The 144,179-nt window shown below is 34.0% G+C and overlaps 7 protein-coding genes across 8 annotated transcripts; all 7 read right to left on the bottom strand.

The window, feature by feature from the left end:
• Positions 1-1,879: 1,879 nt before the first annotated feature.
• Positions 1,880-3,462, bottom strand: LOC142634250 (putative germin-like protein 2-1). Its single transcript, XM_075808547.1, has 2 exons — positions 3,107-3,462; positions 1,880-2,607 (listed from the first exon to the last, which is right to left on the bottom strand). Exons 1-2 carry the CDS (start codon positions 3,216-3,218, stop codon positions 2,072-2,074), a joined length of 648 nt encoding a protein of 215 aa, XP_075664662.1. The 5' UTR covers positions 3,219-3,462; the 3' UTR covers positions 1,880-2,071.
• Positions 3,463-7,818: 4,356 nt separating this feature from the next.
• Positions 7,819-9,314, bottom strand: LOC142637053 (putative germin-like protein 2-1). Its single transcript, XM_075811341.1, has 2 exons — positions 9,114-9,314; positions 7,819-8,442 (listed from the first exon to the last, which is right to left on the bottom strand). Exons 1-2 carry the CDS (start codon positions 9,226-9,228, stop codon positions 7,907-7,909), a joined length of 651 nt encoding a protein of 216 aa, XP_075667456.1. The 5' UTR covers positions 9,229-9,314; the 3' UTR covers positions 7,819-7,906.
• A 47,758-nt stretch (positions 9,315-57,072) lies between these two features.
• Positions 57,073-60,674, bottom strand: LOC142636151 (tubulin beta-1 chain). Its single transcript, XM_075810258.1, has 3 exons — positions 60,142-60,674; positions 58,697-58,966; positions 57,073-58,033 (listed from the first exon to the last, which is right to left on the bottom strand). Exons 1-3 carry the CDS (start codon positions 60,533-60,535, stop codon positions 57,360-57,362), a joined length of 1,338 nt encoding a protein of 445 aa, XP_075666373.1. The 5' UTR covers positions 60,536-60,674; the 3' UTR covers positions 57,073-57,359.
• A 3,667-nt stretch (positions 60,675-64,341) lies between these two features.
• LOC142637396 (L-ascorbate peroxidase S, chloroplastic/mitochondrial-like) lies at positions 64,342-64,857 on the bottom strand. The gene has a single exon (XM_075811672.1). It carries the CDS (start codon positions 64,855-64,857, stop codon positions 64,342-64,344), a length of 516 nt encoding a protein of 171 aa, XP_075667787.1.
• A 62-nt stretch (positions 64,858-64,919) lies between these two features.
• On the bottom strand, positions 64,920-71,004 carry LOC142635543 (uncharacterized). The gene is made up of 3 exons (XM_075809681.1): positions 70,437-71,004; positions 65,051-65,195; positions 64,920-64,935 (listed from the first exon to the last, which is right to left on the bottom strand). The coding sequence occupies exons 1-3, from the start codon at positions 71,002-71,004 to the stop codon at positions 64,920-64,922; spliced, it is 729 nt and encodes a 242-aa protein (XP_075665796.1).
• Positions 71,005-85,668: 14,664 nt separating this feature from the next.
• LOC142636657 (uncharacterized) lies at positions 85,669-86,243 on the bottom strand. The gene has a single exon (XM_075810932.1). The coding sequence runs from the start codon at positions 86,100-86,102 to the stop codon at positions 85,869-85,871; it is 234 nt and encodes a 77-aa protein (XP_075667047.1). The 5' UTR covers positions 86,103-86,243; the 3' UTR covers positions 85,669-85,868.
• Positions 86,244-96,052: 9,809 nt separating this feature from the next.
• Positions 96,053-125,202, bottom strand: LOC142636731 (putative LRR receptor-like serine/threonine-protein kinase At1g56130). Of its 2 annotated transcripts, none has more exons than XM_075811018.1 (24): positions 125,040-125,202; positions 122,278-122,461; positions 121,021-121,092; positions 120,780-120,851; positions 119,998-120,069; positions 119,083-119,154; positions 118,918-118,989; positions 118,760-118,831; positions 118,536-118,607; positions 118,373-118,444; positions 118,208-118,279; positions 118,040-118,111; positions 117,717-117,782; positions 109,988-110,056; positions 109,207-109,251; positions 108,991-109,052; positions 100,377-100,759; positions 100,016-100,211; positions 99,764-99,925; positions 99,269-99,387; positions 98,665-98,875; positions 97,249-97,480; positions 96,785-96,935; positions 96,053-96,688 (listed from the first exon to the last, which is right to left on the bottom strand). In XM_075811018.1, the coding sequence occupies exons 1-24, from the start codon at positions 125,164-125,166 to the stop codon at positions 96,317-96,319; spliced, it is 3,099 nt and encodes a 1,032-aa protein (XP_075667133.1). In that variant the 5' UTR covers positions 125,167-125,202; the 3' UTR covers positions 96,053-96,316. The 2 variants fall into 2 exon arrangements, with proteins under 2 accessions (XP_075667133.1, XP_075667134.1); XM_075811019.1 differs by having other exon boundaries at positions 99,764-99,853; positions 125,040-125,195.
• Positions 125,203-144,179: the final 18,977 nt, after the last annotated feature.

Raw genomic sequence — 144,179 nt, 5'->3', positions numbered from 1 at the left:
TAGAATTTAATCTCATTTTGTTAACAAAAATCAAAAGGGAAAAAAAATCATTGTAATGAAATTAATTTGCATATGTGAATTTCTATAGGACAAGTTTGGCTTTAAAATGGTTTGGTGCTATCTTTTCCAACTCATTATGTGAAAAATAATATGAATAGTTGTAAATAATTGAAAAAGTTTAGTTTTAAATTAGTTTGGAACTATCTTCTTCCAATCCATTATGTTATGATTGAAAAGATGATTCATGTGTAACTTAGTCACATGAATATTTATGAGTCATATGACTTTTTTAAATAAAATATATTTATAGCTTATAAATTGTCACATAATAGGTTGAAAGAAAACTTTAAACTAGTTTGGAGCTAAATTTTTTCTGTAAATAATTATGACTGGATGTGTCTCCATACGTATCTACATGGGTCACATGGGGTTTACTATGCATATAATGAAAGAAATAATAATATTATTCTTCATTGTAAACTCTCATTGCCTTCAAGGATATTTTCTTTTTAGAAAGTTTTTCCCAAAAAAAATAAAAAAATTCAGAATGAATTTTTTTAACAGGGGAGAAAAAGCAGAGGATCAATACTGAGGGGGAGTCGTAAATTTGTTTGCTTGAGAGCTTAAAGGCTTCATATATTTTGTCATTTTGTTTTTAAAAGGGGAGTAGTATTGCGTCTAGATCCGAATTTGCTTAATTTGATGTATTTTGAATACAATACTACGAATTTAAAATTTATTGTAGGTTAGTCCTTTTTTTTCCATGCATATTCTCTATGCGTTTAATTTGTTTGTTCATATTTAGGAAGGGCTGTTTCTTACCTCATATAATAGAAAGTACAAGTTTTTGTCTATGATTCATAGGGCTACTCGGTTTTCCATTGACTCGTTGTTTTGTGATATTTGGTCATAGAATAGAATTACCAAAAGGGGGAGATTCTTAGATTACTGACTGAATTCTTGTGTCAGAACAGTGTTAGAAGGGCTGCAATTTATGCAATTTTGGTTTGTTTTAAGTTGAGTCAAGAAGCATATTGAAGAATTCAAGATATAGAAGACTTAGTCGAGCGAATTCATTTTTGCTGAAGTGAATTTCAGACATAAATTTCACAAGACCTTACTTGACTTGTGAAACTTAAATAGTGTTTGAGAGACCTTAATTTGCTTGACAATTGCTTGAGCTAAAATTGCATAAGCGGTAAACAATCTTGTTGTGCCTCTTGTTTAACCTTTATTTATTTTTTATATGTATATAAACCAACCCTTTTGAGAGAGAGAGAGAGCCATATAAGAGCAGAGTCAAATCCTCATGAACTTAACTGCGAGATGAAACTTAATTTGTAAGTATTGTTCATCCGAACCATAAAGAAAACCTCAAACCTCTACTTGTAAGTTCATTAATTGAAAAATTTTAAGGAGCTCAGACTTGTTGTAGATGAGGATCAATCGTGTAGAAGACATCCAAAGTTATGGGGTCGCTCTGATAGGAAGTCAAGTGGGGAATTTGTTGAGGATATATGAATTGTTTAGTTTCCAAGGTTTTATAAGCAGACTATTGTAAATGTTTCTTTCTATAGCCGTTTTTCTAATGGTTGGATTCTTCGGAGTGATTTTCCTTTAAGTGGTTCCCCATTGATTACCCACTTCACTACCAGATTGTGCTTTTGCAAAAAAAAAAAAGAAAAGAAAAGAAAAGATTTTTATACTATTTTTATTATTAACATTGCTTTTCGATTTGGTGATTGATTCCTGTGGTGTGAAATTAAAGTAAATTCTTAAAAAATATATTAAAATGAGAAAAAAAATAGATGGCTGTTGAATGTGGTTCTTAATTTAAAGTATAAGATTGTAAATGGAATTAAAGAGGGACAAAGGAAAGTATATAAAAAACTGCATTTTATTAAAGAAACAAAACGAATCATAATAATAAAATTACAAATGTAAAAGAACAGCACAACAATGCACACAAAATTCCAATGAGGCCGGCTATGACACAAATTGACACACTTATACAGAAAACGGTAAGAGCAGTAGGCTCTTTGTCATAATTAATGGAATAACCATAGCTTGTCTAGAACTTAGACTTGATATAGTTGATAACATTGTTATCCACTTGGAAGGCCTTCACTAAAATGTCACTAGGAATGTGAGGCTTGGACCCAAACACTGTATTGGCAACTGTGATAACACCAGGGTTTTGACTGCTAAGAGCAGCAATGGCAATGGCCCTTCCATTACCAAAATTTCTTTGATAGTGAATGAGACCAATTGGGAATACAAACACATCACCCTTTTGTAGCACCTTTGTGATAAGGCGGTTCAGAGGAGTAGATGTGACAAACCCAACTTCAAGGCTACCTTCCAAGACAGTTAAGATTTCGGTGGCACGAGGGTGAGTGTGGGGAGGGTTAATACCCCCTGGTGCATAGTCAATTCGAACAAGAGAAATGCCAAGAGAGTTGAGTCCTGGTATTTGTGCAGCGGTCATTGGGGTCACATTTGACCCTACGGAGTTTGATGTATTGCCTGCTATATGAAGTCCACTACTTGAAAAGTCGTTGGCATCAACCATTTTAGGATCCTTGCAAGCCAAACCATTCATGAGCACTGCCACCAAGCATAATATTGCAAATAAGAAACATGTAAGCCATTTGAGTAAGCCACAATGTATAACATATAATGGGTACTAAAAAAAGGTTAATGATTTTCTCATACAACTTATTTCACACATGGTCTGTACACATCCCATTTCCACATTTAATTGTTTATGGGTACTGTGTTTACAAGTATGTGAAAAAAAAAAGTGTGAACAATCATAAACCAAACCATTCAGGAGCACTGCCACCAAGTATAATATTGCAAATAAAAAAAGAGTAAGTTCTCACACAACATATTTCACAACATCATATGTACACATCAACTTTACTGCGATTTAAAATGTATACATTACACGTGCAATTGTGGATATTGTGTGTAAGAGTATGTGACAAAGGCATGTGAAAATATTTACCGACTGGCAAAGCAGCTACTAGTTATGGTTTTAACATTAAACCTATATAGGGTGAAATTTTCAGTAAAATTATACATGTTTAATCTCATTTTTCACCTTGACTGTTTGTATCTGCGACACAGAAATCTTGGAGAGGGCTTGGATCTGATGCCAATGCAGCAGTGAAAAACAAAGCTAGAAGTCCGGACAAGAGAATGTGTGAGGCCATCTGCAAATTCTATGTATAGGAAGCTTTAAATCGGTGGAAGAAGGCGTCCTATACTCTATATGGAGATGAAAAAAATTGAGATTTTAGTTGTGAAAGACTTATGTTTGTAGCTTCCTATATATAAGGTGGAGGCTGTGAGAGTATAATGTAAAGACAATAAAAAAGAAAATCAAAGAAAGAAAGAGTCTTCAATCGGTAGTACAGCAGTGTGCCTGCAAGGAAGGCAACTAAATCAAGTTATCCAATGTTCCAAAAAATCATTTGAGGGCCGGCTGTGATATATGCCACCAAGTCCAAGTTACAAGGACGGTACATTAATGCTTCTCTTCACTAAAAAGTTTTTTATTTTTATTTTCAGTTTGAAGAATGTATCAAATAATTGATTTGAAATAATCAACAAAAAAGAGAACATGTTCAACAAAGCAAAAATGTACATTTACATGAGTTTCAGTTACTTTAATTGGTAAAATTTCTTATTATCGAATAAATGATTTGAAATTTGATCTTCACTTATACAAAAAACTAATTTATGTCTTGGTTAAATGATATAAAACAATTATTAGAAGTGGACTCAATAGATTAAAATTATCTCTTATATATATAAAAAAAAAAGGATGAATTTATCATTGATGATGTTTAATATGTTAGATGGCCGGTGAAATGATCGTACTTTCTTGTTACAGTATACAATGAATTCCATTAATCACCGCTATCGAAGCTGCTTGGATGGATCATTTACGAGCTGAGTGTGTTTTACCTAACTTCTCTGAGGTTTTAAGTCCCAGCCCAAATGATGAACTAGACGAAGTTATTGGCCATTGGCAGGGAAATTACACAGTATAAAAGTGACAACTGACAAGGCACAAGAGTTCTGCTGAATTACATAACACAAGCTCTGTTAGAAATCAACACCAACTCTCTTGCCTCTAGAAATTTTTAAAGTTTCTCTTAACCTCTTCCTCTCCGAAATTCTCTAGAGCTTACCGCATGCATAATTTAATCGCAGCTACATACTCTTGACTTGTCGGTGAAAGGAAGTTATTTTTAACTGTTCGTGAAAGACAATAAAAGAATGTGCAGGAAAATTCAAAGTCGGTGAGTTAACCGACTTTAACCACCTCTATATATATATATATATACACACATATATGTGTGTGTGGGGGTGGTTATCACTTCTCAGTTTGTGTGTCATAAGCACCAAAGTGTGTAGAGTGAAAAGTTAAGCAAAGTAAGGGTCCTAGTGTCAGTAGTCGGTACCTAGGTGTAAAGAGTACCTAGCTGTCAAGAGAGTTGGTGTGTCTCCTGTAAAAGTTAGTGTGTTGGGATTGTAAGAAGTTTTGCCGTGTGGTGTCATTTGAGTCTAGAATTTGTGTCATACGGTGGGAGCCACACTAGGCTTTTCATTGGTCAAAGTATTGTACTTCTTAGCGTACAGATAAAAGATTTTTTTTTTTTTGATGGGAAGATAAAAGATTTTTTTGTGCTACGTATTTTGTTCAATAATTAAGTGACTAACTCAACAATCTAGTATTAGAGTGAAGCCGTTAAGGATTTTTGGCGTCTAAGACAATATTTTGGAGGTGCTCATTTTGCTCGTGTATAGTTTGGGACTGTGAAGCTTGTGATATGGGACCAAGCTTACTTTTTTCTTTTCCTTTGATAAGCTGCAATTCATTAGTAGAAAAATGAGGAACAAAGAGGATAATCTTCCTTACACAGAGCCGACAAGGCGGGGGGGAAGATTGTCCTTATAAAAGAAAAAAGAAGACAAATAACTTAGAGCTAATTTGGCAACACCATGGGCAACACTGTTACAATCACGTTTAATCCAAACAAAAGAGCAAGACTGAAGGCTAGACCGAAGTGTAAGAACATTATCAATAGAGGTTGGATGGTCCAAGGAGGTGGGAGATCAGGGGAGTTCACGGCATCGAAGCAAGTCTTTGCATCACCTTCAGGCTTCAACAATAACATGGTTCCATCTTTCTATAATTGCAAGCTGCACAGACCAGAGTAAAGCTTCGGCTTCTGCCAACAGAGGTGAGGAAATCTTCGTGATTTTGGCCCACATTTTGACGGGGACGCCAAGATAATCCCTTGCAACTGCGGCAAGAGCAGCAACTCACCAAAGTTGCCACAAAGACATGGCCCACAAAGTGTCTACTTAACGAATAAAATCATTGAACATCATTAACTTAACAATTTTTTTCTTGAATGACTAACTTTATAACAATAAGTTGTTACAACACGATAACAATACATACGTATGTAACAAACCTTATACATTTCCTAATCATTCAATTATATTATACTTTTATATGTATATATATATATATATTCAAGCCAGAGTTATCGTTTGAACCCCTAAAGCATAAGTGGGGCCACCTCTATGTTGTATTCGTATTAATTTAAGGGCAGTGATTGTTGTACACAATGTGTATGCAAACAACTAAAATCTCAATTTTAAGTCATATTTTCAACTTTAAAATAATGACTTCAAGCCGCGGGAATTACCCTTAAATTAATAATGGATAGACTAAACAAACAGTTTTTGAGTGCTGATATTTTTTGGCCCAACTTCTCTGGGTATAGCCCAAACGGATGACACACGGTTCTTTTATGGGCTGAAAATGGACGAACGAAACAAGCAGTTCCTTAGCCCACTAGTTCACTACCACCTAAAATAACACATGCCCATTGGCTAGGCAACTAAACACCGGCGGCTCCAAGGGTGGCTTGCCACTATATATATATATATATATACACACTAAATAATCTATTTTGACCACCCTAATGAAAATATTGAACACCCTAACTTAAGAATTACAAGAATTTAGGTTCAATAAAAATAAAAGTAATGTTATATTTACAATATTTTTACAATAATACCATAAATTGGTTACTAATTCTAATTTGAGCTCAATATTAACATCATTTTTTAACCCACTACTAACAAATTATTGTGTAAGATTTGTTTTTAAAATATTGTAGACGTAGTATTACTCCAAAAATATTTCAAACCCTTTAAACATAATCCTTAACTCCTTTAAAAAAAAACCCTCTTAAATAACAACAACAAATAGCCCAAATAACAACAAAAATAACCTGAACAAAACAAATGACAACGAGTGAACAAATTATTTAACAAAAACCTATTCAAAAAGAAAAATAATCATTCAAATTTGTAACTTTTTCAGCCTATTACATAAAAATAATCTTTAATTTTATTTTTCCTTGAAAAGAGGACTCAAGAAAAATATTGTAGTATGAGTTTTCCTTGGCAGTAGTGACAGTTATGTTCTTTTTAGCTTTGCAGTTGCAATATTTCTGCTTTTCTTAGCTACTCAGCTCGCATTTGTAGCAAATGTCATCTGTTTTTCTTTCGGTTCTTCACTATCTTTCAATCCTCTTACTTTATTACTCTCATCTTAGCATTTTTAATTCTCACTTTATCTCTTATCATTCCATTTTTTTTTCTTTTTCTCTTTGTTTGTAAGAAAAAATTGTAATACTTCAGGTATTTTTGTGTTTTTATTTAATTTTTTGTGATGTTGATATATTCAAGGATTAAGAGTTCTATTGAACTTAAAATTAAACCAAACCCAAGAGAATATCAAACTCACCCCAAAGGATGTAAGGTCTGGATGGTTATGGGATCTTCGTTTTCTTTCTTAACGTGCCGTTTCCATTTTGGAAAAAAGTTTGTTTTCAAACCAATTTGAAGTTGTCTTTCTCTAACCTATTATATGGAGATTGTAGAAACCATTCATGTGTAGTTTTAGTTGCATGACTTTTTTAATAAATTGTGTACCTTGTTTAAAAAATATACATGGATAATCCTATAAATCGTCATGTATATTGGTTGAAAAAAGTAGCTCCAAACTGGTTTGAAGCCAAACTTTGTCCTTATATTTTTTGATCAAGAATCGGTTTGGGGACACTCAGGCCAAGAGCAATAAAAGGCAGGCTAGCTGTCATGTTGATAATCACATGTGAGCACATTGCAACACGATATAAGCATTGATAAGAACGTTAAGGATTAAAGTGCAGTATAGTGACAAAGCCATGTTGGGACCAATTTTTTATCTATTTAAATTGAAATATATAAACTTGAGACATTTCAGAATTGTTATTCTTTTTAAAGCATATACAATTTTACATTTGCTTAAACGAGTTACAAATTCATTAGTGATAGACCAATAGATTGTACTAAATCAGGGTAGGTCCTCTAATTCCCTTAAGACATTCTCCTTCCACTGAATCCTTCAATTCCCTCCCATTTTTAATTAGATATAAGACATAGTTTTGAAAATAGGAGGGAATTGGAGGATCCAATTAGAGGAGATCCTTTCTCATGTTTCCCTACCTCTTCTTTTTCATCCTCAAAGATTACACTACTAGTATCACCGGTAGATTTGCATCTGCATATGTGATTCTTTTCCTCCTCTCTCAATCTCTGTTTCTTCATTCCATATTCACTCAATTTTTCTCATTCCTTTCTCTCTCTCTAGCCAATTTTTCACTCGGTGCAACATTTTTAATTCAAGCTACTTATCAACAGAAACGAATGCATGTCAGAATCATTTGTGACTAAAGAACATAATAATAAATACCAAATCAAATTGACTAAATTTTGTAAAAGTAAATATACAAGCAGATGTGCACATTACTACAAACAATCGGCTTGTTTAGAAATTGGACTGCAGACGAGTGACAAAATTCTTGTCCACTTGTAAAGCCCTCACAAGAATGTCACTAGGAATATCTGGCGCACACCCAAACACAGAATTTGCAATTGTAATGACTCCAGGATTTTGGCTACTTAGAGCTGCAATGGCTGTTGCATTTTTAGAATTCACATTTCTTTGGTAGTGTATGAGACCAATGGGGAATACAAACACATCACCCTTCTTTAGCACCTTTGTGATGTGGCGGTTTTCCGGGTTAGACGTGACAAATCCAACTTCAAGGTGTCCTTCCAAGACTGTTAAGATTTCAGAGGCACGAGGATGTGTGTGGGGAGGGTTGATGCCCCATGGTGCATAGTCTATACGGACCATTGAGATGCCTAGAGTGTTAAGTCCTGGCATTTGTGATACAGTAACTGGGGTCACCATAGACCCTACAGCATTTGATGTGTTACCCTCCAAGTGAAGTCCACTAAAGAAGAAATCATTGGCTTCAGCCAGCTTGGGATCCTTGCAGGCCAGACCATTGATTAACACTGCCATGGAATGTAATCATGAATGACAAACTCATAATAGCAATAATGGTATGGAATTTCGTAACTGGGAATGATCACCATGGAAGTGATGATGATCAACTAGACCAAGTAGATAAGGCTATCAAAATAGCATGTTATATGAATGATTAAGATTGGTAAACTAGTGATCCTCTGAGAAACACAAGTAATATTGTGGGTATTGCAAATTTTATTGCATAAACCTTACAAAACATATGTATTATCAATCAAATAAAAGTAAATTAGATATTTATTTATTCTTTGTTAGCAATCGCATTTATTATCATGTTAGTTTGTAGACCTTTTATAGTAAATAAAGCATTTTCCTAAATAAAAAAAAAAAGAACCATAACATGGTGAAACTATATTTCGAAACTAACAATTTAAATTCATCATACAATGGCTAACAGAAAAAAAATTCACTTGCTATCAAAAAAAAAAAAAATTTAATTGGAAAGCTTTCCTACAGGAATGGATCTAGAAATTTTTTAATGGGAGGAATCTAAGTAAATGAAAAGTAAATTAGTTTTCTTTCTAGGGGACATAAATAATATGTCAAAATCATAGGGAGCATATAAATATGTTATTAATTTTAATTTCTGGCCATGGTGATGAATAAGGAAACTCAACCATAGCACAAAGGATTGTCATACCTTGGCTTTTTGCATCAGCTACACAGAAATCCTGAAGAGGACTATGATCAGTTGCTAAAGCAAACGATATAGACAATGCTAGTAGGAGCTCAAATAAGATAATGGGAGTGGCCATTTTGCTAACTACAAAGTATATATGCACTTGATACAGAGGAAGAGAACAGAAAGAATTACAACTACTTGTGTTTGCTGTACTGACAAAAAAAGGTAGCCTGCTTTATATAGAAAGAGACTGTGTACTACAAAACCTCAAGTGCGCCACCTTAAGTACAGAACTAGTCCTCTTTTGTGGCAACGTTTTACACCGCGTGAGGTTTTAGTAGTAATGAAGGTTGATCATGCAACCTTGTATTGTTTATTAATGTTTGGGAGATCAATGTAAGGAACATAGTTATAGCGTTATGCCATGCGCGATATGGCAACCATAATTTGGTCCCATTGGGTTTGATTGATTAGAGGTGCAACAATACCTAGACAACAAATTTCATAACTAGTTGAGATAGTATACTGTGATGATTAATGCAACATTAATTTTTTATGAGAATCATTACTGACATTACTTTTACTACACACTAATCATGGATTAAACTGTCACATTAACAGCTGTGAAATTCATTGTTGTTAGAGGTGACTCGATATTGTAACTATAATGATTTCACAATATTATTTTTCTTTTCTATATATTTAGCAGGAAATGAATTTTTTGTTATGGCATTGCTTAATTTGCTTCATAGACATGATTACTCACGCACTAAGATGCACGGATACTTCATTTGGAGTGACATACCTGTGTTATATATGTATTGTACTTGTGTCTCGTAATAGTGTCCAATCAGCCGTATCGTTATGATATATTTTTTCAAAAATTGCTCATGTCGTTGTATCGTACCTGTACTCGTACCCGTACTTGTACTTGTGTTCATGTTTGTGCATCCTAGCTCATGCATGTACCCTTTATTTGTGACTCTATATATAGGGAAATGTTAACACAACCCTTATATATATATATATATACTTACTTATTTTTTCTCAAAAGTCACTACGGAAGAAATTTTTTACTGTCCATTAAAAAGGAAAATCTTACCCGCATGTAGTAGTGCCGGACCATGCTTTCTGTGCTTGTCTGTTTCTTCATTCCTTAGTCAACAGTAGACCCAAAACATATGAGCCCATTTGCATGGATTGTTTTGTGGGACCCAAACCATGATCATATTGAAAGAAGTCAATTCAATTACTCTGGATGTGTCTAAGCAGTAAATACTACAAATCTCATTATATCATCCTCTGGAAAAGAAAACAGAGGAAGAGATCTAGGGACAAATGATATTTGTCCCTAATTTGAAAATTATATAGTAAAATATATATGTTTTAAAATTATTTAGTAAAATGCCTCTCATTTGTCCCTAATTTGAAAATTATATAGCAAAATATATATGTTTTAAAATTATTTAGTAAAATGCCTCTGTTTTTTAAACTCGATTTTAAAAAAATTGAGTTCTGCGGAAAACTTGATATCTTCAAAATCGAGTTCCATTTAAATTTTTTTGAAAATTTAAGTGGCAAAATATTTATAAAACTCGACATTGCTAATGTTGAGTTATATCTGTAACTCGATTTTATTAAAATCGAGTTTAAAAAATAGAGGCATTTTGCTAAATAATTTCTAAATATGAGCATTTTGTTGCATAGTTTGTAAATTAGGGACAAATACCCATTTTTCCTGAGATGTAAAAGCCCCGAAGTTTTGAACCCTCTCCAATCAATTTTATTAACTTGTGTGACACAGCTGTATACTATAAGTTTATTTTGAAATATTTGATAAAAAATTATTTTTATGAATACTTTATGTAACTTATTAAGTATTATAATAGTTGAGGAATAAGTTTCAATTATTTATGTGTCATTAGAAAAAGGAAACATGTAAGTTTATAAGATTAATATAATTTATAATATTCTTCTAAAAAAATTAGAGTATGAACCTGTTATAATATTATTTGCAAAATTTGACAAATATTTAATTACTTTTTTAACTTAAGAATATAATTATTCTTTTTTATATTCTTGATTGTACGTTAATTTTTTTTTGGTTGGATTTTGTTTATAATTGTTTTATTCTCTAAGAATTGGTCAAATGGTATTACATTAACCTACCTAAGATTAACAGACTAAAATAATAAACTTCAAGCTTAGTAGACTAAAATGACAATTCACCAAGCTCAAAGGGTATAAATTGTAATTTTGCATATATATATATATATATATATATAGAGAGAGAGAGAGAGAGAGAGAGAGAGAGAGAGAGAGATTCTTTGAACTGTATTAACACATTGTGTTAATTTAAAATTTGTTGTCTAGGTATTGTGTTAATTTAAAATTTAAAATTTAACACATTGTTATACATTCATTTAAAATTGTGTTTTAAAATTATATTTTCAAAGCATGATTTTGAAGAAGTCTGATAGAGTGTGTGCAACAGTAAGTGTGTAACAAAATTTAACCTTCTTAAAACACAACAAAAGAAAAGTTTTACTTTGTCCATGAAGGAAAATCTTCTAAGACGTACAAGTGTCGAATCATGCTTTTCGTGCTTGTGTCTCCATTCCTTAGTCAACAGTAAATACGGTAAATCTCATTATTTTATCTTGTTAATGAATGAGTTTCAAACCTCATCAGTTAATTTTATTAATTATCCGTTGTATCGATCAATGCATGTGCATGCTATAAGTTTATAATGTAATTCTTACATGTTCTTGAAACTAATGGTTTAAGATTAGTGGAAAATTGGTGCATGTAGACACTTCATTTTGTATCGAGTGATGCACGTGCATGCTATAAGTTTATAATGTAATTCTTACATGTTCTTCAAACTAATGGTTTAAGATTAGTGGAAAATCGGTGCATGTAGACACTTCATTTTGTAATCGGTTAATAAACTTTAGTCCCCAGTCCCAATAATGAGCTTGGCATGTCTACAAAAGGTAATTGAATTTATTTTGATAGCTTGGAACTAATCACAACTCAAAAGTGCTCAAATCGCTTTGAAAACGATACTGAAAAATGATTTTTGCTCACTATTTTGATCACAACTTTTAATCCCAAAAGACGCTTTGAGTGAGGTTTATTTCATTGGAAACTAGACATCATGAGCTTTAATTTGAACATAAATTTATTTAGTGAGTTATAGCCATTTGAAATCGAGCCATTAGAGTTATCAAGAATTAGGGTTTCGGAAGTATGCATATGCATGAATCAAGTGTGTGTATGTACACTCAAAAGATGTTAAGTTCTTGGTCAATCAAGAACTATTGAGAGGGAAAAGTAGTTACTTCGAGGGTAACTAACCTCCTGAGTTGAGAGAATTGGGGAAAGGGATGAGTTAGAGAGTTGAGAGAGAGCGAGAGTGGAAGAGAGAGCAATTAGTTAAGTTTTCTGCCTGTTCTTTATTGAATTGTTCCTCCAGAATTATATACAAGAATCACTCTATGTTCCGTCCAAAACTGCCAAGCTAACTAACTTCCTAACTAACATGACAGCTCATCAACTAACAAACCTAACATACAATGCAATACACCATATCAATGACTAATTACCCTCAGAATTATCAATACAACAATGGTTATGGTACCTAGACTCCAAACAAAAGATGTGTACACACACTCATTATCTGGGTTTTAGAACTTTAGTTTTATAGGCTCAAAACATCATTCTTTGATATGGGTCGGCTCCAAGACCCTAGGGAACGTCCAAAGATGTCTAAAAGGCCCTGAAATCCCTAGTTTAAGTGTATAATTACAACCTTCTGCCTCCAAACTAAAACCCTATCTAGAGAGAGACTCTTTTTCACTAAAACTCATCCAAGAACATTCTCATCACTGAATCATGGGCACACACAACAGCTAGCACGTTTTTGGTCCTTCAAAACCTCTTTCTAGTGTTCTTAAGGCAGAAACTATCTATCTCAATCTAAGAAATGTTTTTCAAATATTCTTTTTAAAGCTTTTCAAGAACATCTTTTTATTTTGAGTTGTGATTATCTATGAACTATTGAATCCTTTGATTTCTTTGATATCTCATTGAATCTTGTTGTGTAGGCACTGAGGGGCCAATAAAATATCAACCAAGTTGTGCTCTATAAGTAAGGTGAGTCTCTCTTCATGGCTCTTCCTTAATTTGAGTAACTAACTTGTGTTATTGTTGTTCTTAATTGATTTATATTTTATGCATGCTTGATTTTGATTTGTTGTGTCTTGTCTTGTTTTGAATGAAGAGTTGAATTAATTTACTAGGAGCATGTTAGGTTTTGTTTGATTGGCGTTTTGTTGCTTGCTTTAGAACTGTGTTTCTAGGCTTGTATGCGTGCACATGCTTTATGTATGTGCATGAATACTCAAGGCATGTGTACGCATACTCGTGCCCAGAAACACAGATTTAGGGTTCTTCTTGATTTTTGTTTGTTTTAATCCTTTGTTTAGGTCTTGTTAAGTCTAGTTTTCACATGTTTAGCATTAAGGTTAGTAGAATAACATGATTCACATGCTTGGATTGATAAATTAATAATTAGGGTATATGTCTTAGTTGATTCACATGAACATTCATGAGAACTTGAACATGCATTGATGTATAGGGCTGAGGTGTTATGGTGCAATGGGGTAAATGAGGTAAGTCATGCATAATTACATAAACAAGAATTTGATTTTGATGGTGAGCATGATACCATTATGAGGGTGATTCAGAAACTATAATTAAGGCTCTCAAAACAGGGGATATGTTCTCTTCTTCCCTCGGTCATTTAGTTAGGGACACTTTAGTTTTTGTTAACTCTTTTAGGAGTTTTTCTTTCTCTCACATTGTTAGGTAGGGCAATGCTGTGGCACATGCCTTAATTCAGAGAGCTCGTTTTTCTTTTCCATTGCTAGTCTGGATGGAGGATGTTTTGTCTAATATAGACTCTCTTGTTCTTGTAGACTATTTAGGTTCTTAATAAAGAATTTTTGTAGGCTTGGTCCTGATTCTCAAAATATATAAACATATATATATATATAGTAGTTTGTAACTCCATGCATATAAATGAATACACTTAAAGATATATACAATAAGATGCATAATATAATTCCTATATATTTAATTTAGATACTATTGATAGTCATTTTTATATTTTGTTAACTCCTTAAAAAAATTTGTAAAGATATTATTAGATATAAAATGTAAATTGTCCATGTTTTTTTTAAAAAAAATTATTGTGAAACATTTTTTTTAATGATACTTTGATTTTTGTACTTAATAACTCACTTAAATGAATATTTATGATGTAATCCCACATTTGATTCTAAACGCTGGTGGCCAAAACACATGAGCCACACACATGGTAGGAGTTGGAGTAATCCGGCAAATTGTAACGTGTAAAAAGAAACCTTTGATTAGAGATTTATAAGTAAAAAACTGTAAAAGGGACAAAGAAGTAAGGGTGAGCCTAAATAGTGAGTCTAGATGCCAAATACTAAGGAGTCAAAGAGAGAGAGAGAGAGAGCAAGAAATAGGTCTCCTTTCATGGTCAACTTCAACTCTCCAATGTAAGTTTGTTTTTCATTTTTTAAATGACAAAGAGGCAAAATTGAAGCCCCCCTTTTTTTTTAGATAATTGTTCAAAAAAAATTTGTATACATCCTATTTTTTTTAATGCCCATTTAATTTAATTTTTTTTGTGGGATATACAAAGTTTATCACTATTTAGAATGAAAATTTTATCATAAAAAAAAATTATAGGGAGAGTTTGGGGGGCCAAATTTGTTTATGTTCTTTTGAAAAGTTTTGCAAAACACTATCAGTAGAGACTGCAAAGTAGAAACGGGTAGTGAGAGAAAAAATCCAAAGGAAAAGAAAAAAAAAATTGTCTCTTAATTGTATCCATTGTCATTGGTTTGAATTTTGTATGGGTATAATTTGACATTTTATTTTGCTCAGAAATTTAGACGCCAAATGATAGAATTAATAAGTTGTAAACTCAAGTTGTTAATTAGATTTATTATGAATAAATCTTGTTAAAACAAATAAACATCAATATCATGTCAACATCATGCACAGTGGAATAGTAAATAAAACAAGATATGATGACTCAAGAAAACCAATGAAACAAACTAGTTTCACAGTAAAAAACCTGGGGGGAAACCTTCCTAAAAAGCAATTTACTATAATAAAGAGAAGTTTCAGATCTAGTACAAAATCCTTGTTCCTAAACTTTACAATCCCTGTAGATGAACTTACCCTTCTACCGCTTTAAAACCTTTGAACTTTCTAGTATATTAACGTCACCAATGATGCACGGATCCCAATACGTGACTAACTCCCAACAACTTGAAGTGTTGGCTGCAAAATTCTTCACTTCATCAACAATAAAGATCAATAAGTACTTGGTTACAAAACTCTTTGGCTTAAAGACGCAGTAGCTTCTTTCAGAGAGAATAAAACACTAGGTCACAATCTGCATGTGTTCTCTATGTATAACGGCCTTCAAAATAAGCCTTATATATATATATATATATATATATATATATATAGGGTTGTGAGAAAAGAAACCCCACATATACATGTTATCTAGGGCCAAAAATCAAATTTGAAAATTTTGATTTCGTAGATCTCGACAAATTCAGCTTTTGTCGAGCTTCGTTCTTAAATCTCGATAGATACTGTTTTTGTCGAGGTATCTATCGAGTTTTAACGAACAACATTTCTTTCCTTGTTTCTTGGTTCAATCTTCATGCCTTTAATACTTGACTTGAACACTTATTTCTTGAAGTACTAAACTCATACTAAATCTATCCAATTACAAGTAAAGTGCATTTTATCAAAGGATTAGCCAATTACATAAAATATGTACTTTACATATTTTATGAGAGAATTTATTCTAGAATGATCAGAAGGGTAAAAAGGCATTGTAAAAATGAGAAGTGAAGACCTTTGAACTTGATTTGGCACTTGGCAAGAAGTCCTAGTTTTAATTGGATAGCAGCAGATAGAGTAACACTTATTTGGGAAAACTTATTCAAAAAAAGTGTCCACAGGAAATAAATGTTAGAGTGAAAGATAGAGAGAAGAGTATAGATAATGAAAGAGATAAGAAAGAACCGTTTGTTTGATAGTTTGTAACTACTAAGATAGAACATTGTATCTTTAAATAAGGCAACTGAAAAATCAATTGTATTAAGAATAGCCTGAAACAGTTTGAATAAACCATTAAACCAAAAAGGCACTTTTTTTTTGGTCTTTTGAAATGTAAGTGTGGCATTAACTTATGTAGCCATGTGGCGCAATAAGGAGTGTTCGACATAAAGTCAAACTTTTCGACTATTAGATATTACTAGTCGCTAACTCGTGCGATGTATGGAAAAGTTCTTAGAAATACTAAAATTTTCCAATTAAGAAGTGGTCAATTCAGTGAGAAAATCAATGTCACTATTAATTTTTTTGGAGGGTTGAGAGAAATTTAATTAAGATAAATGGACCATTTCGCTATGGATTTAAGGAATAAGTCACACAAATGGTTAACTATGACACTATTATTCAAAGGAATACACATAATTCATTAGAATGTAAAGGATTTGAGTTGGTCAACCAAGGTGGGTGTGTGTGTGTGTGCGCGCGCGCGCGCATGCGCGTGTGTATATATATATATATAGATCTCGTCTCATATTTCTTAGTCTATCGACAAAATTCTAAAGTTAAGAAACCAGACAAAAGAAACCAAACCAGACTCTTTATTGTTGTGATTTTCAATTTGAGCAGATGAAAAATAATATGATGTTTTAACATTGGTTATTGCCTGCACAACAAAAAGGGTAAAATTTTAAATCATAATATTACATATCACATCTAAAAGAAACACTAACAAAAAGTAAAAATATATGACATGCACTAATAACAAAAATTTATAATATTTGAAGAGTTTTGCAAATCAACTCAACAAAATCTTATTAAATTGGTTAGGGCAGCTTCACTAACTATATTTTGTCAATAGAAATAACCTTCTTCATAAGACTTTTGCTTAAGTTATCATACTAAATATGAGAAAATCGGTGCAAGCATATTGTTGTTGACTCTACACTATATCCCAAAGAGTTTCTCTTGGATTGCTTCATTCTTCTCTCTGGCTTTACAGCTAAAGCTCCCCTATCATAACGTTCTTGCCTTGCAAAACTTTGCAGACAAAAGCAAAATCATTCCACCTTTGTTTATCTCTCAATAATTAAGATAGATAGCTAACTCACACATTTCCAGAATTTTCATTTTCTACTTTTGCAGACCCAAAAAATGTTGTCCTAATTTTATCAAAAGCTTGCCTGCCATTAGCATTAAAATTCTTAGTATATACACCATTAGCATAGATTCAAATTAATTCAAAAGAAGCCTTGTTTTAAAAAGGCCATAAAGCTCAAATATCACCAACAACCAAATAAATGAAATCATTGCTCAGTACTAACAGTAAAATTCTCATTATTCTAGTGCAATATAGAACAAATGTAGATTTTATAAAATTATCCTATAATACATATACAATATATCTTAATCCCATATTCATGTGCTAAATGGTTTTACTTTAATATATAACATAATAAGGATTTATGTCAATATTAATATGCTACAAACCTAATGTAGATTTTGCTCTCATATATTTTGTGCCTTTAGTGACAAAATTCACAAAAGTCCCATCCGGTAGTGTAGACTATTATTTCCATTTAAAAAAAAAAAAATAGAACTTGATATTTATTGAGTAAGGAATGAAATAAGAAAATAATTAAAAATCACAAAATGAAGAACATAGAGGGAGATTGTTGGAAGCAGAATTAATGAACCTAGCATGAACTGTTAAGAGTCAATTGTTAATGAAAGTTCACTTGGTGTGTAAAACACTAGTGAATGTTTAGACCCCTAATTTCAAAATAACTAACACAAGCTTATATTCAAACAATGTATGTGCGGAACAACAAATATAGGCTATACCCAAAGAAGTAAACTACTCTAAGCCATAATTTAATCACAACACAGTAGCAATTAAAAGCAAAGAGTAAGGAATAGAGAGATGCAAACACAAAAATAACACCAACACGTGTTATCGAAGAGGAAACTGAAGAACTCAAGAAAAAACTTCTCCACCGCCCTCCAAGCAGTAAAATGATTTACTAGAAAATCAGTTGGGATACGTGAATAGCAATAGACCCTCCAAGCCTAATCTACCCAATGCACCTAAACCCTCCAAGCTTCTTTCTCCAACAAGGTTATGCCTAACCATGTCTTCTCTAGCTTTCCGAATCCTACAATAAGCTCATTGCATCAACCAAATGAATTAGTCCTCTCTGAATTGCTTCCTAAGCACCAAATAACCTTCTCACTGATAAGGGTATGGTGAGATAAGAATTTGGCTATAAATCCTCTCAAGTATATGTTAATGGAGAGGTTGACAGTAGAGAAATTTGGAGAATCAAAATTATAAGATTGTGGATGAATCAATCTTATTGTTCTCTAAAGTGGAAACTGAAGAACTCATGAAAAAACTTCTCCATAGCCCTCCAAGCAGTAAAATAATCCACTAGAAAATTAGTTGGATATGTGAATAGCAACAAACCCTCTAAGCCTAATCTACCCGATGCACTTAAATCTTCCAAGTTTCTTACTCCAACAAGGTTAAGCCTAACCATGTCTTCTCTAACTTTTGGAATCCTACAATAAGCCCATGGCATCAACCAAATGAATTAGTCATCTCTGAATTGCTTCCCAAGCACCAAATAACATTCTCACTGATATGGGTATGGTGAGATAAGGATTTGGCTGAAGATCCTATCAAGTGTATGTTAATGGAGAGATTGAGAGTAGAGGAATTTGGAGAATCAAAATTATAAGATTGTGGATGAATCAATCTTGTTGTTCTCTAGGGCTTATCTCTCAAAATTCTCTTTGGAAACTCTCTACATTTCGTGGGTATAAGAATATTTATAAAAAGGTATGTAAGAGAATGTGAAAAGTCATTTTTCTACAAAACAAGGGGTTCTGGCAACTCACTCACAACTAGGACAAGTCGAGAGTTCCAGTCGCCAAATAACTGACTAGCCAGACTATACTTTTTGTCCTATAATGCTCCAACTGTCATGATTCTTCAACTTCCTGCATGCTTCATAAGTGTGGCACTTTTGGGGAGTCATCAGTCACGAGTCACTCGCGAGTTCCAGTCGCAAGAATGCTTGAATGCACACACGCTTGAATGCACACACACTTGAATTCTTCACACTTTCTCGCATACAACCCTTATATGATTCCCACATAAATACAAGGTATCTAATTGCTAAGCAAATTTGACACGGAATAAAGCTAACACATGGTTGAATAAATTCAACCTTATAGTTAAGATTGTAGACTCGATTAGAAATGAAGCAACTCTAAAAGTTGAAGCTCGCCAAGCTCTCTTGCATTGTTTTTGTACCTCCTAAGGCAAGGATACGAAGGGTTTTACTGGATGAGCAGCTAATAGACTAAACAAATCGACCCGTATATCAACCATCAATAACACACCCAAAATGACAAAAATCTAAATAAATTAAAATGAAAGATGGCAAAAGAACTTAACAATTTATTTATAACTACCGAAAATGTTATTGGATTTCCAAAACTGCTAAAGTTTGTTAGAGTTAACAAATTTTATATACCTAATGGAAACCTTATTTGGTTCTTCATATCAAACACTTATAAAATTAATCCATTCATTTTAGGCAAAGAAATGTAAATGAACAGCCTATATTGAATTATATATTTGTATGATTCTAATTCACAAAGTCTATAACTTATCTAAAAAACTTCAATCCAATCAAAGAATTAAACAAAGATGTAAAAAATTAGGGAGAGATTATAGGCACTGGTTGGGCACATCCTCAGAAGCATAGACAGTTGAGAGAGAAATCATCACTTCTGAATCAAGCACAATCCTTAACAATGAAAATATCATGAGACCTAAGATGGAAAACCTTTTTTTCCTTTAGTTCCAATGTCAACAAATCTATATTAAATATATTTAAAAAAAAAAAAAAAACAAAATAAAAAGAAAAGAAAGATATAATACCCGTTTCCAAACTTTTCAAGGGCTTTAGGTAATTGCTCATACTCATACTCCTTCATCTCCACCTTTACCCCTACTTTCTTCACCACTCCTACACCTTCTAAAATACCAAAATAACCTAACTCAGATTCTTACTCACCAGGGGCAACGATAGTAGCAGCAAGAGATTGCCATCACTAAGCACTATCTTTGTGAAAAATTCAAATCATGAATCTAAGTTCGAGGATAATCCGATAATAGCCTAAACGAATAGTTTTGCATACCTAAAAACAATAACCAAAAATATTCAACCATTATTAGAACAATTAAAAACCAAAAAAAGACAAATTTCTTTCAAACTAAATAATCATCCTTTTGGAATTGCAGTAGATGAAGAAGTAACAGAAAAAGCCTTTTACAAACTAATTATAAATCAAAACCTTAATTAAAACCAAATCTATCCCATAAGAAAACAATAATTAATTGCCATTGACACCATGAAATCTATAAAATATTTAGAATCTTATTCTTAAGCTTTGATTAAATGAACACAATTTGAAAACCAATGTGCCAAATTGGATCCAAAAACTACAAATTCAAATTGTTACTTATTTGACCTCAAATTGTAGAGACATCTTATGCAATTTAGGCATGTAATTGTTCATTAACAATAGTTGCATCTTATGCAGTCTAGGTATCATAAAAGTACACAACTCACATCTTGTGTTGTTTGCGAAGACATGAGAAATACAAAAGAAGTTGATCAAGAACGCTTAACACCCAAATATCAAAAGAATGAAAATTAGACAATCTTAAGCTAAACTATGGTCTTTCAATCAAATGAATGCAATAGTAATAATTATAAAGAAAGAGAGGTAAACATTGGGTTTTTGTTATAACAAAACCTTGTCTTGTAGGTAAACCTATCAAATGTATGTGATAGCTATGTACACACGAATTATTCACCTAGTATTCCTAATAAATGAAAAATAAATTCTAAACTTAAACTGCCCCTGTGACAATTCTTAAATCATGCAATCAAAAAATTTTGCTTGGCATCTTAAGTAATCAACAAATTTATTTTATTCTATTAACATATACGAATTTTGACCTCCTTTAAAGCTACATGTTTTCTTTTGAATGAAGATCCAAATCAAAAAGTTTTTATTCCCCTAGAACATGAAATTTATTCCTCCATTGAGTCATTTAATATTCCTCAAAAATGGAAAGTCACATTTCTCGTATATATTCATAGAAGGAGTTGATAAAAACTCTCTAAACCCAACATATTATATAGTCTATTGTCAATTGGACAGAGATATATTCTCCTTGAGATCAAGGATGTGATGAAAAGGGCAAACTATTATCAAAATTAAGGGAAAAGAAAATGAATTTCATAACAACCTTATGCAAAACTAAAATGCACATTTTTTTTTCTTAATGAAAACATAGTGGCATGAGCCTAAGAAGGGACAGTCATGCATAATTTACATGATAAGCTATAACATGAAAATGCAGAAATTAACCCTCTTACTAATTAGCCAAAAAGGTCATATCAACAAGTTATAACTTTTAACTTAATTTTTTCTCGGAGAAAAATCAGTTAACATGCATCCTTAAATAATCATTCCTAAGTCCTAACAAATCCAATAAGTGGGAATGCTTCAACATTAAATTATTCAAATCTAAAAGGGATATCAAATTAGACACACATACAGAGGATGATGAAACATGCGAGTCCAGCTCGAATTCAGGCCAATGAGCTTCTATATACTCAATAATAAAACATGCATTTTGTTTACCCAAATTTTTAGGCCTTTGTTCATGATGAAGCATTCTAGATTCTAAATATATGTTGTAGCTTCTCCTTAAGTCAGAGCTTGAGTTTAATATTGATCTTCAATAGCTTACTATTGGGTCCCTTTCTCTAATAATTGTTTATGATTTTTAAAAAATCTAAATTCCATTAAATAGAGTAGTAATAGGAATAATCCACAGTCTTGTAGAGACTGTGTAAAAGAAAAAGGTACATTATATCTTTGTATGCAACGCATAATTGAAAAAGAAAGAACTTTTTGCTAATTTATTGACCCTGATCAGACTGTGTATATACTGTAGGAAGGAGAATACGTGTTCTAAAATTAGAAAAAAAACTTTCAAATACATAATATCAAAGACCATTGTGATTCAATTCATCTCCTTTCTACTACATCAACCCCCCTCATTCACAAAGCCTGAAATTGTCTTCTAAAATCATATACCAAATGGCTAGGACCAAGTCCAAGTTCAATATCAATCCCACAACCAATAGTCAAGCAATCATTAAAAATCTCCACACATTCACATACCACAGTTTATTTCCAAATTTCTGTCCAAGAACACCAAGCCACCTCTAAATCAGAACCCAATTCATTCTCAACAAAAACTTTTCAAATTTGCAAAGAAATTCCCAAACTCTAATGTCAATGCACAAACCCACCTATTTTTTGGTTTTCCTTAGACTTTCAAATACACAATCTCAAAGACTATTGTAATTCAATTATATATGTTTATATATTAAGCGGTTATAACTTGAATCAAGTTTAAACTTGAAATCCCTAGTGGAACCCAATAAAAACTATAATCTAAAACTTCCTTTCGAATTTTTAATTTGTCTCTAAATCAAAGGCTCACAGATCAGTGCCTACACAGAAAATCTAATATAAAAGCATGGTTCAATATCAATGGTTTGAGATTAAATTTAACCTCCTTGGTGGGCTAACAAACAAAAATTTAAATAGAGGAAACTACAACTGCAACTCCTTTTTAATATATATATATATATTCCAATACCACTTCTTCATTGAGGAATTTTATCAGTCATGTTATACCCAAACCCTTCCCCCAAAAAAATTCATGAACATAGCTAAAATCAATGCAATAAACTCTAACATGAAAGAGTTAGGAAAAACCAAAAAAAAAAAAAAAAAAACAGTCCACACTTCTTTCACACCCAACAGAAGGTGGAAACCTTTTATTACCTTGAGCGAGAAATTGAGAGAGACAAAAAGGTAATATGGAATACTGCTGCTCCAATCACCTCACAAGTCACAACTGTCCTCACTAACCGTACATTGCTACCAACAATGGCCAAGTTACTCTCTAAGAAGTTTTCGTGTGCACCAAACCAACCATCAAATCGCAACGAAAGTTTTCAATACCACCTACAAATAAAAAAATTTCAAATTATACTACTGAAAATATTTGAGCTTTTCTCTGCAGCCAAACACAACAATAAAAAAGAAAAGAGATAACATGCCAAAAGAAAGAAAGAAATGGAACCTTATTGGAGGCAATTTGAAAATTGAAAAATGAACAAACAATTTAACAAATTCTTTGGTGCAGATTAGAGTCTTATAATCCATATTGACTTTTGAAACGAATAATACTCGAACTAAAAGCAATTTGAAACTAAATGAATTAGTAAATCTAAATAAAAGTTAAAATGATTCACAAATATATGATCCGATTATGTTCGAAAGAGAGGAAAAGAGTGGCCTTCTTAAAGGAGTCAGTGTTTTGGGCTAAAAGTGTGAGAGTAAAAAAGGCCAACAAAACATCACTTAAGAATTTTATCAAACAGTTTGTGTAAATGTAGAAGAAACAACACATAATGAATCATTGCAAAATTCAAATGTAACAACAAAACTCCCTTAACATGTATGTATTATGTGGTTTTACAATCACAAATTAGTAATTCCAAATTTGTAATCTTAGCCCATATCTGATCGAAATTGCTTGGACAATATTCAAGTGCATATGAATATTATAACAGTGTGTTAAGAGAGCAATAAATTGGATTAGTTGAGCAAATAAAATCCAGAAAGAAAATTTTAAAAAGAAAAGAGAGGTACATATTAGAATCTGTGCTAGGAGGACAACTTGCTGCAAGCTTTCGTGAAAAGTGACCACTGTTTCCTGAAAATTGTATTTGGTTTCGGATGGTTCTAAGGCTTTTTATGCTTTGAAGTTGTGTCTTCAAAACCAAACACAACAATAAAAACAGAAAAAACAGATCACTACAACTGAAAGGGAAAGCGAAAGAAGTCACTTTTAACAGTAATGGGTTTCGCTGGCTGACGGTAGTGGCAGGCCCTGTTCTCTCTTCAAGTTTCACTGAGTATCTTATCGTAGGGGGAAAAGGGGCATTACTGAGAAGGGAAAAATTGAAGAGAAGTTGAAAAGAATGAATATATATATATATATATATATATATATATATATATATATATATATATATGAAAACAATAAACCAGGCATATTATTATTTATTACCACGTTGATCTCTAACATTAGATATTTCACAAACAAAATGCAAGTAATAAACAGTTTTCCTATGACTAATTGATTGGAAATATACTCTTTCATTTCTTTTTCTTTTTTTTTTTAAATTACATACTCTTACATTTTTTATCCTATTAAGACAAGCAAAATTTTAGGAAAATCAAACTCTTCATGTTTCATGCTATTTTGACTATTAAGCCACAAACACATGTTCCTTCTAAAATATTTTAAGGATTAACATAATCAATGCTCCTTAGTTTGATATCCTATCTATACTTAGCTTAAATTAGAAAAATCCTTCTTTCTTAGTAGATTTTACATTAAATAAATATCAAGAAACACCCATGACATATATAGATTAAGAAATTCAGCCACAATCCTAATGCTTATCTAACTATTTCAAAAAGAAAGAGAAAAGTTTGTTATATTTCAAAATATATATATATATAGCATCATAAAATTATTGTTTCAACTTTCAACACATGCAGAAACCCTATGACATATCCCGCGTCAGATAAGGAAAATACACAACAATGTGCCCAAAATTTTCCATGATCAATGTGATTTGATCCGTGAGAATGTGCACACTTTTAGACTTTTGGTGGGTAAGCACTGATTTTTATTTTTTTGAGAAGGATAAGCACTGATATTAAGAGTGGAGTATTTACTACTTCTAAGAAGCATTAGAAAAGTCAATTAATCATCATATTGATAATGGCAATAGCACTCAAAAAATTGACATAATATAATATCTTAAAATAAGATGAGTAAAGAAACACTTATTAGAAATAATAGAAATCCTATAAACAAATAGGAAAAAGAATAGAATGTCTCATTTAAGAAAAGTAGAGGTATCCGCAAAGATGATTTAGCTGATATACCATTGGATCTACCAAGTCCTCCGGCCAACCATGCCAAATTCTCTCATGGCCTCTCTACTCTTTAGTCTCTATACAGGTTATAAAATTAATAATGTAAAGTTGTGATTTACAACTATGTTTTATGTTGGCTTTATCCATGATAAAAAGTGTTGTAATTGCTTTAATTTTGTTCCTTGTATTTTGTGGAATTTTATTATATTAGGTTTAGTATTAAGTTGGTGAAGAATCGAGCATGAATTGAAAAAGTAGATTTCACGAGAAGCTCGTGAGAATCTAACTCGCAAAAGAGCCACGTGAGAAGCACATGCTGGAAGCTGAAAAGTCATGCCAACTTGGAGGATTTCACGAGTTTCTCGCAGGTAAGGCATTCTCGCAAGATACTTGTAAAACTCTCTTCATGGAGGATTTTAAGTGTGACTTTTTTACCTTTCACTAATACTATATGTACCTTCATTATCCACAAAATTATGAGAGGTCATTTAAAGAAAGAAAAAAAAAACCCTAGATAGGTTTTCTACAACACATACACCCATCTTTTAGAGAGAGAGCTACCCATCTTTTAGCACATATAACATGTTTTTGTGTCTTTGTCATACCTTGGTCTATATCTTGTTTCCACATTCTAAGCATATCATGTTTACTTTATGCTTTGTAGTATTTTTTTATTTTTGTCTTTTGTTTGAGCTTCATTTTCTCATTCATCTTGCACCCCTCATGCATCTTATCCTTATTCATATTTTCTTTTCTTTCCCTCATTCCTCTTGATTCATTTGTCTATTCATGACAAAATGGGAGAGAGTATACTAGAAAGTATACTAGAGTGTATCGTCATTTCTATTTGACTCATGTACACATTTTTAGGGGGAGAAATTCTACCTCGTCCACATTTGTAGGGGGAGAAAGCCATTAGGGAGATGCATATACCAAGTGGGAGTAGACATTTTTTTACAAAACCTTGTTTTGCTTTGTTTTTCTTTATGCTTGTTTTCTCATTTCTCTATGCTTGTTTTCTCATTGCTTTATGGTGCTTTGAATTATGTTAAGTACCTATGCTTTGTTGCTCTCATTGCATCGTGTTTATGTGTTGGACATGCATACATCCTTATGCCATTGTGCTTTATTGGTTGCATGTTCAGATGATCATTTTCTTTGCTATATGTTCATTGTAGTCATTGTCAAATGACTGCTTTGTGTTTGATTAAGTTACTCATATATTTCACATCATGTTTACTTGATCGCTTTTTACTTGTTACATTATACTTGTCCTTTTATCACTTGATTTACCTTGAGAGTTTAATGTGTTTTGTGCAAGTGTTTCAGGTTACAGGTATATATGTTCCAAGTTCATCACAGCTTTTAGATTTAGGTGTGAGTGAGTTTTGTCATTGTTCCCAAATTCACATTTAAGTCTAGAGTCTGTTATAGGGTGCTTTGTCACGGAATAGCCAAATAGGGAGATTGTAAAGTTATGATTTACAACTATGTTTTATGTTAGCTTTATTCCATGACAGAAGGTGTTGTAAGTACTTTAATTTTGTTCCTTGTATTTTGTGAGATTTTATTGCATTGGGTTTAGTATAAAGTTTATGAAGAATCGAGCGTGAATTGAAGAACAAGTGGATTTTGCGAGAAGCCTGCTAAAAGCTAACCCACGAAAGAGACACGTGAAAAGCACATGCTAGAAGCTGAAGAGACATGCCAGCTTGAAGGATTTCGCGCGTGTCTCGCAAGTAAGGCCTTCTCGCAAGATACCCACGAAACTCTTTGCCTGGAGGATTTTAAGTGTGACTTTCTTACCCATCACCCATACTATATATACCTTCGTTACCCACAAAAGTATAGGAGGCCATTCAGAGAGAAAAACCCTAAATAGGTTTTCTACAACCCACATACCTATATTTTAGAGAGAGAACTACTCAATCGAGCCGTAATTTTTAATTTGGGGGGTCTAAACAGCTCTTGTGTTTTAACATAAATCTGAGCTTTCAAATAACAATAAACAAGAAAATACTTAAAACAAAGCATCATTTATAGGAGATTAGGAAAAAAAAAAAAAAAAAAAAAGACAAATCAAGCATAAAATAAAAAATAAATTTAAGAAAAAAAAACTTGGGGAACATTATGAGGAGCAAATCAGTAGGACAAAAGCCTCCTTCGCAAATGTCTTTGCTAATTCACCAAAACCCAATTTTGATTCTTCAAAGCTAGATTTTAACTCTAAAATGTTAGGATTAGTGCCCTTAAATCCTATTGTATAATGCTATGTATGATATTATGTATGATATTATGTATGACATTATGTATAACTTAATATTATGATTAATAAAATTGTTTTATTATAATCTAAAATAATGGTAACATAAATATAGGATATTATCTTATAGTTCATGAGATGCATAATATGTGATATAAGTAAAAAGTCACAGAAGATATAAATCACAAGTTCTTTGTAAACTCAAAATTGAAGTTCATAGTCGGCGATGAAATTGGGCATTTCATCTGCGAAGACTATAACGTATCAACTAAGATGATTTGTCTTGATCATGGAAATGAAGATTTCTAGTTGATATGTTTTAAGAGTTAAGACATATTGAACTGGACCATTGTGAGATTGATTATTCTCCTAGCGACTGTTAAATGAATAATAAATCTCATGACTTCTATTTACATGAACTTTTAATCCTAAGAGAATAATGGAGCTGATCATGAAATGTAGGTTGCTTTGATATATCAGGAGTGAGATCTAAAGTATTGGTCAAAACCTCAGTATGTTGGGCAACCACATTTAGTGTTGATAGAACATATATTCTCAAGATAGAATTTATGGTCTCTTAATGGAGATATAAAATATTTCCTTGAGATAAGTTTAATGGGTTCAGTTATTCAGAGAGTTAGGCCTAACCACTTTGGTAAGAAGTTACTAAAGTATATATTTATGAAATTGGATTTCATAAATATATAATGAATAATTTTAAAGGATTAAACCGAGTACTCAAGGATAAGATGTAGTAATTTACAAAGTGACAGTCTACATTTATGACTTTGTATTACTACGAATATTTTATGAAAGAGTTGCATGTATAATAAAAGTCTTGGGATATAATTTATAAATAAGGCCTAGAGTGCAACTATATTTATATAGTGGTATTAAATATTGTTAATAGTAACTTTGGACTTATCAAGAGTTGACAGAAAAGCCCAAGGTCCATTGAAACTAGTGTCTTATTGGTCTTTTTTGGTCCCACTCCAAGCCACACACTAAAGCCCAATTAGAAAGGCCCAAAATGTTAGCCCAATTAAATAATCAGTTGTAAGGAGAGAAATATACAGAATTTTTATGTATGAAAAAGAGAGACATCATTGTGAAGTGGTGTGTATGTAAGAGTGAAACACTCCATCATTCTCCTTTGGAAAACTGATTGGGAGACCACACTTTTTGGGCGTAAAGTGGAATTGGAGTGAAGATTAAAAGTATTCTCAAGTACTTCTGATTCTTTTTTTGAATTTCATCTCACCGAGGCACACTCTCTTGTTCTTGAATTCTGAAATTTACATAGTACATGTTATCAACTGTGAATGAAGTAGATCCGCTATTTTTTCGCTGCGTATATTTTGTATGTGATACAAACATGTATTTTTCCTTCATAAAAAGCCTTACATGGTACATTTTTAAAACACACAGAAATCTCACGGGGAAAACCTAAGATTCACTAGAAAATAGTGAATCAAAATGGAGTTTTTCGCAAAACACCCTCATGTCATTTTTTGTTTGATTGGGACCTTGTTAGCCCCAATGCTTTGAGTTTAAATTGCTAATCACCACTTCATTGAATTGTGAATAGATTGATTGAGAGGAACAATCAAAAATCAAGCGTAGAAGATTTTGCTTTAAGGTATTTCTTTGAATTTTTCTTTTTCCCTTTCTACCTTTAATCTTTTTTTCTTTTTTTTACTTTGTTTCTTTGTTTAGTTATGTTTATATATGTTTTTTTAGGTTAGTTTTAGGTTTTCTTTATGTCTTTAAATTTGTTAGGCTGCTAGATTTACGTTTTCTATCTTGTTTGGCTTCTACTCTATTTTTGTGTTAATTAGGTCTTTTGGGTAAGGATTTGCATATGCATGATCTAGCCTGTGCACGCAAGCTGAATTCATGCGTATGCAGACCTGTTCTAGTTTGCGTGATGTCATTACCTAGAAATCCTAATTTTTGTTTGTTTTGTTTCCGCACTCACATGTTTTTTTTGTGTAGCCTCTTTTTCACATGTTTTTAAGCCCCATATTTTCTTGTTCACCCTTTAACATGCTTGTTTGCTATCACATGTTTAGATTAGGGTTTAGATTAGAGTTTCTTAGTTTTAATGTCATTTATTCATATTTTCCCGCATTGATGTCATACGTGTTGTGCTGTTGAGAGGTATGTAAAGGGTAAGTCATGTATGCATTTGTGTTAGGGTTTTACTTTATGATGGAACATGTTTAGGTGTATGATTAGGGTTTTGTAATATGTTTTCCTTGCTATGATGATATGTTTTGCTGCCATGTGCAAGTTGTTGCCTTGTTTTAGACGTATGATAGGGTTTTCATATATTAGATGAATGATAGGGTTTCTTTTATGTTTGGCTTTCTTTAGTTTAAAGGTAGATAGATATGTGTTTTGGGATGAATGATGTCATGATTGTATGCTTAGATGTATGCTAGTGTGTGTGTGAGTATAGATACAAGGGTTGAGTATGCTTTTAATAAGGTTAAGATATAAGACACAATGATATGAGGCCAACCTTAGGGTTGGGCGATCTTAGGTGCCTAACACCTTCCCAAGAGCGTACCTAAACTTTGAACCCAAACTTTGGTAGTAAGATCAAAGGTCCTTCCTTGAAAGGACACTATATTCATGGTTCCTAAACCATATAACTAGGTGGCAACTTCATATTTCCGTTGTCCCCACACAAGCTAATGGTATGAAATGTAATGACTTGGACATAACCTCGTTTGAAGACTTTTTAAAAGAGAGGGAAGGCAAGTTCTAGGGCTCAAGCATTAATTTAGGATTTTTCATAGGAGGGAAAGAACTTGAGAACTTTCTTAGTAAGTCTAAGTTAAATTAAGTCTTATTTATATTTTAATTGTTGTTGGATTGGTTTTAGTGATGTAAGAGCAATTTGTTAAGTTTCAGACTTCTGGAACGAATTGCTCTGGAATAAATTGTTCTTGGCTATATAAGCGATGAACTATCCTTCTATAAACATATATTTATACTTAAACATGCTAAAAATAAACATGTCAAAAATGAAATGAATAAAATAATATATATTTTATTCATTCTATATGCATAATTGTTTTTTTTGAAGTTGATTTTTACCCTAACACACTATGGTTACAAAGACTTTTAACATTTCGGTTAACAATGTTGGTTATTATTATTTTTTTATAACAAGACATATACTTGTTCAAATTCTTTATACATAGATAAACTTTTCCTTCAAATAATTTTATTACATTGGTTGCTTTACACTATTGTTTTAGATCGAGATGACAAATTTATAAGATATATTTGGAAGATGTTGGCTACAAACATTAAATTTTTTTCATCATGAAAATTGAGTGTTGAGTTCATAAAAGCATACTACATCATTTGGTAAATGTGATTAAAGAAGACTAAAAACAACAATAGATTTTGAAAATTTAGCCATATTTGCGTGTATAAAACTCACTTACCTTTAAGAGTGATTCTCTAAACACTTTTGAATTTAGCACAGGTCAGAAGATAGAGTTGGTTACTGAACTTCGTTTATTCCAACATCTAACGCCATCACAGTGCCTAAAATCAGTAACTGTTTAAATGTATGTGATGTGGATAGCACTTGATTTTGTTAAACATGTAACAAAGTGGCATTTTTGAAAATCTAAGAACCATCACATATATGGTGACCTCTGAAGGTATTTCCATGTCCCAAAAAAAGTTTATAAAAAGATCGTCACGAGGGGTATACAGTATTGGTAAGAAATATAATGACTTGGAGATAGACTAGTTTGAAGACTTATAAGAGGAGTGAAAAGGCTGGTTCTAGAGATCAAGAAATTAATTTAGGACATTTCAAAATGTGGGAGAGTTCTTGGGAACTTTCTTAGCTAGTTAAAGCTAAATTAAGTCATATTTATATTTTAATTATTGTTGTATCTGTTTTAGTGATATACGAGCAATTTGTTAAGTTTTAGACTTCTTGAAAGGATTGTTCTAGGTTGTACAAGTGATGAACTATCCTTGTATAAACATATGTTTATACATAAACATGCTAAACATGAACATGTAACACTATGCAAAAAGAAAAAAAAAAATTGTTGTTGATTTTTACCTTAACACACAATGGCTACAAAGACTTTTAACATTTTTGTTAAAAATGTTGGTTATTATTAAATTTTTTTGGAACAAGCCATATACTTGTTCAAATGCTACATACATAGATAAAATTTTCATTCAAGTTGTTTGTTTACATTCGTTGCCTAATACTATTGTTTTGGATCGAGATGCCAAATTTGTGAGATATTTTTGGAAGAATTAATGGAAGATGTTGGCTACAAACCTTAAATTTATTTTTTTTTCAATCAAGACAACTAATTGAGTGTTGAGTTCATAAAAACAAACTACATCATTTGTTACATGTGACTAAAGAAGACTAAAAGGAACAATAAATTTTGAAAATTTAGCCATATTTGCACATATAAAACTAACTTACCTTTAAGAGTGATTCTCTGCACACTCTTGAGTTTTCCATAAGTTAGAAAAGAGCATAGGATACTGATTTCTGCCCACCCCATTATACTACGCCAACCTGGTGCCTGAAAATATCAAATGTATATGGACAGAACTTGATTTTGTTAAACATAGTGACATTTTGAAAATCTAAGAACCATCATATATATGGTGACCTCTGAAGGTACGTCGATGTCGAAGAAAAAATTTATGAAAAGGTCTTCACAAGAGTATATAGTATTGTTAAGAAATATAATGACTTGGAGATAGACTGGTTTGAAGACTTATAAGAAGAGAGAGAGGCCAGTTAGGATCAAGCGTTAATTTAGGACGTTTTAAATGCGGGAGAGCTCTTGGAAACTTTATTAGTTAGTTAAAGTTAAATTAAGTCATAAATATTTTAATTATTGTTGGATTTGTTTTAGTAATATAAGAGCAATTTGTTAAGTTTTAGACATCTTGAATGGATTGTTCTTAGTTGTAAAAGTGATAAACTATCCTTTTATAAACTTATAGTTATACATAAACTTGTAACAAATGAAATAAATTTTAAAATATATATACTATATTCATTCCATATTTATTATTTTTTTGTACTAAGGTATACACATAAAATACAAAATGTAGTGATCTCAAAACTTCCTTGCATGTCTTTTTCTTGGTTCCATGATCCATAAGAGTGTCCGTTATAATTGGATTTTTTATCATAATTTTCACTTTAAATTTTCAATCATTTGCATAGATCCTCTTCAGAAAGAGAAAGAATCTTTCTTGTTAGGTACTATTGTGGTGAATTTAGAATTGGTCCATATGCAATTTCTTGTTTTGCATGAGAAATATGATGTTGGCAGTATATCTTGCTATGTAATATGAATGTGACAGTTTGGAGATTAAAAAAAAAAAGTATTATCTTAAACCTACTTAACTGTTTGACCTTTTATTTTTTAATCGATTGATTTTGATTATGACACCTCAAGGAGGCTAATAAATTAGAGGGTTACTCTTGAGTATGACTCATGAGGAGTTATTCTTTCTTGAAGATGATTATTGCTTGTAAAAGATTGGAATTAATTTTATTTAAGTTGTTATATTAATAATAGTAGGGGGGGAGTGAGTAAAGAAGTGTTTACCTGAATTAAGAAAAATAAAATTATTCTTGGAATTGGGAGAATCTTAATGTAATGTCCTTAAGTCCTTTAGAGCATGGTTTTTAAACATGGACTAGACCGTATGGTCTAACCTGATTAACTGGAATCCTCTTATTAATATGATTCTTTTAATCCTAGAAACTGTTTTATGTAAGAAAAGCAGGGAATCGTTCAAACTATAGTTGAATAGCCCGGGTTTGAAAACCATGGATGATTTTCATGGTCCAAGTTAGAGCTATTTTTATTTTTAAAAAGTAAAAGCATTTAAAGACTCACAGCACCAAATCACCATTGTTGAAGCTTTACATAGTTCCCAACCTCTTCCTCGAGTTCACACCCACTGATTCCACCCATATTAAGCAGCGTCTTCCACCTTCGAAGCCTCTTCTCAGTTCTCCCTCTTCTCTACTTGCTAATCCTTGTATTTGTTTTTTATGCATTAATTTAATATTGAATCTTGAAATTTTAAAGTTTTTAGATACAAATGATAATTTAAGCAAAATATATATATAAGTGATAATGGCCTTGATAAAAAAAAAAACAGTGATTGAGAAGACAGTGAGTGACATAGTAACAGAATTTTTTAAAACTCTAACATCAAAATAAATATATATTTAATACAGAAGTCCACATCCGAATATGGACTCACTTGGATTGCCTCCCTTGGCAGCTCAAGGTTCACAAGTGTCCCTCGTGGGGTTAGGAAGTTATGGCTCATCTTGGTCCCCCTGCACCCAAGCAAGGCCCCAGACCCAGCGAGTGAGGTACTACTATGGTCACACTCAAGTAAAATTGCCACGTTGGTCGCTCCCCTACCCTTTTTTTCTAAAAAAAAAACAGAGATAATATTTTTTTTTAAGTAAACAGTAATACTTATTAGAACACACACGAAAATAATAATACTGTTTTAAATTGGGTTTATAATACATAACATAACCAGAGTATAACTAGAAAAGGGTCTAACCTTTGTATAGCTAGAACACACACAAAAATAATAATATCATTTTAAATTGGGTTTATAATACATTACATAACCAGAGTATAACCAGAAAAAGGTCTAACCTTTGTAGTTGTAGACTAGAGTTATAAACAGCAGACACTAGACACACACAATCAATGTGGGATAAACATCCTTATTCTATTGTTTTTAATTAATTGTGTCATGACAAGCTTTAATCATGATTTGCGAGAAGCAAAACAAACTATTAATATACAATGCTAGAAGCTCAAATAAAATAATGCGAGTGGCTATTTGCTAACTACAAGTTTATATGCACTTGATGGGGAGGAAGACTAGAACGAATTACAATTGCTTGTGTTTGTTGTACTAGCATAAAGCTAGCTTGCTTTATAGAGAAATAGATTGTTGTGTACTACAAAACCTGAAGGGCGACACTTTAAGCACTGAACTAGTCATCTTTTGTTGTAATGTTCAACAGGTTCACCATGCAACCTTGTATTGAAATTACTTTTATTGTACATCAATCACAATATATCACCTCAATAGTTGTGAAATTTATTGTGTTATAAGTAGGGGTGTCCACGAGTCGGGTCGGGTCGGGTTTGTGCCCAACCCGGACTTGACCCAACCTTCTCGGGTGGGGAAAATTTTGACCCACAATCGACTCGTGGGAAGTTTCAAATCAATCAGATTGAGTCGTATCGGGTTTCAGGTTGAAATCGGTCAGTTTCGGGTTTTGTGATTTCGCCGGATTTTGGCCGAAATCTTACCGGATCTCATCAGATCTGGCCAGATCTAACAAGATTTGGCCGATATTCCTTCGTATCTAGGGAAATCTGGCCGAGATTTGGCCAAGTTAGAGTTGAGCTTATCGGAGTTTGAGGAGATCTGGGCTAGATTCTTCGAATTTAAGCATATTTGAGTGAGGATTTGAGCGAATTTGAGTAAAGGAAGGCCAAACATGGCCGAATCGAAGCTGAGAAGCCCAAATGTCACCACCTTATGACCGGATCGGAGCGGATTTCAACTTATTTTTGAGGTTTTGTCGTGCGGGTTGGGTAGATCGGGTTTGTGAGGACGAAACCACCACTTGACTTGCCAAGGTCGGGTTCTGAAGATTGGGACTCGTCACCAACCCGTCGGAGGTGTCCGTCCGGCCGTGACGGGTCGGTTTCGGTCAGGCTGATCGGGTCTGGCGGGTCTCTGGGTACTCTGGACAGCCCTAGTTATAAGACTTATTATCACAGGTGACTCAATAATGGAACTATAATGATTTCACCATTTTATTTTCCTTTTCTATATATTTTGTTAGAAAACCAATTCTCCCAAAATCCAATAGGTAATTTGACATATTATTAGAGCAAAATTTCTTGAGTTTGATTCATTTTCTCCTCTATTATACCTTCTATTTAAAATCCCACGCGTTGAGCTTTACCTATTAAGAGGAGTTTGGATCCAAACATGAGAGAGATTTTTAAAATTGTGTGGTTAAATAATTTAAATTTTCTTATCCCATTAAATTAAACGTTTAGAACAACCAATAATTTAACATAGTATCAGAGCTTCTTAAAATACTACAGAAGAGGTCTCAAAAAAAAAAAAAAAAAACTACAGAAGAAAATTTTTACTCTGTCCATTGAAAACGAAAATCTTCCAACTTGTACAAGTGTTGGACCATTCTTTCTATGCGCGTCTATCAATTCCTCAGTCAACAGTAGAGCCAGAACATAACGAGCCCATTTGCAAAAATTGGCGTGTAAAGACCCAAAACATAATCTTATTGAATGAGGTCAGTTAATTAATCTGGATATGTGTCTAAAGTCTCTAAACAGTAAATACGTTAATTCACATAATTTCATCTTCCGGTAAAGAAAACAATGAAGGAGAAGTATAAGCCCCGAAGTTTGGAACCCTCCCCAGTCAATTTTATAAATTTGATAAAAGTTTATTTTTATGACCAATTTATATTACTCATTAAGTATTATAATATTGGACGAATAGGTTTCAATTATTTATGTGTCATTAGAAAAAAAAATGGAAAATGTAAATTTTTAAGATTAATATAATTTAGAGTATCAACCTGTTATAATATTGTTTGCATAAATTGAAAAATATTTAATTACTTTTTAATAAGAACATAATTATTCTTTTTATATTCTTGATTGTACATTAAATTTTGGTTAAAATGCAAACTTACCTTCTAAGTTTCTTCATAATTCATTTCAGTTCTCTATCTTTGCTTTTGTTCATTTCAATTATCTAACTTTCAGATTTATTCAATTAAAGTCTTTCCATCAAATTTAGCTAAAATATCTATAAAACAAATCTGAAAAATATATTTGAATCATTAATTGAATTTTTTTAATTTAAAAATTTTGAAAAAAAATTTATAAAATTATAAAATTAACCACAATATATAATAAAAGTTTATGGAAAAGCCTTAATTAAATAAACTTCAAAGTTGGAGAACTGAATGAATTTTGGTGAAACATAGAAGGTGGGTTTTGCATTTTAGCCACAAATATTTTTGGTTAGATTTTGTTTAAATTTTTTTTATTCTCTAAGAATGGCTATCATGGAGTAACATTGACCTACAACAGGTTAATGAACTAAAATAATAAACTTTAAGCTTAGTGTAAATTGTGTGTGGAGAGAGAGAGAGAGAGAGAGAGAGAGAGAGAGAGAGAGAGAGATTCTTTGATTAATACTTTGACAATATACTATTTAATTTTGATGAGGTGAAACCCTAAATAAAATGAACGTCATAAAATTTGCCATATGGCACAACAATATAGTTCGTTGTTGTGCATCATTCATTTTTCCACATTAAATTTTAACGCTCCATTTGTTTTGATGTAAAATATTTTCTCAATCTTCAAATGTTTGATTGCATGTAAAATATAGTGAAAGTTGTAAAATATTTTCTTTTTTGACTAAAACTTTGTGTGTAAAATTGATGACTTTTCTTTGTCACACAGTTTTGACTTTTGAGAGAAGTGAGAAAATATTTCCTAACCAATGAGAAACCACAAGCGAAGTTTGAGTAATGAAGGTGCACCATATGGAGAGGACGACTGAGGTCCTATGCACTCAAAAAGTCTAGTCTTAAGAAGAATAAACCATCTTTGAATTAGTAAGACTGCAGTTTGTTTGCAAAACCTTTTGTCATTTGTCACCATTTCCTTATTTTCGTTTCTGGCGCATTATGTTTCTCTCTACACTCTACAGTTGATTGCCGGCTGGAAATGGTTGGGCTATCCTATTTATTGGAAATTTTTTTCGAGAAATATTACATTTATGATATTTTCACAATAATTTCATACTAAATTATAAGCAACAAGTTGTTACTAGTGAGCAAAAAAAAAAAAGTTATTTTAATGATGGGCCTAAATTAGAATCATTATTAGCTTGTCATTTAAAATTTGTTATTAGCATTAATTAAAAGAAACCACATTGATAAAATATAAAACCCTCATTTTAATCTCTTAAGTTTTGATTTTGTCATTTTAATCCTTGAAGTCTAGAGATAAAATTGTCTATAATCAACTGTACTGTACCGTGACAAGTTTTAATCACTACGATCCGCAAGAAGCAGAATAAACTAGCATAATATACAATGCTAGAAGCTTAAATAAGATAATGCGAGTAATCATTTGCTAACTACAAAGTATATTAGCACTTGATAGAGAGGAAGACAAGAAAGAATTACAACTACTTGTGTTTCTCACTTTCTTGTGCTAGCATAAAAGGTAGCTTGCTTTATATAGAAAGAGATTGCCGTTCAACACCGTGTGAGGTTATAGTAGTAATGTAGTTTGATCATGCGACCTTATATTGTTTATTAATGTTTGTGAGATCAATACAAGGAACATAGTTATATATAGTGTTATGACATGCGCAATATAGAAACCATAATTTGGTCCCATTGGGTTTAATTGATTAGAGGTTCAACAATGTCACTTGCGTAACAAATTTTTACAACTTGTTGAGAAAGTATATACTGTAAGATGATTAATGCAATATTATTTTTGTATGGACCCAACCATCACTAACATTACTTTTACTATACATAAAATCACAACATTTCCAATTAATAGTTATAAAATTCATTGTGTTATTAGTCTTATTGTTAGAGGTGAGTCTATAGTATATTGTAACTATAATGATGTCATCATTTTATTTTCTTTTACTATATATTTAGCAGGTGATGGATTTTTTGTTATGGCATTCCCCATTGAGCTTCATAGACATGGGCCTCACAGAGTCACAGTCATGTAGTTCATGTACCCTTTATTTGTGGCTTATATACACGTTTTTAAAAATTAAAAAAAAAAATTACTGGAAGAAAAGTTTTACGAAGGAAAATCTTCTGACACGTACAAAGTGCCGGGCCATGCTTTCTGTGCATGTGTGTCTCAACATTCGTTCTTTGACACTGTAGACCCAAAACATAACGAGCCCAATTTACTTGAATTGGCCTGTAGGACACAAAACATGATTAGATTGAAAGAGGCAAGTTCAATTAGTTTGGATGAGTGTGTGTCTAAACATTAGATACGGTAAATCTTATTATTTCATCTTTTGGTAAAGAAAACAATGGAAGAGATGTAGAAGTCTTGAAGTTTCGAACCCTCTCCAATCAATTTTATAAATTTGATAAAAATGTATTTTATATGACCAATTTATATTACTCATTATGTATGATAATATTTGAGGAATAAATTTCAATTATTTACGTATCATAAGAAAAATGAAAAATGTAAATTTTTAAGATTAATATAATATAGAATATTAACCTGTTTTAATATTTGTAAGAACACAATTCAAACTCCCAATCTAAGGTTGAAAATGGGCTTGAAAGGCCCTTTTACAATAAATTTATAGAGAGTGGGTTTGTAATCTAGTTCTCAAGAATGGTTTTAAATAACATAGAAAAGAACGGGCTCCAGGCCCAATGGCACGAAATAAAGAGTTATTTGTAAGAGTATAACTAAAAACTCCTCCTTGGACACAATCCGAGGATAGTTTATAATATTGCTTCCTAAGGTTGGTTACAATTGTATATTATCATATACTATTGTCTTTCTCCTTTCCAGAAAGAAGCTCTCCCTTTTCCGAAGGTCTTTCTCTTTATTTATACTTCCTCTTCTTCTCTTTATCATCTTCCACCTGATGGTTTGTAACACTGACTTGGGATACTTGTCCCATCAATTCTTCTCTAAAGTCCGCTGGGGTTAGGGACCCAGTTCCAAACCTCATGCTCAGGTCCCATCTTTCCTTCTATGCAGTTAGTATATCAATTACAGAGCTTTTAATGTATGGGCGGTGGTAGCAGCTTTACCTTAAATATTCCACCGCTCTTCCTATTGTCCTCCACGTGTACCGTGTCTTCTCGTAGTCATAGGATTTCTCATAACATAGCCCGGGGATATTAAATCTCTCTTCTTATGACTTCGGCTTAAAAACCCGAGGACAAATCTATTCCTCAGACGTGATTGGTCACTCGTTTATCATATCTTCACTTGGCATTTTCTTTATGAGGTACATTCATATACTCCTAGATCATTTGATGTCCTCGGATTTGGGTTTTTAGCCCAAAAGATTTTGTTGGGCCATTCTTGGTAAATTACTGGGCCCAATGCCCCTACAATAGCCCCTCGAGATTCTTTATTTCTTCACCTCGGGAGGAACAGAGGATCTCGACTTAAATCTCTTTTTTGTCTTGCGGATTTTTGGCAATATTGCTGACGGGGACAATGACTTTTGAATTGTCCGTCGCATGTTCCCGATGCTCCGGCATATGAAGCGCCCCTAAATTAATTTCTGGTGTCTCTATGTCCCCCATGTTTCAACGATGTGACACATATCCAACGGTTGAGAGCCGTTCCTAGGTTGAGGCGGGAATTCTCTCGCTTCATAACTCCTTTTGATATATATATATATATATATATATATATATATATATATATATATATATATATATATATATATATATATATAAATACTAATTTTCTTCAAATCTTTCACACTACAATAATCTTATAACGTACCTGCCACATTTGCTACCTTCACGTGCCTTCTCATTTTACCAAATACTTTGTCCGAGGTGACCATGCCTTCTTCTTTTTTAAAGTAAGTTCTCCCATACTCTATCCCCTTCTTATCAGCTCTTTGTTTCTTTTGTTTTCTTTCTCTCCCTTTTTTTTTTTCTTTTTTTTCTGTATCTTTCGTCCTCGGCATAGTTCTTTTTTAGTTTCTTCACACCCCCCTTTTTCAAAGATGGGCAGATTTGCGTCCTTAGTGGATTCAAACGAAAAAATAGAACAGTTCAAGGCTAAGTACTGAATCCCCTCAGATGTATCTATCAGGTACTGTAACAAGGAGGAATATTTTGAAAAAAGAAAAACGGGAGAGGTAGAAATCCCGATGATTGCATTCATCGAAGGGGGAATGAGAATCCCCATGGGAACCGTGACTAGGGATTATGTTAGGGCTTTTAGATTAACTCTCACCCAGTGAGCCCCAAATGTCTTTAGGATCTTAGGTTCCATAGACGCTTTAAACGAGAGAATGAAGCTATGGCTCACTTATCATGACGTGAACTGGGTTTATAACCTCCATTACCAGACAAAAAAAGACGAATATTACCTAAAATCTAGATACCCAGAAGTTAGGCTAATTCAGTGTCTGCCCGAATCTAATAAGGGTCTAAAAAATGACTTCCTAATCGTATCAGGAAACTGGCACGACGGCTTACCCTGTCCGACAAGGGAGGGGACTCCAGGTGAAGTTTTTGGTTTTTTATCTAGAACCCTAAAAACCATTATTATATTCTTCTTTTTTCTTTTTGTTTTTGTCTTCTTATATATTCTTACCTTTTTCCTTCTGGATAATTCTACAGATCCACACGCAGCGGATCGTCATCCTCTCCTTGTCGATTTTGGACGTTTGGACAGGATCCTACAAGCCGAAGTTTTTGTGCATACTGACGGCCAACTCCGAGTGGCTCATCTCATCCTAGGCTATAATCCAATTTCCAAAGCCTTTCAAGCACTGAAGTGCGTGATCAAAGCCAAGGACCCCCGCCTTCCTCGGATTAGCGTTGCCGTTGAAGGTTTCCTGCTACCGGAGGGGGCTCCTATTCCCCAAGGTACTCTGATCACTCAACCAATACAACCACCACAACCTGTTCCAGTTGGGATTCTTTTAGTCCCTATTCCCACACAATCCGTACTTGGTGAAGCCACGTCTTCCCATCCTACTGTAAAGGAAGAAGAAAACATCGTCGAGGTATCTGATTCCGAAAACGAGTTCGAGGTTTTTAACCAACCCTACTCTCCCGAAGACTCAATTTCTATCCTCGGCACCTCTTCACAAGTCTTGCCAGCCATTGTTCACCAATTCGATAACATGGGCATTCAGCGCAAGGTCAAGCCCAGTCTAAAAGATATGCTTGAGGGTCACACAGGCTCTCAAGAGCCTCCTAAGGAACTGCGCCCTAGGGCCCAAGATAAGGGTGCTGACAAAGGCCCTGAGTCTAGACTCCCTCCTCCTCCCCAAACTCAACGTCCCAATCCGGCTGACCTTAAAAGAAAAAGAGAACAGCAGAAGGGAAAGGAAGTGATGGAGGTTGGGAAGGGCTCTCTTCCTAAAGAGCCCGAGATTGAAAAGGGTAGTAAGCAGGCCTGCATGGTGCAGACTAGGTCAGACAAAAGGACCGAATCACAGGTGACTGTGCAGGCTCCTCTATGGCTCCCTGACATGACCATGGACGACCGGGCTATTACCGTGGATGCGTCCATCAGAAACTCTGATAAGGGGATTGCTGTGTGCGTGGCAGACGCATTGGAGCAAGCGTTGCTGCTCCCTGAGGACATGGGTGAGCTCAGAAAGAAAAGAGACCACAATGTCTTCATGATTCTGAAGAAGGAGCTTGCGATGTTAAGTTTTTCTTCTAAGCCTTATCTATTTTTATTGTATATATATATATTATTTTTATAAAACTTACACACACACACACACACACACACACACATATATATATATATATATATATTTTTGTTCACAGGCTGTTCAATCTGCCCATAGGGCAGAAGAGATTGCCATCAGCTCATACAAGTCTCTGAGGGCCGAGGAATCTAGGCGTGAAGCTGCCCAAAGGATCTCGGATATTCAAAAGAAGAAGCTGCAGGTTGTCTCAGCCAAGTTGGTTAAGGTAGAGAGTGAAAGGTTAGGTTTAGAGGCCAATCTCAAAACAACCACTAAACAGGACGAGGACCAGCGACTGATGCTCCGACAAGCCGACGAGAACCTCGCTGCAGCACGAAAACTTATTGAGGATCTGAAAAAAAGATCTGAAGGAGTCTGAGAAGGTTAAAGAGGAGGCCATCAAGGGCAAAGAGAAAGCCCTTGAAGAAAAGGAAAGAGCTGAGAAGGCAAAAGAAGAGGCCGAAAATTCAAAGGAGCTGGCTGAACAAGAAGGTTATGAGATAGGTGTGAAGGAGATCACGAAAACCTTCAAGGCTCAGGTTCCCGAGGTATGTAGACATTACTGCCTCCAAGTGTGGAACGAGGCACTTTCCCAAGCTGGGGTTGATGCCTCTTCTACTCTTTGGAAAGCAGAGAGTGTCTACTATCCTCCAGCAATTCGAGCTTCTAACCCTCCTCAAGCTGACAATGAAGCTGCCCAGGTATCATCTGAGGATAAGAGAGGTGAACAGGCTGAACACTCAGCTCTTTCTGAAGATCTCCTCAAGCAAGTTGATTCAATACAAGAGAAGGCACTAGAAGACATACAACCTTCAAGTGACCTTCAGGAATCTTCCAAGGATGAGCTGGGTGACCAAGCAAATCCGATAACTTTGAAGGATGATTCCAAAGGCAAAGGAATTGCCGATAAGGCCTCGGTGCAGCTTCCACCTCCTCAAGACCCTAAAGGCCCTCTGAAGATAAAATTGAAGCAGTGACTGCTTTTCCTTAGCTTTGATTTTTTCTTCATTTTCTACTAAGTGTAATTTCGCAAGTTCCTTGTAATTACAAAGTACTTTCTGAATCTAATGTAAGCGCAAGTTCTTTTTTGTTTGATGGCCTTTACTTTTGTTTTGTTTTGCCATATATTTAGAACAGTAATCCTTTCGCCCTTATTAATTTACTAAAGTCAAAGCCAAAAAACTGGATCAAACTTAATACTATAAGCAGGAGATGCATTAAGTGATGCTCATGGATTTTTTATCCGTTTATCACTATCTCAGGGAGACTCTTAAGCAGTTGATTTTTCATTTAGACCTCTAGTTTGATTTATGTCAAATATATGAAATAAGGTATATGGTCTAATGACCTAGGCATACCAAGCTTTGATACTTTAAGAAAAAGAAAAGGAATGTTAATTTTCCCAAAGTAGATGATCCGAGGATCAGACGTAACTAAGGTTCTGTTTAACAATTGGTAACAAATATTAATTTAGACGAGGTATGTGGTCCAAGGATCCAGGCACACCGAGCTTCAGTTTGATACTTATATGAAAACAATTGAAATGTTAATTTTCCCAAAGTAGATGATCTGAGGACCAGACATAATTAAGGTTCTGTTTAACACTTGATAAAAAATATCAATTTAGACGAGGTATGTGGTCCGAGGATCTAGGCACACCAAGTTTCAGTTTGATACTTAGATGAAATAGTTGAAATGTTAATTTTCCCAAAGTAGATGATCCGAGGACCAGACATAACTAAGGTTCTGTTTAACACTTGATAAAAAATATCAATTTAGACGAGGTATGTGGTCCGAGGATCCAGGCACACCAAGTTTCAGTTTGATACTTAGATGAAACAGTTGAAATGTTAATTTTTCCAAAGTAGATGATCCGAGGACTAGACATAACTAAGGTTCTGTTTAACAATTGATAAAAAATATCAATTTAGACGAGGTATGTGGTCCGAGGATCCAGGCACACCAAGCTTTAGTTTGATACTTAGATGAACGAAGACAATGAACGCAATGCAGTTTTAACAAAAATGGCCGAAGTGTCTTTCATTTAATAATAGTACCTTCGTAGGTTATTTACATTCTAAGGACGTTGTACAACATGTTCGTCCAAATCCTCCAGATTGTAAGCCCTTATTCCTGCGACCGAAGTAATACGATAAGGTCCTTCCCAGTTGGTCCCTAGTTTTCCCCATGCTGGATTCTTTGTTGTGCCCAAAACTTTCCTCAATACCAAGTCGCCAGGTGTAAGAGGTCGCAGTTTTACATGAGAATCATACCCCTGTTTGAGTTTATGTTGATAATAAGCTAGTTGAACCATGACATTCTCCCGTCATTCCTCAACTAAGTCTAAGTTTCTCCTCAATAGGTCATCGTTGCTATCTGGAACGAAGGAGCTTTTATTTAGGGTTGGGAACCCAATTTCTAGGGGTATACTGCCTCGGCTCCATAAGTCATGGAGAAGGGCGTTTCTCCTGTGGATCTTCGTGGGTTAGTTCGATATGTCCAAAAGACATGTGGTAGTTCTTCCACCCACCTTCCCTTAGCGTCACCCAACCTTTTTTTGAGTCCATTAACTATCACTTTATTGACGGCCTCGGCTTGGCCATTCCCTTGAGGGTAAGCTGAAATGGAATATCTATTCGTGATGCCCAGATCACAACAATATTTCCTAAAGGTTTTGCTATCAAATTGTAAACCATTATCTGAAATGAGAGTATGAGGGATGCCAAACCTGGTAACGATGTTTTTCCATACAAATTTTTTCGCTTCCATGTCTCTGATATTCGATAATGGCTCAGCTTCAACCCATTTGGTGAAATAATCCGTTCCGACGAGGAGCCATCGCCTGTTTCCTGTTGCTTTTAGGAAAGGTCCAGCAATGTCCAAGCCCCATTGAGCAAAAGGCCAAGGGCTAGATAGAGGATTAAGGACACCTCCTGGTTGATGTATGTTTGGAGTGAATATTTGACATTGGTCACACTTCTTCGCATAATCCTATGCCTCCCTCTGCATGTTGGGCCACCAATAGCCCTGAGTAAGGGCTCTATGAGCCAAAGACCTTCCCCCAACGTAACTTCCACAAATCCCTTCATGCAACTCTTCCAAAAGTAACTCCGTTGCCTCGGGGTGCATACATAACAAATATGGTCCCGAAAAAGAGCGTTTGTATAATTTCTGGTCCTCGGATAACCAGAACCAAGTTGCTTTCCTGCGAATTTTATCTGCTTCGACTTTTTCTTCAGGCAGGATATCATCTTTGAGAGAAGTTACTATTTGATCCATCCAACTAGGCCCTGTCCTAATTTGAAGAATTCGAGTGACGTTACCATTCGTCTCAACAGGTTTCAGCAGATCTTCGACAAGGATAACCCGCGGTAGGCTTTGCGCCGAGGATGTTGCGAGTGTGGCTAATGAATCAGCATGGGTAGTCCCACATCTGGATACATGTAATAAAGAAAAAGACTCAAATTTAGATTGCATACATCTGACCTGGGTTAGGTATCCTTGCATTCTTGAATCTCTTGCTTTTAGCTTCCCTTCTACTTATCCTACCACCAATAATGAATCCGAGAACATTTGTACCGTCTTCCCTTCCATTTTATGAACCATGTTCATCCCTACGAGGACGGCCTCATATTCTGCTTCGTTGTTGGTGGCCGAGAACCCCAATCTCAAAGATTTCTCAAAAGTAATTCCCTCCGGGGATACCAAAACTAGTCCCACACCAGATCCTCTCTGATTTGCTGCTCCATCAATGTGCACTTTCCATAACGGAGGCTCTTTGCATGAAATCATGCTTATTGATTTTTTACCCACACCTGATCCTTCAATATATTCTTCTAATGAGGGCTCAGTAAATTCCGCCACAAGATCCGCGATGACTTGCCCCTTTGTAGAGGTGCGAGGCATATATTTGATTTCAAAAGCTCCTAGGATAGTGCCCCATTTCGCAATTCTTCCCGTATAATCCGCACTTCGAAGTATAGATTTGAAAGGGAGTTGTGTAAGGACAACCACCGTATGGGATTGGAAGTAATGAGGAAGCCTTCATGTAGCATGCACCACCGCTAAAATAGCTTTCTCCAGTGGCAAATAACTCACCTCGGCTTCATGCAAAGACTTGCTTACATAATAAACTGGCCTCTGGATATTACTATCATCTCGTATAAGAACCAAACTAACTGCATAATTAGCTACTGCAATATATGCAAACAGAACTTCATCAATTTCTGGCCGAGACATAATGGGTGGTTGCGAGAGATACTCTTTAAGCCGTTGAAAAGCCACCGCACACTCCTCGGTCCATTCAAAACCCTTCAATTTATTCAACAACTGAAAGAAAGGCCTACATCTGTCCGCGGACCGAGATATAAATCGGTCAAGGGCAGCGGTCATACCTGTTAATGGCCTTAAAACCTGAGCAGGATTCACCTCAATTCCCCGGTGAGTTACCATATAGCCTAGAAACTTGCTCGATCCCACACCAAAAGGACATTTAGAGGCATTGAGTCGCAACTTATACTCTCTTAGCGTTTGAAAAGTGTTGCTCAGATCTTCCAAATGCGTAGAAACTGTTTTACTCTTTACCACCATATCATCCACATATACCTCAATAGTCTCTCCCAACTGTGTCTCAAACATTCTCGTCATCATCCTTTGATAGGTAGCCCCTGCGTTTTTCAAACCAAAGGGCATTACCTTATAATGGTAGTTTCCTGTGGGAGTGACAAAAGCAGTCTTCTCCTGGTCCTCCACAGCTAAAGGTATTTGGTGGTAACCTTGGAAAGCGTCAAGAAAACTCATCTGAGGATGTCCAACAGTAGCGTCCACCAATTGATCAATCCGAGACATTGGGAAAGAGTCCTTCAGGCAAGCTTTGTTCAAATCTGTGAAATCCACACAAACTCTCCATTTTCCATTCTTCTTTTTCACCACTACCGTATGGGCTAACCATTCAGAATAAAAAACTTCTTTGATAGCACCCATCTTCTTGAGTTTCAGCACTTCCTCTTTCACAACCTCGGAATGCTCTTTCGAGGACCACCGAGGTGGTTGCCTCCTTGGTACCGCAGCTGGATTGACCTTTAAGTGATGACAAATGAAACTTGGATCAACCCCAAGGGCCTCATAAGCATTCCATGCAAATACGTCCATGTTTTTTCTCAAAAACAAAATCAGCTCTTCCTTCTCCCCCTGTGGCAATTGAACCCCTACCTGAAAGAATTTCTCAGGGTTGTCGTCTATGAGAATCTTCTCCAATTCCTCACATGCAGGTTCATCTACCTTGGCTACGCCAAAATACTTTGATTTCTACGCCTCTCCGCTAGCCGAGGATGAGGACTCCGGCTCAGGTTGATGCAGAATTGCAGCCGTGATACATTGTCGAGCCACAGATTGACTCCCAAGTAGCTCCACCACCTGGTCTCCAGAATGAAACTTAACCTTAACATGCAAGGTTGAGGAAACAGCTCCCAACGCATGCAGCCAAGGTCTTGCCACAATTGCGGTGTAGGGAGAATAGGCATCCACTACGATATAATCTACGTTCACCACCTCTGGGCCCGATTGTACAGGCAGTCTAATTTGCCCCTTTGGAACGACAGTCTTTCCCTCGAAGCTTATCAAGGGTGAGTCATACGCCATAAGATCTTCAAGCTTTAATTTTAAACCTTTAAACAGGTCAGGGTACATGATATCTGCGCCACTGCCTTGGTCGACCATCACCCTCTTCACATCATAGTCCCCTATTCTTAGGGTTACCACCAAGGCATCATCATGAGGCTAGATAGTCCCCACTTTGTCCTCTTCCGAGAAACCTAAAACTGGTAGGATACTCGCCTTAATTCTCTTCGGCTGATCCCTTGACTCCTCGGCCAAAGATCGAGCCACTAACATTACCCTAAAGGGAGTTGAGCCAGTCCTTCCAAGTGCCATGAAAATTACATTGATGGTACCTAGAGGAGGCCTTGACGAAGGGCCACTGTGGTTTGCCACCCCTGATTGGTTTCCTTGCCCATTAGGCTGATACAGGAACTGCTTTAGCTTTCCCTCTTTGACCAACTGCTCTAAATGATTCCACAGAGTGCGACAATCCTCGGTGGTGTGACCCCTCTCCTGGTGATAATGGCAATGGAGATTTTGGTTGCGTCTCAGAGGGTCCCCTGCCATCTTATTTGGCCATTTGAAGAAAGACTCATGCCTGATTTTCTCCAACAGCTGTTGCACTGGTTCTTTGAAAACGGTGTTGACCACCTGTGGGGGCATATGACTAGTTTATCTGGAAAAATCTCTTGCCAGCCTATTGTTGTTGTATCTGTCCGACCTGAAATCTTTCCTTTCCTGTGGGATAACCTTCGTCTTACCCTTCCCCTGCTGCTGATCTTCCTCAACCCTTTTGTACTCGTCTATGCGATCCATAAGCCGGCGCACACTTCTGACAGGCTTTTTCGTCAAAGACTTCCTTAGGTCATGCTCCGTCGGTAGGCCGACCTTGAAGGTCCTTATCACCATATCATCGAAGTCCCCGTCAATTTCATTGAATATCTCCCAATACCTATCCGAATACGTTCTTAGGGTTTCCCCATTCCTCATGGCCATGGATAATAATGAATCCAATGGCCGAGGAACTCTATTGCATGTGATGAAGCGAGAACCAAATGCTCTAGTAAGCTCCTTGAAAGAGCTAATAGAGCCTGCCCTCAAGCCATCAAACCATCTCATGGCGACAGGCCCCAGGCTAGAGGGGAAGATCTTGCATATCAAGGTCTCATTCTTGGAATGTACTGCCATTCTTTGGCTGAAATGGCTCACGTGCTCCACAGGATCCGTCCGGCCATTGTAAATAGTGAAGGCCGATTGTGTGAAGCGCCGAGGTAACCTCCCTTCCTCCAGTCTGCGCGTGAAGGGTGACTTGGAGATTTGGTGTAACGCCCTACCCATCGCATCATTTCCCAAGCCCTTAGAGGAGAAGTCCCTGCCATGCCTCCCATGCAGGTTGTCCTCCTCGGAAGAAAAAGATTCACTCGGGGGAGTCCTGGACCTCTGCCTGTAATTGTCATCCTTGGATCCCTCCGAAAAGGGGTCGAAGACCGAAGGAGTTTGCCTTCGCCTTTCGTGACGTAACTTTCTTTTTAGGCCGTCAATCTCTTTTGGCATGGCCTTGGTATTCCTCTTGTGAGGACCTCTACTTCCTCCTTGTGAATGACTCGTACTTCTGATAGTGTGCGTAGTATGTACACTACCTTCCTGGTTCTCTCCGTGATCAAGATGTAAGGAGTGATCCTCATGTTGGGAGCCTACGGACTCCGCACTGCGTTGTGGTCCTGAGCCCACCATGATGTTCTAAACTTCCTCAAAGACTAAATTCCCACAGACGGCACCAATTGTAAGAACACAATTCAAACTCCCAATCTAAGGTTGGAAATGGGCTTGAAAGGCCCTTTTACAATAAATTTGTAGAGAGTGGATTTGTAATCTAGTTCTCAAGAATGGTTTTAAATAACATAGAAAAGAACGGGCTCCGGGTCCAATGGCACGAAATAAAGAGTTATTTGTAAGAGTATAACTAAAAGCTCCTCCTCGGACACAATCCGAGGATAGTTTATAATATTGCTTCCTAAGGTTGGTTACAATTGTAGATTATCATATACTATTGTCTTTCTCCTTTCCAGAAAGAAGCTCTCCCTTTTCCGAAGGTCTTTCTCTTTATTTATATTTCCTCTTCTTCTCTTTATCATCTTCCACCTCATGGTTTGTAACGCTGACTTGGGATACTTGTCCCATCAATTCTTCCCTAAAGTCCGCTGGGGTCAGGGACCCAGTTCCAAACCTCATGCTCAGGTCTCATCTTTCCATCTATGCAGTTAGTATATCAATTACAGAGCTTTTAATGTATGGGCGGTGGTAGCAGCTTTACCTTAGATATTCCACCGCTCTTCCTATTGTCCTCCACGTGTACCGTGTCTTGTCGTAGTCATAGGATTTCTCATAACATAGCCCGGGGATATTAAACCTCTCTTCTTATGACCTCGGCTTAAAAACTCGAGGACAAATCTATTCCTCGGACGTGATTGGTCACTCGTTTATCATATCTTCACTTGGCATTTTCTTTATGAGGTACGTTCATGTACTCCTAGATCATTTGATGTCCTCGGATTTGGGTTTTTAGCCCAAAAGACTTTGTTGGGCCATCTTTGGTAAATTACTGGGCCCAATGCCCCTACAATATTGTTTACATAAATTGACAAAAGTAGTAATTACTTTTTTTACATAAGAACATTATTATTTCTTTATATATTCTTGATTGTATGTTCAAATAATTTTTTATTGAATTTTGTGTGTCTATATATATTCCACATTGTATAAGATTATCCAGGTTTAATGGACTAAAATGATAAACTTTGATAAGACAATTACTTGCTCGCGTGTGTGTGTGCTCGTGGAGAGAGAGAGAGAGATTCTTTGAACCATATTAAAGTATCTACCATTAATTAATACTTTGACACACTAATGTATAATTTTGATGAGGTGGAACTCTTAATAAAATGATATCATAAAATGTGCCACACGACGCAACAATAGTTCATTGTTATGAATCATTTGTTTTTCCACATTCTATTTTAATATACAACAAGTATTTAGTAATCTTATGTATATTGTGAATTTTTTAAGATAAATGTAAACCGTGATTGTATTCTTTATAAACTATTAGTGTGTAACTTGTGCATATGCAAGGGTACAATTTAAAATAATCACAATTATATAGTTCAAATTATGCATTTTTTTAGAAGAGATTCAAATTATAAATGGTATTATCTTACACTTTTTTTAAAAACAATGCATTTCTAAAATATGTAATGGTTTCTCAATATATATATATGCATGGGTACAATTAAAAAAAATCACAATTATATGATTCAAATTATACACTTTTTTTTATATAAAATGTTCAGATTATACATGGTATTAACTTACATTTTTTTTTAAACCATACATTTCTAAATATGTAATGGTTTCTCATCATATATATATGACTTAATTTTAATTGGTTTTAGATTTTTCGGTTTTTGCACCCAATAATTCACTTGTCACAAAAATTAAAAACTTAGATGGATACGTGGTGGAAAAGTGGACTCCTATTGAAATCCAAGTTAGAATCTAATTGGATTTGGACTCTTCGATTTTTACACTTAATAATTCACTGTTGGCACAAAATTTAAATTTAAATGAGACACCTAACGTAAAATTGAGATAATCTAATTGAATTTTCTCTGAGTTTTAGCTATATATATATACTAGCTTGTAAACCTGCGCATATACATGAATATATTTAAAAGATATACATGAAGATGCATAATGTAATTCCTACGTATACAATTTAAATACTATTGATAGTTATCATGTATTATTAGCACTGAATATTATCCAACAATGTATAGGCTTAGGCGGAGGCATAGGTGCAATCGTCAATTGGGTGGACATAGCATAACTCAAGGTGTCTCAACAAGTTCATACTTTTTATTTTATACGTATTAGTATGTTCACCCAACCAAAGAACTATTTCATGAGCACTGAATATTATCCAACAAGATATTGGGCTACAAACGGAGGCATGGGTTTAATTGTCAATTGGGTGCATTATCGAATTAATCTCAGTAGCTTAAAATGTAGAGGAAGTGATGTCATAAAACCCAATCCTGACAATTTGTAAACTGTTTCACTTACCATGTACTACACATGTTAATAAACATATTAGTAAAAATATTTGTTTAGGCTCCTATTTTCATACTAAGTTTTGATTCTCAAACCACATGCTTTCTCATATGATAGATAAAAAATTATAAAGAGTAGATTGAGAGAAATTAATTTGGAGTTAAACATAGATTTATACATAAGCATAACAAAAACATTACAAATATAATTATGAGCACAACAATGTGCAAATGCAAGATTGACAACGGGAAGGAACGACCTTTATTTAGTGCAACCATAATCTTCCTATAATAATATTTTATTGGAAGTAAGCATTAATGATCAAATTTTATATTGAAATGGCGATCACAATGAAGTTTGAAATGAAATTGAGAATGAGATAAATCAATTGGATGCAACTTTTTTAGTAGACCATGAGGAATATATAGGATGAATTGTTTTTTACTATATTTGGGGTTGCTTGCCACATTCTGAAAAACAAACTACTACCCTTAATAAAATAAGATTTTAGATGCTAAAAAAAATCCCTATACAAGTCTCATCGTAGAATTAGAACAATCACTTAACAAGTATCGGTACAAGGAATTGCACATCTAACTAGCATATTATTTTGTAATGATGATTCAACAAAATACCAAGTCTGGATACAATCTCTGACTGGTTGCTTGTCATGGTTCAAGATTTTGAATAAAAATAGTAGAATAACCCACGTTCCCAATTAATAGGTATGTTTGCATCTTGAAGCAAGTAATAAAAGATTTCATTTAATGTAGCTTGGATCACAGATTTTGGTTGTTAAAGCATATTTGTGATATCATTGTTAGTAAATCATTTTGGGTTAGACTTTTCTTATCTCTAACCTTTGCTATCGTAAATCTTCACAGTTTACTTGGTATTCTATATATACCAAAAAAATAGTTTACCCGATTTTCAAATTTAGTATATAAGAAGGTAATGTCAACAATGGATTCAAATATATTAACTTTATTTTGGTTGTAGTTTTTTTCGTGGACTTCATCAATGATGTATGCCACATCCACTTCAAAGTGGGCACTTTTATGTAGGATACCAAAGGGAAGGCTTAAAGTTATGATGGCGAAGAAGGTTGAAGGCCTCCCATTCAAGATGATGATGCCCTTCTACTTTTGGAGTAAACCCAATACAAACATTTTATACATATATGTTAATAAAACTATGAATAACAATATTTTTTGAAGGTAAACACTAATTCTACACTAAATTTTGTTTTTTAAACATCCTCCTTTCTCATATGATAAATCCTTTTTCATATAATAAATAGAAAATTATAAAAAGTAAAGTTGAGAAAAATTAATTTGGAGTTCAACATATGTTTAAACATTAGACTAGAAGTTATAGATAATTTCAAGAGAAAAATTGATTACTTCTTTGACAAGAAATACAATTTCCTTTTTCACCAAACAAATATCAATAGGAATTGTAGACAATTTTTAACATACATATGTGCACATTCACACAAAATCCCATTAATTAATTTTTTTTTGAGAAACATTAATTAATTATTATTCCTTATTTTAATAATAGCTCCACTTTAATTGAAGCAAGCTTTCCTCGAATAAATTAATCCTTTTTCACTTAATGGCTTTTTTTTTTTTTTTTTTTTTAATTTGAGATGTCCAACATATCGCCACAATAAATTAAGTTATATAGGTTTGACTTTGTTGCAACAGTTTGACACTATTTGGGACTATCCTAATGATTTGTGGTAATGGTTTTTAATGTTTTTTAACCCATCATTGTAACTTCATTTGATTTTTTTTTTAAATTACATATACAATTCATATAACCTTGTGAAAACTTGTATAAATTATATCATTTTTTCATTCCTCTTTCTCGATTAAATTATTTGAAAATTTTCATCTTCCTTCTAGTACTCCTTTCATCCTAGGGACAGAAACCAAGTCACAAGGCTTTCATTTTCAATTTAAAAGCTAATGTGGATTTTCATACCAAGTACATCCCTACTCTCCTTCGCACTTAATGTTGACACAACTATAGAGCATCCATAGCAGATGTAGTATATGTGCTAAATGCTATAATATGGCACATTTGGCACATCAAACACCAAAAATGGAGATTTATCAAATGTGTTAAATGTGTCAAACTTTTGTAATATTGAACAATACCCTTACAATTTTGGCACAGTATGGACACCAAATGGCATAATGTTTATTATTATTTTTATTCATCTTTCTCTCTCCTCTCACTTCTTTAATTGATTTTTTCCCTCTCCTCACAATATGTCTCTCTCTCTCCCAACTGGTGTTCTTTCCTCTTCAAATCAGATTCCCAACTCCTCTTCTAGTCTTCCTTTTCCTCTTTAGATCACAATCTGTCTCTCTCTCCTCACCAAGATTGAAGTAACAACGTGGAATTTCCCAAATCACAAACCCTCTTGCAATAAACCCCACAACAATCAAAAACCCCAAACCGAAAAAGGAAACTGAATTTCTTAATCTGAAACAACACAAACCCGGTCTCGATCTTAGGCAAATGGAAACTCCAACACACATATGGGACAGCGTCGTTCTCGCCTCGGTGACATAACCAAACACGACAAATGGGATGACGTCGTTCTCACCTCGATTTTGATCTCGCCTTTGTCAAACTTTGCTCGATCTCGCTTGCCGCTGTCTCGCTGGCCAAGTCGTTTAGGTCTCTCCGATCTCATGGTTGGCTAATTTGAGCGGTGGTTGGTGGATTTTGGGATTTGTGTGCGTGTGTGTGTGTGTGTTTTTTTTTAAGGTGGCGTTGGTGGATGTGGGTTTGTGTCGGCGGTGGCTAATTGGTATTGTTGCTGTTGGTGGCCGTTGTTGTGGCAGTGGCGGATGTGCTGTTGATGTTGTTGACAGTGATGATAGGGGCAGATAATATATTATTTTAATGTGTAGTAAATATTATTTTAATGTATAGAATTGAATGATAAAACATCTGATAAATGGGATGTTGTAAAATGATGTGGTAAAATAATAAAGTAAGGTTTTGATGTGGCAAAATGACATTTTTTATACCACATCTGTTGTGGATGCTCTAATAGCATCAAATGCTATTGGACATGGACTACTTTGCAATCCAGATCTCAGACCAACTCCTCTACCTCTCCATGGGGTGTATAGTTTCAAACCTGACAATTGAATTTTTGGGTTGGAAAAATCTCATATATATATATATATCCATCTAACTTGATTGGTTAGTTTGGAGATTCAAAAAATTTTATTATCGTAATCCTACTTAACATCTTGACCTTTCATTTTTTAATCATTTGATTATGACACCTCAAGAAGGCTAATAAATTAGAGGTTTTCCATTAAGCATGACTCATGAGGATTTATTCTTTCTTGAAGATGATTATTGCTTGTATTTGTTTTACTTTTTTTGCATCTAACCCCTAGGCTTCCTGATGAAATTATTGGATTCAATAGCCCATATAAATGTGAGGTTTTGAGTGGCCTTCCTCAATCGATAGCGGCATTCATTAAGGTCATTGGGTTTGGACTTTGGAGGCACAAACCAATGTGGTGCCACCCATTAACGTCATTACGCTTGGGCTTAACTCAATAAAGCCCACACACAAAATAGTTATAACATGGCTGATCCTCATAATTCTTTGAGTGGCTCATGCGATATTAGAACTAAAATTGAAAGTCGTATCAAATGTGAAAGCAATAAATCAAGCATATTATCACCATGTAGATCTTTAACATTGGATATTTCACAACCTATAAACAAAATGTGAATAAAATGAGATTAAGATGAAATCAATAAACTGGAAAGATTAGTCAAAAAACAGTTTTTCATTGACTAATCGATTTGGAATATACAATTTCATATTTTATCCCATTAAGACGAACCAATTTTAGGAAAATAAAACTCTTTTTCAAGTTTCATGCTATTTTGACTACTAAAGCCACATACAAATGTTCGTTCTAAAATATTTTAAGGATTATTGCTCCTTAGTTTGATACTCTATCTATATGCTTGGCATAAATTAGGAAAAACCATTTTTCTAAGGAGGTCTTACACTAAAATAACTATCAAGAAGCACCATGACCCATAGATTAAGAAATTCAGCCACAATTGTAATGCCTATCTAGCGCATTCAAAAAGAAAGAAAAGAAATGTTTGTCTATTTTGAAATGTGTAAATTTGATATTACCATGTTATCAATAATTTAAGAAGATACCAAATTAATAATGTGACTTTTGTTTAAATGTTAATGACATAGTAAAATCCAATCAACAGTTTAAATTGTGGAAATTTGATGGTAGAGTTATCCTAAGAAGTCTAGAAGGAGGAGAAAAAAGAGAGGTGAGGGAAGATTATGAGGGCCTGTGCTATTTTTGTTTGCCACACAAAAATCCTGAAGTGGACTAAGATAAGAGGCCAAACCAAAAGGACAAGTTAAAGCAAGAAGTCCTAAAAACAAGAATTGGGATACGAACTATTTTACAATATTTTTTTACAAATTATTAATGTAGTGAGTCGTTATACTAGTTAATGGTTTTTGGTAAGCAAAGAATTAATGTTAGTGATGGCCTCAAATGAGAACTAGAAAGAATTAGCCATATTAACAGTTTGTAAAAATATTGTAAAATAATTTGTGGCTATAACATTATCAGTTGTTCATTTGCTCATTTACCTACCTTAGTCAGCTAAATAAATCAATAAAAAAAATCTCAAACCACCATGTTGATCAACGTCAGTTTTTCTTTTTGGGAAAGGGAGGCCTTTTGTAAAGTTTAAAACTTTGGATTTTGTACCCTCAAATTTGCATCAGTTTTTACAGTCCTTCCACAGACCTAAACTAATTATCTCAGTCGGTTCCATTAAAAGACACCACATCAGTAAAAATATAAAACCATTCAGACTAAAATACAATTACACCCTTTTAAGTTTAATGAATTACATCATTTTAGTATTTTGTCATTTTAATCCTATAAGTTTGTAGCTGAAATTCTCTTCAATCAAGTTTTAATCACGATTCGTTTGAAGCAGAGAAATAACCAATTGTAGGTTTACTAAGTATTACAATTGACAATTTTATAATGTTGTACTAGATAAACGACATTGCAAGAGGATAACTTTAATCCACAAAATAGTCAAGAACTATATATTTATAACGAAGACACCATCAATATACCGGCATCATGTCATACAACTACCTAATCAATACAAACCCTCCATAAATTTTTCAAATTAAAGACAAAAAGCTTTGTCACCAAAACCCATCTCTTATACAAGGCCCACAAACCATACAGATCAACATGTCAATCTAACTTGACTGCTCGCTGACAAACATCATAATCACTCACTTAAAGTAAGCCAACAACATAATAATTTCTGGCAAACTGAAATATTACAAGAATAGATCAAGCAGCAACCTCCTCTTCTTCCTCCTCAAACTCCTCCTCTTCATCAGCAGTAGCATCCTGGTATTGCTGATACTCAGCCACCAGATCATTCATGTTACTCTCAGCCTCAGTGAACTCCATCTCATCCATCCCTTCACCGGTGTACCAATGCAAGAAAGCCTTGCGCCTGAACATAGCGGTAAACTGCTCACTAACCCTCCGGAACATCTCCTGGATTGAAGTTGAATTCCCAATGAATGTGGATGCCATCTTCAGACCCTTGGGTGGGATGTCACACACACTAGACTTAACATTGTTGGGTATCCACTCAACAAAGTAGGATGAGTTTTTGTTCTGGACATTGATCATCTGTTCATCAACTTCTTTGGTACTCATCTTACCGCGGAACATGGCAGAAGCAGTTAAGTAACGACCATGGCGTGGATCAGCAGCACACATCATGTTTTTGGCATCCCACATTTGCTGGGTCAATTCAGGCACTGTAAGGGCACGGTACTGCTGTGATCCTCTAGATGTTAAAGGTGCAAACCCAACCATAAAGAAATGGAGACGTGGGAATGGGATGAGATTGACTGCAAGCTTCCTAAGGTCAGAGTTCAGCTGTCCTGGGAACCGAAGACAGCATGTGACACCACTCATGGTAGCAGATATGAGGTGATTGAGATCACCAACTGTTATTGGACAACAGAACACAACAGAGTATATACAGGTCAAGGATCAGCCATGCTCTTATACATAAATCACAGTCATAAATGTTTTCTAATTATTGAAAAAACCAATGAATTTTTTCTAATAATTGAAAAAACAACGATAAAGCAAACACAGGTCATCAAATGTTTCAGTCGTATACAGAAAGAATCTGTCATTGTAAGCAACAGATAGCTAGCTAGGAACTAGGTAGGTAGGTAGGGAGAAAGATTAGTGACAACTAATCATAAAAGATTAACTAGCAATGAAAAGAAACTTAAAAAACAACCTACTTCAAACTTAAGCATAATATTTAACAATTACTGATAACCACTGAAAATTAGTGACAACAACTGATCATAAAAGATTAACTAGTAATAATAGAAGCTTAAAAGCAACCTACTTAAAACTTGAACATAACCTTCACCAATTACAGATAAACAATGATATATATATATATATATACACACATTAATAAATAATTATTGATAACCACTGATACTGATCTAGATAAATAATAAATGACATTATCATATTATTTTCTGCCTCATTGTTTCTTTAATACACACATAATTGTAGCAATAACTAATTTTCAATGTAAGTCTACAATATGTTTCAAAATCTAGAGAACTATATTTTGGACTTACAAGTAGGGGTGGCAAGCTTCAGAGTACGGAAGCAGATGTCGTAAAGGGCCTCATTGTCGAGGACCATGCATTCATCAGCATTCTCAACAAGCTGATGCACAGAAAGGGTGGCATTGTAAGGTTCGACAACCGTGTCGGACACCTTTGGCGAAGGAAAAACAGAAAATGTCAGCATCATGCGATCTGGGTACTCCTCCCGAATCTTGGAAATAAGAAGTGTCCCCATGCCAGAGCCTGTTCCTCCACCCAAAGAATGACAAACTTGAAATCCTGCATAAAAACATTTAAATTTAGAATACTGCAATGGTATAGCATTATTAAGCTTTAGGTAAAAGAAAGAGATTTTTTCACATGATTGACTGTAAAAGTAATAAAAAAAAGCATGAAAAAGAACACCACAACATCTGATGGCAATATATAAGCACCATTTACATTTCAAGCAATATAGTTTCCTTATGTCCTGGAAACATAGAAGACAATAGCAATCCAATTACAGAAAACTTTTTTTGAGTACTAGAACATCATGTTCACAGCATAAAAGAAGACAACAATCACATAATAGCAAAACTTTGTTCTTCAACAAGTTATATATTAGATAAATGTTTAAAAGAATGAGGCATTTACAATACAACTTTGTCAAGCCATAAAAGGTAGATACTATTAGAATATAATGCATTTCTTGTACCATATTATTAACACTACTAATTATCTACTAAAAACGTCTAACAAGATTTTGGAAAGAACCATGTTAAAATTATTTCCTTGATCATCCACATTAAGAGGTTGGGCCTCAGAGCGATCGCAAGTGCCTTACACCAAAAGTGACAGGCTCAAGTTCAAGGCCGGGGATCAGCCTATCCAAGAAAATGGGAGCCAAGGCTATCTCAACGAAGTCTATAGACCACACAACATAACACGAATATAGCATATTAACTACCAATATATATTTTCCTTCAAACAACATTGCAAATTCTCAGGAACAGGACTATTCAGCAATTAAAAGAAAAGGGCCCCAGATAGAGGCCTTAAATCCATGAGCAAATAGCACAATTGAATCAAGAAAAACATTAAGATTGGATTCCTAATTCGAACCCTGCCCACATGAAAAGCCAAATCATCATAAAACGGACGCCATAAAATAATTTGTCATATCTATTTTTAAAAAAAGGTTTTCTAATGCTACCAATTAATTCAATAAAGAGATAAGAAACAAATCAAAACCATTTGAAGGCAAGGATAATACATTTCACAACAACCACAATGAAAGAAAGGAAATTTGATGAACAGACACCAAAACCGCAATTGGGTAATTGAGATATGAGAAAAAGACCAAAGCTTTATCAATCTAGAATCCAAAAACCACATGATCAAACAAAAAAAAAAAAACCCATAATTGAAATACTCCTACAAAACCAAAACCCAGATCAAAAAAACCAATAGCGTACCCTGCAAGCAATCGCAATTCTCAGCTTCTTTTCTCACAACATCGAGAACGGAATCAATAAGCTCGGCACCCTCGGTGTAATGGCCCTTAGCCCAGTTGTTTCCGGCACCCGATTGGCCGAAAACGAAGTTATCGGGGCGGAAGATCTGGCCGAAGGGGCCGGATCGGACGGAGTCCATGGTGCCCGGCTCGAGATCCATGAGGACCGCACGCGGGACGAAGCGACCACCACTGGCCTCGTTGTAATAGACATTGATTCGCTCGAGCTGGAGCTCGGAGTCGCCGTTGTATTTTCCGGTGGGGTCAATGCCGTGCTCGTCGCAGATCACCTCCCAGAACTTGGCTCCGATCTGGTTGCCACACTGACCGCCCTGGATGTGTAGGATTTCTCTCATTGTTTCTCTTAACTCTTGTTGTTTTGGGAATTTGGACGTTGAAATTTGTAGAGAGCGTTGGAGAAATGGATTTCTGGTGCTTTTTGGTTGGGACTTGGGAATTGGGAAATGGATGGTGGAGAAGGATAAAGACTTTTTATTTTTAGGAGTGTTTGGGGGCGTATAAATATGTGGTTTTTAGTTTTGGGTTCTTTTGGAAAACTGATTCTATTAGGTGCAGTATCACAAATTTACCACAATTTTGCTAGGAGGCTACTTATTAGTGGTAAAAATTAACTTACGTGGGCCAATGATTTTACTATTTCACCACTTATAAGGGTCCGTTTGGATAGAACTTATTGCTGAAAACTGAAAACTGAAAACTGAAAATACTGTAGCAAAATAATTTTAAAATGTGTGAATAGTACCGTGGGACCCATTTTTAATGAAAAAATTGCTGAAAAGTGAAATTTGTGGGTCCGTGAACAGTGCACGAATGCACTGTTCACAGAAAATTGGGTCAACACTTGCGGCTGGAGGAAGAAAAAAAAAAAAAAAAAAAAAAAAACCAAAACGCGGACGCAGAAACGCCTATCCAAACTCCACCTAAGTTACCGCATAACAAAATTTTAGATAAATTTGTACCGCTAGATTTACAAGTGATTAACCAACGGACCAATCTTGGAGGGAAGGAAAACTGACCAATCCCACCGCACAATTTTTTATTTTTTACTTTTTAATTTAAGGATAGTCCCTCTTTTTTCTTTTTCTTTTTTACTTGGTAAAAAAAAGATTCATAACATTTTTTATAATTAACAAGAGGCAGATTATAAAAGTAATGGTGTTTTTTTTAAGAGATAAGCCAAGATATAAATTAGATTTTTTTTTTTTTTATAGGCAAGGATCAAATCATGGATGTTTTATTTGATCATAATAAAATTTATCAGTTCAACTAATTAGAAATCACATAAAAGTAATGTTTATGATTATGTGGTAAAAGTGATGTTGTATTAATTATAATATATCATCTCAATAAGTTACGAAAAAAATTAGGAAATGGATGGCTCTAGTTTTTATTTTTTTCCTAATTTTGTGCTAAAACTTAAAGTAGAAGATTTTTTTATTATTTTATTTAGAGGGAACTTAAAATAGGAGTTGAAGGTTGAAACTGAAACAACCTCGCCTGTCCCAAACTCCTAAGGGCCAAATTGGGTTGTGCTTTTCTATGGGCTGCACTGGGAGTGTTTTTTATTTTTTTTTAAAAGGACATACTAATAGTCTTTGGCTCTGGGGAGTTCCGTATACAATAAAATAATAATAATAATAATTTGACTCAAAAAACGTTACATAATGTGAATCAAAGAACTACAAAAATTAGGTCTATGGTGACTTTTACATGTAAAATTTGCACATAATCTTAAGGATTCATAAACATTGTTAGAATTCATGGAAATTCACGATCATGTGAAAAATACTTAAAATACTAAAACAATGAATGCTCTCAATAAATCCGTTGTTCCATCCCTTTTCAACATATGACCATATATACTTTCTCATCTATAAAATTGAGGAATAGTCTCATGCATAACTTCGATCTTTATATAATAAACATACAATATTGAAGTTCTCATCACACACCTATAAAATACGTACTTATACATTGAAAAGTATCGATCATAGATCACAATAGCACCGGGGTGTTTTACAGATAATATTGAGTAATGGTGCGATATGCGAATTCGAGTAGCCCATTATTCATCATTTCACCAGAGGAAAATAAAAACTAAGAGAGGTCTTATTGTTTCATCAATGAGAGAGAGAGAGAGAGAGAGAGTGAGAGAGAGATTTGATGATTTTTCTTTCATTTAGACATGGATAGGGGTAATTTTTAATTGGAAAAATAAAAGAAGCTGCTGGTCTCCAAGAACCCGTCAACTCTATTATTCATGCTGACGACTTTATGCAAGATGAAGTTGTTAGTCTCAAAGCTGATGACTTCATGCCACTACCTGATGGCATCTGTGCTTGGACGGGATGAGAAGTTGACGGAGAGAAAGTTGAAGGCAAGAAAGGAAATAGTGACGGGTATAGTATGACTATAATTGGCCCCGAAGAATATGTATATAAGGAAATATCTTGTGACCTACGGCTAACCCTAATCAAGAGAATCCCTACAAGAAAAGCATCTTGTGATATATGCTTATTAAAGAAGATCTTTCCTACAAGGAAAAACCCTCTTCGTCGAGAAACAGATGTCAACTCTACGCTACTATAAAAACCTCAAAACCCTCACAAACCAAGGTACGCTTAATTGACTCCAGCTCTGGTACTCTAGAGTTGTGAATAAGAGAAGAATTAGTTTTTAATGAAATTTTATCTTAGTTTTAGATTTAGACAAAAGAGTTTGTCTTTGTTTCTCTAGTTTTGTTTGTAATTCTAACTTGGATTCTTATTTTAATGTAATTCTAGTTCAATTCTTAGTAATTTGATCTTTATTTCCATCAACCTTTCAGCTTCAACAAGAATTTTCAACCTTTCACTAACCAGCTGAACTCTTACTTTCAGAAGCAAAAACTACCACACAAAAAAAAAAAACCTTCAATTGGCGTATACATTTGTAGTTCTTCAACCTGCATATGAAACCAAATATAAGAGTATTATATACATTACATAAACTATTAAATTAATGCATTAAAATCAAAGGAAAATAGTAAAATAAAAGTTTTGAATAAGACACTAATATACAGCTTCAACAAGAATTTGTTGCCTATTTGTGAGATTCATATCTAAATTTTCTATCTAAATTTTCAACTTTTTTTTTTTTTTTAAGTTTTTCATATCCAGATGCACGTTTTATAGTAGAAATTTATAATTAAAGACATATTTACAAATAAAAGAAAAGTTATCTACAACAATAACAACAACAACAAAGTGTTAGTCACAATTTTTTTTTGGAGTTGGCTATAAACTCTCATTTTGACCACATGTACTCTCAGAATAAATATTGTTATCTATATTAAAAAATTATAATGGCTGGAATATAATAAATTTTCAAGTGAAGGGCACCGTCACTTGATTTTGAAACTTCACTTAACAATAGAAGTATCTAACAGTCTCAATATGCATAAATGAAAAAAATTTCAATACATTACTCAGTGAATTAACACTAGCAAATTCAAGATTAGTTTTGTAAATAGAATCACATGTCAAGGTCATGCATGAAATTTAATTTAATAGAAAATGATAAATATTAAAAAATTTACTTATTTAATTTTCCAAAACCTAAATAACATAAATTAAAGTAAGATTTTAAGCATAATACAAATACTTTATATTTCCTAAGTACATAGTAGAAATACTTTTTCTGTTAACATAGTACATAAAATCTAATATAAGAAGAAGAAAAAAAGAGTAAAAAGACCTAATTGTACACACTACATTTTTTTTTTTTTGTGACTACCATAAAGTCAACTATAAACTCTGGTATGTAGTATATACAACTAAGAAAAATGTAGCCCAATCAATCTGAAATAACATGTGGGCTTGAATGCTTGATTTTGATTATAATTTTTTTTAAAATATAATTATATATAACATTAATAACAAACAATACTTCTAAATAATAATAATAATAATAATACTTATTAAAAAGATAAACCTGACAAAGTTTTTTTTTAAAATTTTTTGAGAAACAACCTGACAATGAATTGAATGAATGAAAAGTGTCTCACTGTAATATAGTGATCAAAGTCACTAAATTTTCATGTCGTGCAAAGAGAAGTGGGGACTTCCCTTTATATGGACAAAACCAAAGCCCCTTTATTTATTTATTTATTTTTGATAGGCTGAAGAAGTTTCAATGCATTCACAAGACCAGCATTGGCTGCATGTTTCAGCTCAATTTCAAATCTTAAACTTCCATTAGCTCCACCTCTTTGTGGCCACTCCTGAATGTTTTTGTTGTAAGTACCAGCATCATGCCATCCCAAGCGAACCAGAATAGGATGGCAGAAACTGGAGTCGAGAAGCTTCTTGATATCTTCTCTAGCACTCTTCAACTGGTCAGGATCGGCTGCCGCCGCGCATTTCGGCGAAGCAGTTGAGCTCAGGCCTCTCTCCGACACGCGAACCATCGGCGATCGTTTCTGGTTGAGAAAGAGGTTAGAGACGAGAGGAGAGGATCGGAGACATTTGAGAGAGGAAGAGAAAGAGAGCCTAGCTCTAGAGGCGGCGGTAGCGGAGAGGAGGATACGAGAAGAGGCGGTGGAGCTTAAAGCAGCCATGGTTGTTGGAGCAGGAGTTGATGGTGATAGTGTGAGACTAAGTGACAGTCGCTCTGCCATTTGGAATGGAATGGAATGGGTTTGATTCCTCATTTTTTTTTTTTGAAAAGAGAAATTCCATTTCACTCAGCAACTGAACTACAATAATGCACAGAAAGCAGCTCAGCTATAAGCAGTCTAAATGTATCAGATTTGTCACAACAGGGGAGACACACCCCTCCACACCTGATTAACATTATCAGTTTTAACAAACCTAGCCAGCTCATGTGCAACCTTGTTGAAGTCCCTTTTCAGGTGCCGGATCTGCCAATTGCTAAACTCATCAAGAGAGCTCAAAATACCATTGACAATGTGGCCGAAACCCCCACTAGAATCCTTGGACCAAATGCTATTAACCACTGATAGTGAATCAGATTCAATAATAATCTGTTGAAGGTCCAACTCTCTTGCAAGAAGAATCTACGCCTCAATTGCTAGAGCTTCGGTCTCTTCCACAGTAAAGTTTCCTGGGAGAACACGGCATAGTGCAGCAACAGTTACTCTCCAACAATCCCTTATAATCACCCGTATAATTGATACTCCTTTTTATATGGGTAAAAATCAGATCCTTTTACCTAGTTTATGTGGATTCAGAAAAAGGTACAAATAATATAATAAAATTTGTAGTATATTTAGTTTTTTTTTTTTTAATATCTTTGTAACTTTGTTTGGTCTCTTTTTTCTTCTTCTATTGGCCACTCATTAATGGGCGGCACCACATGGCATTGTGGCTCCAAACCTAACCCAGTGAGGATAATGAAAGCCGCTACCGGGCATTGGAAGTCTTAAGGAGCCAAGAATTTTCTAGTACATGATATTGAGTTCTTCTGGAGTTCTGGTCCAGTAAACAAACCGATGGAGGAAGGCTACGTACGTAGACATTTACATAGGCTTTTTCCTTTTTTCGAAGCAACATGCAATTGAATCCAACAATTTCATGAGGGAGACTCGACTTTTTGAGCACAAAATCTACTAAACTTAGGATACGTTTGGTTGAAGTAAAAACAAAGGGGATCGAAAATAAGGAAAAAAAATAAGGTAGAAAATATCATTTTTTATTGTTTGGTTGAGAGGGAGAGGGGGAGAGAAAAGTAGTGGAGTCCACAAGTTTTCTTCTCTCCCCTTCAAAATATAATCTCTCCAAATTGGAAAGAAAATTAGAGTGAAAAGTTGTAAAAATATTTAGATAAAACTGCCCCATATTTTTTAACGTTTCTGGGTTTTCTTCTTCTTCTTCTTTTTTTTTTTTTTTTTGTGTGACTTTTCCTTTGGTGTTTTCTTTCTCTGTTTACGTGCTTGGCTTCTTTTTTTCTTTTTTTTTTCCCTTCATTTTTTTTCCTTTGATTTGTTTCCTCTGTTTACTGACGTGATTGGCTTTTTTTTCTTTTTTCTTTTTTTCTGTTTACTAACGTGCTTTGGCTTTTTTTTTTTTCTCTTCTTTTTCTTTGATTTTGTCTGGACATGTTAGCTTTCTTCCTCTTCTTTTTTTTTTTTTTTCTTAATTTTTTGGTGCTCATATGTTTATTTTCTCATTAATTTTGGTTGGTTTTTGTTTTTGTTCCTTTTAAAAAAAAAAAAAAAACAGTTTTAGGTTAATTTTTTATGCTATTTTTTTTTTTTTTTTACTTTAATGAAGTGTCTATTTGTACACAATTTTTTTTAAAGTATAATGTGTTACTTTTTTATTTATTTAATAGGGACATAATGGTAAATTTATACCAACTTTATTTTCAATCAAACAAAAAAGTTTTTCATCCTTCTACTTTTTCACCCTCTCAACCAAACACAAATGAGAGAAACTAAAATCTTTTCTATCCTCCCACTTTTTTATTCTCCCAACCAAATGGACCCTAAGTACTTTGGAATAAATAGCAATCATTTACTACAGTAGTGGTGGAGCCAAAAAAAATTTCAGGACACCGAGCTAAATAAAAAAAAAATTATTTAGGAGTTATCCGAAATTCAAATAATTGTACTATGTATAAGACTTGAGTTCCGAGCTAATTCAAAAGGATTGAGGAGTTAAAGGTCTAAATTCTTAAATCTGAAGGAGGTCAATAACTACATTTGTTCAATAATTTGTACTTTTTATGATTTGATTACTATATATTTTTGAAATTTAAATAGTTAGGAAGCCATAGCCTCCTTAATCTCCTAACTTGACCTATAAAGCAGACGTTATAAGTTAAAACTCTATTTTAAAGAAAAAACTTTGGGCCAATCCAATACCATCCCAGCTATCAAAGTCTGTGGTGATATGAATATGGCTCAAGTCGTCTCTGTCCTTGTTGTCTTCAAGTCAGGACATTACATTTATGTGATCATGATGGATGAAGTCATGTTAATGAGTGATTCCTTAAAAATAAAGTTTTTTGTTTCATGTTACATTATCTACTTTTCACATGCTTTATTTATTTATTTTTTATTTAACATTTGATTAAAAAAAATTATTTCATGCGAATTGTCTCATATTTATTGTGCTGGAAATAATGCATTGATCTAATCTATATGACATGTAGTGATGTAGATGACATGAAAGAAAGAAACTGATTATACTATCTTAAAAAAAAAAACCGATTATATTTTTATTTTTCTCAGTATTAAGATCCAATAATTCAAATGCTAGAAAAATCAATTAAATTAAAGAAAAAAAAATCAAGATTATAATAGAAAGATGGTAAAACATGGAACTAAAAGATTATAATAAACAATTATATTGTTATTAAGGGTATTAAAGTTTAGTGAAGTTGAAGTATTCTCCTAAATTTTTATATGAGAAACGTATTGTATCTATTATATAATTTTAATTAAAGAAAACACATATTATACAAAGTACGATAAGTGGGAGTTCTTTTTAAATTTCATTTTGAATTGGGTTTTTAGTACTTTTTATATTTTATATACATAATAAGAATTTGTACATAATAAACTTTAAAAAAAAAAATTGGCAAGGATAAATTAAATTCTTTGCTCAAACACAGGTTTGGAACTTGCGTTCTCCAAAAAAACAATAGCACTTAGGATTTTCCGAATTTTGTTTTACCTTACATACGTGACAGAATTATTATTATTATTGTTTGCTGAGAGAAAGTTGTTGGAGAGGGTTTTATAATTTATTGATGCCAGCATATATTAAGATATGTTTGAAATTCGTTTATTTTGTTAAAATTAAAAGTTTTTTTTTATTGAAAAAACTGTAAATAAATGTAAAAATTAGCTGAAATAGTATAATAAAACTCATAAATAGTATAAAAAAATACAATAAATTTTATAAATTATAACAAAAATAAATTAAATAATAAAATAGACTGATTTTTGAATTTTTGCCCAACGTACTCTTATTTTCTGTACAAAGTTATCTGTACTGGCTCAAGAGAGTTTTATTGGGAGTTGGCATGTCATGTATGTGGGACCACCATTACCATTGAACTATCAATATGCATGTAGTGGTTTAGATAAAAACAATGCTGGAAGATTGGGGAAGATTGGCCTGCTAGTCACTCATCATCTTCGTCTAGTAGCAGTTGGTAGGTGCCTTTCATAATCTTATTAATTGTACTATTTTTACATTTTCAAGAACAATTAATACTGAAAGTTCAACCTTCGGTTTTTCAAATCTAAATTAAAAGGAAAACAATAAAAGTAAAACAAAAAACAAAGATCATACAAAATTTTCAATCTAGTCGAATGAACTTCATAAGTGAACAACAGTGTTGTGAATATAACATTAAGTATTTGTGTAGACAGGGAGAGGATACAAATGCAGAACTTAGAAGAACTAGACATTTATATACCATTGAAGAAAAGCAAGATGGTATATTTAAAATTGCATATATGGTCCTCAACCTTTGACCTTTATTTCAAAATCTTTCATATATTTTAAAATGTTTCACTTTTGTCCTTATACTACCAAATAGAAGAACAAAATTTGGTTATAAATTTAGTTGTGTGGCCTAAATAGGAGGACAACTTCACTTATCTTTTAATTGTATGCAAATTTTGATAAATCCACGGTATCCACCATTCGATTACATTTTTATCTTATATTTTTTATACTTGCAAAATTTTCAAATAGTCCAAAAATCAATAAAATGTTTAAATTTCAACTTACAATCAAATTGTTGAGTACTGAATGATTATTTGTGTTCATGGTGGCATGGATTGCGTGTTTTATTTGTGTTACAGTAAGAATATGCTACTTTGTGCTGCTGAATACATATTCAAAGGTTCTGTGGCGATGATGATAAGTTTTGATTGCGAGATCATGAATGAATTTTTTGGGTTGATTTTTATTTTTGTATTTCTGGGGTTTTTTGTTTGGCTAACAAGAAAGTGCAAGAAAAGTTTGATATTTTTAAATAATTTAAAAAAACCCACCCTTATTTCTTTTTTTTTCTTTTTTCTTTTTTTTTGACGAGGATAAAATTGTTGATGTGGCATTTATAAAAGCAATTTGTTTTTTTAGCCACTTGTGCGCCAATGATGCACACCATTTGCCACGCAGACATTTTTCATTAGTAAGTTAATAGTAAGGATCAATTTAATTGTAAGTTAAAAATAATATGAACCAAATTAATTGCTACCAAAATATAGAGACCAAACTGATTGTAACTCCAAAATGTAGGGACCAAAATGATGTTTGCACCTCAAAAATAAGTTTATGAATCGATTGGTAAGAAATTGAACATATGTGTTAAGAATATAAAAGGTAAATTTTCAAAATATGTATACATGTTAACTTATTTATTTATTTATTTTGTGTGTGTGGGATTTGTAGTAAAACTAAAATGCGTAGTCTTCTATTATTTTCTTTTTAGAATGTATGTACGTAATATACCAAGCCATTTAACTCTTTCTTTTTGAACTTTCTTGACAAATTTTATCCATTTTCCCCCCAAAAAAATCCAGTTGGGCCAAAGAACCTAAAAACGAAATGATCAACCTAACCCTCTTCTTGTTTCTGGCCTTTCCTCCACTAGCTGGAGGCTTTAGCCTTTAGTCTACATGGGTCATCTCACTAATTACTAATTTAAGACAGAGACGAGCCCACAAGAAATGAGGACTCTAATGGCCCGTTTGGATTAAGGGAAAGTAGAATAGAGTAGAGTAGAATTAACCCAAAATTAACCTAGTTCAGCTAGTTCTACTCTACTCCCCACAACTCTCCCTCCCTTCCCCTTCAATCCAAACAGGCCCTAAGCCCCGCAAAAATTAATTCTAAAAACTCCAATCATGCAAAAATTAGAGAAATTAAATAGTGCACCTAGAGGACCACATTAGTAGTGTCCAATGATCTTGCCTTCAATTTCGAGTTTCAAGAACCTCTCAATCAATGGAAGGTTCCATTGTCATCCAAGTATTTATCCTTTTTAGATGTCATTGAGCCATCATGTAAATCTTCACTTGAAAAAGATCTTCAAATTTTGAGCTAATGAGTTGTGGTTTTTTTTTTTTTTTTTTTTGATGGGGAAATATGGAAATTTCATTAATCTAAAATTGGATTACAACAAAAACTAGAGAAAACTAGTATTACATTAAGTCATCATCTAAAATTTGCTGAATAAAAGGAGGTGAGACCCCCTTCCATATGTGGGATTTACTCGAGAATTTTGTTTCCCTAACTAACTTATGAGCAGCTCTGTTGCCATCCCTTTTCAGATGCCTGAAGGAGCTCCAGTTGAAGACATGAGTTAAGGACCTAATATCCTGGAGACTGTGGCCGAGCTCCCCCCCATTTTCATTTGAGTTTAATGCTTGAATAAGATCAAAGGCATCAAACTCAAATATGGCTCTGGAGGTTCCCATTTCTACAGCAAAAGGAACTCCCTGATGCAATGCAAAAGCCTCAATGACGGTAGCAGGAAAGGCTGATGGGAGGAGTTTGTTGAAGGCTCCAATAGTGGCTCCGATGTGGTCTCTGATAATAACTCCAATGCTAGAATGTTCTCCATCATTTGTTGTTGTCCCATCCACATTAATTTTGTGAAAACCTAGTGGGGGAGGAGACCAATAAGTCCTTACCGCGGGGTGAGAGGAGTGATCATGTGAGCATGAGGTGTTGAAGTCTATTAGAGATCGCTTTGCTATCTCCCAAGCTTGTGTTGGAGGGCAGCCTGCGTCATTGTGGATGGCATTATTTCTATTTCCCCAAATAGTCCAAGCAGCCATGTAGAAGAGGTCCAGATTAGTGGAAGACCCTTTCTCCAAAATTTAGGTCGTGATGCCAATGAAGTCATGAGCTGAAGAAGAGAGGTCCACGGGGCAATCATTCCAACAAGCCTAGGTTTTCTTTACATGGGTGCATTGAAGCAGAGCATGGGTAATTGATTCCAAATCCTTGTCACAAATTTGACAAAAAATTGTAAGTATTTTGTTAGGGTTTATGCCTTAAAATCCAATTTATTGGCATGTCATAAATAATTTAATTGTTTAATTATATGAGACTATCTATAAATAAACTAATGGGACATTATCATAGATGCATTGTATGTGATTTACGTGATTTAGTCACAGAAGATGTAAATCACAAGTTCCTTGTAAACTCAAAATGTAGTTCGTAGTCGGTGATGAAAATGAACTTTTCATCTGCGAAGACTATAATATATCAACTAAGATGATTTGTCTTGATCATAGAAGTAGAGACTTCTAGTTGGTATGTTGATATGTTTTAAGAAGTTAAGACATATTGAACTGGACCGTTGTGAGATTTATTATTCTCCTAACGACTGTCAATTGAATAATAAATCTCACGACTTCTATTAACATCAACTCTAAATTCTGAGAGAATAATGGACTTGATCATGAGATGTAGGTTGCTTTGATATATCAGGAGTGAGATCTATTAGTTAGGGTAAAAACCGCAGTATGTTGGGAATCCGTATTTAGTGTTGATGGAACATATATTCTCAAGATGGAATTCATAGTCTCTTAACGGTGATACAAAATATTTCCTTGAGATAAGTTTAATGGGTTTAGTTATTCAGATTATTGGGCCCAACCACTTTAGTAAGGAGTTACTAAAGTATATATTTATGAAATTGGATTTCATAAATATATGATGAATAACATAAATGATTAAATCGGGTACTCAAGGATTAAGATGTAGTAATTTTCAAAGTGGCAGTCTACATTTATGACTTTGTATGACTACGAATATTTTATGAAGGTGTTGCATGTATAATAAAGTCTTGGGATATAATTTATAAATAAGGCCTAGAGTGCAATTATATTTATATAGTGGTATTAAATATAATTAATGGTAACTTTGGACTTGTCAAGAGTTGACAGAAAAGCCCAAAGCCTATTAGAGCTAGTGTCTTATTAGTCCCTTTTAGTCCTACTCCAAGCCACACACTAAAGTCCAATTGGAAAGGCCCAATAGGCCAGCCCAATTAGATAATCAGTTAGTTATAAAGGGAGAAACATACATAATTTTTATTAGTAAGAAATAGTGTGTATGTAAGAGTGAGACACACTTTCATTCTCCCTTTGAAAACTAATTGAGAGATCACACATCTTGGGCGTAAAGTGGAATTGGAGTGAAGATTAAAAGTATTCTTGAGTACTTCAATCTTTCATTTTGAATTTCACCACACTAAGATACGCTATCTTGTTCTTAAATTCTGAAATTTACATAGTACATGTTATCAATCATGAATGAAATAGATCCTTATTTGTTGCTTCTACTATATGTTTTGTATGAGGTACAAAACCAATTTTCTCCTTCATATTTAACCCCTACACTGAAGATTGAGTATTGTTGGCAGGCCATCCAAGCACACCTGCCATGCAAAAATTTTAACTTTTGAAGGAACATTTAGCTGCCAAATCTTCTTCCAAAAAGGAGAGGCTTGGTGGTTTGATGAACTTTCGCCGACTGTACCTACATCAATCAACCCCTTAGCAACATAATAGGCACTTTTCACCTGTCAAGGAGCCCTTCTTGTTCCCCATCTAGATTTAGGAGCCTTTAGGTAGGTTGTGACTAAGAGGGATTTCTAGGATTTCATTCACTTCAAAGTGGAGAAAGAGAGAATTCACTAAGTTCGGTTTCCACCATTTGCTATTCTCAGCAATGAGGGATGAGACCATTGGGAAATCCTTAAAAGCTCTCAAAGTGGAGATCACTTTATGGGTAGTTGGAGTTGGAAGCAACTTGTCTTCCTAAATGTGAATTCTCTTTCCATTGCCCACCCGCCATCTTGTGCCCTTTCTAATAACCTTAAGGCTATTGTGAATGCTTCTCCAAGCATAGCTCGGGTTGCTTCCTAATTTTGCACTCAAGATATCATCATGGGAAAAGTATTTAGCTCTATAGACCCGAGCCATTAGGGAGTTTGGGTTTGATAGGATCCGTCATCCTTGTTGGGCAAGAAGAGCCAAGTTGAAAGCTTGGAGATTTCTAAATCCTATGCCCCCGTAAAGCTTTGATTTACATAATTTCTTCCAGCTCACCCACGCCAATTTTGTCTCTTGATTTCTATGACCCCATCAGAAATTTCTCATCATTCTTTCTAGATTATCACAGATAGTTTTTGGCAATTAAAAGCAACTCATAGTGTATGTTGGCACCACTTGAGCAACTGATTTTCTAAGAATCTCTCTACCCCCAATGGAAAGGAGTTTTTCCTTCTAGCCAGCCAATTTCTTGCTCACTCTCTCTTTTATCTCGCAAAGACTTGTTTTTTGGATTTACCAATTAAGGAAGGAAGGTTGAGGTATTTCCTGTGTTAGGAGCATTGCATTGGGCCTAAGATGCTTAAGATTTCTTCCTTAACATCATTGGGAGTGTTAGGGCTAAATAAAATTGAGGACTTATCTGCATTAATTTCCTATCCCAAGGCCGTTTCGTAGGAGTTAAGAATCTGAACCAACTCTAGACATTATTGGGCACTAGCCTTGCAAAATAAAAGGCTATCGTCCACGAAGAATAGGTGGGTAATGATTGGGCAACCCCTACAAATGGATATACCATGGAAAGCTTGGGTACAGGCTACTTGGTGGATGAGGGTTGATAGGCCTTTTGCACAAAGGAGGAAGAGACTCGGAGAAAGGGGGTCGCCCTATCTAAGGCCTTCGATAGGGATGATACTGCCATATGCTTCACCATTAATGATGACAGAGTAGGAAACAGATGAGATGCATTGCATAATAAGAGAAATCCACTTCCCATCAAAGCCTAGCCTTTCCATAACTCCCTTAAAAAAACCCCATTCAACCCTATCAAAAACTTTACTCATATCGAGTTTGATGGACATGAAGTTATCTTTCCCTTCAGATTTGTGATTCAGATAGTGCATTAGTTCAAATGCAATTAATATATTATCTGTGATTAGCCTATCTGAGGTGAAGACACTTTGGTTATTAGTGATGATAGTGGAAAAGATAGCTTTTAGTTGGTTTGCAAGGGTTTTGGAGATGAGCTTATAAGCCACATTGCAAAGGCTGATTGACCGAAACTCAGTCATTTTGGTGGGTGTGTAGCTTTGGGAATGAGAGCTATATTTGTTTTGCTTATTGCTACCATGTGAAGGTTGTGGTTGAGGACATTAAGAACCATGTTAGTAATATTTACAATGCTCCAATATTTATGAAAAAATACTACTGACATACCATTGGGACCTATAGCCTTGGTGGGATGAATTTGATTCAGGCCTTTGTTACTTCTTCTCCAGTGAAGGGTCTAGTCAGCTCCTCATTCATTTCACTAGTGACCCGCATTGGAATGGCCCTAGTAATTTCCTCATTACAACTTGGTGATGTTGTGGTGTAAATATTTTGAAAATATGCTACTGCCATAGTTGAGATGCTCTCTTTGTCATCACACCATCTGCCATCCTCACTCCATAGTCCCATAATTGTGTTCTTCCTCCTTCTGTCCGAAGCTCTAGTATGGAAAAATTTGTGTTTTTGTCTCCCTCCTTATACCAATGAACTTTGCTCCCCTGATGCCATAACATCTCTTCACTATCCAGCAAGTCGTTCAGTTCTTTCCTAAGCTAGTTTATCTCTACACCTTAGGAAGCATCATAGTCTTGAGCCATGAGTAAGTTAAGCCCATTCCTCTTCTCTTGGATTTTTTTTGGAATATTGCCAAACACTTCCTTGTTCCACACCGATAAATTGGATGCACATCTGCTAAGATTAGAAGCAATCCCTTCAAGAGTGTTGGCGAGGTCACCATTGTTCCAAGCTGCTTCAATATCTTTTCCCACATCTATGATTCTCAGTTCCGATCCCATTTTCTATGTTGCTCTGAGTGTGCTTTTTAGGGCCCTTTGGTTCTATTTTCGGTCTGAGAGCAGCTTACAAAATAGACTTAGCGTACATTCCTCCATAAGGTTCGATCTGCTTATGGTCGAAATGGTTTTGTCCTTTTCTTCTTCCTTGGTGAGCCAAAGATGTTGAAGGCCTTCTAAAACAGTTTGATCCATCTGTTAGAGTGGTGGTCGGGGGCAACCTTCTTTAACTGCCTGTGAAGGAGGTTGAGCCCTTAAGAGGGGAGGGAGATGACTGAGAGAGTTGAGAGAAGGACTTCTACAGAGGGAGAGTTTTTAAGGACCTTTTACAAGAGATAATGAGTAGTGGTATTTATACATATACATTAGGTCTCTGCAATTAAAGGTGAAGATAATGATAAAAAATAAAAATAAAAAACCCATAGAGGATTGTGGAGAGAGAACAAAGTTTTTTTTTTTTTTTTTTTTTTTTTTTTTTTTTTTTTTTTTTTTTTGAGAAAGGAGAGAAGAACAAGGTTCATTGAACTAAAGGTGAGTTTAGGAAATAGAACCACCCATTTTGTCATGTGGGGGTTATTGCTTTTGAGTAGTTAGTGGACTAGTAGTCGAATCTGAGAAGTGTAGCTAGTTCTTTTTAGTCTCTGATAATTGTGTGATGATAAACTTGATCATAAATTAAAATGAGAAATGGTTATCAAGCATATAGTTGACCCAAGCGTCCCATTTTATGGAAATTTCGCACTAAATATGTTTATGTTAATACATCTAAATGTTATCTTTAGAATAATCTAAATATATAATTAAAGACAAAATTGAGAGAAAATCTAATTTAAATTCTAAATTGGATAACTAATTTTGCGTCATATGTCATATCTAAATTTTTAAATTTTTGTGCATGCATTAACACCTAACAGAAAGTTAAGAAAACCACAATAATTGTGGCAAGCAAGAAAACCAAAGAGATCGTAATAATAACACTCGTAATTCATTGAACCTGGATTGGCATTTGTAGACAGATCAAACGCACCATCTCATTGTCTTTTAAAAAAAAGAAAAAAAGAAAAAAAAAAAAATATATATATATATATATATTTATTGAAATCAAGAGAGATCATAAGGCATTGAGAGGAAGAGAGTTGTAGGTGAAGCAGAATGATCTGCTTAAGAGTCGGTGGTGGCTCGAAGAGGTTGATAGACTAAGGTGGGTATCTATGATTGTGATGATATAAGGCATGACAATGGCTGTGGCGACTTTCTGGCGTGCTTCATAAAGTATTATACTCTGAGTATGTATGTGCACAGTGACCTGACGCTTAGATTATTAAAATTGTTTACCTTTGCTTTTAAAAGGCCAGAGCTAGCTTTGAAAATTACAAAAATGAATCAAAATTAATGTTTGTTTTTGGATTAGAGAGTGCAGTAGGAATGGAAGATGCTAATTAAGGACTCGTTTGGATTGAGGGTGAAGGGAGGGGTGTTGGGGACATATTTTTATGTAATTGGCATATTCTTTGACAAAACACACTTTACTTGTATTTGGGTAAATCTAAGTAGGTTCAAGATGATCATTACAAGTGGTTAAATTGAAGACATGAAGATTACTCAAGAACTGTTCAAGAAAAGTGCAAACTGCAGGTCTCAATACCTCCTCAACTGAAGCTTGATCTGTCAAGATTCATTAAAGCTCAACAGATGTCTCGATCGATTGAGCTTATAGGATTCAGTTTATAGCTAGCAACGTTTTTATTCTAAAAGGCTATTTGTTTATGGGTTTGTATAATTCTTATTGGACTAAGAAAGCCGAAGATTTGTGTAAACTTATTTGGAATAGGAGAACACATTAAGCTCCTATTTAAATGAGGTGGAAAAAGAAAAACCTAACCCTAGAGAGCTTCATAAGGTTTTCTTTGTGGAACTCGGGCCTCCTCCTACAGAAGAAAGAGTTCTTGCTGCGTTTCTTGTACCCCTTTGGGTTTTGTAACCAAACAAAGTCTCTTGTACCAACATTGAAAATCTTATTGGTGTTTCTATGTGAAACTGTTGCAAATCAACTACACCAATCAAAGGGTTGCTATGAAGTTAGTCACGTACTAGGATTTGTGTAAAGTAGTAAGCTGCATATTGGGATCCGCACATTAGATTGGTTAGTCAAATACTGGGAGCCGTGCATTGAAAGGAGAGATCGTCACTACAAAACAAGTCCAATTGGGTATTGGGGTAAGGGTTCAACTGTAGGTTGGTATAAGGTACTGGGATTCATTTACTTGTAACCGCTTGTTGTGATAATAGTGGATTCTCGTGAGTGACGACCTTAAAATCACCCGGTGAAGTTTTTGCTTTGAAGGTTTTCCCCATTCGTAAATAAATCACTGTGTCAAATTTATTTTCCGCTGCACTTTAGTTTATTGGTGATTTGTCTGTGCTACCATGCGTTTGCATGTTAAATTGGCTAATTAATTGAACTTGGCTAATTAATCAATTACACGGGGTCAATACGTTTTCGGCCTATCAAGGGGGAGTAGAGGGCCGAGAGTAGAGTAGGATTAGTTGAAATAGGATAATTTTGGGTCAATTTCACTCTATTCTACTCCCCCCCCCCTTTCCCTCAATCCAAATGGATCCTAAGGCTTTCAAAAATTAGAAATGAATCAAAGTTTTTGTGTTTTTACCATTCGATGAAAGTATCGTGGAAATGGAGGGTGAGATTAAGATAATAAATGTGTAAATATAGTCGGTGGCTTTATGTTAGCCATTGTATCATAATGAAGTGGGAATGGAGGCTTAAGATTAAGATAATAAGTGTGTAAATAGAAAACTTTATGGTTTTCTATTTTAGTTTTACATTTGTACTTTGTTTAGGTATTTGGAATATGTCTTTTATTTGATACGTTGATAAGTTAAAAGTAAAAACTTAAAAAGGAGTTTCATTTATGTATATACTTTTTTTTTCTTTATTAAAAAGAATTATAGCAATGTGAAAGAAAATTTTGTAATTAGTCCTTTGGTGATTTATTCTCAAGAATTGAAGAGGCAAAATTGTTATTACTTTATAAGTAAAGTAAATAGCATAAAACTTGTGGCTGGAACTAATTCTATGTAATGGTTATTTCCAAGTATAATTTACCTTACAGAATTGTAGGGGCAAAAAGCAATTAGTCCCAAACATTTTTAAACCAAATGTTGTTTACTGCCACGTAATTTGATATTGCCTGGCATGGAGTAAGTTTTTTTAATTTCCCCCATTATAAGAAAAATTCAAGAAACTTTGTGGTTGAATGAGTTTTCAAGTTTTTAATTTCTTCAAGAATGATGGTTGTTTATGTGTGTCAGTGTGTGTGAATGTATTATATACCATTTTACAACACTTGAGACTAATTTGCTTAATTTTAGTACCAGGTAACCTATTCACTTACTTACCGCAAAAATCAACTGATCACTTTATTTCATATAGTTAAGACCACCTCATCATCACTATCATTGAATGTTCATGTGTGCATAAGCACATGTTACAAACTAGTAATTCTAAATGCGATAAACATATAACATTTTTAGAGTTTTATTTATTTATTATTATATATGGAAATAACACTAGTTATAATATAGCATAGGCATAAAATTAATTTAGCCCATTAGGTTTAATGCTTTCTTAGTAGCTACAAAGTTACATAAAAATAAACCGACTTTGACCTGAATGCTTATATGCAAAGGAATTGTTAACTAATATTCAATTCAATTTTGTGATTTGAACGTTTTAACACTTTGTATTAACCTTTTGTTGGAGGACTTTGTTACAATGTTCTATGTTTCTTGAAAGGTGAGGTCAATGATTAGATCTAATATTGGTTTTATTTATTTATTTATTTATTTGTGTGTGTTTGGCTATAGATTTTTACCTTAACACACTGTAGTTATGAATATTTTTATCATTTTGATTAATAATTTCGGTTGCTTTGAAATTAGTGGTTTAAGAGAAACAGCAGATATCGGGAATTATGATGAAAATGCATTGATTCGCGATGTGCCATATTGGATGATTTCCTATTACTTTCTTGTCATATTTTCAATCTACATGTTGATTTTTTGTGATATTTGGTGCACTTATTTATTTATTTTTTTGATGGGATTTGGTGCACTTATTGGTAAGAATACAAGTCAATTAAAAAATTACTTTTTCCTTTTTTAACCTTAAGTTTTTTTTTTTATATTAATGATGCTAAAATGTAGTTTATAACCATCACATTGTCAAAAATCCTTGTATTTAACGACCTCAGCATTCAATTTGTATTTTATTTCATCTATATAAACTTACAAATTTCATTGGCCTTTCAAGGAGTTGCATTGTTTTTTTATGAGTCATAATTCAGTAAGGATTGAGATATTTTACACTATCTAATAAGAGATTGTCACATTAGATTTCGCTTAATATTCAGTAGATTCTATCACATATAATAACATTTCAATAAACTCATAATTAAATTGGATTTTTAAATGGGTATTAGAATTGATTAAGTATGGTTGTACCTATTCTTTAATATATAATATGATTGTGGGGAGTGAAAGAACCTAAGTGGGTATTTGGGCCTTGGGCTTTATCAATGGGCGCTAGTTCGTTCTTGACTAAAGGCTTTTAGGGCTACGAGTTGGTTTACAAGCCGAGGGCCCGATGATTCATCCGAGGAAGAGTCTCTCCTCGGACAGACCCGTGATTACTTGGAGATTCACTAGAAAGATCAAGGCAGAGTTCTGGAAAGACTGTAGGTTAAAGAGGGGATCCAAATACCCGCTAGACATGGCGGTGTAAGAGAAATATCTCAGAAAAAGGCTGCTGCCTCCACATTAAAGACCCTGTACCTACCTCCCTGGCCGCATTAATGGGGAAGTGACCCCTGAACAGTAGAATTCAGCCTTCTAACTAGTATTTAAAGATTTCAAGAAGGTGGTAGAAGGGGATTTTGGGTGACATGTGGATAAAAGGAGAAGGAAATGAAGTATTTAAAGAGAGAATGGGGTAGAAGAGAGGGAGGGAGGCCTTTTTGAAAAGAACTTGAGAAGGACTAGGAGCTGTAACCTTTAAAAGGAAAAAGAGAAATAATATATAAAGGGTCCTCGGCCTATGTCCGAGGAGGTTCATTTTGCCCTATTTGTCCATTGTTTATAAATACTGTAATATTTTGGCCCGTTCATCAAGTTTCGAGCACCATCGAATTAGATTGCGAACCCATACTCTACAAATTTAATTGTTTAATGCTCATTAGGCCTGAGCCCACGTATGTTTTTGGGTCCAGGTGCAATTGTGCACTTACAATGATGATGTGACATATTGGGATTAGAGGGATAAAATTTGAGTTTTACACCATATCCTTATAGAATTTAATCTCTTTTTTTATCAAGTGTTTAAGACTCCTACAAGTTTGAGGTTTACTTTATTGGTGGGAGAAATCTCATTATATACCAATTAAAAGATTAATTAATTGATACATGACAAGTTTATAATTTAATGCTCATAGTAATAAAATACATATGAAAGCTTTGGAACTTAATTCTTAGCAATATTTAGGGAAAAATACTAAAATACTCCTGAACTTTGAGGTAGTGGATATAACACCCCTTAAAATTTTTATTTTAGCCAATTTACTCTTTATACTTCACCAATCTACGAAATTGAAACACATGCCCACGAGACTTTTTAATTTTTTCTTTTCATCTCTTTTTTCTTTCATTTTCTCGGCAAACAAACAGCCCTTTGATTTCTTTCTCTCTTTTTTTTTTCTTGGAAAAATAACAATATTTTTTTTTCTAGGCAAACAATCAGTGTGCTTTGTTTTTGATTTACACCCAAAGTTTTTAGTGCATCATCTAACATACGAAGTTTCGTAAAAAATAAGCTTAAAAAAAAAATTAATGACTCCAGGTTTGAAAGCCCCAAACAAGTTTCAAATTGACATAACAATCAAATTCACATTGAGAAAGCAAAAGAGTGTTTCTTTATATGACAATCGGCAAGGTTTTGGAGAAACCCATCCATGAAATTAAACCCATAAAAAGAAATGGACATCAAGGTCATACAAAAGCCCCAAGACTCCAAAATTTCTCTTTTCCTTCAAGTTTTTCTCAGCAACCAAACACAAAGAAAGAGATAGAGAGGGAACAGAATGTAAACGGTTTTGTTGGCGTCTCCAAAGTCTAGATCAGCAACGATAGGTTTACTTTGGTGATGCATGGTTCAGTCTCCTTAAGGTTTTCTCTCTCTATTTGAAGATTCTGAACGCTAGTTTCTCAGTTTCTCTCTCGGTTGCAAGTTGCAGCTTGAGAATTTTTTTTCACGTGACATGCACATGAGGGACGATAGTCAGTTTAAACAGAAGACAAACAGATGTCTCAATTTTGCACATGCGTCAAGTTTAAGGAGTAAATTTGCTAAAATAAAAGTTCAAGGGGTGTTATGACCACTACTTCAAAAGTCTAGGATTAAAAATGCATTTTTAATCTTTGGCTTAATAGTTACCGTATATACATTCCATCATTGGATGCTTATAGTAAGAAAGAACCTTATTTGGTATTGTATTGACAGTAATGTCATTATTTGTTTCAAAACTCTCTCACCACCTAAAATTTGGGGTGCTCTATTTAATTTTGAAAGCTCACTAGTATATATACTAGACTCCAAATTTTAAATTACGACTAGATTACTTTTAATCTACTCTAAGCAATGCTGAATAAGAGACGTAAATGCGTAATCAATCGGTACCACTAACTAGTGTAAGGATAAACATAATGACAATTAAGTAAGAGCACAAGTAGTAAGGGAAGAAGGGAGCAAACACAAGATAATATTGCGAGATGTTATCGAATAGGAAAACCGGAGAACCCTATATAAAAACCTCTCTGCAACTCGACAAGCAGAAATGATCCACTAGCAAATCAGTTGAAGTACTTGAATATAAAGAGACCCTTTAAGCGTAATCTACCCACTATATTTTAGTCCTCCAAGCTCCAACTACTAACGGACTTCTTGGAGTCTTGTTTTTGCTAGCTTCCTGATCCCGCAATTATCACTAATTGCTCCTATCAAAGATTGGTATGAACCCCATGCTTCCCAAATGCTCCAAATCAACTCTCTACACTCTGAATGGATGTGGATTGTGTTTGGACTAAGTTCATCACATAGGACATGGAAATTGAGAGGGAAGAGAGAGAAGAAAAATAAGAAAAATGTGTAGATGATTGTTGATTTGCAATCTCTAACTCTCCAATGGATTTCTAGGGTTTTCTCTTTGAAATTCTTCTTACAATTTCTAGAGTAATGTGGGCTTTTATAGTGTGGATAAAGAAAGAAAGGAAACACATAGAATTCCAGTTGTTAGTGGGCTTCCATGAGTCGCCCAAGTCACGGGCAAGTCGAGAGATCCCTCTGACACATGAGTTGTTTGAACTTCCATAATGTTCTCCTCATGTGACCTTTTGTGGGTTGTAGCAGTCACGAGCTAGTCGTGAACAAGTCATGTAATTCCTTGTTCTTCACAATTCTTCACCAAATTGAACACTAGTCATGAAGTTTCTTATTAACACAATTTTATGTAATGAAATCATTACCCAATACACTAACATGGTTGCTTCAACAAGTATAAATCTTATTGGAATTAACCTATAAGTGCATTATTTATATCATCTTAGTTCACCACCAAAGTTGAATGCTTTTCAAGAAATAATAGAATAAACTTTAGCTAGGTAATTTTCTTATTTTCAAAATATTACTCAATCTTAAGAATGATTTATGCCTATGAAAGCTCACATTTGGAAGGAATTTTGGATTTTTAATTATGGAACAAAATTAAGTCAATCAGATTATCTTGTTTTAGTCAAAGCTTACCCTAATTTAGTAAATCCTATAAAACAAAATTTTGACCAATAGAACAAAGTAAATAGTTCATTTAAGACTTGAATTTCTATCAAAATCCAAGGGCAGCCAAAATTCGGTATCTACACGTCTTAATCTCTAATGCACACTAATAGGTCCCTTTATTTGAAAAAAAAAAAAAAAACTCGATTTAATGAAAAATATAAACTACAAATCTTAGAAATGGACACAAATATTACTACAAGTGATGAACATTTACTCACAGAATTTAAACTTTTACAAAACATTAAACAATAAAAGTATCAACTTGCATTTAATTATTTTCCTAAATTTTAATGAATTCAATAAAAAAAATTGTCCAAACCTAAACATAATATTTTTAGACATAACAAGTTGTTAAACATAACTCATAACAAATTTTTAATAAATTATGTTCATTCCATGTGCATTTTTTTCTTTGAACTACACTACAAAATAGTTTTTTGAAATCTACAATATATGAAAAAATAAAAATTTCTAATAAGAAAAAAACGAAATAAAAGGGGAATCTATTTGTAACTTTCTCTTTTGCAAATATTCTTATGAAAAAAAAATTTGAGTCTATTTTATTCTTATTTTCAAAAACCTTTACGAGTTTTTTCAAAGTATTTCATTCTAGCCAAAAATTCTGTTGAGCCATCTCGATCTGCTCTTTCTAGTGCTCCTCATCCTACATAAGTGTTAAGGCCCTCTTTCATGGGCCCTTTTACAGTTGAGTTGAGCCCTTTTACTTATAAAATTTTGGTGTGCCAACCTACCTTCAAGAAATTTATTGGGGTTAACTGATAGCTATTGACACTTTAATCAAAATTTCTCTATAATAGAAAGTTTAGGTCAATGAAATTCATGATTGTTTGGAAAAAAAGGGAAAAGCTTGGGATTCAAGAAGAGATTTTGACTTCGAAGTCAAAAATCCATATTCATCCAAAGTTTCTTCCTATTGCATTGTTGTTTTGGTATTGAGCAATCTACCCATTTGTATGTTCAGTCTTTCTAGTTGCTGGTAAGGTAGACCAAATTGCTTGTTAAACCAACATACAGATGCATTGTAAGAAATGCTGATAAGGTAGATCGACCAAGAAATGTTTGATAAACTAATGTACAAATGTATTGTAAGTGATCCCGGAATGTTTAAAGACCGGGAACAAGTTCAATACTTCATTAGTTAATTTCATTGAGTTTTTGATTCATTATCGTAATGACAAAGGCCTAGTAGATTTTGAGGAGAAATGTATCTTGTGTCTCTATTGGATTTGCAAGTTCTTAGTCAATCTGATATCTAAAAGAACTGTCAAATAATAAATTCCAAAATTTAATAGAACGCATACTTAATAAATACGTCCCTTTATTTTTTTCAATACTCATTTTAATGAAGAATATTAACTACCCTTTCTAAAAATTGATGCAAAAATTACAACAAGAGATGAAATTATACTCACATAATTTATTTTTACAAGCAAAATCACACAATTAAAGTATCAGCTTGCATTAAATTAATTTAACAAACATTTTTTCTAAAGACAAACATATATTTATACATAAACATTTATTAGACATAAATATATGGCAATTTTGTGTGTGCTAGTGTGTGTGCGCCATAGTATTTTCAAATTAAAATATGTGGCAATTTTATAACGATGGGAGAATTATTGGACACTGCTGATGTTGTCCTCCAATATAGTGAATAATGTCTTCCCAAGTTGCCATACCAAACCGTTTCTCTCTATTTGATGAAGATTAGAAGGTGCATCAGTGTATTTCCTGTGATATTAAATAATCATAGCCCATTTCCATGATTGTAAGAAGAAACTTACTCACTTCTTCACTTAATAAATCTCCGTGTGTGTGTGCAGAAGCATAACATTTATTATTATTGCACTTCTATTAAGTCAAATTAGTGGCCAGTGGGTTTCAGTTAACTCAACTGGTAAAGTCATTGATAGTTGAGAATAAAAGATCTACAGTTCAATTCTCGTCTACACAAAAAACAAATTGGTTTCTTGGTTTAATGATAAAGAACACAATAATCAGAAGCGGACCTCATAAGTTAAAACTCTATATATATAAAAAATATATCAGGGACCACATCATCCACCTATTTCCAACCATTTATTTTTTACTCTTCTTCTTCTGATAAATTTTGTACTTTATTGTTACATTTTCTCCCACATTTCTCCCTCCCCTTTTACATTTTTATCTCTCCACGTTTCTCCTTACAAAAAATGTATTCTCTCTTTCTCTTTTTTTCCCTTTTTTGGTAAATTTATTTTTTTTTTAATTTTGAATTTTCTACTTTGGGTTGATGAACTTTTGTGTTATTTAGAACTCTACTTTTGTGCTTTTAAGTTGTCTTTTAAATGTTATCTTATTAAAGATCTTTCATAGTTGTAGTTAAAATTTCAAAATATGTATATGTTAATTTTTTTTGTGGGAGTAAAATATGTAGTCTTGTATTTTTGTTTAGCAAAAAAAAAAAAAAAAAATGTAGTCTTGTGGGTTATCTCGCTAATTACTATTGCCTTTATTTTGTGGACAATGAAACCCATCATCAATTCATTTAATAATTTAAGAGCATGGTAAGCCTTCTACCTCGGAATATTGGTTTGAAATCTTTGATTTTAAACTCACAATTCAACTTGGTAAAGGTAAAGACCAAAGTAATAAAGGATTTTACAAATAGTGCAACGAAAGGAAAAATTAAAAAAATGCAGCTTTAAGCTGTATTAATAATTTCCAATTACAACCAGTATACACCAAACCAAAAAAATACCTGAATTACACATCCATACAGTGTATAGATAATATAACATCAAGCTTCAAAAAATTAAAGATCACGTACTCCCCTTCAATTCAATAGCATAGAAACACTCAATGTCTGCATATATAGGATGATCAAATCAAACATTGGCAGAGTTGTCAGCTGCTGGAGCAGGTGGCTTGAAATGGTTTTGTGGGGGTGAGGGGTAAGAAAAAGCTGTATCAGTTCCTGGGGGTGGAGTGGGTATCCCATAAATCTGAGCATTGGTCTTCACATCCTGTCTGCCTTTTGCTCTTCCCAAAAAGTAACAACCAAAACCAAGTAGTATGCAGAAGAGAATGAAAGGCAATGAAATCACCACTACCATACCCATCTTTAATTTGCTTCTTTAATCAACTTCTTCAATGTAGTTTGAGAGAGAGAGAGAGAGAGAAGAGAGAAGGGAGCACTAATCTTGAGGTTTGTTGAGGAAGAAGAGAGTGGTGGAGAGAGTAAAATAGAGATCGGATTGATTCTTCCCAGAAGAGCATTCGAGAGATATTAATAAAAAATGCTATTCCAACGGTAAGCTTAACGTTCAAGTTTTTCTAACGGTCACTTTTTGTGGGGCCAATTGATAACGTTAGGACAAACTGGCTTCGCTGTCCTTCTCCCACGTGGAAAGAGTCGTAGGAAAGGAGTTCGAATATGCTTAGAGTATGCTTCTCATTAACGCATTTAATAACCTTACATTCACAACTATTTCGATGAAATATTTTAAGCGGTACATTATAAAGAAAAATAATATATTTTCAACAGCAACTTTTAAGTGATAAATTGTTATTAACTATAACTAGTAACATTATTTCATTTTTAATGGTTAATAAAAAAATAATATTAATGTCTATTACATGAGAAAATATGTTATGCACTCAGCGCATAAGAACTTTGTGAGACTGACATGTGGGCCTTACAAGACAAGTATACACAATCTTCAAAAACAAGGAAAACTATGACATGAAGTCACTTTTAGAATTTAAAACCATGATTTGAAGTCACAATTTCTCTTGTTTTTGAAAAGTGCGTACACTGTGTGTATTAAGATATGTGCACTAGACATTTAGACATTTACAATAAAAATATGTCAACTCAAAACCCTTTGAAATATTATTATGTGATTATAGTTAGTTTAACTAGTAAAGTTTCATACCAAACGAAAAACAAGGGTCGATCCTCTATTTGATATCGACACTATCAAGCTGACCATTCTAATCTAAAAAGGGAAAAAATTGTTACACACATTGCTCTAAAACTATGACCTCAAGTCAGGCGCAGATAAACACACTCAAAAAAATAACTGAAGTCATGATTTTAGACTTTTTATTTTTTTTTTTTTAGTGTGTGGAAGAGCATGTGTATAATAAACATTGCTCTTTTAAAAACTTGCCTTTTCAACCCAAATGGCACGTTTCAAATTGGTACCAAATGGCCAAAGCTGATTTTTTTAGTCTCATTTAGTGATTTTATTATTATTATTATTATTATTATTATTATTTTCTTTTTTACTTTGAATAAGTTCTACTAAACGAGCACTTAATTTAAAGAGATCTGGCCTATTTGTCAGCTATGTCGCACAGTCCCATCGAGTGAGAACTAAGTATTATAAGCATGATGTAGTTCTTCATTTGATATCGGTTGGAGGGTCTAATCCACTTTATTCATACAAGGCTAATTTTGTGTTGCCTATGTGCATAGCTCACCAATTTTGTGATTTCTCATATTTCCGCAGAATTCATGCTCCGTATGCCATTTCAAAATAAATAGTGAGAAGTAGACAGGAAACGTCAAAATAAAGTTGTGATAGTAAAAACAATCTGTGGTCAAGCATATAATTTAACACCAATATTATGCAGCTATATCTTCCCAACGAAGAAAAGTTTCATTGTTGATCGAAAAGCACGATATAAATCATACAATGCAAGACAAATATCTCAGTATGTACACATATGACATATGACACAGAAAATGAAAGCCAGTCAAGCATAAAGAGTTTGAACCACCTCTAGAATCGAAAAGGCAGTATTACTGACTGTAACAAAGACAATGATTTTCACCTTCCATGTCCAACAATGCCATCAAACATGGAATCAGTAACATTTGCAGGAGACGGCATTAGATCACTGAGTTGGCCAAGATCAGTATTATTCCCAGGTTGCTTTCTATCTTCTTCACTCAAAAAGCTGTTCGTTATATCTTTAAAATCCCAATCAGTTAAATAACCTGGCTTTGATGTAACTAGGCCTACCTCAATATCTCCTGCAAGCATGGCCACAACATGGGACATTGGTGGCCGCATGTTTGGTGATGCCTGCATGCACAACAAAGACACTGCTATGACTCGAGCAGCTTCACTTTCATCAAATTCTGTTAATCTGGGATCTACCAGCCTTAAACTCTGATTGTATTAGGCCTATGGTTTAGAAAACCTTTTTTATGAGATGATGGGAATGTAGGCCTCTGGTTTTTGCCTTGTGTTCTTTACTTGAGTATCTGCCACTGTAGACATTTTGTTGTTTCATTTTTCATTTACCAGAGATAAATTTATAGAATATACATCCCTGAGTAAAGTATAAACATAGAATTCAATGAGGCTGTGCCAAAGAATGGTCTTTTACTCATAATATGCTTCACTATACATGCTTATAATCTTGACATCATGATTTGCAGATTCTTACCGATATTTTGAATTAATATTGCATTGTAAACGTTTTTAAGTTCGAGTATCTGTTTTAGATCAATATGAATTGGATGTGTACCTAAGGATGACTTTTAATTTCTTCTCTTGTATGATGTTTTATATATCTATTTTGTAATTGGACCTGATTGGCGATCTAGATTTGAGGATCCCAATTTCTCTTAAGGCACTGCTCATGCGCAACATTTCAAGCTTTGGACATCATGCAATCCACTTGCATTGGCATTCAGTTTAAGGATGCATGGTTATAATTTAAGCAGGATTTGTTCTTTAGGTTGCATGCTATATTTCAAAATCTGAGATTTGCCCATTTATGTTCTAAGACTGGTTTTTGTTGGACTATGGTTTGGTATGGCAAAGCCTAAGCGCAGCTTCCTTATTTTCCATTGATGGTGCCGCAGTTAGTGGGTTTTATGTTGATTGGGAACATAGCGGTACTCCTAAATGAATTTTTAAGTTGATCAACACATGTTCAAGGGGATGTGGTTTTTCACAACCTAAATTAAATTTAACGTGATTAATATTCCACATGAACAAGATTCATGTGGCAAAACCATGTAAACAGCTAAATTCTTAAAACTTCTGAATTTTTTAATTAAATCCATTAAGTTGACACAACATCCTCAAGTACCTATGGTCCATCATAGGTACTTGAGAATGTTTTGTCAACTTATATACTAATCATGAGTTGAGACGTAAACATGATATGGATTTGAGTGTGACAAGGGGTTTGTTATTGACATAAAATTTGACATGTGAGTTAAAGCATAAAAAATATGCAATTCAACAGTTAGAATTTTAAAATATATAATAATATTTTTTATCAAGTATGGTTGTAGACTTGAGCTACAATCAATTTTGTAACTAAACTTTGACTATCATATATTATCACTTCTAAGTTTTATAATTTTGAATGTGTATATTTTAAAAATATCAATTTGATTTATTTAGTTAGATTGTTAAATATTATTACATAATTAATGATTAAATTGGTAATTAATAATGTATATTCCGAACTTATAATGAATATACCTATAATTTTTTATAATTTTATTAGAGGTTTTAGAATCTTAAGATACATAATATGATATGATATATAGTACATAAAAATAAAAAATCAATTCACAATACGATTCAAGTTTTGGCAACAATGATCATGTGTATTTAAGCTCAACTCTTGGGGAGGGAAGTTTGAAATGTGGTTTTAATAGCCATAATTAACTCCTAATTAATTTCAAAAAATAAAAGCCTAAGCTTTCATTTCAATTCAATTTAAAACCAAACAACCATTTTGAATTTCTAGGGCTTCCTTGTTTTGGTGAATTGGAGCAATGGGACAATCTCGGGTGGAGTTGCATACTTTTGAAGAGAATCCAAAAATCAAAGGTCCAAGAGACAGAAGCCCCCACTATTACTACTAACTAGATGATGTCCCGCGCAATGCGCGGACAACTTTAAAATTTCATTTGAAATCATTTTTATGTATATTAAGATCTACATATAATACTAATTTTGTGGTATAATATTTATGTTTGCCCACAATATTGTTGAATTTTTGAAAACTTGATTTTCTAAACACTACAAGAAATCTGGGTCTAGGTGGCGTTTTTTTAGCAACGTTTTTAAATTCGCCGCTATAAGTGGTATACTGTGACGTTTTTGAAAAACGTTGCTAAAGAGTGAGCGTTTAGCGACGTTTTACAAACGTTGCCTGAACCCAAATTTCTTGTAGTGTAATTCATATTTTATTTTTAAAAAATTGTATAACACTATAAGACTATAACATATTATAATATTTACCATTAAAAGTAGATTTAATTTTTAAATTGATTAAATGATTTTGAAATCTTTAAATAAGAATTTAAAGTATAAAATGCTTTTATATCCTAAAATTATATAAATTTAAACAACCTCCCAAACACTTCCTTGATCACTCTATTCTCACAACTAAATGTGGAAACCTTAATTGCAAAATTCAAATCAGTATCTCAATGAAATTGAGGGAATCATTTATAAGTATCAATATAAAGAGAACATGATTAAACAAAAAGAAATTTGCTAAAAATACATCCAATTATCAAAATTTAATTGTGTTTAGTTGGCCTTCCATATCCTTTTTTAAAAAAAACGGAAAATACTGTGAAATCATCGTTGATTTTTATTTTTATCACTATGGCTTATACCGCACAAAATAGCAGTAAAAAAAAAAAAAAAACTACAAAGAAATGTACAAATTATGAGTTCTAATATTAAAAAAAGAAAAAAGAAAAAAGAAGAAGCTAATTATTAGGATTAGTGCCCTTAAATCCTATTGTATGATGTTATGTATGTTATTATTTATAACATTATGTATGACTTAATGTTGTGTTTAATAAAGTTGTTTTATTATTATCTAAAAATAATAGTAACATGAATATTGAGATATTATCATATAGTCCATGAGATGTATTGTATGTGATTTATGTGATTTAGTCACAGAAGATGTAGATCACAAGTTCCTTGTAAACTCAAAATGTAGTTCATAGTCGGTGATGAAAATTGGGCATTTCATCTGCGAAGACTATAACAAATCAACTAAGATGATTTGTCTTAATCATGGAAATGGAGATTTCTAGTTGGTATGTTGATATGTTTTAAGAGTTAAAACATATTGAACTAGACCGTGTGAGATTTATTATTCTTTCAACGATTGTCACATGAATAATAAACTCACGACTTATATTTGCATGAACTCTTAATCCTGAGAGAATAATGGACTTGATCATGAGATGTAGGTTGCTTTAATATATCAGGAGTGAGATCTAGAATAACGACCAAAACTTCAGTATGTTGGGCAACCACATTTAGTGTTGATGGAACATATATTCTCAAGATGGAATTCATAGTCTCTTAACGGAAATACAAAATATTCCCTTGAGATAAGTTTAATGGGATTGTTATTCAGAGAGTTAGGCCTAATTACTTTAATAAAGAGTTACTAAAGTATATATATTTATGAAATTGGATTTCATAAATATATAATGAATAACTTTAAAGGATTAAACTGAGTACTTAAGGATAAGATGTAGTAATTTACAAAGTTGCAGTCTACATTCATGACTTTGTATTACTACGAATATTTTATGAAGGGGTTGCATGTACAATAAAGTCTTGGAATATAATTTATAGATAAGGCTTAGAGTGCAACTATATTTATATAGTAGTATTAAATATAGTTAATGGTAACTTTGGACTTGTCAAGAGTTGACAAAAAAGCCCAAGGTCCATTGAAGCTAGTGTCTTATTGGTCCCTTTTGGTCCCACTTCAAGCCACACACTTAAGCCCAATTGGAAAGGCCCAAAAGGCCAGCCCAATTAGATAATTGGTTAGACACAAAAGGAGAAACATACATAATTTTTCTGTAGAGAATTTTGAAGGAACACTATTGCGAAGTGGTGCATGTTAGTGATAGACACTTTGACATTTCTCCTTTTGGAACTGATTGAGAGACCATACATCTTGGGCGTTAGTTGAATTGGAGTGAAGATTGAAAGTGTTCCCAAGCAATTTTGATCTTTTGTTTTGAAATTCACCGCTCCAAGATACACTCTCTTGTTCATAAATTCTGAAACTTATATAGTACATGTTAACTTTTATGAATGAAGTAGATCTGTTATTTTTCCACTGCGCACATGCATATTTCCATCACTAACTTCATAAACAATCAATTAGAATATTTATTTTTCATTTTTCTTTAGTTTTAAAACAAAATACAATTATAACTTTTCCAAAACAAAATCCCAAACATCTAAAGACTGAAAGCGAATCATAGCCTTTACAAAATTCTCAACGTCTAACTTCAATATCAAAATCATAAGCTACCGTCATTGAATAAACTCTTCCTTAGTCATAGCCTACTCATACAGGTTATGATTAAATGGTACGACAATGCTTGTGTTATATAGGTGTCGTTGAAAGGTTGAAGGTAAATGATATCGTTTTTTTTCTTCTTTTTTTTTTTTTTTTTTTCTCTAAGGCCTTATTTGGGAGGACGGAATGGAATGGAATGGAATTGAAAGGAATGAAAAGAATAATTTTAGGATATTCATCCCTTCCCTTGTTTGGAAGTTCTAATAGAGGGAATGAAAAGTTCATTCCCTTATTTGGGAGTTTAAGTGGGATGGAATGGAATGGGTAGGAGGGAACACTCATGCCTCTCTATTCTTTTAAAACCTTAAATTTTCATTCTCCCAAAATTGGGAGGAATGAGAGGAAATGAAATTAGATTTAATGAATTTTTTACTAAAATTTCAAAAATTCCCCTACATATTCAACCCTTTATTTTAAAATAGGAGGTCTAATAGTAATATTATCATAAAATGATTCCATTTATTTTCATTCATTTCCATTCCTTTATTTTGAAACATCTAATTAAGGTTACTTAATTTCATTCCATACCATTCTTTTCTCTTACTTAAATACATTCCATTCCTTTCCATTCCCTTATGATCATTCCATTCTATTCTATTTCATTCCCCTATGAACTCTCAAACGAAGCCTAAGTACATATTTGAGATAGGGTAACATGAAGGATTGTGGGCATATGTATATAAAAGAGTAGAAATTTAAAGGTTGAATGGAAATGCAAATAGTTTTTTGTGTGTGAGAAAGAGGAAAAGGCTTGAAACAATAAACCAAATGAAACAAATAGTAGTCTTCTTAAAGTGTGCCACATGGCAGAACCTCATACTCTCCCGAATAAGGTCTCTGCTTTTATATATATACTAGTTGCATACCCACGCGTTGCGCGTGATAATGTTTTTAGGATGGTCTCATTAAATATTTTATTAATACTATAATTTTAGTTATTAACCATTGGTTTTTCATTAGTTTTTAAGTTAATAAAAACCTTAAATATATATTTTTTTACCTTTATACACGCGCGTACACGCGCACACACACACACACACACACACACACACACACACATATAGTGAATCTTTACACATACCTTTAAGAAAACTCTATGTATTCCACTTTTTTGGATGTGTAAAATTATAGACTACTACTCCATAATGATAGTGGCTAATTAATTTTATATATATATTCTAGTGATCTCATTTGTAACGCTTCTTACCATTATCATATATTTACTAACTAATGATTTGCATAACAAAGACGATAAATGAGAGCTAGCATTATTCATTAGATTTCCAAGATTTGTTTTGTATTTCATTCTTCCTTTGATGCATTGGGTGTGAGAATGAGTGTTTCCCTAGCATTACTCCACTTAATGTGGACAATTTTAATTATTTAATTTAGGCAAAATATTATATTTAAAATTTTTTTAAATAAAAAAGGAGTGGAAATATAAATAATTTAATGATATATATGGGGGATGTGTTTGAATTTAAATGTTAAATAAAATGATATGAGAAAAAAAAATACATAACAATAAACACTAACTTATCCAAATAATTCTATGTAAAATAATAATAGTACATTCTTATATACTATTTTTAATTATTTATAATGCAATATGATAATATTTCACAATCAAAGTCATAAAAAAAATAAAAAAATAACTTGAAACACAATACTAAATCCCATCAACCAAAATAGAGTTCTAAAGAATACAAAACTTTATCAAGCTAAAATATAGATGCAAGAAAAATAAAAATAAAAATCCACCAAACAATTGAGGGAGAAAGAGTGGGAAATAACTATTTTTTTGTGAGAGAAAATTATGTAAAGAATGGAAGAGTGAATGACAAATTTATACTAAGAGGGTGATAATAAAAAGAAACAAAATAAAGGAAGATAAAAGAAAAGAGGAAGAGTGATATCAAGGTAGAATGTTTGGGGAGATGAAAAGGTAAAGAGAAGGAGAAAGTGTAAATGTTAAAAAAAAATGAATACAATTTGATGATCACAATTTTATTTTATTTTAATTTAAGTAAAATATTTCATTTTATATTTTTTAAAACAAAAAGAGAGAGAAAATATAAATCTTTAATGATATGGAGGATGTGGTTGAATTTCAATATTGAGTAAAATAGAAGAGAAGAAAAAAATAAGAAAAATTAAAAGATATAACAATAAATACTAAATTATCCAAATTATGGTATGTAATGGAATGCTATTTTATTTTTATCTACTATCTTTAATTTTTTATAATGTAATCGGATAAAATTTAACAATCAAAGAGCAAAATAATAATAATAATAATAACTTAAAACACAAAACTAAGTCGTATCAACCTAAATTAGACTTCTTAAAAACACAAAAATTTATCAACCTAAAGCAGAGATGCAATAAAAAATAAAAATCCACCAAAACAGAGAGAGAGAGAGAGAGAGAGAGAGAGAGAGAGAGAGAGAGAGAGAGAGCCTTTTTGTGAGAGAAAATTATGCAAAAAATGGAAAAGAGTAACAAATTTATAGTAAGAGATAAGAGATAAGAAGAGACAAATAAAAGAAGATGAAAAGAAAGATGAATAGCAATATTAAAGTAGAGGGTAGTGGAGAGATGAAAAGATAAGGAAAGAAGAAATGTTGAAGAAAATGTAAATATTTAAAAAATAAGTGAATGTAAAAAAAATTATAGGAAAATTGAAAAAATAAAAAAGATATATATATATATATATATATATATATATATATATATATATGTTTAAACCGACAAAGATGAATGTGTAAAATCAATAATCTATTTATATGTATTTTTTTGTAAAAAAAATATGAATAAATAATAAATAATAATTATGTGGCAAATGACGTGGCGATGAGGTGACGCAACAAGAACTCAGTAGCAATAAATACCACGCTTCAGCTTTTAGTAATATATAGATTGATACCTCCATTTGTTAGCATTTTAACATTTCTAGATGAGATTTAAAAAAAAAAAAATTTACAAGAGATAGTTAAAACTTAAAATTAAGTACCACATTTTAATGGGCACCAAAATCTCTAAGGTGCCTAATACCTTACTCATGCATAACTAAATCATTGATTTTGTAATTTGAATTCTTTATTTAATACATGATTTTATTAAAGCTTACCTTAGCACCCTCACAATTTAAGTTTAAGGTTAAAATCGATTATACGTAAGTGATCAATCACACATTAAAAATTTGGAAGAGTGGTGGTGATTCTATTCACTTAATTTACAGTCCATGCACTGTCAATTACCTAACACATGCAAAATGCACATGCAGGGAAGGTACCCACACACTCATCACCAAACGAAAAATGGGGTGAATCGTCAGTCTGGTATCCACACTATCAAGTATTGCACTGCCCATTCTACATACCAAACGAGCAAGTACCTCAAAGATATCTTGCCTATTTATTTGTCTATATAGCTCACAGTCCTATTGAGTGAGTCAGTGAGAAATGTAAGATTGATGCAGTCCTTCATTTAATGTTGGTGGGAGGGTCTAAAGTCTAATCCACTTTAGTCATACAAGGCTAATTTTGTGTTGCCTATGTGCATAACTCACCAATCTTGTGAAATCTCAAATTTCTGTCGCATTCATGCTCCGTATATGCCATTTCATCTATAGGATAAATAGTGAAAAAGACTGGAAATGTCAAAATAAATTTCCGGTAGTAAATAAATTGTGGTCAAGCATATGATTTCACATCGATATTATGATGCTACAGGCCTATAACTTCCTTAAGAATAAAAATTTCATGTCTTGGTCGAAATTATGATACAAGACAAGACAAATATCTTAGTATTTACACACATGACATCACATATTATCATTTGCGAAAGGTGAAAGCCAGTCAAGTATAAAGAGTATTGAATTTGAAGTGCCTTAGATAGCAAAGGCGGTGTTCCTGAGTGACTGCAACAAAGAAATTTTTTTTCACCTTCCATCTTCAATTATGCCACCAAGTATGGTTTCAGTAACATTTATAGGAGAAGGCAATGGATCACCAAGTTGGCTTTGATCAGTGTTATCCCCATGATGCTTTCTATCTTCTTCACTCAAAAAGCTGCTTGTTATATCTTTGAAATCCCAATCAGTTAAATAACTTGGCTTTGATGTAGCAATGCCTACCTCAATATCTCCTGCAAGCATGGCCACAACACGGGACATTGGTGGCCGCATGTTTGGTGACGCTTGTGTGCACAACAAAGACACTGCTATCGCTCGAGCAGCTTCATTTTCATCAAATTCTGATAATGTGGGATCTACCAGCCTTAAAATCTGGTTATTTTCATGTAGAGTCCATGCCTGGTGATTCATGACAAGGAGAGCAAATAAGAACTTTCTTTACAAAAACAATAATTTAAGAAATGGATAAAGAGAGAAAAAATTCATTTCCCATACCCATTCAAGGAGATAAATTTTTTCAGTGTCCAAACTATTGTCTGAGTTTAGTCTCCCACTGAGGATCTCCAAAGCAACAACACCAAAACCGAAAACATCAGCCTTCTCAGTCAAGTGCCCACGCATTGCATATTCTGGTGCCAAATAGCCTCTACAAGATTTAAAATTAAAATATGAGTTTATCAAAACCGTCAGTGTATCTAATCAGGTTCAATTTCCATAGATGACATAATTATTAGTAATGAAAAAAATAACACTTTCCAATAGCATCCTTAAGTTTGAAATAGTTTTTTTTTTTTTTTTTTTGAGGTGAAGTTTGTAATAGTTAATCATTCTTCTAATCAATCTAATAATTATTGATTGATTTTAAGGTACTTATATAAAGATCTATATCTTATGCTGCATTATGCACCTTTATACAATATAAAAAAGGCTATTAAAGACAAAATGGATAAGGAGTTTACATGGTCCCTGCAACTCGGGTACTGATGTGGGTTTTAGTGTCATCATAAAGCTTTGCCAATCCAAAATCTGATATTTTTGGGCATAATTCTCGATCAATCAAAATATTGCTAGCCTTCACATCTCGATGTACAATCCTTGGCCTTGACTCCTCATGGAGATAAGCAAGTCCTCTTGCAGTTCCCAAGCAAACATTGAAGCGAGTAGGCCAATCAAGAAACAACTTACTTTTACCTGCATTAGTAGTGGCTCCCATCCAATTAGATTTAAGAGTAATCAATCAAATGTCTGATTCAGGAGTTATTGTACTGCAATAATACAAAGCTTCCCATATAGAGATTATCAGAGAGTGGAAAAATCAGATTATGTCTTGGGGCGAAAAAACATATTTTCATAGGAGATTTGGGCTACTTCAAAATATTTGGGAATGGACCAAAACATAATTGACAATGCTTAATAATATAACAACAATACAACCTTACTCCCAAAACTTGGGGGTTGGTTATGAATCCCCCACAAATTAATCAAGATCATACACATGTAATCTTTTCTGCCCTTTTATCTTATGCAAAATCATACTCTTTGTTGCTTCCTTAATTGACATGGTTCTTTTACAACTACTATCAATGAGAATATTAATCACATTCCTCTACACATAACTAAACCATTTCAAGTGACTCTCTCTCATCTTTTCATCTATTGTTTCCCTATGAATTTTTGATCTAATAAATAAAAAGCACTAACTATTTGGTATCTCTTTAGTACCCTCAAGTTTTACAACTCTTGATCTTTATTTATATCGGTAAGAAGCTAACATTCTATGTATTTTACTTCAGTTTTACTTAGTTGAAATCCTTTATATTCTAAAACATCTCTTTAAATTTCTATTTGATATTGACTCCACATTTAGTTCATCCACTAAAACTATACCATTCCCAAAGCATAAATCAGAGGACTTCATGTTGAATTGATCTAGTGAACTCATCCGTAGCCAACACAAAGAGACATAGATTTAATGTTGATCCTTGATGCAAAACTATAGTGATAAGAAACTTACTTGTGATGCCTTTTCTTATTCTCATACTAGTTACAACTTTGTCAAACATATTCTTAATCAACTTAATATACAGTAAAGTAACTATTTTCCCCTAAAACTCACCACATAACCACTTTAAGTAACCTATCATATGATTTCACTAAGTCAAAAAAAACCATACAGGAATCTTTACAGATTTCTCTATACTTTTCCATTGGATGTCTAATTAAGAAAATAGCTTACATAGTAAACCAACCTGGCATAAAACCAAAGTGGTTCTCCGATATTATTTTTTTCGTGTCTTAATCTATATTCAATCACTCTCTCATAAGATTTTCATAACAATCGAAAGGAATGGTATGAGCATAAAATATGGTCCTACCAAATAGTGCCTGATCAAGGCTTCCGTTTTCAAGATATTCATAAACAAGAAGGTGCCTATCTCCCTCAATGCAGCATCCATATAATTTCACAAGATTGCGATGTTGCACAGCCGATATGGTAGAAATTTCAGTAATGAATTGATCCCTCCCTTGGTGAGATGCTACCGATAATTGCTTCACGGCTACAATCCTCCCATCAGCTAGTGTGCCCTGTGAAGTTGTATAAATCAGTGACATGAAAAGTGAAATTCAGGGTTTTTTGGTTCAACAATAGGAATGTTGGTGTGTTCCCTTGAATGTTGCACTACTTTATTTTTTTAATGAACTCTGACAAATACCATGGCAAAACTTCATTACTAACTTTAGCTAAAATGTTTAAGATAAACACTTAATAACAATTTTAATGAAAAAGGTTCTACCTAGTGCACAAATCTCCCACTTTTTAAGCCAATGGAAACATTAATTTTTTATTTTAAACGTAATTACTTTCTTAGAAGTATATTTTAGTTGTTTTTAGTACCATTTAGTTGTAGATTTTGCTGACTTAATTTTGTCATTGAACTTAATTAACTATCCACCATTACATACAATAATGTACTTTACCTTGAAAACAGGGCCAAAACCCCCCTCCCCTAACTTATTTGAAGGGTTGAAGTCATCAGTTGCACTTCTCAGCTCAGCATAACTGAAAGTGTTTGGTCGGAGGCCTATTCCAAGAAGCTCTGCACATTCAAGCAAGAGAGGGTCTAGATAACTGATTTAAACTCTTCATTATTGTCATAGTTATATATTTTGAAGATCTGTTTTTTTTTTTTTTTTTGGGTACTGGTGTCAGTAACATAGAAATTTCAATTTAAAGATATGAATTATGCAGAAATCTTGAGCCTGTCTCATATAATATGACCTGCCAAAACTATTTAGTCCAGACCCTTATTCCATTTCACGAAAAGGATCCACGTCATTATCCAAGCAATAATAGTACTGATACTTTTCCAACACCTATTCTAGGATTTAGTCAAAAGTGAGTGGTACAGAGTCCATTAGTGTTTCTTAGGTTGTATTTCACCAGTACCTCCACAACTGCTGTTATGTTCTTACCTTCATCATAATACTGATGTGATTTTTGCTTCAAGTAAATAAATGCAAATATCAAAATCATGCTCACGACTCCAACAGGGACTGCAATTCCTACAATCAAACCCAACCTGCTTTTCATTCCTCGATTGCTTGGTGGAATCTCAGGAACATTAGATACAAAATCTGAGCAATTATTTATCAGTAGTAATTAGCAGTATATAATCAAGTTAAAAACATCACAAATCAATTCATAAATCATATCATATACATTACCTGAAACAACATGAATGGCTGAAATTAGTGGCCCATAATAACCTTGTACAGGTATGCAACAGGTTCCCTTACCAGCCCAAAATAGATGAATTTCAAGATAATTCTCTGACACAGTAGCCGTAAAATTCTTCGGAATTGCTCTCTCCACCCCACCTGCTTCCTTTGATATGTCAAAGTCCTTCAATTCTCGATGACCCTAGAAAAGAAATTATAGGAGAATGTTATAATTATAATTGAATGAATTAAAATGGAACACTATGCAAATAAATAGAAATTGTATTATAGAAACTCTACAGGAGGAGGTAATGACCTTTAGTCAAAGAATGAAATATAATTTTTCTCTAAAGCAATCTAGAGTTACCTGAATGTAGATATCAAATACACGCCTCCCTAGACTCTTCCAAGTTTGAGAGCTTCGATAATCAAAACCAGTTTCCGCAAAAAACAAGGTTACATTATAAAGACCATTATCAAGACCTAGGCCATAGTATCTAAGTGATCCTGGGGACATCCTTGAAGTCTGGTAAAGTTCTGGGGTGCTAGTTGCAATGACTTGTGCCAAAGTAATTTCAACGTAACTTTGTATATTTCTCTCAGCAAACCTCCCCACGTTGCTGACTGCCCATTTTTCTGTATCAGTAACATAATACCATGCTGGACCAAAGGATGATTCCTTTTCAGCCTCGTACACTGTACCCTCAGCAGGCATCTCTTGGCCACCACACTTGATTGAGAAGTTTGCATCTGTAGAATCATTATGATTGCCCTCATCATTATAGATAAATTCAATCAATTTCACTTACTGATGTTGTCCCAAACGAAGCTAATACAACTATCTGTTCAGAATAAATATAATCAGGTTGATTGGAGGTTAGAAGGGTGTCATTATGTTGAAGGTACATGCCAATGCAATATATTTTACTTTTCATTTCCAAGTATGATTGAAAGTAATAAAGTATGCCCTATAAATAGCCATTCCAGTCATCATATTAAAACAAATACTTACAGCAAGCAAAAACTTGCTGTGTGTGTACGGGTTCTGATACAAACACACATGTATAAAATAAGAGGCTTGCTTTGTCCATCATAGAGTTGGTTCCATAAGAGATAAAGTTGGTAAAATTTCTGGCTTTTCCAGCAAAGTTCATGCATACTTGCATTGCTATTTTACATAAATTGATATTGATTTAAATCTTTAAGTAATTAAAGAAATAACTCATGACAAACTACCCACTTTCTGCAATAATAATGTTAGGTTTTGTAAAAATTCATGACAAACTTAATAGGGTCATATTTTATATGTAATTGGCTAATCTTTTATCAAAAAACACTTTACTTGTAAATTGGGTAGATTTAAGTTGGGTTTGATACATATCAAGTGGTTGTATTAAAGACATGAAGATTGATCCAAGAAACGAGTGAAGAAAAGCTATTTTACTGAAGCCCGACAGATAGCTCGACAGATGACATCTATCGAGATTTACTAGGCAAGCTCGACACTAGCTCAATCTATCAAGCTTTATGAATTCAGAATTTCTAGATCTGAAATTCGGCTCATGTTGATGAATTTGTTCAGGGTTTCTTTTCTCACAACCCTAGACATATATAAGGCCTATTTTAAGAACCATCATACAGGGGGACAGAGACCAAGAGCTTTATTTTCTTTATGAGAAGCTACTACGTTTGTATGCCATAGGGTTTTGTAACCAAGTGCTTCCTAATTTTCATTGTTGATGAAGTGAAGAACTTTGCAGCCAACAACAATCATTCAAGTTGTAGGAGTTAATCACGTACTATAATCAGTGCAAAGAGTTAGTCACAGATTGGAGATTTGTGCATCAAGAGAAAGAAGACTACTACAAGATCAAGTCCAATTAGGTATTGGAGCAAGGGTTCAACTGTAGGTTGGTATTTTGGGATGGGCTAGGGTAGTGGTAAGATTCATTATACTTGTAACCGCTTGATTGTTGATTAGTGGATTCTTGGGAGTGGTGACCTTAAAATCACCTAGTGCGGTTTTTGCTTGTTAGAGATTTTCCTCATTTTTCAACAAATCACTGTGTCTATTTAATTTCCGTTGCATTTAATTTTATTTGGTGATTTGTTGGTGCCTCCATGATTTGCATGTAGTTTGACCTAATTAGTCAACTTGGGTAATTCAATTAATTAATCGAGGTTAAGCTATCTTAACCCAACAAGTGGTATCAGAGTGGACACACTCTAATTAGGTTTTAATCTTTGTTGTGTGATTCATTGACCCATCTTTTTATGGATTGTGGGTAATCCCTGATTATTCCTCATTTATTTGATGATACTAACTATATATACTGGAAAGTACGCATGAGAGCCTTTTTACAGTTTTTAAATGAGAAGGTCTAGCTAGTAGTTGAAGTCAATTCAACCAAACCTACAGATCCACCTGCATTATGGGATGACACTAAGATTAAAGCTGCAAACTTTAATAGTAGAGCATTGAATGCCTTGTTCAACACTGTGACAAATGAGGAATTCAAGAAAATCTCCTCAACTGAAATTGCAAAAGACGCATGGACTATTCTTTAGAATACTTATAAAGGCACGAAAGCTGTTAAAAAATCCAAACTCCAAAGGCTTATTACCAGTTTTGAGGAAATAAGGATGGGCAATGATAAGTCATTTGATGAATTCTATACCAAGCTTAAGGACATAGTGAATTCAACATTTAGTTTAGGAGAACAGATTCCAGAGCCTAAGATTATAAGAAAGATCCTAAGATCTCTTCTAGAGAGATTTCATGCTAAAATTATTGTCATAAAAGAATCAAAGGATCTTGACTTTATTCCTTTGACAGAAATAATTGGGAATCTGCAAACCTATGAACTAGGTTTAGTAAGGGTTGGAAAAGGTAGCAAAAGCAAGAACAAGGCCTTGAAGGTCAAGAATAATGAAAAAGATGAATTGTCAGAAGATGAGGACACTAAGTTCAAATCATACATCACCAAACAATTCAAGAAGTTTATCAAGAATGCGAATGTCAATGCAAATGACAAGCATTGCAAACAATCTGGATATTTTCAGCTTAAACACCAAGATAAAGGCAAAAGACAATTCAAAGATGATGGACAAAGAAATAGTGTTCTTGTTGGGCCAAAGTGCTATGGATGTCGAGAGTATGGACACATGAAGCACGAATGTCCCACATATCTTAAATCCATTGGTAAGAGCAAAGCTCATGCTGCCACTTTAAGTGATACAGAACTAGAGGCAGATTCTAATGACAGTGATCAACATGGAATAGTGAGCGCCTTCATAGCAACCATTGATTCTCCCAAGGAAGCAAAAGAGCTGGATGATGAGGAAGAAGAGTTGATGGAGTCCAAGTTTGAGAAAATGGACGATCAAGATGACATCCATACTGCCTACTTAAAGCTGTACAAGGTTTATGAGAAACATGAAATGCTTATGCTACAAAGAAGCTGAGTGAAGTGGAGTTGGAATGAGAGGACTCGCCACCAAAGTTAATGAAGTCAATCAAACCATTGGAGCACCATGGTTTGAAAACAACTTCCTGGCTGAAAAGACCAAGAAAATAGATGCGAAATTGTTTCAAGTGAGAGCACAATTGGAAAGGACTTCAAGTGCTAAGCTCGATGAAATGCTAAACTTCTAGAAAACTGCATCAGACAAAATAGGTCTCAAGTATGATCATTCTTTCTCTTCTTGCGGTACCTCTTCTAATGCTTTAAATAGAGTCATTTTTGTCCCTCTTGCTAATAATAATAACTCTGTGGAAATTGATTCTAAAATTGAAAATGTGAGTGAGGGTAAACTTGATAAGGAAGAATTCATTCTAGGAGTGGCCCCTAAGGTCGTAAAGAAAGAGACTAAGCAAAATAATCATTGCTCTACTAGCAAGAAGTCTCAATTGAAGAAGCCACATTTCTGCCATTACTATGGAGCATTAGGACACACCATCCAAATTGCTATAAGTGGCTAGCCACTCAACAAAACAATAGTGTGTCATCCTTTGGAAGCCAAAATCAACTCCTCTTTGACTCCTCTCAAAGAACTTCTCAAGGCTATCATGTTACTCTCAAACTTCAATGGTTTCAACCCTCCTTCCCATTCATCTGAACAAAGGTTTATGCAAAAGAAAGCTTATCCATTCAAACCTCCTGTCTGGAAGGAAAAAGATTCCAAGTGATTCTATCACCTTCTTGTTCTTATGCATGGTTGTTTTTTGTGTTTTGAGTCAATCTAGTTTTTGATGTTTTCTTGTATTTGTTTGTTATTTTGTTTAATTTTTTTTATTAATTAAAAAAAAGGAAAACCTAAAAAATACAAAAAACTGGTTGTGTATGGGTATACTAGTACTTGTGTACCTTAGATGGCCTTTGAAATAAAGTTTCTCAACTTTATATCTCTTGTAACTTAGATGAGCATTCTCATACACAACTAAGCAATGTGAGCTTTGTGGCTCATTTATGTGGTTTGTATGATTTGGTTAATCTCTTATCATTCACATCTTTATCACTCTTTTTTACTGGAAGGACTATAAAATCCTAAGAGAAAGGCATAAATAACCATCTCACCATTTAAACTCATCAATTATAAAACATCTATGTACAATTCATAAAAGCTGTGCTCGGTAAGGTGTAGCACTTGCACAGCAAAAACAAGATGTTTGGCTTACATAATTGGATAATTCTTTTCTCTCTTATATGCCCATGCATGTTATGTCATTTTATGTTTTAAAGAAAAAATATACAAAGAACATGGAAAGAAAAAAGAATTAAAATGCTTTTAGATGTAGTTGCAAGCATGTTTCTAAGAGATGTGGGAGTTATATGATGCACCTCAAGGTGATGGTCCCCATCAAATAGTTATGATTGTGTGTGGATGTATTTGATTCTCTTATATCATTACTCTTCATATAATAAGACACTTATGCTTCTTGCAAAAGTTTCACTCACAACACGCATACTCTTTGCTACTCTTAATACTATTGTACGGGTACAATATGATTTGGCCATCACAAGGAATACATGTAGTAGTATAAGCTTACTAAACTGTCTTAACTTGTTTTTGAAAATAAAAATTAGTTAGACTAGTTTAGTGTGTGTTTTGATCTAGGTGCTTTACATCTTGAGTTGTTGATGTGTTTGAGTGCTTAAAATGCTTCTTTGTTGCTTGGCTTGGTGTCTTTCTTGATTGCATTCATCTCAAGTTGTTTTTCCTCATTGAAAAACTTCTTTTCTGGATTCTTGATAGAAGCTCGATAGCTGTTCGATACCTCCTCGATCTATCAAGAATTTCTTGGTTTTCTCGACACATCTTGACAGATAGCCCGATCAATCGAGCTTGGTTCCTAAAGTCTTTTTCTGCTCGATAGATAGCTCGAAACCTCTTCGATCTATTGAGCCAGTTTTGCCATTAATACCTCCTCGATACCTCTTCAATCTATCAAGCTTTTATTCTCGACACCTCCTTAATACATTCTCGATCTATCGAGGTGCCTGTTTCTATATATATATATATATATATTAGGTTCGACCCAGTTTTGTTTTCACTCAAATACTTTGATCTTTTCTCTTCTCTCTCGATTCAAACCTCCTTCTTTCTCTAAAATCCATTTTCCCTCAAGTTTTATGCTTTAAATACGGTTTTAAACTTCTTGTAAGTGTTCTAAATCTCCTCTTTTTCTAATTCTTCATGCATTTCAATTATTTAGACCTAGGTTTTCTTATTTTGGGAAATTTTTGGGGGCTTCTTAGAGTTTTTTGTGAAATTTTTGGGTTGGGTTTTGTTGTTTTGTTATCACACACTCATGCATTGCATTCTTAGTCATTTTATGCATTCTACGATTGTGTGCTTGATTAATCTTTGTGTGTGTTGTAGTTTGGATTGGGTTTTTACCGATGATGCTTTTGGTTTGCACGTAACATGTACATGCATTACCATGCATTATTCTTTCCTTCTTTCTTGAACTTTTTTTTTTTTTTTTTAACTTTTTGCTGTGGTTGCTCTCTGTCTCTTTTCCCTTAGTTTTCTAACTAAATGACACCTAAAAAGTTTGTCCCTTCCAAGAACCCAATTAGACGCTATGGTTCTTTGTCTCCTTCTCTTCCCTCTGTTCTCGATAGTGTGAGGTTCCATAATGAGGATGCTCAAAAGGACTTTTACGAGAACTTCATTGACTGGGCGATTCATTTGGAATGCCACATTATTCTATCTGATTTTCTTGACGCTCCTTTACCTAGTGCGTTTTGCTCTCGAGGTTGGGAATCTTTATGTGAGAAACTCGTAAGGTGTCCTGGTGTGCTCCTACAGGAGTTCTACTCCAATATGCATGCCATTAATACCTCTGTTCCTCGGTTTACTATAGTATTCAGAGGTACGCGTATCGTAGTTACTCCAGACTTTCTTGCCAGTATACTACGTGTTCCTCGGGTAGCTCATCTAGACTATCCTAGTCACCCTTTACGTACCATCTCTCGCAATTAGTTGGCCTTACTCTTCTGTGAGAAGGCCATGGTATGGGGAGATACTCTAAATTTCTCCACCACTGAATTTGCTAAGGGTCCACGGATCCTTAATATAGTGATGACCTTTGTTCTCTCTCCACAATCACACTATTACACTATCACTGAGCCTTGTGCTCATCCTCTCTCTCATGGAGAATCTCTCTATAGATTTTCCTTCATACATGATAGTATCTATGATAGATATCTATCGAGACACTGCTACACGTGATAAACTAATTTTTCCTTCAGCTGTCACACGCATCCTTACACACCTGCACATCACCATTCCTCTGTCCCCTCTCTTTTACTCCATTGGTGCCATTAATAAGGAATATATTAGGAAGAGTGATGCACAGCTGGCTGCAAAGCGGCCTCATGTGGAGCCCACTCCAGGTTAGCAGGAAGAGGCTGAGTTCCGTGTTGTCGAGGATGTTGTTTATGCCTCTTGTCCCTCTTCATCTTCTGCTCCAACTTCTTCTTCTGGAGTGGAGGCATCTTTTGTTGCCATTATGGACCAGCTTTAGCATATGCGTGCTGATTTTAGTAGTCGTCTTGACCACATTTCTGATGAGATGTGTTAGATGAACACCAAAATTGGTTGCATCGCTCATTGACAGTCTTGTCTCGGAAGTTTCTCTCCTTCTCCTTCACCCGAGCTTGTTGAGGATTCTTTTGGTGGAGATGACGGTGATGATGCTTTTGGCTCTTCTAGTGATGATGAGATGACTGTTTCTCAGTTATTCACCCTTTGTCACTCGTGACAAAAAGGGGAAGTAGTTTTGATATGAGAGAGTAGTCATGTTGTTAGGGGGAGAGTGAGCATAGAGATAGATTAGTTAGGGGGAGAGTGCTTTGAGAGATGTAGTGAGATTTTGATGTATCTTTCTCATTACATGTACCATGGTCTTGTGACCTTTTCATACATTGTTGTACTTCTTCTCTATATACATATGATGATGTATGGTTCTTCACCTCTATCTTACATGTGTTGTTTCTTTCCTCTCTTTAATACACGTCTTTTCTTTTATATAACTTGTCTATGTTTCAAACTTTATGCCTTGATGAATCTTGTTTAAAGTGTTTTAGATAAGACAGGTTGCAAGTCTTTCATGCCATGATCTCTTTTCTTACCAAGTTTTTCAAGAGCTCATTGTATTAGTTAGACTTATGTAATTTTGATTTCTGTAATAGTTATGGAGATTGTTGCTTTATACTTCTCTCATAATTATGCTTGTGGTTTTGTCACTAATTGCCAAAAGGAAAGATTGTTAGGGTCATATTTTATATGTAATTGGCTAATCCTTTGTCAAAACACACTTTACTTGTAAATTGGATAGATCTAAGTTGGGTTTGATACATATCAAATGGTTGTATTAAAGACATGAAGATTGATCCAAGAAATAAGTGAAGAAAAGTTATTTTTACTGAAGCTCGACAAATAGCTCGATAGATGGCATCTATCGAGGTTTACTGGGCAAGCTCAACACCAGCTCAATCTATTGAGCTCTACAAATTCAGAATTTCCAAATTTGAATTTTGGCCCATGTTGATGTATTTGTTTAGGGTATCTTCTCTCACAACCCTAGACATATATCAAACTTATTTTAAGAGCCATCATACAGGGAGATAGAGACCAAGAGCTTTATTTTCTCTGTGAGAAGCTTCTGCGTTTGTACGATATAGGGTTTTGTAACCAAGTGCTTCCTGATCTTCATTGTTGATGAAGTGAAGAACTTTGCAGGCAACAACAATCATTCAATTTGCTGGAGTTAGTCACGTATTGGGATCCATGCAAAGGGTTAGTCATAGATTGGAGATCTGTGCATCAAGGGAAAGAAGACTACTACAAGATCAAGTCCAAATTGGGTATTGGAGCAAGAGTTCAACTGTAAGTATTTTGGGATAGGGCAGGGTAATGGTAAGACTCCTTATACTTGTAACTGCTTGATTGTTGATTAGTTGATTTTTGGGAGTAGTGACCTTAAAATCACCCGGTTGGATTTTTGCCTTGCGAAAGGTTTTTCTCATTTGTCAACAAATGACCATGTCTATTTAATTTCTGCTACATTTAGTTTTATTTGGTGATTTGTTAGTGCCTCCACGATTTGCATGTAATTTGACCTAATTAATCAACTTAGGTAATTGAATTAATTAACCGGAGTCAAGCTATCTTAATCCAGCACTCTTAAAGAGGGAAGGGATAAGTTAAATTTTTTCTCTTTTTTTTCCCTCAAAAAAATGAACATAATTTTTTATCTTATAATTGAAACTATTAATTGTTCAAATGTTATTTGGCTCCACAACATTCAAAAAAATTTGGAAGATCTCAATTCTATGCTTTGTAGATTATTTTGATCAGTAGGATCCGTATATGATCCCACCATCAAATGCGAAAATGTTGGGGCGTAATCAATCATGAAAGTCTGTGCCTTGTCATATCCCATAACAAACTATAAGAAAGAAATAACTTACAAAGTGGAGAATTCCTATTGCATGGGAAATTTCTTTGGAGGCAATTCAGTCCTGGAAAAACACTGTAAACACAGGGAATTACTACTGCTTATCCAAATTAAAAAATTTCTTGAAGGAATTCGTTCAAGTAAAAATGTGAAATTGGTAACCACATTCCTTCTCATTCATACTTTTGGACTAGTCTTTTATAAAAGGGTGAGAGGAACCACTACTCACCTTATGTTTGATCTGTCAAATATGAAGTTGTTTGCCACCAAATTCCTGCATTATTTTATCCAATGATCATTTATCACTATCATTCCTGGTATTTATTAGAGATGATACATAGGATAATAAATTAAAACATTGGTACAGAAGATATTCACAGACAAGCTGTTGGCTCCTCAAGTCAGCTTGTTAAAAAATCATGAGTTAACACCACTAAGGAATAGTGAAGGGTATTTTTAGGGTTCTCATAAGCAAGGAAAAAGGGTTAACCAAGTAACAGAAGTGGCATAAAGATATATGGGCCTTTGACATGACCTTAAAGTAAAAATTAAAAAAAAAAAAGAAGAATTATGCAGTACTGGCTATACCTAATATAGTTTCTACCATGCATGTTAATCTAGTTAACATGATGTTTCTTTAATTCTTTTTTTTTTTTTTTCTTTTAAAGGAGCAATATAATTTTTTCCCTTTTTTATTTGAATTATTTAATCATTAGTTCCAGAAGCTAGTATAGATAGAAACCGATAGAATGAAAGAAGTCAACTTCAAGTTTCAATAGTAATTATGTTATTTCTAACCAGTATATATTAATCTTCTTTAGATTACCAAGGTTGGAATAAATTAATTGATTCTTCAATTGCATTCATGTGGCATCAACATTATATATACTTAAAAAAAAAAAAAAAAAAATTCAGTTAGGTTCATGTCAATAACACCTGGTGTTCAAATCTAGGTGTTAAATTTAGAAAAAGAGATGAAAGAAAAGAGTACTATTACTTGAGAGACATACAGTTGTAAGTTTGAGGATGCTATTACCCATGAGGGAAATATTCCAGATAGCTGATTGTAGGACAAATCTCTGCACTCAAAGGAGTATGGAAAATGTTGAGCGGACACATTATGCATAAAACAATATTCAGAATAAGAAATCCACAGAACAACTAGACTGCATTATCCGTTGGTCACTTGCCAAATGCAAAACCTTCTGCTTTGGACACTTTATTTCATGACATTTAGAAGATATCATAAAAAGTAAAAAATGCTTCTTCTTTTCCTTTCTGTTTTTCCTCCCCCTTGAGCAATTTAATTTAAGAATGATTTCTTATGCAGACTTGAAATGATAATAACTGCAAGTAATTAGTTATATTTTCAGGTATATTTCACATATTTTGTGTGAAGTTAGGCAAAGAAAGGAAAGAAAGTAATTAATTAAACAAAACCAAAACCAAGGACAAAAAGCAATAATTACTATTGAAATAACAAAAACCACCTCCATCACTCAGCTGAATGGGAAAGCCAAATGCAAATTCTATCATATCTTAGATATCTTTCATGCTCCTCTCATCTATGCTTCTGTGCCTGCACCATTCTGAAGCAAAAATACCCTTATGACAGTCCATAGCATTAACTGTGTCCCTTCACCTATCACTCGCAACTTCAGCCTCTATGAAAGGTTATATGGCTCACCTCCTTGACTACGGTCATCTTCACATCTTTGGCTTTCTGTTATGTCTTCCTTCAACCTCATGAACGCACAAAACTTGAGCGCCTCATTCAAGATTTGATTGCTTCCTAGGATATGGTATCGAACACAAAGGCTACAGGTGCTATGATTTTCTCTCCACCCTATTTCCTTACTTTTTACTATTCCCTAGTGATCCACATCTTACACTACCCTGTACCTCTTAATGAGATTCTGACCTCTTCCCTAAGCAACCACAAGTTGAGTCTTCCCCTGTTGATACAGTCCATTCAGCTCCACCTCTGTCCCATGATTCTACACCATATGAGGTATCCAAGAGCACATCACCTCCAGCACTATTTGGCTCTGCTCAAGTACGTCAGTTTCCATCTAATCTTTGAGATTTGCATTGCTTTCATGCATTAGCTACCTTGTATGAGTCTCACTCCCATCTTGAGGCTTGAACTGATATTTTTTGGCAAAAAGTTATGACAGAGGAACTTGATGCACTGTCTAGGAATCATACATAGACTTGGTTGAATTGCCTCCAAGGAAGTTTGAAGGTTGGATGCAAGTGGATTTATAAGATCGAGACTCAAATTGATGTCTTTATTGAAAGCTATAAAGCTCAACTTGTGACAAAGGGCTTTTCTCATAAGTATGGCATTGATTATAAAGAAATATTTGCATGAGTTGCAAATCAAGTGAGAGAGGGAGAGAGAAGATTGAGTGGTGCCCTTTTAAAAAAAAATGTTCACCATGTCCTTTGTGTCCTAACCATTTCAGAGAAAATCCTTTTGATACACCACAGACATGGATGCAAGTATGTCCCTAGTGTTGGAAATAAACAAAATATTGATGGGCCTTTCCTCAGTTACTCTCACAAATATCCACACACTACTTAGTGTGTAGAAAAGACTCACACTCACAAATTAAATAAAGAGAGAGAGTGGAGAGGGAAGAGTTAGAACTCTTTAAGGTTTTGTATTTCTCAACTCTTACTTAGAATTTGACGGATGAATGGGTTTATATAGTACACCATCCAACCTTTAACTCTCACTACATTTATTTTCTAACTCTTACATTCATAAATCTCACACATAACTTCAATAAACTTCCCACTCCATTAACTTATGAAACTCACTTATTTATGAAGGATTAATTACAAACAAGTTTAACTTCTAACATCCCCCCTTAAACTTGTTTTCTTGATTACTCCAAGTAAGGCTCGCAGCTTGTTGAATGTGTCATACTTGAGTGGTTTAGTGAGTATATCTGAACTTGAATCATGTGACTTCACGAACTCAAGATGAACTTCTTTTCTTGCAATACATTCTCGAATAAAATGATACCTTGTGTCAATGTGCTTGCTTCGGTCATGAAAGACTGGATTCTTTGCAAGAGCTAGTGCAGACTTATTGTCCATAAATATCTTCGTAGCTTCTTCTTGAAACATTTGTAACTCTTTCAATAAACTTCTAAGCCACTTTGCATGACAAACACTGGAGGTAGCAGCATATCGGCTTCACAAGTGGAAAGCGTCACGATTGGCTCGCTTTTTGGACGTCCATGTAAATGCGTATTAACCATATATAATAAAAAACCAGGAGTACTCTTTCTATCATCCGTATCTCGCCCAATCACTATCACCGAGCCAACAAGTTTAAAATCTTTAGAGGGTGAATACAACAGCCCATAATCCAGTGTACCTTTTAAATAGCGAAGAATTCTCTTGGCAGTTCAAATGAGTCATCTTCGGTGCTTCCATGTAACGACTAACTAGTCCAACGCCAAAAAGAATGTCTGGTCTTGTACATGTTAGATACCTCAGACTTCCGATCAAACTTTTGAAGAATGTTGGATTAACCTTCTCTTCATCAACATGCTTTGACAACTTCACTCCACATTCTACAAAGGGGTGCTAAACTGGATTGGAATTTAACATCTCAAACTTCTCGAGAATATCCTTCACATAACCTTCTTGGGAAATAAAAATCCCATCCTCAATTTGCTTCACTACATTGCCAAGATAATAGGACAGAAGTCCAATATCTGTCATTTCAAACTCTTTAGTCATTGCTTTCTTAAAGTCTTCAAACATACTTGGATTGTTGCCTGTAAAAATCAAATCATCTACATACAGACAAACAATTAAGATATCTCCATTTGTATGCACCTTATAATAAAGCGCATGTTCATGTGAGCATTTAGAAAACCCATTAACCTGGAAGTATTTGTCAATTCTACTATTCCAAGCTCTTGGTGCCTGTTTTAGGCCATATAGAGCTTTCTTTAACTTCAAAACTTTATCTTCCTGCCCCTCTACAACATAGCCTATAGGCTGCTCAACATAAAGTTCTTCCTCAAGGTAGCCATTCAAAAATGTGGATTTTACATCCATTTGAAAAATTCTCCATTGATTCCTCGAGCCAAAAGAAATTAGCAATCGTATAGTTTCCAAACGAGCAACTGGGCAAATACCTCATCATAATCAACACCTTGCCTTTGACTATACCCTTTCACCACCAATCTTGCTTTGTATCTCTCTACCTCTCCTTTTGCATTCTTTTTCAACTTGTACAACAATTTTACACCAATTGTCTTCTTTCCAGTTGGAAGAGTTGCAAGCTCCCATGTATCATTCTTCTTTATTGCCTTTATCTCTTCATCCATAGCATTTCTCCATTTTTTGTCTCGCACCGCTTCTTCAAATCCTGGAGGTTCACAATCAGCAAAGACAAAAAAGTGTTACATCATCAGGAACTCGTTGAATCATAAAGATCCTGATACTTCTCATTTTTCTTGGTCTTTCACTAGAACTTCCTTCTAGTAAAGATGATGATGATGGACTTTCATGAATGGGAGATGATGCCGCGGTGATGGAGGTGGAGTGGTAGGCTCTTCCCCGAACTTCATTCCCTTGATCTTCCTCTTCAGTAGAGAGGAAAGAAATCATACTTCTCCTCTTCTTGGGTACTCCAATCCCATGTGCCTTCTTCGTCGAATTCCACATCTCCTCGACCTAACAATGACTTTTCCAGGATTACTCGGATTATAGAGCTTATAGCCCTTAGAGCTGATCATAGCCAATGAACACATACTTCTTGCTTTTTATCATCTAGCTTGGATCTCTCTTGATCTGTACATGTGCATATGCAATGCTCCCAAACACACGAAGATGGGAAAACCGTAGGCTTCTTCCTACTCCAAGCTTGTTGTGGGGTTTTTCCTTGTACACTTCTTGTGGGGCAACGATTGGACAAATAGATTGCACAATCTATAGCTTCAGCCCAAAATTCTTTTGGCATTTTCTTGCTCTTCAACATGCTTCTGGCCATATTAAGAATTGAGCGATTCTTTCTTTCGTACACCATTCCGTTTTGGTGACCTTGGAACTGTTAGAGGGCGGCAAATCCCATTTGCTTCACAAAATTCTTTGAATTCATTTGATGTGAATTCGCCTCCTCTATCGAGATCTTAAGGCCTTAATTTCATGACCACTCGCTTTTCTACAAATGCCTTAAATTTCTTAAATGCACCAAATGCTTCGTATTTCGCTTCAAAAAATAAACCCATGTTTTTCTACTGAAAATCATCAATAAAGAGAAGAAAGTAGTTACTTTTACCAAGTGATGATGGCTTGATAGGTCCACACACATCAGTATGAACAAGTTGCAATGGCTTGGTTGATCTTGTACTAGCTTCTTTTGGAAAGCTTTTCCTTGATTGCTTGCCAAGGAGACATCCTTCACAAAGCTGGTTAGGATGCTCAATGGAAGGCAATCCTCTCACCATCTTCATCTTTGTCAACAACTGTAGTCCTCCAAAGTTTAAATGCCCAAATCTTAGATGCCAAAGCCAAGAAGAATCTTTAAAACAAGCCTTCAGACATCTAATAGCATCAGTTTGAATATTTAACAAGAACATTCTATTTCTTGTCATAGGCACATTAGCTATCACATTATTTCGATGATCCCTTATTAAGCAACTACGATCTTTCAACTGGATATCATAGTCTTTCTCAAGAAGTTGTCCCAAGCTCATAATATTAGTTTTCATGCTTGGCACATAATATACATCAGAAATAAATTGATGATCTCCATTCTTTAAACGGATAAGAATTTTACCTATCCCCTTTATTGAAACTTTGGATGAGTCACCAAAGGTAACACTCCCGACCACCGATTCATCAATCTCCATAAACATCCTTTTATTCCCACACATATGGTTGCTAGCACCAGAGTCAAGATACCACGCACCATTTTCTTCTTTGCCTTCTCCTTTGTATGCCAACAACAAAGTCGCTCCACTTCTTCATTCTTATCTTCAACATAGTTAGCTTTCTCCTCAATAGTGTTAGTGGCATTTTTACATTCATAAGCATAATGCCCATACTTTTGACAATTATAACATTTGATATTAGACTTATCATACCTTCTTTTATATGGTCTTGAGAAACTTCCTCTTCCATGATCTCTTGTGGATTTTGAACTTTGACCCCTCTCTTCATAATTGGGAAAGTTTTGACCATTTCTTCCTCTAGATCCTCTCCCTCTACCACGTCCATGTCCTCGGCCTCTTTGGCTACTTTCACGCCAACCTTTCTCATTCAAGGTGAGCTTTGCTTGTAGGACTTGCTCCAAAGGCTCTTGCTTCTTCTTATTAAGCCTTTCTTCATGGGCTTGTAATGATCCCATGAGTTGATCAATGGTCACTGACTCCAAGTCTTTTGATTCCTCAATCGCCACAACGATATAGTCCAACTTAGAAGTTAATGACCGTAGAATTTTTTCTACCACACGGACATCATCCAAGTTCTCACCATATCTCTTCAATTGATTTACAATTGCCAACACCCTTGAAAAATAATCTGAAATAGATTCAGATTCTTTCATGTGCAAACCTTCAAACTCACCTCTCAATGTTTGAAGGCGAACTTTCTTCACTTTATCAACTCCCGTTAGAGAGTTTTTAAGAATCTCCCATGCTTGCTTGGATGACGTTGCATTTGCAACTTTCTCGAACATAGTTTCATCCAAGCCTTGATAAATCAATGTAAGTGCTTGTTGATCTTTCTTTCGAGCTTTTTGCAAGGCTTCCTTTTGGTTTGGGGTTAAAGATTCTTCATTTTGTAACTCCACATAACCTTTCTCCACAATCTCCCACGCATCTTGGGATCCGAGCAATGCCTTCATTCGGATACTCCAATTTTCAAAGTTTTGTTTGGTAAGTTGAGGAAATTGGAATGACACCATCCCATTAGCAATAGCCATTCTCACCACGAACCGATTGGCTCTGATACCACTTTGTTGGAAATAAACAAAATATTGATGGGCCTTTCCTCAGTTACTCTCACAAATATCCACACACTACTTAGTGTGTAGAAAAGACTCACACTCACAAATTAAATAAAGAGAGAGAGTGGAGAGGGAAGAGTTAGAACTCTTTAAGGTTTTGTATTTCTCAACTCTTACTTAGAATTCGACGGATGAATGGGTTTATATAGTACACCATCCAACCTTTAACTCTCACTACATTTATTTTCTAACTCTTACATTCATAAATCTCACACATAACTTCAATAAACTTCCCACTCCATTAACTTATGAAACTCACTTATTTATGAAGGATTAATTACAAACAAGTTTAACTTCTAACACCTAGTTTGTCTATATCAAACAGGTGTCCAACATGAACAAGTTGGCAATTTTTTTTCGTACCAATATTTCTTAGGTTTTAAAGCATGCCACATAATACTGTTCCACATCATGAAAAACTGAAATTAGTTTTTGGATTACAATTACGCACAGAGATTTGATTGAAACGTAAAAATACATACACAGAAAGAGATTCCTTTGAACTGTAAAAATGAATAATGTTAAAGCATACTAAAGTACACACAGATTTGCTTAAGATGTAAAAACACACATACCCAAGAGATTAACTTCAACATTTAAATAATAAATAAATAAAAGGAGAGAGAGAGTAATGTTAAAGCTGCTAAGTGCTTGTTTTGTTAGCTTGATTCCGTGCCAAATTTGAGTGTAATTTCTGCTCAATTTTCTGGTAATTTGTGGGGATATTTTTTTAATTGGGTAGAAGTACTTGAGCCTCGTCACTATTGCTGCAGAAGGACTCATGGCAGTAAAAGAAGCTGCCTTTGTTATTTGCAACTCGTGACCAACCGGTGCCCATGGTTAGCTGAGGACATAACTATCGTTTCAGTCTTATCCCTTGGCCAGTTCACTCCCAATATGTATATATCTTTCTCCTACACAAATACCTTAGAAAGATAGAGAGAAACTTTCAAATTTCCTATTAGAGAGAGAGCCAATTTCCTTGTTTGAACCAAACACATATCTTATTCTCTCTTCTCCTTCCCTCTCATCATTTCCTTATCCAAGAGAGAAGATTTTAACCATTACTACCTACACCTTACCTAAGTGTTAGAGAGTTGACTAGTGCTAGAAACTATTTGGAGAAACACCAAAATCCAAGAGGTCTTGGTGACTTACCAATACTAGGTGGAGAAAGGACTTGACAAAGTCAATTGCTACTTGAAACTTGGAGAGCTCAAGTACTAGGGGAGGTTTAGGCTTGGAGGGTCTTTATGCGAATTTGTACTACAATTATTCACTAGTGGAGAATTGACAGTGATGCCATGGAGAGGTTTTTTGCCAGGGGCTTTGGTTTCCTCTTTGTAAACACTTCTTGGAGTTTGTGTGTAGTTTGCTTGTTTATTATTTCACACTTTATATTGCTTTTGAATATGTATCAAATGGAAATTGGTTAATCACTTATTGGGACGAATTGTTAGTTAGGATTAAAAGTGATTAAGTTGAGAAATTGGTTTATTCGGGTAAATATTTGATTAGGTTGTTAGGTATTATCTTTCAAAATCACATTGACAGACTTAAAAGGGTAAACATTAATAGTTTATAATGACAATATTATATGCTCATTGGAACCTACGATTATGAATAATGTTAAAGGATACTGAAATGGAAAACATTATTAATAGATTAAGATGACATATTATTATGTTATGAGAACTTACACAGTCAAGAGTACTTCACTCTTTAGGCTAGGAAGCGTTCCAGAGAGACTATTGTTTCCAAGAAACCTAATTATTTTTATATGGTGTAAGAGAAAGCAAAAGATATATATTTTTTTACATATAAAAAAAAAAAAAAAAAAGAGGGGGCAGAGGGGCCATTATGGATAAAACAGAAGTGCACAATGACAACAATAGAGGGCATAAATCAATATCTCCAAGCCATTATGGTAAAGGGACAGGTTGGGTGGAGGTCATAAATTTGTAACTTTGAATCCTTCTGTTGCAAGAAGAAAGGAAAAACAAGAAGGCAAATGCATACTTACAAGACTTTAAGCGAACTCATACTGAACAAAACACTTGGTATTTCACCTGTTAGGTTGTTGAAACTCAAATCCCTGCAATATCAGGGAAAAAATCGAGATAAACAGATGGAACAGAGGGAAGTCTTTTATCAGTCAGCATTTAAGGTTGAACTGTCCATTGGAACTTACAGTGATTGTAAACTTTTGTATTCTCCAATATCAGATGGAATACTTCCAATTATCAATGCATTTCTTAGAACTCTATGAGAGAAAATAACATTGGATTATTAGTGCATAGGTGAATGAGTTTAGATTGAATATCTGGTAATGAATGGCGGGGGTATGTTAACTTACAAGTCAGTCAAGGACGCCAAATTTTTAATAAAATCAAAGGAGGAGCTCACATTGTATATATCACTTATTCGCCTACACATTTATACACAAACATTATGAAACTAGTCTTGTTGAGGAAGAGAGAGAGAGAAATGTTACAATAATTTGAGAAATATATACTCACAAACTTGTCAACACAGTCAAGTTAGAAAAAGTGGATGGTATTGGACCTTCAAAAGAATTTCCTTCAAATCTCCTACAAAAACATTAAACCAGCTTATCAACAGTAGTATTATAGTAGCCATACTTCACTGCTTTGGAAGAATGCATGAAAATCTAGAGATAAATGCAACTTATTATACGCATAAAATACATTTGAAGATGAAACCAGAAACTTTGATGGCTTACAGAGATGTTAGCTTTGTCCAGTTTCCAATAAAGTCCGGTATCCTTCCAGTGAAAGGACTGTCTGATGCCCCCCTGAAACACAAACATATCTATAGTAAGCTGTGCCCATGATAAATATTTTCATCCACATGAGTAAAAATAAATAAATAAATCTTAACAGGGTTCGCAAGTTTTGAAGGTTGGCAAATGTCAAAGGAATTTCACCACCCAATCCACAACTGTTTATGAATCTGCAAAATTGACAAGCCGTTATGATTTAGAAATTTCTATTTGACACACTCATGCACATGGTTAAACTGAAATAAAAGAATGTTAGGACTTACAATCCCTCAAGATTGACCAAATTACCCAATTCTGGAGGAAGTGTTCCTGAGAAATTATTTGAACCAAAAGACCTGCATGATATATGTCAAAGAAATCATCGAAATTTATATGGTGTAAGTTTTCCAGACAGTAGTCAGTTTCAAAACTGTATTTTTTGACTGTTTAGATAATTCTAAATTCTGACTAACATTCAAGAGCTTTCGTCAATCTGGTAGCAAAAAAACACTTTTTTTTTTTTTTTTTAGGTAATGTAGATAAAATGAGCCACATAAAAATTTCTCATTTTGTCATTGCATCAAGTTTGTAAATCATCAAATAGTTAAATGATATTATGAATAGTACTATTTAGAATTTATAATAAATAGTTAGAATATGAGTTATCACCGCCATTTAAGAGGTTTTGTTACTTCTGTGGTAATGTTAGATAGAATGAAAGCTTCATATATTGTTAATGTTTCCAATGAAATAAATAAAATCAAATATAGTCCTGGTTAGGTTTCTTTTTATGCTCCTTTTGGACAATGAGCCTATTATCATATCAATAAATTCACAGTTGGAATCTAGATCACTTGAATATTTATTTAAAATTCTTATAATTCTTACCAAAACAACACAATTTAGATAGGAATATCAAACTGAAAACTCAGAAAGGGTAGCTAGCATCCAGGCCCGGCATGCGATCTTTTAATAAGTTTCAAGTTAGTCATTACCAATAGCAACAGGTAGTATTTTTGGCCATATCTGAAACCGTTCTAAAACTCACTTTTCCCTTCTATTTTATTGTGTGCAGGGTTTTAAAATGCATCTTCATTCCACAGAATTCAAAAAATCAATTAACTTCCATCATAATAAGGGCCGCACTTTGTTTTCACAGAATAATAAATGTTTCACTGTAGGGCGTTTCCATGTCTTACAGCAACTTTAGCTGCTTCAGGTTTCCAAGCTCCTTTGGGATGGTCCCAGAGAACGAATTGTGGGCAATTGACCTGAAAAGTTAAAAAACAATAAATTTAGAAATCAACAACCAATTATTCTCAATAATTATTGTGCTGCTTGCTTTGTGGAAATTCATATTACTTTAAATTTTTTGTTGAGAAATTTTATATTACTTCAAAGTTTTTGTATAAGAGATCTGGGGTTCAATCTCCGCCTACACCAAAAACTGATTGGTGTCTTGGTCTGATGATAAAGAGTTATCATCAGGAGCGGACGCCATAGGTTAAAACTCTCTTACTTAAAAGTTTTTGTTGAAAAACTTTATATTACTTGAAATTCATTTAATACGGGGTCTTTCTCTCTATGCACCCTTGTCCGCTATGCAGAAGGCCTCTAAATTTTTTTTTAAAAAATAGTGGGGTCTAGGCCTTTCATTTCATCCCCTCTCCATCCACATTTACATGATGGGTACTTGCATTCATCCACATGAGTGAAAACAAAAGTTTTACCAAACCAAAATGAATCATGATCAGACAGTTTATATTGCACTTAGTAAGTTGGATATGTTTACATGTTTTTGCTGAATATAAATGCAATTTAACAATTTCCTCATGCTGCCTTAGTCACTGCAGAAACATGAACCTACTGTCATAGATACGAGCATAAAATTACACATTTGCAAGTTCGGTGACAATGTGTATAGACAGAAAAGCTTTGCTACAATGTTTGAACCATATATATGTCTTCTTTCAATACTTACAATGTCTGCAATGCAGATAAATTTCCAACAAAGGCTGGCAAGGGGCCCGTGAAGTAATTTTGATCAATCTTCCTACAGGTGTAGAAAAAAATTATCAACTCTAAATCTGAATCTTTCATTCAAATGAAATTTTTTTTAACAATCTTCAACAGCCAATAATTTTATTTATAATTTTTATTTTTTCTTAAAAATAAAGAGGTAATAATCATAAATCAAACACAGAGATTGAGGAAATTTATACATGAAGGTAAGATATTTCAAAGCCACAATTTCTTCTGGAATCACTCCACGTTTGTCCATAGCATACACTCTCCTGAAAAATATATGAACAGTTAGCCTGCAATAAGTAAAGAAAATGATCTCTATTCAAATGGATATGTAAAGGTTAGCATGTGATAGACTAACACTTATTCCAAAAGCTTAAATTGATTTGAAAAATGGTTAATTTAATCACTCAACCATTATCCTAACAAACCCATCATGTGCCAAGATTTGTGGCTCAATAGCATGTCTCTCACAAATAGAACTTGGGTTTAAATCCCCCCTTTCCCACTTGTTATATGGGCCCAAACTCGCCTTCAATAAATGGGACCCAACACATTAAATAAGTTTTTAATAAGAGGTAGAGTGAAATAGGACTCAAATTCAAGATCGTCTATTCTGTTCCAAAAGTTTAAAGTGGCAGCAAAAAGTGAATTCAAGAAGAAATGAGATATGGAAGTATAGCAATATGTAGCTAATCAGAGACATGTCTCCACTCCAATGTCGAGTGAGAATCTCTTTGAGGTGTACATTGTTGAGGATGATGCCACACCCATACAATTTTTTTTTTCCCTTTATGACAGATAGCATCTTTATGGCTTCTCTTAGCTTTCCAGGAACAGAAATTGTAGCGATATTTTTCAAGGGGTCAACATGGAAAGAGGGCCATTAGGAGCAACTTACTCTACAATGTACCATCAATGTCTGAGTAAATCTTAGTTCTTTTTTTTTCTTTTTCTTTTTTTTTGCTAAGAAGTAAATCTAAATTATTAACTACTCATACATGTGAATCTCAATTGGAAATGGAGTCCATTGGTTGTACTTGTACTTTATAACAAATAACTGTTTACTGTCCACCAATGGAAGTTAGGATCTAAACTATTAACTCTAGCAACATGTCCGCATTGTACCAGTGATAGACTCAAACCTTAAACAACAGCTTATGATATGAACAGTAGACACATGTCCAAAACTTGCCACTTATCCATATCTTATCACATCCAATGCATGGGAGTATTGAACCCAAGTCTTACCCATTATCTAATTCAAAATCTCTCATCTCAATTTCATTGTTGATTAAGTATATAAATTTGACAATTTTAATGCGGTACCAACCAAGGCTAGAGTGAATATTAAAATTTGAGAATAGTTTTATGAGTGGAAGTTGGTGATAAACATTAAAATGCCATTTATTCTCTTTGCATGTCATACTATGAGAGAGATTTAGAGGGCATACAATTGTGTAATATGGCAGATGGTACCACCGCCGTAGCTACAGTCACATGTGATAGCTGGGTTATTATTTGCGTCCTCAAAATCAGTTCCATTTACGGCAGCTCCGCTACATGGCTCTCCACTTATGTTCCACAATGCGGCCGCTTGTGTATCCCATTGTCGGAATATTGAGTTCAATGCCTTCACTGTCTTACAATGGCACAAATTCACAACAATGTTACATAAATTAATAACATGACCAAAATATAATATCAAAGGGGGAAAAAATACTAGTGCACACTGCAAAATTACACTGAAAAATATTTTTAAATCACATTTTTAGTTTATATGGGCAATGTATACTTGCACACACTACATACAATAAACATTGCCCAAAAAGCGAAGACTAACAAAAATGCTAGGACTACAGCTAAACTCACAACTTTCTAACAAGCAAGCTGTTTGCAATGGAATAAAAGTGAGGGGTTCATGGAATTTCACGACTCTACCACCACTATTGGCCATGTAAACAAGTTGTGAGTTTATTAATTACTATATAAAATTTACAAACTAATGTAACAATGAATATAATTGATAGTCGCTTAATAAATGAATATTTGAATTTTTCTATGTGATGAGTCAATTTGTATACAAAATTTTATAAAATTTATTTAGGTAAACTAACCGGGTTTGAACTAATGCCAAGAATGTCCTAAACTACCACCTTTGTCCCTAAACCCTAAGCAAAATTTGTTCCCAAACAGAGTTAAAGAGAGTTACTCTCATTATTTTTTGTCACTTCTTTCACTCTTCTTTGTTATCTCTTTTATCTTTCGTTTCTTCTCTGTCATTCTACCCAGAAACAAAACCCACAGATTAGTCGTTGAAATTAATATCTTCTATTTGAAATGGGCTTAGTTGCTGGGTTTCATTTGGTGTTTCTCTATAGTTTTTTTTTTTTTTGGGTGGTGGTTCTTTTCTATTTGTAGGTCTCGTTGGTGATGGTTTTGGGTTTGGGTTTGGGTTTGGGAGGGTGGTTCTTGTTGAAATTAGTAGTATATTCTAATTAATCAATTTAGAGTAAAGAGAGAGTAAAAAATAGTAATGACTTTGACACGTTAGCTCAAACATCAGATTAATTTAAGTATTTTAAAAAAAAAATTTCTTAAGTTTTAAGTATTTTAAACTATTTATTTTAGCATCCTAACAACATTTTTTCTTGCAACAAGACCTTACCAAATTCAGTATAGATGACCAAGGCCCATTACATTTCTTTTTTGGGGGGGATATACCCCGATATTTTGGATAAACCTAAAGGCTTAAGCATATTAAACGCCGTACATTTCAATAACAAATATAAATAAATACAAATTTTTAAAAGCCTAATAAATAAAGTTTGACTGTCAGGCTCAAAAACTCCAATGTGATGCAATAGACTAAAGGTCCGTTTGGATAGAACTTATTTTGCTGAAACTGAAAACTGAAAACTGAAAACACTGTAGCAAAATAATTTTTAAATATGTGAATAGTGCCGTGGGACCCATTTTTAATAAAAAAGTTACTAAAAAGTGAATTTTGTGGGTCCATGAACAGTATACAGTGCACTGTTCACAGTTAAATTGGTCAACTATTGCGGCTACTGTTCATGCACAGTGCATAAACAGTAGCCTCTGCATCCTGAAACGCGTGCCAAAAAAAAAAAAAGGGAAAACGCAGCTTCAGAAACGCAACGTGAATTAATTCCTATCCAAACGCCCTCTAAACCTTGTGCTTGATTGAAGGTGACAAGGAAAAATTCCAACATTGATTTTCAAATAATCAACATTCATCCCTCAAAAAAAAAAAAAAATTTTTTGAAAACTGAAAATACTAGCAAAATAATTTTTAAATGGATGAATAGTACTATGAGAACCAATTTATAAAAAAATTACTGAAAAAAAATATTTACAGGTCCCCGCACGGGACCCACATGTTTAAAACACAGCCGCAGCCGTGGTGGATTTCATTGCAATCCAAACTCACACGAAGTTTATCTAGTGGGAAAAAAAATCTATGAAGTGGGGTTTCATATTTTTAATATATAGCTTTTGGCCTATCCTGTTATATACATACATATAGTCAGGATTTAAATCTCAAAAGTCAAAACAAGTATTGTCGGTAGTGAAAGCAGAATTTAAAAATCTTAACATATGGCCTAAAACCTTTTAACTTTCCATTTAGTATATAATTCTCCAGTCAGTGTGATTTTTGTAGCGTGGCAATAATTAAAAATAAGATAAATGATCATTTATTACACTTTGTCCTCCAAAAGTCATAATAAACTTCTTTCTAAATTAAATTAAAACAATTCATAGTTTTGGTTAATAAAATCATAACTTATAATTATCATCTAACAAATATCCTTAAACATTTGTTAACAAAATCTATTAATGTCATATGTAGATGCACCATCTTTCTTCCTTTATTTTCCTCAAAGGCTTAAACGTCATGGCAGGGAGTGGATGAAATTGATAAATTTTGCATGGAGGGTTTGAGAAAAAGAAAAAAAAGTTGTAAATGCAATTAAAGTGACTGATGATGTGATATCATTTAACTAGTTTACCAAAATATATCAACTTAACTAAATAATAATTTTACTCTCAATTCTATCACTTGGATCTCAAGCACATCTCATGAAGATAAACAAAATAAAATACAACAAAACATAAATAGAAAATAATGAAATTGCTGTGATTTACTAAAAACAAGAGCGCGCACAGAGAGAGAGAGAGAGAGAGAGAGAACCTTCAGATGGGTCTGTGGTAGCAGCTTGGACTCTTGAAATGTCAAACGATAGTACGAAAAAGAACAAGAGACAGTAACTATAAGCAAATATTGAACAAGGCGGTGGCTTCACCTTCATATTAATCATCACCGTCTCCTATTTTGATGAATACACAGACAAATAACATATATTTTAATAGTGGAGGAGCTTAAGCGCAATATATATAGCTAGGGACATTGACATGACATGTCAAAGTTTTTTTTTTTAGTCCACGTCAAAGTTTATTGTTCAGTTCACACTTTACACATTTGCAAAAGTTTTTTATTTTTTATTTTTTTTAAGATAATGATATCATGCAATTGCTATTGTGCATTTGGTCGCTCATTATCTATATACAACCATTTAAGTTAAGATTGTGATTGTAATTAAAATCTTGAAATTAGGTTTTTGAGTTTTGACGATTTTAACTTAAATCAAAACACGATTCAATGAAGCATGCCCTGCCTATAATGTGTGATAAGATGTGTAAAAAAATATTTTCCCTTATTTTTTAAATATCTATTTTGTTTTCTAAGTGCAGTTCAAACAATTTGTAAGTAATTTTTTAAAATATTTATTTTGTGAACAAAGTTTCTCTCCAAATTAGTTTGAAAATAAACTCTTCAAACTTCTTGTATATCTCCTTTTTAGGTGCTAATTTTGAAAATATAACTATTGAATTTTATGTTTTTTATGTTATTTACATACATATCAAATTTCGTTCAAATCAAATGTTATTTACTATTTGAACAATAAACTTATTTTTTATTCACAATTTTAAATCACAGAAACTTGAAATTTTAAAATTTATTTGATGACATAACAATTGATCTTTGATCTTCTTGTAATTTTGCAAGCATGAAAGATATGACAATAACATGCAATCCAATGGTTAGAATTTCAAAATTCACATTCAATATAAAGATATATGAGAAGTTTGAAGTGTTTCTCTTCAAACTAATTTGGAAAAAAACTTTGTTCCTATTTTGTTTTCTTTTATGAGGCTTGTGTAATGATTATGTCCAATGAACAATACGCTAGGGGTGTCCAAGCAAAACCGGGACCCGACCCACCCGCAAAAACCGTCCGATCCGAACCGACAACCGGCCGACCCGACGTCGGTGATGGGTCAGCGGCGGGTCTCAGCTTCCTTAACCCGAAAACGGCGGGTCGGTTGGCGGTTTTGAGGCTGAGAAACCGATTTTAACCGACCCGACCGAGAGATTTCCAGATCCCGGCGAAATTTCCAGAATCCGGCAAGTTTTTTCCAGAATCCGGCGAATTTTTTCCAGATTCCGGCGAAAAACCCAGATTCCGGCGATATATTTCCTTAGATCTGGTGAGATTTTGACTGGATTTGGCGAAATCTCATCAAATCCAGTGAGATTTTCGCCGGATCTTGCGAATCTCACCGGATCTAAGACAAATATCGCCGGTATCTGGAAAATTTCGCCGGAATCTGGGTTTCTTCGCCGGACTGTGTGTTTTTTCACCGATTACTCGTCGTCTTCTCAGATCTATGATTCTGACCGACCCGCCCGCCACCCGTTGATGACCTGAACCGCCCAACCCGATTACTCCGGCGGGTCGGCGGCGGGTGCGTTTTTTCTCCACCCGATTCCGGCGGGTCGGTTCCGGGTTGGGCACAAACCCGACCCGGACCGACCCGTGGACAGCCCTACAATAGGCAATGACTATAAGTTCGGTAGGTGAAAGATCGTTGCTTCTTTGGTAGGTAGTTTTTAACAAGGACAAAGTTTGTGTATGTAATAGTTTGTAGACAGTGACTATAGATTTTCACTAAAAATTAACATTGTTATATATATTTTAGATCTAAAAGTTAGATTTTATATTCTTTATATTTTTAGCATCCATATTATATTTTATTCAGATTGAATATTATTTATTATTCGATCTATAGATTTATTTTTAATGTATAATTTAAGACTAAAGAAATTTGGAATTTAAATTTTTTTTTGATGACATAACTTTGATCTTTATGAAATTTTGCAAATATGGAGAATATGATAAAAAGATTCAATCTAATACTAGATTTGTCAAAATTTACATCCAATAAATAAATATAAGAGGAGTTTATAAACATCGCCTACAAACTAGTTTGTACTTTTTTTTAACGTGTATTTGATATAAATAAAAGACTAAAATTACTTTGAAGGTGTAACTCCCAAGTCAAAAAAAGAAAAACGAAGAAAGAAAGGGAAATGGCTAGATTTATTTTTTAGTGTCACACGTGCCCCCCACCTACCCACCATTCTCCACCACTCATTTTCACACTATCGCTTTTCTCTCTTTTGGCCGGCCATCCCTTTTGTTTTCTTTTCTTTTCTCTTCACTTAAACACACACACACACACACACACACACACACACTCATTTCCCACACTCTCCCTCCAATACCACTCCACACCATCTCCCATTCCACACCATCTCCACCATCATTTTTCCAGCTAGATCATAAGAAAATACTTAAGAAAGTCTAAGCACCTTTCTGGAATTAATTGTAATGGAATGATAAATCTATTTCTTTGTCTCTTTGCCAATAAATAAAATTTTCGTAGAGAATAACAAGATATATTAAATTACAATGATCCCTTATTTTATTTGAGGTAAAAATTTCTAATCTTTTTGGTAGGTTTTACATTTTTGCTTGAGATTATTTTTATTTAAGCTTTAATCATGACACCCATGTGACAATGGTGGAATTATTTGATGAGTGAGTTTATGGTTTGTGCTAATGGTGGCTATCTAAGGTTTATTTATGGTGGAAATTTAGGGGTTTTGAGTTATAACATGTGATGGTTGGTAAATCTAATTTTTTCATTGCTATTGGGTTTATTTAGAGTTTGTTGAAGTTCTAAATTTCTTGTCTTGGAGGATATTTTGATTTTGCTTTCATGGGTCTCTTGATGATGTAGTGTAAATCTTATGGAAGCTAGTCATAATGTTGGAGATGATATTGAATGGGTTAACTTTATAAATTGGAGTTTATGCCTTGTGAATAATTTGTTGAGAAACTTTGGAAGTGGAATATATTATTAATGAGGTTAAATACTAGGTTTGCCTAATCAATTGCTTATTCGGCAATTCCTAATTTGTAGCTAGATACAATTTCAAGTTTTATGCTTTTTTGTGATAGGTTTGCTTAATATTGTTTAGGTTCTAGTTAATCTCCTTTGGAACTTGGAGAATTAGGCTTTTGCGGGTTGTAAGGTAAGTAGCTTTTTAATGAGATTTTTGTAAAACAACCATGTTGCATAAACGTTGTTTTTGAGTCAAACACATTTTGAAAAATTATTTGTGGAACTATGTTTTTCTAAAAAGTGTTGTGTTGTAACCCTATTATATATATTATTATATATGAAAAGTGCATCATATTTGGTATTCAATTTGGGAAAATGCATGAATTGTTGACATGAAAAATATGAGCATCTTTAATTTAATCTTTGATAAGGAATTCATTGATTTTATGGTATATTAGAAAATTCAAAGGTGTTTATCTTGTCTTGTTATTTGGGAAATTGATAGAAAATCTTTTTGACAAGAATAAAGTTGAAAACCTTACAAACTTTGTGGAAGTTAGATTATTTAAGGGTTTTTTTTTGTTGTTAAAATTTCTTGAATATAAACTATGTATTTGAAAGTACATGTATAATTGTGAGCTTTATGTTGTTTTAAACTTATGTCATGTGTGATTTCTCGATGATCACTCCATTTGGTTTTCGTAGTCTTTGTGACAATGGAATCAGATCCAGGTCAGTACCCTTTTACTTTGGATGACGCATTCTTCCCTACTGCCCATGGGGGGAAGAGGTTCTTGATTGTGTGTGGATGAGGCTGCTGCCCATGGGGCCAAAAGACCACATGCAAAAGAGGTCCTATTTGACGTGTTCTCCCTGTTACCCATGGGGGGAGAGACAAGACCTTGAGAGTATGGGTGAGGCTGCTGCCCATAGGGCCAGAAGACTACATACTAGAGAGCACAATATCATGCCAGTTGTGAAGGTGGATCCCCTTACTGATCTATATGGTAATGTGGTATATTTGTGATAAATTATTGTACGTTAGATTTTATGGATTTGGAGAAACTTTGTGTTAATTATTTATCATTCTTGTCATATTATTATTGAAAATGATCTTGCAGTATTTAGTTAGAAATTTCTCAAATTAAAACATGCTTTAAAAACTGTTCACCATCATGAAACTTACATTTCCCCTACCCCCATTAATTATGCTACTTACTGGACTTTAGCTCATCCCAACTTCTAACAGTTTTTCGGATCAATTAGCTATACCTCGGGTATGGAGCTTACTTCATTGGTGATGATTGGAGTGCTATATTAAATTTGGAGACTTGTGCTGTAAATGGTTGGTGACTCAATCTTGCTATGTTCAACGAGATTTTGATTACTTCTATAGGAGGTTAGGCACTTGAGGTTTGTTAGCCTTAGGCGTGGTAGGCCTAGACTCGATGTTAAGGTTCCTTATTCTTGATAAGATTGTGACTTTGTGTAATCTAATTGGAGTTTTGTAATATATTCTTGTATTATATGGAGACACATGTTTTTTAGTTATTGTTCGTAAATGTGTTATAAAGCTTTGACTTGTAATGTGGAGATTTTAGTATGATTATATATTCTTATCCTATGGAACAGAAAGAAAAAGAAAGATCTCCTATGGTTTGAATTGTCAAAAAAGTAAAAAATTTACATATATCTTTAGGATGTATTTCTCATGCTTTGGACCCTTTTGGGTCTGGGGCGTGACAGAAAATGAGTTTGAAACTATCTTAAACATCATGTCCCAAAAACACTATATATCCTCGTGAGTTTCTAAAAAACACCTTTTATCAATTTTATGTTTTCTAATTGAGGTGGTGGTAGCCAAAAGTCTTATAACTCAACTAACACATGTTGAGTAAAATTACAATAAAAATATGGTCATGTAATATTTAATTTAAGGATGATGAAAATGACTATTTGAGCAATCAAACAAAATGTATAGCATTATTAAAAAAAATTAAATGTATTGTTCTATGTTTAAAAGTTATTTTATTTTAGTTATATTATAATTGTGTGAGTGTAGATGGGAATTTATAAAAAAAAAGCATTTGAACATGCTTTTTTTATTAAAAAAAATAGAGTTACTAGCAATACAATTTTAAATGAAATTAAATTGACGTCAAAAGTTAAATAAATATTATTTAATTAATATTCAATATAAAAAAAAATAAACATTTAAAGCTGAGAACTTAGGTCAAAAAATACTTTGAGCCAACTTATATCTAGTGTAACTTTTACAAAATGGATATATCTGACTATTTATCAATTTTATACTATATCTTAAATGAAAAAGTATAGGATTGAATATGATTTTTTCTCTTAAAATTTTTCCTATTACACATTAAAATATAAACTTAAAAAGGTATACTATATCATATTAATTTAAAACCAAATAATAATATAGTCTATATGTTTGCAAATTTATTTTAAGAAGTAAAAGAAATTTTCATTATAAGTTAATAAGTGAGAAAATGAGAAAGAAAAAAAAAAGAAAAAAGAATGAGACTCTTTATGTTGAGATTGAGAGAGATAGAAAGAGAAAAAAAAAGAGTAATTAGATAGGGAGAGAGAAGGATACGAGTAAAAAGTAAATAAAAGAAACATTCAGAATTAAAATTTTTTTTTTGGATAGGATTTAAATCTTCTTCCGCTATTATTGTAACTATTATATTATTTTAAAAAAAAAAAAAAAACATCTTAAACTAAAAAACGATGAACTTGCTAAAAGTAAAGAGCTCGTTCCAAGAAAGTTGGTCACGTCAAGGAACCCACAAAACATGATTGGAGCTAGTCCTCACTTTCCACCACTTTGAAGAAGAATGGCTAAAATCATTAATTGGATGGTTAATACTATGCTAAAATATCTATGAGGACCAATGTGTACATCTCCCAAGTCCCAATCACAGTTTTGTTCTATTGTGAATTGTGCATCCTACATGCCTCTGAAGTCCTCCAAACTTTAATAGTGGGAGTGTCCCTCTCGGCAGAGTCGGCACTGCGTGTGTGTAGCCAATTCACTCAGTCACTCACTATACATATTTAATTACCGACAAAGTTTAGCAGTAAAATTTGTTATAATCTAAAATTACAACCTTATTTAATATGTTTTTATTGAAAGTAAATTTTGACAAATCTACCATTAAATTATATATTCTTTTTATATCCTTCATATTTGCAAAATTTCTAAAAAATTAAATATCAATAGCTATGTCATTAATAAATTGTTTAAATTGCAAATTTTTGTAATTTAAAATTATGTATAAATTATAAGCTTATAGATTACATAGTAAATAATATTTGATTGACACAAAATTTGACACATGTATTAAGAGAGTAAAAAAACATACGATTTAATGATTAAATTTTTAAAATATTTAGTAATGTTTATTTTTTAAAGTAAATTTGAAGCCTTAGGTTACAATCAATTTTATACCTAAACTTTGTTCTTTACTTTATTTTCCTTCTCTCTATGTCATTCTCATTCTTATCAATTATATTTGACAGTTATAGAAAAATTTAAATCCTAAATATTTTCGGGAAAAATACTGTTATGACCCAGGTGTTAGATAAATTATTTGAATTAGTTTAGTGATAGAATAAACTTTCCTAGATAGATTAGTATTGTTATTTGTTTGTATTTAATTTAATTCTTATGTGTTAGGATATGATTAGTTCCTATGTTTAAGGATTTGTTGATAAGGTTATCTCATCCCTGACTATTTATGTATGTTGAATGCATTAATGAGAAGTAAGTAAAAAAATAAGCAAAAAATGTATATTTTCTCTTTCAAGTTCAAGAGATTAGTCATCTCGAATTGACTACACTATCTTTCAATTATCCTAGTTCACAACAAATACCAAATAATAGGTACTAACCAGTAACCAATTTAAGTTATGAGACTCTTAACCAGATACTAACTAATCACTTAGCCAAAAGGCTACAGCGTGCGTTTTAATTATCATATTATGGAATGGGACCCTTGTCCATAAATAGATTTCAAATCAGTATCCCAAGTTGTTGAACTTGACCATCAACAAAAATTAATAATGGGCTGGTCTTAAACACCAATCAAGTTCTGCTTATGGTAGTTTGATTAAAATATGTAGTCCAGTGACTCGATAAAGAAGACACAGAGAATTGACCTATTAGCCAAATTGCAGTTGCATTCAGGCTCTGGTTACGGTAGGCTGGTTTAAATCTGTAGTCCACTGACTTGATAAGCGAAACCCGTAGAGAATTGACTTATTAGCCAAATATTGCCGTTACATTTGCTGCCTTAGCACCACATTATTCATACCAAGACATTGATTAATCTATGCCTTGTCATCAAAGCATTAAAACTTAAAATAAACATAAAAATATGCCTGCAATAAATAAAATATACCTAGAGATATTAATTATTTGTCATATTTGTACAGTATTGTGTTCTAATTTTTTAAGAATCATCAGGTTGTTGTGTCTTATGTTGTGTCATGTTTATATCCATGCTTCTTAATCTCTCCTCTCTTTTTCTCCCTATTTTTTTTTTCTCTTTTTTGTCTGAATTAACTCACTTTAGTATATAAAAGTATGATCTCGCCTAGGCATCTTATTGAACACTTCCAACTTAGGAGATGCCCGATCTATCATTACCTGAATTTAATGCCAAAGGTTCTATTTATCAAAATTTTATTTTGTTAGACTTTTTTTTTTTCCTGAATTTGAGAGGTTAATATCAAAAGTGAGTTAGAATGTAAATAAGTAATGAATATAAGGGGACAATGAATAAGTTCTTCCAATCAATCCAGCTCTAGGTAGCATCCCTCTCAACCTCTAAGAAGCACAGCTTTCCTCCTCTTCTTGTGGCCCTCCCAAATCCAATATTGGGTCCTACGGCTAGTCCCAAACTTCGTTTTTAACTCTTGCTCTCACCTTGGCACAACACTCCCTTCTCCTTCCCCAACATTTACCAATCTATAATTCCCACTTATATAACCTTCTCATTTTCAGTGTGTAAACAAAAGAAAACCATCACATCTTTCCATTCGTTGGGTCCTTCCATCAAACACATACAATGTCCCATTGTTTGTTGGATGGAATTATTTTGATTTGAGGCAACAGGGTTGGACTCCACTGTGTCGAGTGTCGACAATTTGTTCTTTTTTTAAAAAAAAATTAAAAAAATCCAACTAATTATTAAAATAATTTCATAAAAAAAAGCATTAAATGAATGAAGAGCATTAATAAATTTTCTCAGCAACCAAATAGAAAAATAAAAATGAAAGGAACAACCCAATCAAGCCAAAGCAGGGACAAAATCCATTCAAATTGTTTAGTTTTTTTTTTTTTTTTTTCATTTCTTTATTTTCTCAAGAAAAAAAAAAAAAGAATTCATTTTTCTCACATTTTCTTGATAACCAAATGGAAATTTCATTTGCTAAATTCAACTATGTATAGATCCAAGAATCACACAACAACACAGATCTCATGAGCACTCAGAGTTTTTTAAAGCTAGAGTCCCTGCCATTTAGCAAATCAGATCATTTGAACAAAATTTAAATAAATAAATTAAAAATGGCCCAAAAGGATTCTTCATGAACATACAGCCCAGCACCAATATGTTGATTCCAGGTGAAAGAAGTTCAAGAAATAAACAAATGGTCTTCAATAAATTCAGCCCAGCACCAGTATGCTTGGAGGACCGTTTAGGATTTTCATTACGTAAGTGCTCGTCCATAAACACTTCAATCGTGTTGTCCAGGTTTGGGAAATGGATTTAGGCCCTGGCCACTGATTGTGCATTCAGATGAAAATTCAAAGTTGTTAAGATCGAATTCATTCAAACTGTTAAGTTATATTTTTATTTTTTATTTTTTGGAATTGATTCTTTTATTTATTTTTTATTATTTTTTATTTGGTTCCTGAGAAAATTTGTTAGTGTTCTTCATTGATTTAATGCTTTGAGAAAAAAAAATTCTGAAATTTTTTTTTTAATAATTAATAGAATTTTTAATTTAAAATGTTGGGTTAAAATAGATTGACTTCAGTTAATTAATTTAATTACCCAAGTTGATTAATTAGGTAAAATTACATGCAAATCGTGGAGGCACCAATAAATCACAAAATAAACTAAATGCAGCGGAAATTAAATTGACACGCTCACAAGGCAAAAACCCGACCGAGTGTATTTAAGGTCACCACTCCCAAGAATCTACTAATCAATATTCAAGCGGTTACAAGTATGAAGAATTTTACCACTACCCTGGCTTATTCCAAAATATCAACTTACAGTTGAACATTTACTCCAATACCCAATTAGACTTGATCTTGTAGCAGCTTTCTTTCCTTTGTTGCATAAATCTCCAATTTGAGATTAATTGCTTTGCATGGGTTGTCGACGCCCGACCTCGATTGGTAGGAGAAAAAATGCCACCATTGTGCCTTCGTTTGACCACCTGCCATGGCAACGCTCCCACACGCGCGGGGCCCCGTTAGAGGGCCCCTCTCGATGGTGGTTGTGTGTGTTCGCGCAGAGTTTTGGGTGCTCTCTCTCTCGGTGGAGGAAGGTAGGTCTACCTTTGGCGTTATGGCGGGAATCTAGGCCAAATTTTAAGGGATTACCAAAGGTGAGTGAAGTCTCCACCAATTATTGGGTTTTTCTAAGGTGTGATTGGTCACTTGTTTTTAGTTGATTTTTGTAAAGTTGTTATTTATAACTATTTTGTGTTTGCTTTAATTCTGTTCCAAATTTTATTGTAATTATGTGCAATCATGTTTAACATGTATTTTATGTGAGAGAGATTGTGTAAAAACATAAGCTTTTATTGAAGACAAAGTGGATTTCGCGAGAAGTTTCGCGTGAAGCCTTCCCGCGAAGTGAGCCACGTGCAGAGCCCATGACTAGAATGGGAAGAGTCATGACAGTTGGTTTTCGCGAGTGATTTGCGGGCAAAGCCTTCCCGCGAAATACCAGCGAAACGTTTTGTTTTGCTATTTTGGTATATCTGCTGCACCCTGTCTTCACCCACACTATATATACTCTCATTACCCACATATTGTAAGGAGTGCTTTTCAAAGAGAAAACCCTAGCATACACACTTGAGAGTTAAAGATTGTTATACCCATAATCATCTACATAATCCTTTGTGGCTTTCCTCATAACCTTACCTCTTCATATCCATATCATTCAAAGGTTGATAGCCCAAACACTTACCACACCCAATTTGAGTGTTAAGTGAGGTTTTGGTGCTGTTGGGAAGTATTGGAAGAAGCCAAGCGTTGGCGGATGCAATCGGGCTGAATTGCGGGATTCGAAAAGTTAGACAAAACACGAATCCGAGAAGTCTTGTTGGTATAGGAGTTTGGAGGGTTTAGGTGCATTTGATAGATTAGACTTAGAGGGTCTCTTGCTATTTGTGTATCCTAACTTATTATCTAGTAGATCGATTTACCGCTTGGAGGGCGGAAGAGAGGTTTTTTGCCGAGTTCTGAGGTTTCGTCTCCAATAACACATCATCGTATTATCTTGTATTTGCATACTTCTTCCCTACTCTTTTAGCTTTCATTTCATTGTTGATATTTGGTGAATATAGCTTAGAGTAGTTCTATTATTTATTCGCTTGCATTTACTCTATTCCGCACTTAGTTAAGTTAGAGTAAAATCAACTAAGCCGTAATTTTTTTTTTTTGATTTGGGACAACTCTTGTGTTTTTAGCACAAATCCGAGTTTTCAATTTTATTACCAATCATAGGTTAAGAAAAATGTCATTTTTCCTAATCTAATGTGGATGGCCAAAAATCTTGATTTTTGAGTTCGGAAGTTTGGTTACGTGTGGGAAAGGTGTTAGGCACCCCACAACGCCTGTCCAAGGATAGTTCTTTGTTTTGATAAAACCTTAATTTTCGGAAATTGGCAGTAAAAACATAATATCGGCATTGGCTTTCGAGGCTTTGCATGCATGGGGCTTTAAGATTTGGCTTTTGAATGGGTGTGGTCCCAATCTATGCTTTCCTAAGGCGTTCGGGTGAAATACTAGATTTCCACATTGAAAACTTGGCGATATGTCACCTTGCTTTCACTACAGAAATTAGGCATTACTTGCCTTAGGTGACATGGACTGTGACAATCACACCGAAAGGGGCGAGCAGGTATATATGTACATATATCATGCACAATGCAAGCACACAGAGTAGGAAAGTAAATGCCTACATCCCTAAAGAATGACCCAAAATATAGGTGCAGGAAAATATATAAGAGTTGCCATACTCTAGAGATGAGGACGAATGGTACACGACATGATATACTTAATACGAACCATTTAAGAGAGAAAGAGAGGAGGAAGGAAAGGGGGTTTAAAAGAGTACATAACCTAAAGGGGTAAACTAAACTCCTAAACCTACTCTACACAGCCGCTAGGCTTAAATCTACACGCTTGACTCCATGCCCGTTTTGCTTGCGCCTAGGAGGCCATGCCCTAGCTCCAAGTGTCCTTGCTCTATGTGCGTACATGTAAAGGCAAAGATAAGAAACCAGCAGACAAGCAATGGAAGGGAAAGATGCGACGAGCATATAAGAGGGGCACAAAGCGATAAGCATGATAGATGTAGTAAGCATAGCATGTGACGGGAGACATGATGAGCAAAAATAAGCAAACAAATGAGAAAGCAAGCGGATAAAAAAGCAAACAAGCAAACAGGCAAACAAAAGGTGGTGTCCGCGAGGGACTATTGTAGGTTTGGATTGAATATCCATAGCTTCGTTGTGTTAAAGTATGGACGCAAGACTCATGCATGGACATGTAAGCAAGCATGTAAAGATGCAAAGAAAGTTGACGGGTGGCGCAAACAAGCATGGCAAGCATATCATCGCACGGAGTGGACAAAAGGGAAAGGTATGCACGAAGTAACCTGACATCTAGAGACGCCTCCCATATGGTTACATCCAAACAAGGCCTCATAGGCGTTAGATGTAACCACACAACCACAAGCCTGCTAAGGGTGTCAAATGTGACAAAGCCTAGAACTAGAAAGGCCAACACAAGCATAAAGCATAGAAGTAAGCAAACAAAGACATGCAAAAATGAACGATCCAAGCCCTTTGATATAGGCCAAGGTGTATGGACGATGACAAAGACCACAAGGTCTAGATCGTGTCCAAACCAAGAGGTCAAAACGCAAGAAAGAAAGACAAACCGACAAAAGGGCTACAATAGCACATGGCATGACAAGCATAGCCGAGGTCTAGGCAAACAAACATGGAATGGAGCGCACAAGCACATGGAAGATGGCATAAAGCATATAAAGAGCAAAGATCCAAACGCACAAGCATGTGAAAACATAGATCTAGACGTATAAGCATAGAAACATGCATGTAAACATATGAATCATAGAACAAAAACATGGAAGAACATAAATTCAAGCATAGAAGCATGTGAAGACATGGATCTAAACATATAGCATGGCAAGATAGGCATAAACGCATGTAGATCCAAGCAAGGCATGGCCAAAACATCATACAAGCATGTGAGCATGAAACTCTAACATCAACATGAAGCAAAAAGAGGAACAAAGCATGGGAAAACATGGCACAAAGCATAAACATGTAGATATAAACATATAAGCACGTAAACAAGCATAGAAACATGTAGATCTAGCCAAACAACACATAGAAAAGATAGATCTAGGCCCAAACACATGGCACAAGCATAAAGCACATAGATTAGAACAAATAAACATGTGAGCAAGCATAAAAGAACATGGATCTAGCCTAGAAGCATGCTAGAAACAAGATAAAGCAAAACATGTCAAAGAGAACAATAAATCATGTTATTCAAGCATAAATAGCAAGAACAGACTAGGAAAAAGATTTAGAAGGTTAGGGGTGTGGATGATAGCTAAAATGCTACATCCACACCCCTAAACCCCAAATCCAAGACGTAGAACCATGGAGAAGAAGATTGAGTGCAAGAACACTACCTTGTATTGTTGGTGGAGATGCAAGAATCAAGAAGTTTTGATGTGTTTTTTGTGTGAGTTTTTTGTGTGTTTGGAAGAGAGAAAAAGCATAGGCAGAAGGAAAAAATTAGAAAAATGTCTCTCTTCTTAATCTGATAGGTGCTTGGGGCTATTTATAGCCCCGAGCGTGTTTTTCAATGTGGCGGCCCTTGGATAGATCTTCACTTTCAGTTTCTAAAAATGTATGGAACTAAAAAATCCAACAGTTGAATCAAAAGTTATGGCTCTTGGAAGTTTGTGGTGCATTGATCGATGCATCATCTCGATTTTAGTGATATCTTAGTCGTTTTAACTCCGATTTCGACCCATAAATACTAGTTGGAATTAGAATTTGATAATCTTTACAATGGCATTGCTTTTAACCTGTTCTGACAGCCAGATCAAAAATAGGGTTTTTGGGCCCACCCAAGATCGATTTCGGGTCAAACTTGGCCAAAATTGCTAAAATTCTTCGAGAAGCTCAAGTTTGATGTAGAACTATGGAAAATGTTGTTTTGTGAGTGTTCTGATCTTGTTTGACCTTCAGTCAAACCTGGGACTAACTAGGGGCATTTTGGTCATTTTAGCTGAAAATGACACTCCAGGTGCTTCGGTGCCCAAACGGGCTGCACCACATTGTTCTGGATGTCCTCACAGCCCCATGAGGAGAAAATGATATTTTCGGATTTTTCGGGGTCTGGCACGCGAATCGAGGGTGGACAAAATTCGGTATCAACACGGGTCCTAGTATGTGATTAACTCCGATAACTTGAATGATTGTTGTTGGTTTCAAAGTTCTTCACTTTATCAACAATGAAGATCAGGAAGCACTTGATTTCAAAACCTTACAACGTACAAATGCAATTACTTCACACAAAGTATATAAGTTTTTGGTCTTTGTTTCTATACCTAATGACTTTTAAAATAAGCCGTATATATGACTAGGGTTGTGAGAAAAGAAACCTTAAACAAACAAGTTATCATGGGCCTGATATTAGATCTGGAAATTCTAAAATCTTAGATCTCAATAGATCGAGCTTGTGTCGAGCTTGTCTATTAAACTTCAATACTAGCATTTGTCGAACTACTTTCAAGACTTAATGAGACAGCTTTCACTTATTTCTTGGATCAATCTTCATGTCTTTCACTATATCACTTGATATGTTTGACCAAAAGACTCCTTTATATATTAAACTCAACTTAGATCTACCCAATTACAAGTAAAATGCGTTTTGTCAAAGGATTAGCCAATTACATAGAAAATCCTAATATAAAAAAATCAAAGACAAAAAAAGACAAAAAAAATTTAGCCACTTAATGGAAACATTAATTGAAAGTTGATAAAAACGCCTTCATTGAATAAACTTGAAACTTATAGAAATCTATTGAATAAAAGTAAAATTAGTTGTTTGAAATGAATCATGCTTAAACTTAGTGGGCATTAATTGCATTTTTGCCAAAAAAATAATAAAGAATTCTCTTGTATAGCGCATAAGAAATGGTCCATGCTAAATTGAACAAACAATATCAAGCTCCAAATGTATTCTATAATAAATTTGGCATGAAATGGTAAGCTTTTAACAAGCTAAAAGCATTGATCATTTCTTTTTTTTCTCCGCAACATAACAGAGGAGAGTTCTTTTAAAGTTCAAATAAATTAAAATTTTAAAAAATTTGACATGTCAATTTACTTTTCTTTAAGACGTGAAGGTTTTCGTTTGATAGGCCAAAAATGTATTGACCTCTTTGGTAAATTAAATGAATTAATTAAGCCAAGCAAATGAATTAGATTCAATTATATGCAATACGCATGGTAGCACAAACAAATCACCAAATTATTAAAAGCAGAGGAAAATAAATTTGACATGGGTGATCTGTTTAAGAATGAGGAAAACCACCAAGGCAAAACCCCACTGGGTGAATTTAATGTCACCACTCCCGAGAATCCACTATTATCAAAACAAGTGGTTACAAGTAAAGGCAACCTACAGTTGAACCTTACCCCAATACACAATTGGACTTGCAATATAGTGACAATCTCTCCTTTCAATGCACGGCTCCCACTATGTGACTAACCAATCGATGAGCGGATCCCAGTACACGGCTTACACACCAACTTGAGAAATATGTTGGCTGCAAAGTTCTTCAATTCATCCACACGATGAAGATCAAGAAGCTCCTTGGTTATGAAACCCTACAACGTACAAACGCAGCATCTTTTTCAAGAGAAAGATGAACTAGGGCAACTTTTATCTTCAGTCACATAATGCATGTAACAACAAGTGCAACAACCCCAAGACGGCCCTTAAAATAATCCTTTTATATGTCTAGGGTTGTGAGAAAAAAAACCCTACACAAATAACTTGGATACGCTTGAAAAAACAGATCTGGAAATCTAATTTTTGTAAACCTCGATAGATAGGCTATCTGTCGAGCTTCGGGCAAAAAACTTCTTTTAAACCTCGATAGATTCAATCTGTTGAGCTATCTGTTGAGCTTTAAAATATAGTAATTCTTCAATTGTTTCTTGAATAGATTTGCATGGCTTTAACTCTTGACTTGAACGCAAAGTTGGTTGAAGACTTAAACCATCCTAGATCTACCCAATTACAAGTAAAGTGCATTTTGTCAAAGGATTAGCCAATTCTAAAGGACATATGTACATAACAATTTTGACATATGTCCTAAAATTGTTAATGGATTATGACATGGTATAATCTTAATAATTTATTCTAAAATGACATGTTAAAATTAAAAGAAATCTATATGGTAGAGTACTCTAATAATTCTAAAGGATCTTAAATCGAAATACAGAGGATTCTGTTATGAAAGCCTCAACATTTGCCTTCTAAATTAAAATTTGTAACTAATTTAAGAAATTAATATTGTTTTGTCATGGAAAGAGGAAAAAAAAATTAAAATGAGATTCATTGGCTTCCGATAATTATCTTGTAAAATTATGTACAAATTTACACAATCAAATCTCAAGTATTTATATGTATACAATTTGCCTTTCTTTAATATAGCTAATTTGACATAATTATTTTAAAGTTTTTGTTAATGTATTATGACATGGTATAATCAACCATTTATTTTAAAATGAAAGATCAAGATTAAAAGAAATCTATATTGCAGAGTAATCTAGGAACTCTAGAGGATATTGGTCTAAAATAGAGAGGATTTTGTTGTGAAAGCTCAACATTTGCCGTCTAAACCAAAATTTGTAACTTATTTAAGAAAATGGCATTTTTTTCTGGGGAAAGGGAAATTTTAAAATTGGACTCCCTATCTCCCAAAAAACTATCTTATAAACTTATTTACAAAATTATACAATCTTAAACCTAATTCTTTATAAGTATATGTTTATACATATGTACATATAAACATATAAATATTATATATGTTGTAGGGAATTTCCATGAATTCCTAAACCTGTGAGAAAAAAAAAAACACACGCCAAAGAAAAATAATCACGCGCACAAGACAGGATTTACGTGGTTCGGCGATTTGCCTACGTCCATGGAGTTGCAGGGATTTCACTATTATCAGGGAAAAATACAAAGTGCGGCTACAGTCTTTTTTCTCTCTCACACACAATGACAACAACAAACCCTAATTACAAAAATAACGTTTTCTACATCCTGCGCACATGCCTGTCGGCCCAAGCCTCCGCTCCATGGACTAAGCCTTAGAAAATCTCCCATTAAAAATTACGCAACATTATTCGGGTCGGGTCGGGTCGTCAACTAGATCAAACATAATTAGGCTCTACAAAGCCCAACAAATCTCCCACTTGGAGACTAGTTCAATCACCAACATTAGCCGCTATCTTCCAAAAACAATCCCTCATCCTTGCAACTCATCCTCCTGTCCTTAAGCTAGAAGGCCAACTGAAACTGCACACAACTTCAGCTTCTTAATAGTGACACCCTTAGTCAACATGTCTGTTGGGTTCTTAGATCCACAAATCTTCTCAAGTATTACCAGCTTATCTTCAACAAGGTACCAGATAAAGTGGTATTTTGTCTGTATATGCTTCGACTTTGAATGAAAAGCTGAATTCTTAGCAAGAAAAATTGCACTCTGATTGTCACTATGTAGAATGCTGTTGAAAAATTTAGACCCCGGTTGATAGAATTAACAAGTTTTAAACCCAAGTTGTTAATTAGATTTATTATGAATAAAGCTTGTTAAAACAAACAAACATCAATATCATGTCAAAATCATATGCAGCGGAAAAATAAATAAGACAAGATATGATGACCTAGGAAAACCAATGAAACCAACCAGTTTCACAGTAAAAAACCTGGGGGGAAACCTTCCTGAAAAGCAATTCACTATAGTAAAGAAAAGTTTTAGATCTAGTACAAAACCTTTGTCCCTAGACTCTACAATCCCCGTAGACAAACTTACAGCAGAAACCTTCTACCGCTTCCGAACCTCTAAACTCTTCAATATATGAACGCCACCCTTTGATGCACGGATCCCAGTACGTGACTAAGTCATTTGCATGAATCCCAGTACGTGACTCACTCACCAACTTCAGAAAGAAGAATGTTGGCTACAAAGTTCTTCACTTCATCAACAATGAAGATCAAGAAGCAGTTGGTTACAAAACCCTAAGGCGCAAAAATGCAGTAGCTTCTTTCAGAGAGAATAAGGCTTCGGTCACCTTTTTCATATGTTCTCCTTGTATTCTCTTACGTGATGGCCTCTAAAATAAGCCTTATATATGTCTAGGGTTGTGAGAAAAGAAACCCTACACAAATACATAAACCTGACCCAAAAATCAGATCTAAAAATTTTGATTTCCGTAACCTCAATGGATACCTCGATAGATAGTATCTGTCGAGCCTCATTAAACCTCGATAGATAGCTATCTGTCGAGCAGTTGTCGAGCAGCTGTCCACAAGTGTCCACAGGTGTCGAGCTATCTGTCCATCTTTAGTAAACACCTTTTCTTCATTTGTTTCTTGGTCCAATCTTCATGGCTTTAATACTAGACTTGAACAACATGTTCTTTGAAGTATTAAACACATCCTAGATCTACCCAAATACAAGTAAAGTGCGTTTTGTCAAAGGATTAGCCAACTACATAAAATGTCCTTAACAATCTCCCCCTTTGGCAATCCGTGACAAAACCACAACAAACAAATGAACATATGAGAGAAGTCATTAATCACTCAACTCATATTCACTTTTTGAATACAATAAAATCTATCCTAACAAAAACTCTTGAAAAACTTTGCAAGAAGAGAGTTCATGGCATGGAAGACTTTGACAACCTGTATTTTTGAAACACTTAAACAAAACTCATCAAGGCATCTTAGTGTGAAACAGAAATTAAAAGATTGCATATAATTAAGAAACATGTGTATAAAGAGAGAAAAGAAACAACACATATAGAGATAGGTGAGGAAAACATACATCATCACATATATGTATCAAAGATAAGCACAATGTATGTAAACATGGTCACAAGACTGGTGTACAAGAAAAAGAAGCTAAAAGTAGCTCCTACAACAACAAGGAGGTAAACACTCTCCCTAACAAGATAAAACACATCTCCCTGCTTGCTCACTCCCAAGTGCAAGAGATCGTAGCAATATAATTCTCGGTGTACCGAGGTCGAACCACAAGGAGCAGGGTAAATTCAAAAACAATATAATTAAACAACAATTTAGGTGAAGAAGAAAGTACTTTTGCTAGGTGATTGTTAGCAAGAATAATAATAAAAACTGATTTAATTCAATAATGTAAATACTAGGGTATCGGGGTGTTTCCCTATATTGATATGAGATTCTTTGTGATCTAAGAAAACATCTATTTCATAATTGATTGTTCTTATACAATTAAAAACTTATGATTTGGTTGAACTGAGACAATTCAAGAACGCATGATAACCTCAATTAATAATGCGGTTAGAAAAGTTTTTCAGAAAAACCCATTCACTTTAAAATCTGATTTCTATTTGAAACTATTAAAAATTCATCTAAACAATAAGAACAACATGATTGACCTTATTGAAAGCATGGAAGAACTAATACATCAAAAGAAATCTAATTGAA

Source organism: Castanea sativa, chromosome 5, assembly GCF_040712315.1.
Source record: "Castanea sativa cultivar Marrone di Chiusa Pesio chromosome 5, ASM4071231v1".
NCBI classification, from domain to species: Eukaryota; Viridiplantae; Streptophyta; class Magnoliopsida; order Fagales; family Fagaceae; genus Castanea; species Castanea sativa.
This window is presented reverse-complemented; position numbering and strand designations above follow the sequence as displayed.

Coding starts and splice junctions, on each gene's coding strand:
- LOC142634250 (XM_075808547.1), bottom strand. CDS start 3,218: ATGGCCTCACACATTCTCTTGTCCGGACTTCTAGCTTTGTTTTTCACT. Junction 2,608..3,106: donor CGCAGATACAAACAGTCAAG/GTGAAAAATGAG, acceptor GCTTGGTGGCAG/TGCTCATGAATGGTTTGGCT.
- LOC142637053 (XM_075811341.1), bottom strand. CDS start 9,228: ATGGCCACTCCCATTATCTTATTTGAGCTCCTACTAGCATTGTCTATA. Junction 8,443..9,113: donor AGCTGATGCAAAAAGCCAAG/GTATGACAATCC, acceptor ATTCCATGGCAG/TGTTAATCAATGGTCTGGCC.
- LOC142636151 (XM_075810258.1), bottom strand. CDS start 60,535: ATGAGAGAAATCCTACACATCCAGGGCGGTCAGTGTGGCAACCAGATC. Junction 58,967..60,141: donor GAATTGCGATTGCTTGCAGG/GTACGCTATTGG, acceptor GTTTTTATGCAG/GATTTCAAGTTTGTCATTCT. Junction 58,034..58,696: donor GAAGCTTGCCACCCCTACTT/GTAAGTCCAAAA, acceptor GTCCAATAACAG/TTGGTGATCTCAATCACCTC.
- LOC142637396 (XM_075811672.1), bottom strand. CDS start 64,857: ATGGCAGAGCGACTGTCACTTAGTCTCACACTATCACCATCAACTCCT.
- LOC142635543 (XM_075809681.1), bottom strand. CDS start 71,004: ATGGCTGCTTGGACTATTTGGGGAAATAGAAATAATGCCATCCACAAT. Junction 65,196..70,436: donor TAGGGAAACAAAATTCTCGA/GTAAATCCCACA, acceptor ATTCACTATCAG/TGGTTAATAGCATTTGGTCC.
- LOC142636657 (XM_075810932.1), bottom strand. CDS start 86,102: ATGGGTATGGTAGTGGTGATTTCATTGCCTTTCATTCTCTTCTGCATA.
- LOC142636731 (XM_075811018.1), bottom strand. CDS start 125,166: ATGATTAATATGAAGGTGAAGCCACCGCCTTGTTCAATATTTGCTTAT. Junction 118,608..118,759: donor TGGACAAAGCTAACATCTCT/GTAAGCCATCAA, acceptor ATGTTTTTGTAG/GAGATTTGAAGGAAATTCTT. Junction 117,783..118,039: donor ATGAGTTCGCTTAAAGTCTT/GTAAGTATGCAT, acceptor AAAAATAATTAG/GTTTCTTGGAAACAATAGTC.